Below are 144,179 nucleotides of genomic sequence, written 5' to 3'. Positions count from 1 at the left end.
CAAGTCTCCACTGACTCTGGAAATACAACTTGTTCTGATGCTGGAGACTATCTGTACCTGGCATATCTGTATTCTCAGACCTGAGGGACTCTTTTTCAATAAACGTGCATGGGCTCAACTTGAGCACCAGTTTGGCTCTTCCTAAATTCTGCAGCTCAAGAGGGCAGTCTCCATATTCATTTTAAGAAATTCCATCACCAAAAGTATACATACAAAAATTTGTCCTTTTTCTCCCTCCAGGCAGGCTTGATGTAACACCCAACTTTGAGATCCCTTAGAAATAACATTGCAGGAGTAGCTTTCCCTAAAAATAAGTATTTTACCTTTAATATATTTATCAAATCTAAAATCTAACAATAATCTTCAAAAGGATGTTACCTATTAAAACTTAAAATACACATAACCCTTTGACCTAGAGGGTTACCTATTAAGAATTTATATTATAGAACTACCAGCACATGTGGAGTAGCATATGTACAAGGTTATCAGTTGAAGCGTTATTTTAAAAGCAAAAATGTAAAGTCAACCATCAACAGGGTTCTAACTTAACAACAGTACACCTTTATTTAACACAAATGGAATATTTAGTACAAATAGAATTCTATAGGCTGAAAGAATGGAAACAGAATATGTAAATTCTAAAATAGGAAGAAAAGTCTATTCTCTGTGTCTGTTTCTCCATTGCTGCCCTGTAAATTCTTCAGTACCATTTCTCTAGATTCCATATATGTGCATAAAAATATGATATTTATCTTTCTCTAACTCACTTCACTCTGTATGATAGGTTCTAGGTTCACCCACCTCATGAGAACTCACTCAAATGCATTCCTTTTTATGGAATGAGTAATATGGAATATTACTCAGGAGGGAGGTTCAAAATGGGGAGGAATATATGTATACCTATGGCTGATTCATGTTGAGGTTTGACAGAAAACAACAAAATTTTGTAAAGCAATTATCCTTCAATAAAAAATAAATTTAAACAAATAAAATAGGAAGAAAAGAAGAAAAAAGGAAACTGGATCAAAATCCAGTGTTTAGCAAGAAAGGAAAGAATGCAAAGTAGTAATCACAAGAAGGGGTATATGAATTAAAACATACTTCTTAAAAGACAGTAATTCCAAGACTGGATTTTAAAAGAAAGTTCAATGATTTTATGCTACTTATGAAAAACAGACTTAAAACATAACAACATTTTTTAAAAGTTGAAAAGGGACAGAAAAATGTATACTATGTAAACACTAATAAAAATGTGAAAATAGAACCAGATTAAAGAAAAAATAGATTGAGGAAACCAGATTAAGGGCAGAAAGCATTATTAGGGGTACAGAGGATCCTTATCTAGTGATAAAAAGGAAACAATTTGCCACCACATTATAACAATTCCAAACTGGAATACACAGTGCTAACAGTCTCTAAATAAAATAGGCAAATATAAAATGTCAAATCCACAATCGCTGTAGGAGAATGGATTTAAGAAGAAAAAAGATTCCTATATGCTTTTTTAAAGAGAAAACCTAAAACATAATGACATAAAAAGTTAAAAGGAATGAAAACTATTTACCACTAACCTAAAGAAGCTCATGTAGAAATATCTGTAGAAAAGCTGTTTTATCAGAAAAACAGCTTTTCACACTAGCCACTCAGAAGTTGACAAGCTGATCCAACAATCATGAAAATTTTGGGGAAAAAAAATAAGAAGAACTCACCATACCATAAATCAAAACATGTTACAAAGTTAGAATTAAAACACTGTGACAGTAGTACAGGGACAGACAAACGATCAGTGAGGACTCAGGCATGTAAAGGAATCTGATATATTCCGTGGTAACCTCAGAAGATGAGGGAGGAAGTAATGATGTAGAATAACTGATGATCCATGTGGGGTTAGAAAGGATTCAAAATTAGATGCCTTCCCTCACTCTAAATGCAAAATTAAATGTAAAGCATCTGCCTGCAATGCGGGACACCTGGGTTCGATCCCTGGGTCGGGAAGATCCCCTGGAGAAGGAAATGGCAACCCACTCCAGTACTCTTGCCTGGAAAATTCCATGGACGGAGGAGCCTGATAGGCTACAGTCCATGGGGTCGCAAAGAGTCGGACGTGACTGAGCAACTTCACATTCACATTCATATGTCAAATAAATGAAGCAATTAAATATGAAAAGCCTTTAAAATATTAAAAAATACCTTATAACCTTCTTATAAGAAGAATGCCTTATTAACTTCAAGTTAGGGGTGGCTTTTTTAAAATTTCCAAAACGCATATAAATCATAAAGGAAAAGATGAGTAATTCTGACCACGTAAGACATAGCATCAACAAAGTAAGTCAGACTAGAGAAGAGATTTGCAATGACAAAGGTTTAACTTTCTGAACATATAAAAAAACTCCTATTAAAAGGACCAAGGATCCAATAAAAATAAATAAATTACATGGGTAAAGTCTGTAAACTGATAACTCAAAGAAGTCTTATTGGCTACGAAACAAATGAAGAGATGTTCATTGTCACTACATGCTCAGTATTAGATCATGTGTATCCACCTGACCAAATATTTGACTGTCTGACAATGACAAGTGTTTGTGAGGGAGTGGGGAAACAGGGACTATCAGACTGCTGATAGGGAGTAAACTGGTACCACTGCTGCAGTGGCTGACGTATTGAGTAGTTGAAGATTCACGTTCCACCCCAGATACTGTCAAATGTATACACAAAGAAACATAAGCAGACTATTTTCTGCAGTACTATTTATAATACTAAAAACTCAAGACCATCCTCAACGGTCATCAATAAGAAAATGAATTAATCATGGGATTAATCATACAGTGGGATACTACATACACCTACATGCATTAACCAGCTCAGCACACACACAAGCTCTACATGTATCAACATGTTAAATGTGAATACACAATGCTGAGCAATGGAAGCAAATTTCAAAAGAACATGAGTATCATGAAACCAATTATGTTCAGTATAACATACAAAGAATAATATACACTGCAAATCATGAATGGTAAGGATATGCACCAAAGGACAGGAGTTCTTAGAAAGAAATAATGTGAAGAAAATTTTCAATGGATAGGCAGCTTCTCCTTGATTTAAAAACAAAAGGATCTGATAAGAAAAAAGATTAATGATGGTTAATTTGAGTAGTGGCTATAGGTTAACATTCTTGGTTGCAAACAGGATCTATTCATTTAAGCAAAAAACAAATGGTTCACAAGGCTCAGGCTCAGAGACCAGGTTACAGGACCCAAAGAAATGCCCGCTGTCACAGCACAGGGCAGTTGCAGGGGGAAAACAACTAGGCTCAGCCCACCTCCCACCAGACGAGACCTCGGCCGCTGCTGTTGCCGCCACCTCGAAAGTCACGTCACTGCCCCCCTGGGCAAAATGAAACTCACATGCCATTGTCTTCACAGCACTGCTTTCAAATTTCAGACAGGTGTGTCTAACCAGTGAGCCCAGGACACCTGTCCAGGCTCTTATTGCGAGGAAAGCTTAGAGATTAAGTTTTACTCTCCACTGGGTAAGACAGGATACATAAAGGGTGAAGTCCCCAAAGAGTGGATGTTCAAGAGGACAAGGTGCCCCAAAAGCATGAAAAATGGCCACCCAAATAAGGGTGTGTTAAATTATATTTTGTAACCTGAAAACATTTCACAATTTTTTAAAAGAATTCAAAGCATAAACCCACAAACAACAAAGGGTATGGGAGAGGAAAGCAGCAGCAGACAAGAAATCTCACCCAGTTGCTAAAAGATGGACAGTGAAGTGACCAGTTCAACGGTGGAGGATGTCACCACCCAGAATATGCGAGGGAGTCCAGCAGAAGAGGGAGCTGACCTGCCCAGCTGGCCAGAGAACCTCAAAGATGGTGGAAGACAGAAAAGGGACTGAAAAGAATGGGCTCAGCAAAAGCCTATATACAAAGGCCTGTATACAAACCAGTTGTTCTCTGCCCCCCACCCACTACTGCCAAATACAGCAAGGCCTGAGTCTAACATCGGTCCACAGGTAAAATATTGGCAGGATCTCATAAAATAAGTTAAAGAAGAGTCGAGAGAGAATCGGAAGAATCACCACAGAAACTAGTCACCAAAACTGACAAGTTCTTCATTTTAGCACTAGAAAACCCCCATCCTAACAGCCAGCTTCACCTACTCATCCTTAGAGAAGCCAAACCTCACCCAGACCACAGTGCTACCACTCAATCTCCTTCCCTTAGCCGCATTCTCAATTAAAACTAACAACCAACAGTCACTAGATTTGGGGGTGGGGAATGGTTAGGGGGAACCCGAAACATGAAAGATTGAGATAAGCAAAAAATCTGACTCCAGAGGAAGGAGATCATTCACAGCCTAGGAAATAAAGGAACAAATGAATATATAACTCCATCAGTATCTTCTGAAAGATTCACAAATTCATATGCACCTGTTAAACACGAACAAGAGCACAGTACATAAGAGATAAGGCATGGGAGTGAAAGCACCTGGATCCAATTTCCAGCTTTGCTATTAATACTTGCCAGTTTCCAGTTTCCTCACTCGCAAACTGGAAACCTTATTAACAAGCTGTTCTGAAAATTAAATACGAGATTCCATATGAAAAGCTTAGCACAAGGACCGGTTTATGGGAAACACTCAGTTACTCAGTAGCAATTAATCTATCTATCCAAAAAACGCATGCCATTTTGCAAGCATTTTACAAAGATGTTTACTGCATCACTGTTTAAAACAGTGAAAAATGGAAACTAGTAAGATCCTATTTATGTTTGTAAAAGATTAACTTTCTATCTGTGCATATATGTTTATGGGGCTTCCCTGGTGCTGAGCAGTGAAAAATCCACCTACCAATGCAGGATACGCAGGTTCAATCCCTGGGTCAGGAAGATCCCCTGAAGGATGGCAGGGCAACCCACTCCAGTATTCTTGCCTGGGAAATCCCGTGGACAGAGGAGCCTGGCAGCTACAGTCCATGGGGCCAGAAGAATCGGTTACGACTTAACAACTAAACAACAACATAGATGTTTATATATGTACAAAAAAGCCCTGCAAGTGGAAAACATGCCAAAATGTTGCATCCAGATAGAAGGGGCAGGCTTGTTTCTATGTAAAATTCTTATTGTTTTACCCTTCAGAGAAAGGAGACAGTAAACCAGTATAAACCTCAGGGAAAAAAAGACAGTTCATTTTATAAGCAAGCACAAACACTACATAGAAAAGTTTTATTTTAATTTACTATACATATTTAAATTTGAGGAAGTTACTAGGTAGATGCACTCTTCTCTGTAGGCTTAGTTTGATCTTCAGTTACCTGTAAAAACATATATAGCTTTATTTTTCTAATAAACACTTTTACCCTTCACTCGCAGTTTAAAATTACTGCAGTCTTTGTTTTTCAATAATCCTTTGCCTTTCTTTTTCAATAGTAATTATTATAGAAAGTTAAGTAGAAAGAGAAGAAAAGTTACACAACCAAGCTCCCAATATAAATTATCAAGTAAAGTACAATTCCACTAAAAATATAATCTGAGGCATGTATCTAGGCTTCTCAAGTTTGTCATTGTATTTTTCATCTATAAAATGAAATCAACAAAGTATTTTAAATCAATCAATTTTGTTGAAAAAAATCAGTAATTCTATTTTGAACACAGTATACTACAGGTTTAGTAGAATAGATATCTGTATATTAATATTTGTTATATGTCACTCAGGAAACAGAGCTAAACAGCATTCCTCATAACCTTACAACCTGCTCTACTTCCTGTGTCATCTATCTCAGTGAAGGGCTCCACTCAGACACCTGAGCCAGGCATGAGAGAATCCACATTTCTCACCTGCATACGTGATCAACAGTCCTATTAATTCCACCTACATAACTCTCACAGCCATTCTCACTGCCCTGCTTGAACTTCAGGGTCTTGTTACCTATCTGCTACCCCTTAGAGGGCTGCTGACTTAAGTCACAGTTATCTTCCATGCTGGCCCCAGAATGAGTTTGTAAACAGGAAGAGTTTATCAATAGGTCACTTCCTTACTCAAATTCTCCAGTTACCTCCAATCATCTTATGGAGGGGCATGCAAATTCCACATCACAGAAGACAAGCCCCTCATATTCTATTTCCAACAGACTCATCACCCATCCCACACGTGAGTGTGCATTCGGATTCCTCTCACATTCACCATGCATTCGATTCCACCAGCCTCTTAGACAAGCAGCTTCTGCTGGGATAAACCCATCTGCAAGCAAATCATCTGCCTGGCCCACTTCCATTCACCCTTTAAAACCAGTTTAAGAAATAATGATTGGGAACGCTCCTTAACCAACCAGTGGTTTGGCTTGGGTCCTTTTCTTTATGCCAGAGCCCCACATGTACACCTGAATTGTCTGCTTATAGGACTAGTTATTGGAGAAGGAAATGGCAACCGACTCCAGTGTTCTTGCCTGGAGAATCTCAGGGACGGGGGAGCCTGGTGGGCTGCCGTCCATGGGGTCGCAAGGTCAGACACGACTGAGGCGACTTAGCGGCTTTGCAGGACTAGTTATGCTGTTCAAGTAACTTCCTTGAGGACAGCAAGTAGATCTTGTTCATTACTGCACCTACAGTCCCTGGCATATAACAAGGCTATGTAGTTAAATCAATGAACCATATGTTTAAGCTACTCCCTTTCTACAAGCAAAATAAACAGTGGAAGAGGAAAGTGAACCAAAATAAATATTGTAAAAACAGCTACTCACTGATTTCCACTAGACACTCCAGGCTACTATCTCTACTACTTCCTACATTTCTTATATATTTATTTCTTCTCTAGTATCTTAATCTAAAATGGTCATTGTTACCAACCAAAGAGACAAAGTTATTCCATCTATTCAAAAACACTTTCTTCTCATGAGAAAAAGAAAATTACATCTGTGCACAAGAACATTATGGCTAAGTGCCTAAATAGCAAACTCTACCTGTAAGGTCATTACTAAAGGCTAGCTGTACACATCATCATGCAAAATAATAAATATTTAACTGGGTAATGGTTTTTCAGGACATTTATACATTAAAGTGTCTACTGTCAAGGCAGCTTTAAAACATACCTGGAAAATCTTAAATATTCACTAAGTTCACAAGAAAATATAGCACAGACTTAATTAACACCATTTCAGCCATAAAGAATTGTTACTGCTATACAACAGTAAGTTTTATTTTTCTTCAAGTTCCTACAGTATCACTCTCATGTTATTAGCAAATAAAAACAGAATTGCCAAATAACAACTTTTCTTTTGCCAAAATACTAACAAGGTCAACAACCACAATACTGCTTTAGCTAATGAGACAACCAATTTCTTTCCTTTTCTTTTTCTTTATTATTTTGTTGTTGTAGTGGTGGTGGTTGCTTAATTTCAAGGAAAATTTCTTCATAGAAATGTACTCACATGCTATCAAAAACACTTACCATTTTCCGAGACCTTTCCAATAATTTATTCCATATCGTAAAATGTGCCTTGAAAAGAAAAGATTTACTATGAATTAAATAAAGCAGCAAAGTTAAAATCAAAGAGGCTGAGTCTTTATATAGGTTTAAACAAAACAAATACAGAAAACAAATACATGGAAAGTTAGGCACTACTACTGAGGCTACGAGGTCACAAAAGTGAGTCTGAGTAGGGAAAAAGGCGCACGCTATACAGGACTGCTCTGCTTAGCATCTAAGAAAAGGAGACTTAGGACTGAGCATGCCACTCTTTGTCCTTCTTAATCAGCACCACCATAGAAAGCACTCCTTCTAATGGGAAGCAAAAGTCTCTCCCACTAACCCCTAATTCCTTCCTTAAATAGCCAATTTCAACATGCTACTGGTCATTGTTCAAATCATAAGTAATTAAAAGGAAAGGTTCATTACGAATTCTTCTCAGTTCTCCACAATGAACTCTACTGTATGGGAAAAGGATCTTTAAAGGAATGGATATGTGTGTATGTATAACTGATACACTTTGCTATACAGCAGAAACTAACATGACACTGTAAATCAGCTATACTCTAATAAAAATTTAACACACACACACAAAGAATCAATCGCGACATCTCACATCAGAAGAGCAGACCTGGAAGATTTAGCAGATTACTCTACAGAACAAGTAAAAACTGACAAAGACAACAGTAATGTTATAGAACCAATTTCCTTAAAAACTAACAATCATATGCAGCAGAGAATTTTCAGAATGCATAAATGAAAACTGCAAAGTGCAAAATGACCACATCAGTGTTTACAAAATCAGCTGAAGGTGATACTGAGGGATGTGGGTGGGTCAGGGACTATTTCAAACTGGATGAGCTGGTAAAATCTATGATAAAAGGTAAAATTACTAAATACGTACACGTAAACCCTTCTGGAAAAAAGAGCAAAGAGTGGTATATTTAAAGGGAAAACCATACCTGGCTCAGGCAGAATGAGCTACAGTGAGAGACTTTACGGTTTGAGTGGAATATAATGTGTGCTGGAGAAAGTGGTATGAGATGAAGTCAGAGAAAGGCAGGAATCGCACAATGTAGGGCTCTGTGAGACAGGGCGAAGGGTCGGCATTTGTTCATGAGAAGCCACTGCAAAGTTTGGGGCATAGGAATTACATGATCTGATGTGTGTATTAAAAGGATCACTCTGGCTACTCATTAGAGAATGTGCTTTGGAGGCAAGAATAAAAAGCAAAGAAGGAGAATGGGGAGAAAGAGGGACAGGATGTGGGGAGCAGTAGTAGATGCGCTGCTGGCAGTGGATGCACTCACGATATGTTTTAAAGAGTCAACTTCCTGATGGATGGGAGGGGGCCTGGCTGTGAGGGAACCAGAGAACCAAGGGTTACCTCAAACAGCCAGGTAGCTGACAGTTCATCTACTGAAATGGAGACAGCTAGGAAAGGAAGGCATGTGGAGAAAAAAAATCAAACACATAAAGGACACGTATGGTAAAAATTACAAAATGCTGATGAAGGAAGATTTAAATAAATGAAAAGATATACTATGTACCCCAAGACCCTGATGCTGGGAAAGACTGAGGGCAGGAGGAGAAGGGGGTGACACAGATCCTCAAAATTAGGGAGAATAGGCCAAATATAAGGCTACAGGGCACTCCAGAAGGTCCCATCAATACGTGCCCCACTGCTCCCCACTGCACCCTCTTCTAAATGAATTTAAAACATTAAAAATACTATCTCAATTTGAGTTAATTTTTTCAACTAATATTTCTTTCGTAAATTATCTGTTTACATCCTGGCTAAAATTCTTTTTAATCATAAACCCAAGCTGACAAAATATTAGTGTTACACAATTTAATGAAAATTAAAATATATGTCCTTCCAATTGGTATAAAAATCAAGACTGGAATCACACTCACAACCAAACTGAATAACCTGAAATTTTTGGCTTTACTTACTCTTAAGTGCACAGGTAGAGAGAGACCCTGGAATCTTCGTACAAGACTCGACTGGGTGGCTTGAAGATTGTGAACCGCTGACACTTCATACTGGAAACAAATACTTGTTCTTGGAATAAGAGGGCCCTCACTCACATCAATGAAGTCACCAAATCTGATTTGATTTTAAAAATAAACAAATTAGATCATAAAATCACATCACTTACAATAGTTTGAAAAAAAAAAAAAGTTTATCCATTCTATTTGCTGCTACATCCCTGATCAAGAACAATGCCTATGGATCAATTTGGTTTGGAGTAAACCATGACACAGCCATCTCAAGTGAAGAGACTAAAATTTTGAAAATTAAAATTGGTGAAACTTTTTCTTCCTACAATTTTGAAGATTTTTAAGATCACTGAACATATTATGCCATCAAATGGATCCAATGTCTAAATCTGATAACCTATAACTTTGTAACAACTAATGCAACAGAATTTTGAGTTTTAGTATGTAGGCCAGGTAGTGCCCTAAGAGCAACTTCCTAGAGGAAAAAAGTTGAGTCTGAGTTAAGAAAACATTAAGTTGAAAAAACAGATACAGACCAAGAAGCCATTTTTGCTAATGCCCTGTCTTACCTCTCTCATCTGTGCATCAGAAAGCACACTGTGATATGACTTCCTTACATGTAACACAAGTAGTAACTAATTAGTCAGTAATCACATTTCTATATACACATATGAATATAGACTTCATATGAATTATGATCAATAATAAAGAATATTTCACCCATTTTCAAAATTAACTCTAAAAATTACATTTTTTAACAATGCTTTCCAACTCGTAAAATACAAATATAAAAGTAAAAAACAACAAAATAAAGAACAGAAACCGCAACCCTTCCTGAAGATAACAGAGCTTCCAATCACCACCATATCAAAAAACTAAACAAAGCAACAGAAAATAAGATAAAAGAACAACAAATAAAGGTACAAACTATACTAGTCAGGTAACAATAAAACTAAACCTTCCATTCAATTAGCATAGACGTCAATTTTTTAATCTTTATTTACCTGTGTAGCTTGACTATTCTCTCAGGGTTCTGAGATGCCTTCTCTTCTATGAAATCTACTTTGTACCTAAAGAGCAGCAAAAAAAAAAGAAAGTTTTAATTCTAAACGTACAAAAAGGTGTTTAAAGCCACTTCCCTCTCTCTTCCTCTTCAGCCAAAGTGCTTGAAAGGGAGGGTTAGACTAGGCGCCTCCCCCTCCCGCCTCCCTTTCACATCTCACCTCTTTCGGTCTGGCCACAGCCTCACAACTCCACCATAGCGTTCTCCCAGTACCCACAGGTGCCTCCTTGGTGCCAGGCTAGGTCCTCATTTCCACTGCTCACCTCCACTTCTGAAGGCTTCTCTTGGTACTGTGACTCTCTGGTCACCCTTCTCTCCCTGCCCTGCAAGTTCTGTCCCTCAGCTCTCTTCACTCAAAGCGTCCTCTCTGGGCTGGTCCCCTGGTGTGCACAGCTGTAACTGCCACTCTGTGCTTTTCTCTTCTACACCTCTGCTTCTCATCCACATACTGCTCCTGAGCCCTGAACTGTATAAGCAAAACACCTGGACTTCACCAGGGTGTTCGACAAGCATCTTACATCCCCAAATACTCAAACTGAACAAAACGTACCACGTCTTCTCACCAAACTCATTCCTGAATCCCCTAGCTTAGTAAATGACAACATCAACCACCGACATGTCTAAGTGAAAAAATTCTGAGATGTCCCTTTCTAACGGATTCTAGTTAAGATTAATACTACAATTTAGTTTATGTTCTCATAATTAGTAGAAGACAAATTGGAGGTTTTCTGAGTGAGAAAGGGAATTGAGAAGCCAGGCACAATTAAAAATGTTGGCAAAGAAAATCCATCAAATGAATAATTCCCACAGGGAAGACTAAGATCTGGCCATGTGAACATTCTCCTTCAGCTGTTAGCCGCTTCTGAACAGCTGGCATTCGCTGTCTTACCCTTTTCATTTGACAAGTGGAAAGATGGGAAGGAAAGGTTGCCAAATGCAATACAGCTTAAATAAATTTAAGTTTAAATTCAAAATAATACAGTGTAACACAGGCTACCCCCTTCACAATGAAAGGAAACAAGGGGAACACACCACGATGGTAACATAAAGAGAAGAACTGGCAAAAAAAAAAAAAAAAAGACAGTAGAACAAAGGAAGAAAAGAATCAGAAGCTGGGGAGGGGGTCACTTCTTCTCAGGGAAATAATAAGCTGAACAAATGTAAAACCTAAAAAGTAAAAGGTGTCCTATGTACATCAAATATCAAAGTTCTTAAAGAGCTGAATTTTCTTCATTATATACAACTTTGAGAGGTTAAATTTTGTTTTAGAGGAAGCCAACACTTACTTATTGTGCTGAAATATTTCTAATGCCACTTTTGCTTCAACTTCCAGTGTTTCAAATGGAAGATCTTTATAAATTAAAGCACGAGCATCTTTTGTGAAAGAACGCAGGTTCTCCTTAAAAATGGAAAACAGAAAGTATTAATGAAAGAAAAGTACTAATCTTTTGTAACAATTTACTTAAAAACATTTCTCTATAAGGCAGATAAAATTGAATGCTTAATATTATAAATCCAACTACAACAAAAAGCAAAAGCCAACTGGCTAGGAAAGGAAGCATTAATTTGCAACAACTGAATACTTGAACCATGAGATGTATGATTAGCAATTTCTCCCAACTCTACAAACTATAAAACTTATAATTAACTTGTAACTAAATATCAGCCTGTATTAGAAATAATTATTAAGGATAATTCTACAAAGAAATTTTAATGAACATTTCATTTATATAGCCTCGTCAATGTTTATTAAAGTAATGGTGCAAGAAGGAGAAATGCTAATAAGTAAATAGTAAGATACAAAAATTTGTTTACACTATGAGTAAAACTAAGTTCTTTAATTAAATCCATGAGGAAAAACATTGTTTATGTGACTCAGAAAGTTTCAGTAGTAAATGTCATCACTGGCCATGTCCAAAACATAGCATAAAATTCAATGCTAGAAACTTGTTTAATGTAAACGTCTATTTAATACAATCGAAATGATTAATAACACACATTAACAATGTTTATGAGATTTTTAATAAAAACTATAATTGAGTTTTCACACTATAAATCATTACTAAAAAAAGAAAAGATCAAGCACTATTACGCAAATAATTTTTGTAATAAAATTCTTTCCATAAACCTCCTATTAGACTGTTTTGAATGAAATGACTCTTCTCATTCTTAAAGAGATAATTTCCTGCAAATACACATTCATGGTTTAATATAGCTGTTACTTGAGTGTAACTCTCCCCCACTTTCTCAAAGCCTTCCGCCAAACCCCACAGTGCCTCCGATGAACTAGTACATTTCTTTTTTAACGTTTTATCTTGGAAAAAAAAGGAAAAAAGTAGCAGCAAGTTTCACAGACAATGAGAGTTAAATTTTGACCGCCTTAGTTTTTACTTAACTTCAGTTAAGGAAGAATCTTGACAGACTTGGAAAAAAGAAATATACTGACACGAGTCCAGAGATGAAGAAACCGTTCTTACCCTTCCCTGACCCTCTCCCCTCTCTCCCAGCACCTTTCTTCCCTCTCTCTTTCTTCCTTCCTGTTTCCCTCCTCTCTCCCTTCTGATTTTAAGCAATAAGGGCAAGATTATTTAAGAAATAACTTTTAAAGCCAACACTTGGAGTCAGCAACTCTGAAATTCTTGCTTTTAGAAACTATTTCACTAAATGTAAGATGCACCACTGAGAAAAGACATTACCAGTGATAATCATAAGATGCTATCTACTGTTAAGTCACATTTGCTCCAGAGAATTACAGAGTGAAAAAAGTCAATCCCCCAATGTTACATACTGAACTTCATTTACATAACATTCTTGAATTGATAAGATTATACAGAGAACAGATAAGTGGTTGCCACAGTTTAAGGATGGGGAGGACAGAGACTAAAGAGAAATTCTGGCAGTGACAGAAATGTTCTGTGTCTTGGCTCTATCGGTGCCAATATCCTGGTTGTGGTCACATGGTATTGTGGTCTACAAGATGACAGACTGGGGAAGAGGGAGTAAAGGGAACATGGAACCTCCATGTATTATTACCTACAACTCCACTGCTGCTGTGCTTAGTCGCTCAGTCATGTCCGACTCCTTGTGACTCCATGGACTGTAGCCCACCAGGCTCCTCTGTCCATGGGGATTCTCCAGGCAAGAATACTGGAGTGGGTTGCCAGGCCCTGCTCCAGGGGATCCTTCCAACCCAGGGATCGAATCTAGGTGTCCCACATTGCAGGCGGATTCTTTACCGTCTGAGCGCCCAGGGAAGCCCAAGAATACCAGCGTGGGTAGCCTATCCCTTCTCCAGGGGAACTTTCCCACCAAGAAATTGAACCAGGGTCTCCTGCATTGCTTTGCCTTTACCAGCTGAGCTACCAGGCAACTCCACAGGTATCTATAATTTTCTTCAACTAAAAAAGTTTAAGAAACGTTATAGAAATAAACAAAAGACATATTTGTTTCAGAGATATTAAAGTGTGAAAAAAATGGACATAGTGAAATTGATAAAGTGGTACACTACACTGCCTCCCGTTTTCTGACTTCCAAACTCCCAATGTAGGACATACAGTCTTGCTTAATTAGGCATCTGTCCGTTCTCCCCAGTCATAACTAAGTCACTGGGTTTAACTTTCAAAAGCCATCGGCACCGCCAGCATCTGACGCAGATCCACTTTTGTTAGCCAGGCTCCTGCTGGTACCCGAGTCCCAGAGCAACAAGGCATTGTTGCCCTCATTAAGAAGGCAGACCATTCCAGGACAGGCTAGTCTGTTGCTGTGTAGTCTGCTGCTTTTTGGGTTAGCTTTCTCAAAGTCTGATGTTTTTTAATTCACACCCCCTCCCCAAGCACCACCACCACTCTCAATGTAATCCTTGTTTATTGGAAGGACTTGGCATGCAATAGGCTTTAACCAGTTTAGGGTAGTGATTTTCAAAGTGTGCTCTGGGGATCCAAGATAGTTAAGCTTCTGTGTTTTATATTCTGGGCACCACACTGCGGTGAATACCCTCAACCATATAGCTCTGTCTTAAATACACTAAAAAAAAAAAAAAAGACTGAATGACTGATTCTTTTAAATATTCTCAACACGGAGTATCATTCAACAATACTAACACAGGAATCATTCTAACAAAGAAAGGCACAGACTCTAATACTCTAAAGAGAGCAGGCTTACTTTTGTTGGCATCCACTCATCAAGTCTCTTATCCAAAACAACGTCATAGCAGAAGGCTCCAGCGATTACTGTAAATCCAACCAAAATAAAAAAGCAAAGTTAAATCTGTTACAGTATGAAGTTACTAATTTAACACAAATGAATATTTAGACCCTAAAGTGAAGAGTGAACAATCTCTCCCAACAGTACAAATTATAAAACTGTTACCATTACTCCAGCTGCCTGTTAGACCTCTACCAACTCTGACATCGAATTATCGCACCTGTTTGTTAACCCAACATCACCAGGATTTTTTAACCATTCACATTTTCTTCAGGTATATTATCACCACAGAGATTTCTCTGATGACCAAAACAGTTACTAGACATAAAAATTCCTAAAGAATAAAATATTTAACAAGTAGGTGAGTAACTAAATGGACATGAAATGTTTAATTTTTTAGTATCTTCTAATAAAGATTAGTTTTTTGTTGTTTTGTTTTTCTTAGAATCATTTATTGCCAAATCAAATACTTCTTAGCATATAAACTTCTACCTTTAAAGAAAAATACAAATGTGATCCTACTACATATACTGTTGTAAAATCCTGGTTTTAGAAAGAATATGAACTCTTCCACCTTTCAAGAATGGTGTTCCTCTCCAGTGTGAGGGCCATTCCTGGTGAAATGGTGCCACCTAAACAGAGCTTTAGAAGTCTATTTATACTCACATCTCCTCCTCCGCACATTGTTTGGAAATAAATACTTTAAATGATAATAAATAAATATTGACACAGTATAGTACCATGAAATGCATATTCAAGAGAAATAATCTCCTCTAGTTCTGTTAATAATTGACTTCTAATAATTAAACGGAATATGACAACAATAAGATGAATTCTGTTACCTATAATGAATGGAATGTATGTATGATGGTAATTTACATTAGATTAAATTAGAAAAAATCAAAGTGTCAGTTGCTCAATCATGTCTGACTCTGTGACCCTATGAAATGTGGCCAACCAGGCTCCTCTGTCCGTGGAATTCTCCAGGCAAGAATACTGGAGTAGGTTGCCATTTCCTTCTCCAGAGGATCTTCCCAACCCAGGAATCAAACCTGGGTCTCCTGCATTGCAGGAGGATTATCATCTGAGCCACCAGGGAATCCCAGATTAAATGAGAAGTAAGTTCTATAAAACGGGCTTCCCTGGTGGCTCAGAGGTAAAAGCCTCTGCCTGCAATGCAGGAGACCCAGGTTTGACCCCTGGGTCAGGAAGATCCCCTGGGAAAGGAAACGGCAACCCACTCCAGTACTCTTGCCTGAAAAATTCCATGGGCTACAATCCATGGGGTCACAAAGAGTCAGACACGACTAAGCATCACTTTCTATACGACATCAAACATACATACCAAAATATTCAGATACACAAAGTAGACCTGTATGTTTATTTGCTTCTATGTATACATCACCTGGAACTTCTGGGGCTCTGACCAAATGGACCACATATTCCTCTTTGAATGCCCTCTCTATCACACAGCCCATTATCATGGCACAAGAACGCCAATAAGCCTAGAAAAATAAAATATACACAAACATAATAAATACTAAGATTTACTGTTTCTTCAAAATAACCATCACAGAGTCAGAAAGAGAAACGCCAGTACTGCAGCCCACCTGCCCGTCTGAAGCTCTGCACTGGCACTACTATAAGCGGGCACGTGACTTTCCTAAGCTCTTCCCACCTGAGGACCAGAGTGGGCTCACAGACTCCAGAATGTGCTCTACACAATCACAGAGATACACTAAAACAGACGCAAATTCAGGCCTTGAAGGCCAACAAGATGCACTTTTTCATCTACCTGAGTTTATTGTTTCTAATGTCTGAGGAATTCAGAATCAATGCCTAGGTTCAAATCCAGGCTCAGCCACTTCCTAAACTGGTAACCTTGGTCAAGCTATTGCATCTCTCTTTGCCTCAGTTTATTTATCTGTAAAATGGGGATAACAGTACATTTTATGGGATTTTTTTTTTTAAATGAGGATTAAATGAGTTAATACCTGTGAATCACCTAAAACAGGGTCTGATAGACAATAAATGTTTGATGTTAGCTACTTTAATTATCATGTTTATCATTTCCTTCTTTAAATTTCATTTCAACAAATACTTATTAAACACCTACTGTATGTAAGTCAAGGACAAGATCCAATAAGGGTCATGATCCCTGTCTTTACAGAGCCAAGAATCCAAAGCATTCAACAGCTCATATTACAAGGGAAAATCAAAATATTGTGTCGAGAGACACTACACAAGTGTTTTGAGACCCAGAAGAGGGATTCATCTGACAAGAAGACACTGAGAAGGTTCCACAGAGCAGATTACATTTTAACTTAACTATAAAAGATAACAGGATTTTAACAGGGAGGAAAGAGAATACTCAAAGCAAGGAGGACAACAGAGCAGAAACCATTATTGACCAAGTCCTCCAGTGTGGCTGGAGCAGAGAGGAAGTGGAAAGATGCTGTGAAAACTAAAGTTCAAAGAGCAGGTGGGGGTCAGAGAAGGGTCCATGCAAGGCCAGGAAAGTTACATGAAAGGTTATCATGTAGGCAAGCACTTTAGGGATTAGTCACATCATCCAACAAAATATTTGCAAGACTATAAAGGAAGACTTTCAGATAAAAAAGGGAGGGAGGGAGAAGTTAAAAAGTTATTGAAATGATATAAGAACAGATGGTCAAAGGCAAGAAAGAAATTACTACAATATACAGGGTGATTAATAAAGGTAAGCTGAACAAAGATATTAATGTGAAAGACACATCATATAGTTTTCTCAAACCAAAATACAGACATGAATGCCACTGAGGATTTTTGAACTATGAAAATGCCTTATCTACCAATTAAAACCCTGATTAGTACAGTACAACATTTGACTTTGGCCATATTTGTATCACTCCACAGGGGCTTCCCCAGTGGTTTAGCAGTAAAGAATCCGCCAGCAAGGCAAGAGATTTGGGTTTGATCCCTGGGTCAGGAAGATGCCCTGGAGAAGGGCATGGCAACCCATTCCACTACACTTGCCTGGAAAATCCTGTGGACAGAGGAGTCTGGTGGGCTACAGTCCATGGGGTCACAGAGAGTCGGACAGAACTGAAGCAACGTAGCACAGCACAAGCACACTCCAAAGTAAACAGATTTTAATAAAAGGGGGAAGAAAAACTGGGGGGAAGAGGACAAAAGAATGCAGAGGCAGAAATACCTTATTGACTTCTCCTGGATCATCATCTTTGAAAGTTAGAAATTTAATTTCACAGGACTTGGTCAAAGGTTTATACATGTCCCAAGGCTGTCCGTCCACAAGAGCCAGAATAGACTTCCTGCAGTACCACTCACTTAAATCTAGGAATTTAGAACAGATTGAAGATTTAACTCTAACAAAACCCAAGTGAAAAGTTCCATGTTTAAGTGCTACATTAAGAAATAAAAAGACAGAAAGGCAAGATTTGGCAAGCTGTCTTTTATGAGGGGGAAAAAATATCTGTGGCTAATAACAAATAACTTCCAACACATTCAGTGCATTGTTAATTATTAACAAAATTACCCAAACAAATATCATTAAGGCTAAGTCTAACCTGAAATTAATCTGTTAATTAAGTAATAAAATAATCTGCCAAGAGCTACATTTAAATATTCAGACAGCAGCATCATGGATATATCTGGATATATGCACACACAACTTAGAAGGGAAAATATAAAAATATACATCCACAGTAAGTCTGTTCTAGAGGGGTTTGGGGCCTTCCTTCCAAATCATCTCTTACTTCCCTAACATGGACTCTTAAGTTAAATATAATAGTTATCAGTTTTTAGTAATCAGTATGAATTCACACATAAGCAGATCAGCTCTGGTCTGTTATATGACTCCAGAATGCAACTTCATCCCTGATTAGATGTTTTTTGAGTACAAAGATATTCACAGAAGTGGTCCAACCATAGGGTCTAAATAAGCTCCCTAAGACAGGGATCATGCCTATTTTTGCTCACTCAATTTATCTAGAGCCTAGCACCAGGCCTGAAATATAACAGGTAGTCAATAAAAAAAAAAAAAAAAAAAAAGATTAAGAAAAAAAAAAAACAGGTACGGAACGACTGACAGTATGAGAGAGAAGCAAGTCTGAGGGCAGGGGTTATGCTGGGCGTGTTCAGAGGCTCCATCTCTACACGTGAAATGTGTAAAACCACTTAAGGGCCTTGTCTTAGCCTCCTCTGTATTCCTAATACCTACCCTACAGCAGAGGTTCAAGAAATGCTCCCCAAACAAGGAAGCAACTGTAAGTACTAATTCAAGTGCCAAAGTAAGGGAAGACTGAGAGTACACACTCTGTAAGTCACCTTAAGCTTTTAACTAACGTTAATTACTCAAATGGAATCATCACTAAGTTTTCCAAAAGCCTGAACAATGCAGCTAGCTAGTCACATTCGAATGAGCATGCAAAACTTAAAAATCGACTTTTTGTTCTTTCGGAATTTAAACATTACCAGTTCTATCAAAGTTACCACAGAAGAATTTTGATCGAAAATAATACAGAGGCCCTGCTCCCTTCATTTCCAAACCAGATCACACACAAGGCATTATTATCTTCTTTAATACATGAACATAGGAAGTATTTTTACCCCAATCACACTCACGCCACGCACTCACACATTTACTACAAATAAACAAAAACACAACACACACACAAGGCAAGCAGTGAGCAGATAAAAGGGTTACGTTAGATATAAAAGAGCAGGAAAGGAAAAGAAGGCCAAAAAAATAGCTGATCATCTGAGGGCAGGCAGTCTCTCTGTCTGAAAAACCCTCTAACGGGACTCAACGGGGACTACCCCCATTACACCAAGAGTATCTCGAAAAAGGGCAAGCACAAGAGTAGTTACACTTTCAGGTCTGCCACTACGACAGCACTCTAAACTCAGCCAGATTCAAGCAAGTCCCGGGACAACCTGTGCATTACAATACCCACCTTACCCGACCCCTAGTATTCTCAACAGCTAAGTCAACAGTGAACACACAGTAACATGCTAGATACTGGGCAGTTCAGGGAGCAATTACAACATCTTGCCTCCTCTGCACTGGTTTTTCCCCTTATTTAAAACCATCAAAATGGGACCATGATCCATTACTTACGCATGGCACAGCTATAAGGAGTGGAAACGTTTTTATTCAACACAAAGATAGTGCCAGGGTCAGTTTTACCAACGTGTTTCACTTCAATCTTCTCAGTTCGGGGAGTTAGTGACAGCTGCCTGTTTTTCTCTTTGTTAAAGAGATCATTCTGCATTTCTATCAGTTCGGTCGGTGACAGCTGAGAGGCAGGTGATGTGACCACAGACCCTGTGGGAAAGTTACAATAAATGGGAATACTGACAAAAGAGATGAACATTCGCAGCCGCCCTGTTCCATTCCCGCCTTCGCCCTCCAGCCGGGAAAGAACAGGAGGCAACGGAGTTTTCAACGCTATTCGCCGAAATGAGCTCAGAGGTCCACTTTCTAACATTAACTAAAACGCCAACGGAAGAGAATCGCAGCCTGCCCGGATCCGCGCCTTTACTTCCACTTTGCTTTGACCATCAGATCTCCACTTCTCACCAGTTTGCTCCGTCGAATTTCAATCTGTGCTTTACAAACAATAAGGAGCAAGAAAAAGGTAACTAGGAAGTGGAGTCAAAAACCAGACCAGTCAAGGCAAAGTTGAGCAAAGTTTGTCGCTTTGAAAAGGTCTTGGGGACAAGAAAGCTCCAAGAGACTGAAGGTCCCACGCCAAATCGCTCCGTATCTAGAGGGAGAAAGGCTGTTCTTGTTTTTTTTCCGAAACCCCAAATCAGAGGATTTAGCAAGGCGTGCACGAGTTCAATGGGAAAACAAGGACACTTATGCACCAGGATGTGGTCTCCCTCTCAGGGGGCGCCCCAAGCTTCTCCCGCGGCCCTTCCCTTCAGCTCCCCGAGATTTGGACCCCAAGGCCGGGAGAGGCGGCAGATTTAAACACCCGCCTCCGCCCCGCGGGACTTCCCCTCTAGGACCCGCTTGGGCCCAGTCTGAACAAACACCGTCCTCTAAGCCTCCCTCCTCGTCCCCAAGGCCGCTGATAACTCACTCCAGGCAGCCCCGCCGCTGGGGGCGGCCCGCCAGAGCCTCAGCCCGCTGACCACCACCGGCATTGCCTCCTCCGCGGCGGTAGGAACCTCCGCGCGCAGGTCCTTCCCCGTCCTCTTCTCCGGAAACTCCGAGCGCGCATTCTGGGTTCCGCCCGACAGTTTCGTTCCGGGCCCGGCTCTCGGGCGGCACCCGCCGCTAGGGGGCGCGCTCAAGCCTCGCTGAGAGTCAGTGGCCGGAGGTCCGGCATCTGGATCTGGGTTTGTTCCGGGAGCGCGGAGGGTGATCCGGGGGACTTGGGCTCCCAAGGCGGGACAAGCGTCTCCTTTGGAGCCGCAGAGCCCGACACGTGCTGCCACCCTCCGTCCGCTGAGGGTTCGAGCCTGGCTGGCTGGCGAAACCCTTAGTGCTCACAAAACATGTTTCTGAAGAGAAAAATCGAGGAAAGGTGGCTTCTGTTTTCTCTTACTTTCATGCAGCCCGGCCGACCACGCCAATGGCATCCTCTGCTGTGGCTTAACTCTCGGTTTTGCAAGGCTTAGTTTTTAGGGTGACTTGAGCAGGTCTGCACCCTGCTTCTCTTTGTTGTTTTCAGTCGCTAAGTCGTGTCCTACTCTTTGCGACCCCTTGAACTGTGCATCACTCCAGGCCTCCCTGTCCTTCACCATCTCAGGGAGTTTGCTTAAACACGTGTGCTTTGAGTCAGAGATGCCATCCAACCATCTTGTCCTCTGTCGTGCCCTTCTCCGACCTTCGATATTTCCCAGCATCAGGGTCTTTTCTAGTGAGTTGGCTCTTTGCATCAAGTGGCCAAAGCATTAGAGCTGCAGCTTCAGCATCAGTCCTTTTAATGAATATTCAGAGTTGATTTTCTTAGAATTGACTTGTTTGATAGCCTTGCTGTCCAAGGGACTCTCCAGAGTCTTCTCCAACACCACAGTTCAAAAGAATCAATTCTTCAAGGCTCAGCCTGCTTTATGGTCCAGCTCTCACACAACCAGTCCATTCTGAAGGAGATCAGCCCTGGATGTTCTTTGGAAGGAATGATTAGATAAGATCAGATCAGTCGCTCAGTCGTGTCCGACTCTTTGCCACCCCATGAATCACAGCACGCCAGGCCTCCCTGTCCATCACCAACTCCTGGAGTTTACCCAGACTCACGTGCATCAAGTCAGTGATGCCATCCAGCCATCTCATCCTCTGTCATCCCCTTCTCCTACTGCCCCCAATCCCTCCCAGTATCAGAGTCTTTTCCAATGAGTCAACTCTTTGCATAAGGTGGCCAAAGTACTGGAGTTTCAGCTTTAGCATCATTCCTTCCAAAGAAATCCCAGGGCTGATCTCCTTCAGAATGGACTGGTTGGATCTCCTTGCACTCCAAGGGACTCTCAAGAGTCTTCTCCAACACCACAGTTCAAAAGCATCAATTCTTCAGCGCTCAGCCTTCTTCACAGCCCAACCCTCACATTCATACGTGACCACAGGAAAAACCATAGCCTTGACTAGACGAACCCTTGTTGGCAAAGTAATGTCTCTGCTTTTGAATATGCCATCTAGGTTGGTCATAACTTTCCTTCCAAGGAGTAAGCGTCTTTTAATTTCATGGCGGCAGTCACCATCTGTAGTGATTTTGGAGCCCAGAAAAATAAAGTCTGACACTGTTTACACTGTTTCCCCATCTATTTCCCAGGAAGTGGTGGGATCGGATGCCATGATCTTTGTTTTCTGAATGTTGAGCTTTAAGCCAACTTTTTCACTCTCCACTTTCACTTTCATCAAGAGGCTTTTGAGTTCCTCTTCACTTTCTGCCATAAGGGTGGTGTCATCTGCATATCTGAGGTTATTGATATTTCTCCCAGCAATCTTGATTCCAGCTTGTGCTTCTTCCAGTCCAGTGTTTCTCATGATGTACTCTGCATATAAGTTAAATAAACATGGTGACAATATACAGCCTTGACGAACTCCTTTTCCTATTTGGAACCAGTCTGTTGTTCCATGTCCAGTTCTAACTGTTGCTTCCTGACCTGCATACAAATTTCTCAAGAGGCAGATCAGGTGGTCTGGTATTCCCATCTCTTTCAGAATTTTCCACAGTTTGTTGTGATCCACACAGTCAAAGGCTTTGGCATAGTCAATAAAGCAGAAATAGATGTTTTTCTGGAACTCTCTTGCTTTTTCCATGATCCAGCGGATGTTGGCAATTTGATCTCTGGTTCCTCTGCCTTTTCTAAAACCAGCTTGAACATCAGGAAGTTCACGGTTCACATATTGCTGAAGCCTGGCTTGGAGAATTTTGAGCATAACTCCAGTACTTTGACCACCTCATGCGGAGAGTTGACTCATTGGAAAAGACTGATGCTGGGAGGGATTGGGGGCAGGAGGAGAAGGGGACGACAGAGGATGAGATGGCTGGATGGCATCTCTGCCTCGATGAACGTGAATTTGAGTGAACTCCGGGAGTTGGTGATGGACAGGGAGGCCTGGAGTGCTGAGGTTCATGGGGTTGCAAAGAGTCGGACACGACTGAGCGACTGAACTGAACTGAACTGGAAGAACCATAGCTTTGACTATACAGACCTTTGTCTGCAAGGCTTTTGCCTATATTTAGCCAATACTAATATAGACCCCAAAACACCTCCTGTTGACTTGGAGGGAATTTTGTCATCCATAGAGTGCTTTACAAATTATCTAGATTAGTTTATATATTATATAGCTCCTACTGCTAAGTCACTTCAGTCGTGTCTGACTCTGAGACCCCATAAATGGCAGCCCACCAGGCTCCTCTGTCCCTGGGATTCTCCAGGCAAGAACACTGGAGTGGGTTGCCATTTCCTTCTCCAATGCATTCATGCATGCTAAGTCGCTTCAGTCGTGTCCGACTCTGTGCGACCGTATGGACAGCAGCCCACCAGGCTCCTCTGTCCATGGCATTCTCCAGGCAAGAACACTGGAGTGGGTAGCCATTTCCTTCTCCCGTACTATATACCGCTAAGTCGCTTCAGTCGTGTCCGACTCTGTGCGACTCCATAGATGGCAGCCCACCAGGCTTCCCCGTCCCTGGGATTTTCCAGGCAAGAACACTGGAGTGGGTTGCCATTTCCTTCTCCAGTGTGTGAAAATGAAGTGGCTCAGTCGTGTCCGACTCTTCGCGTCTTCGGGACCCCATGGACTGCAGCCTACCAGGCTCCTCCATCCATGGGATTTTCCAGGCAAGAGTACTGGAGTGGGGTGCCATTGTACTATATAGAGAGCATGGTAAAAAGGCAGGGTAAAAGGAACCCATGCTAAAGGGTGGAATTTTTGTCTCCTGTTTACTGATGAACCCTAAGGGCCCAGAATGCTGAGTGGCACACAGTGGGTGCTCAATGTATATTTGCTGAATGAATGAATGCGCTTGCATTCAGCGTGGTGTCTGATTCCTTTGTCGCACTAGGATGTTGCTGCTATTGAAGTAATCCTTCTGGAGATGAAGTATGGAAACGCCGTTATTCAAAGTTGTTCACTGCTACGGCTTCTTTTAAATCGTGTAAATTAACAACCCGCTCCATAGTCTTGCCAGGAGAATTCCATGGACAGAAGAGCTCGGTGGGCTTCAGTCCATGGAGTCGCAAAGAGCGACTGAGCGACTAGCACTGACTTTACTAACAAATTCACGCCACGCATTTTCCTCATCTGCTCCTTGACTTGCTATTGAAACAAACCACCACCAGATGGCGGTACTGACAAAGGAACAGATGGCGCCATAAGGCTCCCTCCGGTGGGGGAAATTGGGCTGTGGTCACAAGGTACAAAGTTGTAGGTACTGGGGATGTAATGTACAACATGACGGCTGTAATCAACAATGCTATATGGTGTATTTGAAAGTTTCCAAAAGAGGAAATTCTTAAAGTCCTCATCACAAGGGAAACTTTTGTTTTTGAAACTATGTGAGGTGATGGATGTTAACTAAACATCGTGGTAATCATTTTGCGTTACACGTACATATATTGAATCACTATGCTGTACACCTTAAACAGTGTTGCACATTAGCTATAAAAACTGGAAGAAAAAAGTTACTCTGTTCCTTGAAAGATCTGTCTCCTTGGCCCAAATTTTACATTCACATTGCACAGGGTAATTATCTTCAGTTTTTAAAGGAGAAGTGTTAAGTGTCCTACCTTAAATTTATACCCAGTTCGAGTTTTACTCATTTAAGATTCTGTTTCAAAGCACGAAATATACATATATCGATATATATGTGTGATGTGTATGTACGGGAGAAGTGTATCTTTTGCTTCCTCCTTAAATCTGTGTACAGTTATTCCCTTGGCGATCTTTGTTTCACTAGTGAAGCTTTCTAGTGAAACTGTTTTACTAGAGTTTGTCCCCATTTAACCCCATCTAGTTGCCTTCAGAAGAACAATACTTAAGCCAAAGAACGTAAATTTAAGCAAGTTTAATCATAAATTGCATTGGAAGCAGTAATTGGGAGTCACAAGTATCATAGAAATTAATTTGTTTGGAAGGATGTTGGTGATGATAATGTCCAACAAATACTCAACCTATTGCAAGGCATGTTGAACACACCAGTCAGTCACAACTGACTCAAACAATAACCATAATAATCTTCACTTTCTAAGAGAGGGGATGCAGTTTTAGAGAGCTTGAGAGACCTACCTGAGATGGATCTTTGGTCAAGAATCCCCCCAAATATGTTTTTATCATAATTGAGAACACAGGATTCAGTTTGAATGGGGGTTCTCATTGTACAAATTTGGGATAGTTTAAATAACAGAAAGAATAATGATGAAGGATTATAATGTTATATGTGTTAGAAATCCGTGAACCTGTAGTGATACTCAAAGATAAATGGGAGCAGAGAGTGGAGAAGATGTTTTCTTTACAAAAAAATGCCAGAGTAGGAATAACAGAATGGGGGGAGATCAGCCATCCCACAAGCAGCAGTGCAATGATTCATTCCGGAAGGGATCATCCATGGATGCTAAAACCAATGGGGAAAGCTTGTTGAGGATCAAGATACTCATAAATATTGCACCATAGATTGCCAACGAAATATAAAGGGATAAAGGAAACTTTTCAATGGAGAAACCCAGTGGATACCACCTTAACATAATAGTCAAACCTGTCGTCACACAAAATGAGACAATCTAAAGTTGTGTGTGCCTCCCGGTTGTGAAATAAACCACATCACCAATGAAGTATTCCTACTGTAAATGCTGACCCTGCATCTAAAGAATTATGAAGAAGAATAATCAGATATGTTCAAAAAATGAGACATTTTTTAAAGCAGCTCGCTTGAACTCTTCAAAAATAAGTTTCAATACCATGTGTGAAGCATAAGTAGTGAGAGCCTACTGTATAGCTCAAGGAACTCTACTCAATGCTTTGTGGTGACGTACATGGGAAGAAAAAGAAGGGTATGTGCATACGTACAGCTGATTCACTTTGCTGTACAGTAGAAACTAACACAACATTGTAAAGCAACTCTACTCCAATAAAAATTAATTTTAAAATGTATATATGCCACTTTCATGGAAGATAGACCCAAAAAAGGTCAAGGACCTGTTTTAAATTAAAGGAGAGGAGAGAGACATGCAACTAATACCTGTTTGGTCCTTGCTTGGATCTTGGATCAGAAAGGAAAAAAATGTGCAAAGGATAGGATCATGAAAGCAATTTGAATAGGAACTGTATGCTAAATAATATTCTTGTATCAATGTTATATTTGTGGATATGATCATTGTATTGATAGAGGAGAAAGACCCTTTTCTTGGGATATAAGGTTGAACTATTTAGGAGTGCAGCATCCTTACGCCAGTTAGTCACTCTCAAACGGTCCGGCAAATATAGAGGGGTAAGAGCAATTAAACAAATGTGGGAGCAAAATGCAACCAAGTGGTGAGGCTAAGTGAGGTGTTGATGGTCCCGCTCTTTCAACTTTACTCTCAAATTTTTCCAAATACAATGTTGGGGGAGTGACCACAGTAGTTTTCAACCACAGAAGTTGGCTTTGCTCATACTGCATTTCTGGGGTAGCAGGTATGCACCCACGGGGGTCTCTGACAACCTTATCCCAGATTCCAAGCTGTAGAAGCATTACTGAAACTGGGGTCCGATGCTCTCCGCTCAAAAGCCAATAGAGAAGCCAGGATGATGGACAGGAAAGTTCGCTTAATTTCAGATGCCAGCAACTCGGGATTGGGGGGGAGCGGGGCACTCGTCTCCAAAGGCTGAATCCCCCCACTGACAATCAAGGGGCAAGAGCTTTTATAGGCTGAGGGAGGGGTCTACATGCAGAAACAGCACAGTCAGCTCCAACAGTCATCTTCAAACTGGTCATCGGTGGTCTGACCAAGCATCATTTTAATTGTTTTCAGTTCAGTTCAGTTCAGTCCCTCAGTCATGTCTGACTCTGCAACCCCATGAATCGCAGCACGCCAGGCCTCCCTGTCCATCACCAACTCCTGGAGTTCACTCAGACTCATGTCCATCAAGTCAGAGATGCCATCCAGCCATCTCATCCTCTGTCCTCCCCTTCTCCTCCTGCCCCCAATCCCTCCCAGCATCAGAGTCTTTTCCAATGAGTCAACTCTTCGCATGAGGTGGCCAGAGTACTGGAGTTTCAACTTTAGCATCATTCCTTCCAGAGAAATCCCAGGGCTGATCTCTTTCAGGATGGACTAGCTGGATCTCCTTGCAGTCCAAGGGATTCTCAAGAGTCTTCTCCAATACCACAGTTCAAAAGCATCAGTTCTTCGGCACTCAGCCTTCTGCACAGTCCAACTCTCACATCCATACGTGACCACTGAAAAAACCATAGCCTTGACTAGATGGACCTTTGTTGGCAAAGTAATGTCTCTGCTTTTGAATATGCTATCTAGGTTGGTCATAACTTTCTTTCCAAGGAATAAGCATCTTTTAATTTCATGGCTGCAGTCACCATCTGCAGTGATTTTGGATCCCCAAAAAATAAAGTCTGACACTGTTTCTACTGTTTCCCCATCTATTTCCCATGAAGTGATGGGACCAGATGCTATGATCTTCGTTTTCTGAATGTTGAGCTTTAAGCCAACTTTTTCACTCTCCTCTTTCATTTTCATCAAGAGGCTTTTGAGTTCCTCTTCACTTTCTGCCATAAGGGTGGTATCATCTGCATATCTGAGGTTATTGATATTTCTCCCGGCAATCTTGATTCCAGCTTGTATTTCTTCCAGTCCAGCATTTCTCATGATGTACTCTGCATATAAGTTAAATAAGCAGGGTGACAATATACAGCCTTGACGAACTCCTTTTCCTATTTGGAACCAGTCTGTTGTTCCATGTCCAGTTCTAACTGTTGCTTCCTGACCTGCATACAAATTTCTCAAGAGGCACATCAGGTGGTCTGGTATTCCCATCTCTTTCAGAATTTTCCACAGTTTATTGTGATCCACACAGTCAAAGGCTTTGGCATAGTCAATAAAGCAGAAATAGATGTTTTTCTGGAACTCCCTTGCTTTTTCCATGATCCAGCGGATGTTGGCAATTTGATCTGTTTCCTCTGCCTTTTCTAAAACCAGCTTGAACATCTGAAAGTTCACGGTTCGTGTATTGCTGAAGCCTGGCTTGGAGAATTTTGAGCATTACTTTACTAGCATGTGAGATGAGTGCAATTGTGCGGTAGTTTGAGCATTCTTTGGCATTGCCTTTCTTTGGGATAGGAATGAAAACTGACCTTTTCCAGTCCTGTGGCCACTGCTGAGTTTCCCAAATTTGCTGGCATATTGAGTGCAGCACTTTCACAGCATCATCTTCCAGAATTTGAAAGAGCTCAACTGGAATGCCATCACCTCCACTAGCTTTGTTCGTAATGATGCTTTTTTAGGGCCCACTTGACTTCACATTCCAGGATGTCTGGCTCTAGGTCAGTGATCACACCATCGTAATTATCTGGGTTGTGAAGATCTTTTTTGTACAGTTCTTCTGTGTGTTCTTGCCACCTGTTCTTAATATCTTCTGCTTCTGTTAGGTCCATACCATTTCTGTCCTTTATCGAGCCCATCTTTGTATGAAATGTTCCCTTGGTATCTCTAATTTTCTTCAAGAGATCTCTAGTCTTTCCCATTCTCTTGTTTTCCCCTATTTCTTTGCGTTGATCACTGAGGAAGGCTTTCTTATCTCTTCTTGCTATTCTTTGAAACTCTGCATTCAGATGCTTTTATCTTTCCTTTTCTCCTTTGCTTTTCACTTCTCTTCTTTTCACAGCTATTTGTAAGGCCTCCCCAGACAGCCATTTTGCTTTTTTGCATTTCTTTTCCATAGGGATGGTCTTGATCCCTGTCTCCTGTACAATGTCATGAACCTCAGTCCATAGTTTATCAGGCACTCTATCAGATCTAGTCCCTTAAATCTATTTTTCACTTCCACTGTATAATCATAAGGGATTTGATTTAGGTCATACCTGAATGGTCTAATGGTTTTCCATACTTTCTTCAATTTCAGCCTGAATTTGGCAATAAGGAGTTCATGATCTGAGCCACAATCAGCTCCCGGTCTTGTTTTTGCTGACTGTATAGAGCTTCTCCATCTTTGGCTGCAAAGAATATAATCAATCTGATTTCAGTGTTGACCATCTGGTGATGTCCATGTGTAGAGTCTTCTCTTGTGTTGTTGGAAGAGGGTGTCTGCTATAACCAGTGCGTTTTCTTGGCAAAACTCATAAGGTCCACTTGACTTCACATTCCAGGATGTCTGGCTCTAGGTGAGTGATCACACCATCGCAATTATCTGGGTTGTGAAGATCTTTTTTGTACAGTTCTTCTTCTGTGTCTTTGCCCTGCTTCATTCTGTATTCCAAGGCCAAATTTGCCTGTTACTCCAGGTGTTTCTTGACTTCCTACTTTTGCATTCCAGTCCCCTATAATGAAAAAGACATCTTTTTTGGGTGTTAGTTCTAAAAGGTCTTGTAGGTCTTCATAGAACTGTTCAACTTCAGCTTCTTCAGCATTACTGAACAATTATTAATTGTTTTAAGTACAGTTAATCTTCAGTTCCAGGGTCAGTTAGTTTGCATTTCTTGGAGGCCAGCTCTTGGAATTGCGTCAAACTTTATGTCACAGCTACAGTCTGGTCATCATGTAGTTAACTTCTCCACCTGGTGGGGATTTGGGTATCTATAAGATGACTCACAGGCTATAGCTTAGAATATTATGGAAAACCCTGTGCTGCTCTGCTCAGCCATGTCTGACTCTCTGCAACCCCATGGACTGCAGCCTTCCAGGCTCCTCTGGCCATGGGATTTTCCAGGCAAGAATACTGGAGTGGGTTGCCATTTTCTCCTCCTTCCTGACCCAGGGATCGAACCCGCATCTCTTCCATGTCCTGCATTGGCAGGTGGGTTCCTTACCACTAGCGCCATCTTGAGAGGGTGATTATGCTTCAGTCAGTTCAGTTCAGTCCCTCAGTTGTGTCCAACTCTTTGCAACCCCACAGACTGCAGCACATCAGACCTCCCTGTCCATCACCAACTCCCGGAGTTTACTCACACTCATGTCCATTGAGTCAGTGATGCTATCCAACCATCTCATCCTCTGTTGTCCCCTTCTCCTCCCGCATCAGGGTCCGTTTCACATGAATCAGTTCTTCACATCAGGTGGCCAAAGTGTTGGAGTTTCAGCTTCAGCATCAGTCCTTCCAATGAATAGTCAGGATTGATTTCCTTTAGGATGAACTGGTTGGATCTCCTTGCAGTCCAAGGGACTCTCAAGAGTCTTCCCCAACACCACAGTTCAAAAGCATCAATTCTATATTTGGCAAAACTAACACAATATTGTAAAGTTTAAAAATAAAATTAAATTAAAAAATAAATAAATAAATAGCATGACATTGCTAAAAAAAAAAAAAAAGCATCAATTCTTTGGTGCTCAGCTTTCTTTACAATCCAATTCTCACAGCCATACTTGACTACTGGAAAAACCAGTTTTGACTAGATGGACCTTTGTTGGCAAAGCAATTTCTCTGCTTTTTAATGAGCTGTCTAGATTGGCCATAACTTTTCTTCCAAGGAATAAGCGTCTTTTAATTTCATGGCTGCAATCACCATCTGCAGCGATTTTGGAGCCCCAAAAAATAAAGTCTGCCACTGTTTCCACTGTTTCCCCATCTGTTTGCCATGAAGTGATGGGACCAGATGCCATGATCTTACTTGAGTTTTAAGCCAATTTTTTCACTCTCTTCTTTCACTTTCATCAAGAGGCTCTTTAGTTCTTCACTTTCTGCCGTAACGGTTGTCTCATCTGTATATATGAGGTTATTGATATTTCTCCTGGCAATCTTGATTCCAGCATGTGCTTCTTCCAGCCCAGCGTTTCTCATGATGTACTCTGCATAGAAGTTAAATAAGCAAGGTGACAATATACAGCCTTGACGTACTCCTATCCCAATTTGGAACCAGTCTGTTGTTCCATTCCAGTTCTAACTGTTGCTTCCTGACCTGCAAACAGATTGTTCAAGAGGCAGGTCAGGTGGTCTGGTTATTTCCATCTCTTTCAGAATTTTCCAGTTTATTGTGATCCACACAGTCAAAGGCTTTGGCATAGTCAATAAAGCAGAAACAGATGTTTTTCTGGAACTCTCTTACTTTTTTAATGGTCCAATGGATGTTGGCAATTTGATCTCTGGTTCCTCTGCCTTTTATAAATCCAGCTTGAATATCTGGAAATTCACAGCTCACGTAGTGTTGAAGCCTGGCTTGGAGAATTTTGAGCATTACTTTGCTAGCATGTGAGATGAGTTCAATTGTGCGATAGTCTGAACATTCTTTGGCATTGCCTTTCTTTGGGACTGGAATGAAAACTGACCTTTTCCAGTCCTGTGGCCACTGCTGAGTTGTCCAAATTTGAGTGCTGCCTATTGAGTGCAGCACTTTCACAGCATCATCTTTTAGGATTTGAAATAGCTCAACTGGAATTTCATTACCTCCACTAGCTTTGTTCACAGTAATGCTTTGTAAGGTCCACTTGACTTCACATTCCAGGATGTCTGGCTCTAGGTGAGTGATCACACCATCGCAATTATCTGGGTTGTGAAGATCTTTTTTGTACAGTTCTTCTTCTGTGTATTCTTGCCACCTCTTCTTAATATCTTCTGCTTCTGTTAGGTCCATATCATTTCTGTCCTTTATTGTGCCCATCTTTGCATGAAAAGTTCCCTTGGTATCTCTAATTTTCTTGAAGAGATCTCTAGTCTTTCCCATTCTATTGTTTTCCTCTATCTCTCTGCATTGCTCACTGAGAAAGGCTTTCTTATCTCTCCTTGCTATTCTTTGGAACTCTGCATTCAAGCTGGTATATCTTTCTTTTTCTCCTTAGCCTTTCGCTTCTCTTCTTTTCATAGCCATTTGACTATGCTTAATGAGTATGTAATTATTATTTGGTCTCCTTTGACTGTTTTCCTTTGTTTCTCCCTTTTCTCATTTCTCTGATTAAAGTTATTCCTGGGCTAAAGTTCTTCCACAGACAAAAGGCAGGTAGCAGACATGGTGGGGGGTTGGGGGCAGGGACCACAGGGTCCTGCTCCCTTTCAGAAGCGGTCCCTGCTTGGGACTTGCACTTCTGGGGCAGAGAGGAAAGAAAGCAAGGACTTTTCAGGACTCTACAGAGCGTCCACTCAGACCCACCTGGTTCTCAGCCTCCCAGTCCCCTAACCCAGCATGTCCCACAGCCAAGTCCAGTGGTGTCCAGCAGGAGGCATCTGCCTTCTCCATGGAGTCAGAGAATGAGGTCATAGACATCTCCTTCCAGAAGCAGAATGCTGAAATCTGGAATCCGGTAGCCCATTTACTCTCCCCCATCAAGAGAAGAGCTCAAATTCAGATCCATCTCCAAAACCGATGCTTTCTTTTTCCTCGGGTCTACATGTTTTTTGAGCCAAACATTTGACTCTATGTCTTCAAATGATCATACATTTATTCACTTGGAAAATCTAAAATATGTATATTGTACAGTACACACACCATGAAAAGGTACCTCTCACCTTTTGTCCCCATTCACAGGTTCTTTCCAAAATCTCACCAATCTTACCACTGTGATTAATTTCTTACGCTGGAGAGTTCTTGAGTCCTTAGTCCACTAATTCAAGTAGGTGTTCTTATTTTCCATCCTTTTTGAACCAAAATGCAACCAAGCAAACTCATGGTTCTTTGCCTTGAAAACCTATACTTTTTTTTTTTAGTCAGTTTGTGTTCATCTGGGTCCCCTGAGGAAAGAGCCACAGACAGAGTGAAACAATCAAGGGTTTTCTGAGGGGGGTCATCTGTGAGGATAAAAGGGGACTCAGCCGGGTAAAGCTGATGCCGCACAGAAGGGAGAAGGATGGAAGGTAGAGAGGAGGTTAAAAAAAGGGTCCACAAGGCCATGGGGGTGGGGGTACCCTTGAGCCAAAGTCCACCATCAGCGGGGTCCCAGTGCCCCAGGAGTGGACCCGCCTTAGTGTCCCGGCCACACCCAGTCTGTGGCTGGAGCAACTGGTAGGAAGAGGATGATGCGGCTGCCAGCAAGGCCATGGGTCTCAGAGTCAGCAACTGGGGCTCTCGGTCAGGGACGCCCCCTGTACTTGGAGATCTGGGAACCAGATGAAGTAAGCTGTGTCTAAGAAATTAAATAAAGAAGCACTTGCTATGCATTTTACATTTCCTATGTGTTAAACACACACACACACGTTTCTATCAATTATCTCACATCAGGGCTTAACACGCCTAGCTTGCACCTGGCCTGACAAGTGAGGATGGACAAGCTGCTGCTGAGAAATAGCAAGAGAAGAGAAAGCAGCCCAGGGCTAAATGGTGATTCACTTCAACATCGAGTATGTGTGTGTGCTCAGTTGCTCAGTCATGTCTGACTCTTTGAGACTCTATGGACTGGAGCCCACCAGGCGCCTCTGTCCATGGAATTCTCCAGACAAGCTTACTGAAGCTGGTTGTGCTTTCCTCCTTCAGGGGATCTTCCCAACCCAGGGATCAAACCCTCATCTTCTGCATTGCAGGTGGATTCTTGACCACTGAGCCACCAGGGAAGCCCCTCACTTCAGCATCACTCCTTACCAGCTCCTTAATGGGCTGAGGTGGCGGTGGAGGGTGTGTGAGTATGTGTGTGTGTATGTGTGTGTGTGTGTGCGCGCTGATGGATTTCTGGAGAAATGAAATGCAGTTGAATATAAAGGTGTACACTAGTTCACTTCCTCCACTGCCATTCCTCCTTAAACCACCATTTCCTCATTACGCCATAAGAAAATCTTAACAGTTCTTTTCCTAAGAGTAAAGAAAGAACCAATGATACAGATCATCAAGGTATAGAGTTTATCATATGTAATATTTTATGTTTTTTTTTAAATGTGTATATATGTGTGTGTATAAACTGTGTTAAGTAACACTGTTTGTTTCTGACTCATTAGTAAATGGGCTTCCCAGGTAGCACAGTGGTAAAGAACCCACCTGCCAGTGCAGCAGGTGTGGGTTCGATCCCTCAGTTAGGAAGATCCCCCGGAGGAGGAAACAGCAACCCACTCCAGTATTCTTGCCTAGAGGATTCCATGGACAGAGGAACCTGGTGGGCTACAGTCCACAGGGTCACAAAGAATCCCACACGACTGAATGACTAACACTTTCACTTTCATTAATAAATACCAAAGAATTTTTATTTAAGATACTAATGGTTCCGTAAAGTTTTGAAAACTGTCAATTAAATCAGAGGTTGAGGAGATAGTAAGGATCTTTTATTATACACACCACCTCATTTAATAACTAGAGAAGATGAGTTACAGAAAGGCTAGTATTTGGCTCAAGGTCACACAGAATGCGGGTGTAGCCTCGGGGATGACTGGAGATACCAGGGCATGTTAAAAATGTCAGGACTCCTGAAACGGGCATGTGTTCTTCAGAATGTTCTGCATCCTCCCACGCTGTGATAGCCACACCAAGTTTTCAGCTCACAGTGCGGTGGACACTGCAAGAATTCTCCCATTTGCTTAGGGTTTCAAAGAGGCACTAATCCCTCAAACACATGTTAATATGGACTTTCTTTGATGAAAAGGAGCAGATACAAGCTTGCTTCTCCAGAAGTAAGCGCGTCCTTCAGTACCGCCCCCTCACATCCTATTTCAGAATGGGAACGATCACTACAAACTTGGAAATAGGTCATGCTCCTGGCAGGGGGCGGGGGGGTGGGAGTTAACTAAGGGAAGGCTCTTTTTTCTTTTTTTTTCCCATTTATTTTGTCTGTGCCGGGTCTTCGTGGCAGTGTTTGAACTCTCGGTTGTGGGATCTGGGAAAGAAAGTGAAAGTGTGAGTCCCTCAGTCATGTCCGACTCTTTGCGACCCCATGAACTGTAGCGGGCCAGGATCCTCTGTCCATGAGATTCTCCCAGGCAAGAATGCTGGAATGGGTGGCTATTCCCTTCTACAGGGGATCTTCCAGACCCAAGGATAGAACCTGGGCCTCCCGCATCCAGATATCAAACTGGGTGCCCTACATTGGGAGTGCAGAATCTTAGCCTACATTGGGAGTGCAGATTCTTAGCCTCTGAACACCAGGGAGGTCCCAATGATGTTCTTTCAATGAAACAGAATACTTGCCCCCAGAATCGCTCTCCCTTAATTATACATAGCCTTTTTTCCACTCTTTATTGCTATTGTAAAGTCTTGACTTGCCCTGTCTTATTCCTTATCCCTCAGCTGTGACATCTGCCTGTCCTCTCTCCTCTCCCCACCATCCAATCTTGACCAGCCCTGGGAAGAATACACAAGCTGAGTCATGAACACCCAGAGCCACCTGCAGCCACAGGCTAACTCAGGAAACACGGTATTTTGAGGACTAAAAGCCTAAGTTAGATCCCAGATCCCGACTTCTTAGCCCTGTGGCCTTGGGTCAGTTGGGCCATAACTTACACAGCCATACTCTCTTTGATGTATACTGTGAAATGAAATATTTTGCAGCAGTGAGCATCTAGGTATCTAAAACTCTGTGCCCTGGTGTAAGTATTCCGAAGAAGAGCTTCCTAGCAGTAGAACTGCTTGGTCAAACGTGTATCATTTGAAAGACAGATAAGGGCTTCCAAAATGTCCACTAAAGTCATTAGCACACAAGATGAAGCAGAGACATGTTTATTCCAGATGATAGTTGCAAATATTGTCACAGTGGTAAAAGGTCACACTTTCCCGCCTCTTCAAATTCGCAGCTGAGGTCCCAGGTCATACTCTCTAATCTTGCCCGTTTTATGTTTCAGATGAGAGCACTTTTTTAACCAGGCCAGGCATTCACCTGTTCTGTGGAGTCATCAAAGAAAATGCAAACTCAGAGCCAATCGTTTCAACTTCTGTCAACCTTTGGTTCAAAGGGCTGAATTGTGTCTCTAAATCCTATTATAAAGGTTTGGCCACCTAACTGTATCTCCTTAATTAGAATCATTTGATATAATCAGATTTTTCTTGGTGTTTTCCTCTAGACTCCCTCTTAACTATTTTTATGTTCTTTTTCTTTCTTTATTGCAGCTTTACATTACACAAACAGCATAGTCTGTCTGTAAAAATCCAAACATTAGGAACATATAGAGGGTAAAGTATGAAAAACATCCTTCCTGATCTTGCTGCACTCTGTATATGTATCTAGAACTATGTCTTAGGCATCCCTGGTGGCTCAGTGGCAAAGAATCTGCCTGCAATGAAGGAGACTCAGGTTTGATCCCTGGGTCAGGAAGATCCCCTATAGAAGGAAACTGGCAGCTCACTCCAGTATTCTTGCCTGGAAAATCCCATTGACAGACCAGCCTGGCAGGCAACCAGTCCATGGGATCACAAGAGTCGGACATGACCTAGGGACAAAACCACCATGGCTGTGTCTCAGATAGTCTTGGTTTTTTTTAATCCCTTACTTAGTGTCTAACTGTTCTATACTGACATTATGCAAGTTATTCAAGTAACTTTCCAAGTACAAGTGGCAAAAGCAATGAAATAGAGGGACAACAAGAATAAAGAAATAGTTACTCCCTGAACAATTCTCGCTGTGACAACTGTGGGAGTATTTTGATAACTGTTGGCAGCAGCACACCACATGTGAGTGGGGAAGGAAACCTTGGCATTCAAACAAGCAAATGGTTTGGCGACAATTTGTTACATTTCTGCCACGCTTGCAAATGCCATTAACAGTTTCTCAGACGACAGAATTACTGCATGTGACAGGTTTGAGAATGTTTCACAATTGTCATCAAGTAAATCACCCTTCGGGATTCAAAATTCTATGAACTCTTTGAATAACAGTAACTGGAGTTATTAATAAAGCTCACTGGAGTTTATGTACATAACCTGTGCATTTTGGATGTTTGTCTGCCATAGAATGAGGCTAAGCTAAAACATCCAAGTATTAATTAAATTATAATTCAGTTTTATTGGTAGGTTTCCATCAAACTATTGTATTTTCTGCAGGCCAAATACAGTCCACAGTCTTTTGTAAATTTATGGCTCTAAATGCCTATGGGGTCGCAAAGAGTCGGACATGACCAAGAGACTGAACTGAACTGAGCTGAAATGCCTGTGTTAAAAAAGATTTTAAGTCAATAGCTTTACATCTTAAGAAAATAGAATAAGAAGAGCATACTAAACCAAAGGCAACAGAAAAAAGGAAATAATAAAATTAGAATGGAGACTGATGAAAAAAAGAACAGAAAAACAGAATAGAGATAATCAACGAAACCAAATATTATTTCTTTGAAACAATAAACAAAATTGACAAAACTTTAGCTAGATTGACCAAGAAAAAAAGAGAGAAAACACAAATTACTAAAATCAGGAATGAGAGCAGGCACATTACTGCCAACTTTGATGTAATAAAATGGATTATAAGAAAAGCTATGAACAACTGTATGTCAGCAAATTCGATAACTTAGATGAAAGGAACAAATTCCTAGAAAGACACAAAGTACCAAAACTGACTCAAGAGAAAATAAGTGTATCACAAGTAAAGAGATCACATTGTAATTTAAGACCAATAAAAGATCCACCAATAAAATGCCAGGTTCAGATGATTTTACCAGTGAAGTTGGCCAAATATTTCAAGGAGAATTAATATTAATTTTTTACAAACTCTTCCAAAAGATAAGAGAGGCAAGAAAACTTTCCAATTCATTTTATGAGGCCAGAATTACTCTGAAAATCAGAAAAAGATAACTAAAGAAAAAATGCAGGCCAATATCCCCTAGGAATATCTGTGCAAAAATTTAAAAAGAAAACACTAGCAAATTGAATTCAATAATCTACAAAAAAATTTTTTTATATTGTTTGGGATATAGTTGCTTATAGTCGCTTTACGATGCTGTGTTATATGTAGGTGGTGGGGCATGGGCTTCCCAGGTGACTCAGTGGTAAAGAACCTGCCTGCCAATACAAGAGGCGTAGGAGACAGGGGTTCGATTCCTGTGTCAGGAACATCCCCTGGAGAAGGAATTAGCAACCCACTCCAGTATTCTTGCCTGGAGAACCCCATGTAAAGAGGAGTCTGGGGCCCCACAGTCCATGGGGTTGCAAGAAAATTGGATACATTTTAGCAACTTAACAGCAACAACACCTCTCTCTCTCTCTCTCTCTATATATATATGTATATGTATATATACCTATATTTGTGTATATATAAGTTTACATTCCCACCAACAGTGGTGTAGGAGGGTTCCTTTTTCTCTGCACCCTCTCCAGCATTTATTACTTGTGGACTCTTTGACTATGACCTCCCTGAACAGTGTGAAGTGATACCTCATGCAGCCCTTGTGAATTACGTCATTTGCAAATAATTTCTCTCACTCTGTAGGTTATCTTTTCATTCTGTTTATGGTTTCCTTTGCTGTGCAAAAGCTTTTAAGTTTAATTAGGCCCCGTTTGTTTATTTTTGCTTATGTTTCCTTTAATCAAGAAGACATAACCAAAAAAAATTATTGCTGTGATTCATGTCAAAGTTATTACTGTGACTTATGTCCAAGAGTGTTCTGCCTATCTTTGCCTCAAGGAGTTTTATAGATCTGGTCTTACACTTAGGTCTTTAATCCACTTTGAGTTTATTTTTTGCATATGGTGCTAGTGAATTTCTAATTTCAGTTTTTTATATGTAACTGTCCAGTTTTCCTGGCACTACTTATTAAAGAGAGTATCTTTTCTCTACCGTTTATTCTTGCCTCCTGTGCCATAGATTAGTTTACTGTAGTGTGTGGTTTTATGTCTGGGCTCTCTATTCTATTCCATTACCCTGTCTTGATAAAAGTACTCAACAAATTAAAAATAGAAGGGAACTTCCTCAACTATCCACAGCTAACGTTATCCACAACAGTGAAAGACTAAATAATTCCCCTTAAATCAGAAACAAGAAAGAAAAGGGTATCTCTTCTTTCCACTTCTATTTAACATGTGGTTACATTTAGGGCAGTTAGGCAAGAAAGTAAGTAAAAGCATCTAGATTAGAAAGGAGGAAGTAAAACTATCTCTACTTGCAGATGACATGATCTTATATACCAAAAATCCTAAGGAATCCGCTAAGAAATATTTGTACTAATAAAAGATACCAGAAGGTTGCAGGATATAAGATCAATATACAAACATCAATTTTATTTCTATAGACTAGCAATGATAATTCTGAAAATATAATTAATAAAATAACTCCATTTATAATATCATCAAAAAGAACACATTAGGTATCAATTTAGCAAAAGAAGTACAAAACTTGTACACTGAATATCACAAAACATTACTGAAAATAACTAAAGACTTAAATAAATGGAAAGACAGCCCATGTTTGTGGTTCAGAAGACTTAATATTGCTAAGATAGTGATACTCCTCAAGCTGATTCACAGTTCCAGCATAATCTCTACCAAAATCCTAGCTGGCTTTTGAGGAAACTGACAAACCCCTTCTAAAATTCATATAGAATTTAAAAATAATCTTGAAAAAGCAAAACAAAGTTGGAGGACTTATATTTGTGATTTCAAAACTCATTACAAAACTACAAGAATCAAGACAATGTCACATAAGCACAGACATAGAATAAACTGAGTGTCTAGAAACAAACCCTTACATTTATGATCAGTTGATTTCTGACAAATGTGCCAAGACATAACAGGGAAAGAATCATTTTTTCAAGAAATCGTATAATTGCTTTGGCAAACAGGCTTACATTTCCTAAAAATGTTGACTATAGCATTATCCTATACCCCAGAAATTCAACTCTTAGGTGTATCCTGAGAGAGATGAAAACATACATGCAGACACAAAAAATATTACATGAATGTTCATAGAAGTATCACTCATGATAGGCAAAAAGTAGGAACAACCCAAGTGTCCATCAAATAGTGGTTGGAGAGCAAAATGCGGTCCATTCATACAATGAGATATTATTCCTCAGTAAAAAGGAGTAAAGTACTGATATGTGCTATAAGATGGATAAGTCTAGAAAACATGCCAAATGAAAGAAAGCCATCCATCACAAGATATCACATACTGCATGGTTCAGTTTATAATGTGTTTGTCATGGGAAAGGGCGTTGGGAAATTGGGTGGAAGGTGACAACTAATGGGTAATAGATTTCTTTTATATTATTCACTCAGTTGTATCTGACTCTTTGCAATCCCCTGGACTGTAGCCTACCAGGCTCCTCTGTCCATGGAATTCTCCAGGCCAGAATACTGGAGTGGGTTATCCCTTCCCTTCTCCAGGGCATCTTCTCAACCCTGGGATTGAACCTGGGTCTCCTGCACTGAAGGAAGGTTCTTTACCATCTGAGCCACCAGGGAACGGTGGCTGATTTCCCTGATTTCTTATAGACAGGACTAAATATTTTAAAATTAAGTGATGATGATTGGACATCCCTATAAATATGTTAAATAACACTGAATTGATACTTTAAATGGGTGAATTGTATGCCATGTGAATTATATTTTAATAAAGCTGTTTTTAAAATACTTCCTGACCAGTCTGGCTGATCTTTTGAAAAGATGCCTTATTTCTCATTCCTTGGTCATGACTCTTGCCTGCCTCTTCCCATCAACTGTGATATGTCCTAACAAGATGACACAGCTGGGTCCTGGCCACCCAAAATTTCCCTGCATGGTGGATGCTACCAGGATAAACTCCCTGTAAGAGAAGCATGGACTCCAACAGCAAGCTGACAGTGTTGAAATCTCTCCTGTCTACTTTTAGTTTTTGATGTTTATTAAACTTTATTTTCACTTCATGCTTCCAATTAACTGTATGGTGGAATAATTGTTATACTTGCCTTGTAGCACTTGGGGATGATTAGAGCAGTTAATGGGCTTCCCTGGTAGTTCAGATGGTAAAGAATCTCTGTCTGCAGTGCAGGAGACCTGGGTTCTATCCCTGAGTCAGGAAGATCCCCTGGAGAAGGGAATGGCAACCCACTCCAGTATTCTTGCCTGGAGAATTCCATGGACAGACAAAGCGGTCGCAAAGAGTTGGACACAACTGAGCGACTATTACTTCACTTCTTCAGAATGGTTAATACCTAGAGGGTGTCAAAGCACTTCAACAGGTACTAGTACTGGTACTCAGGAGGGTCCAAACTTCTCGCTCGGTAATAATTAGTGATGTCGAACATCTTTTTGTATGCCTGTTGGCCGTTTGTATGTGTTCTCTGAAGGAATGTCTGTCTTCAGCCACACCACCCTGAACACGCCTGATCTCATCTGGAGAAATGTCTGTTTAGGTCTTCTGTACATTTTTTTTATTGGATCATTTAAAATATTTATTGTTGTTGAGCTGCATGAATTTTTTTGTATATTTTGGAAATGACTCCCTTGTTGGTCACTTCATTTGCAAATGTTTTTTCCCATTCTGTAGGTTGTCTTTTTGTTTTATTTACGATTTCCTTTGATGAACAAGGGGCTTCCCTGAGAGCTCAGTTGGTAAAGAATCCACCTGCAATGCAGGAGACTCCAGTTCAATTCCTGGGTTGGGAAGATCCCCTGGAGAAGGAAAGGATACCCACTCCAGTATTCTGGCCTAGAGAATTCTGTGGACTAGTATAGTCCATAGGGTCACAAAAAGTCGGCATGACTGAGTCACTTTCACTTGCTGAACCAAAGCTTTTTAGTTTGCTTAGGTTGGGTGTGCTGTGCCTTTTTTGAGGCAAGTTTATTTTATTTACTTCTCCTACACAAGTGAGAATTCCGGTGAAGTGTCCTCACACTCCTTGCCTCCTTCTTTCCTGTGCTCTTCTCCCTGCAAAGAACAGCAGGAGCGTTAGAATTAGTTGGAGAGAGAAAGATGGAAACAATGAGAAGTTTCTGTTTTTCTCGCCCAGTGAACTGGCCTTCCAACTAGCAGTCAAAACCTCTGTAAAGTTAAACCTGTTTTGATAGTGATTACTTCTCGTGGATCGACTGAGTAAGTGCGGACAGTAACATAGCAGAGAGATGTTATCTGTTACTATCTTGAAGATCCAGCAAGTTTCCCTAGGAGGAGAGGAGATCAAATTAACTCAAGGCTTTGGTTTTTTATTTATGTAGATGAGGTTAAATTTTCACTCACTTTCTGTTACGTGTATGAAGTTTTGAAAACTGTGTGTAATATGTGTGAAACATGTCAACCAAGAAAAAAATCATATAACAAATGTCATATCCCCACTGCATAGATTAACAATTAGCCACACTTTGCTTCTTCCACTTTTTTACAAACTGTTTTCTTTTATTCGCCTTTAAAATTGAAGTGGAGTTGGTGTATAATGTCATGTTAGTTTCGGGTACAGTATACAGTGATTTGGGGCTGCCTCAGCGGCTTGAGGTAAAAGAAGAGAAGTCGCTCAGTCACATCCGACTCTTTGCGACCCCATGGGCTGTAGCCCACCAGGCTCCTTGGTCCATGGGATTTTCCAGGCACAAATACTGGAGTGGGTTGCCATTTCCCTCTCCAGGGGATCTTCCCAACCCAGGGATCGAACCCAGGTCTCCCGCATTGCAGGCAGACGCTTTACCATCTGAGCCACCACCTGCAAAGCAGGGACGCAGATTTGATCCCTGTGTCAGAAAGATCCTCTGGAGGAGGGAATGGCAACCGGCTCTCGCATTCCTGCTTGGGAAATCCCATGGACAGAGGAGCCTGGTGGGCCATAGTCCATAGTGTCACAAAGAGTCAGAAACAACTGGAGTGACTTGCATGCAAGCACGCATGCAGTGTTCTAACATTTCCGCACACTATGAAATGATCACCACAGTAAACCTAGTAACCACCTGTCCCTGTACAAAGCTATTATCATGTTATTGACCATTGTAATATAAAATTACAGATATTTTGACATTTCACTTCTAATTTTTCAGTGTGTGTATTTTTAAAAAATGATGACATTTTCTGAAATAAAAGCAAGTTTCACTTGACTAAAACTTTTGAGGTTAAAAAACTGGAGAGATTTCCGGACCACAAAGATTTCATTATTATTTCCGTCACTCTTTCTCTTACTAGCAGGAGAGGAAGGAAAAGCATGGATCTGTTAGAACCGGGCCAAGTACCAGCCAAGACTCTTTTTTTGGTGCTTCCAGAAAGTTTCTGGCATCAGAAAGCAAAAATCTCTTTAATTCTAAACTATTAACAAAGACTGTGGTCAAGTTAGGCCAAAAGTCAAAGCTCTCCTCATTGAAAACTGCAGTGGAGAGATTTGACTAAATACCAGTAGCTTTTTCTTAATTAAGAATCTCAGTCAACATGTTGGAAGTTTTGAATGCAAAAAGAAAGGAGGGGAGTATAGAAAAGAGACAAGCAATGATAAGAGGAAGATTAGAAGAGAGAAGAAAAGAAACAGATAGTCTTGCAAACCCCAACTCAGATACCACAATCAAGGCATCTCTTTCTTCAATCTACATATATCCCTTTTTAAAAAATGTTTTGTGTGTTTTTGTTTTATTACTTAGGCATCCCAACTCAGATACCATAATCAAGGCATATCTTTCTTTTATCTGCATATATCCCCTTTTTTAAAAAAGGTTTTGTGTGTTTCTGTTGTTTAATTATTTAGCATTCAGGATCTTTAGTTGCAACATGCAGGACCTAGTTCCTTGATCAGGGATTGAACCCAGGACCACTGCATTGGGAGTGTGGAGTCTTAGCCACTGGAACACCAGTGTCCCTTTCCTGTGTCTCTTTCTATTCTAACATCCATGACTTACTAGGATAAAATCAAATATGCTTTAAACAGTTTATGAGAGAGCGAGAGAGACTGTGTGTGTGTGTGTGTGTCAGTGGTTGGAGCAGGAAGGGAAAGAAAAAAATTTGCAGTAGTTGAGTAGAGGTTGCTTATTATAGCGACAACTTTTCAGCAACAATAAAGTATGATATTGTTACTAGAAGACTTGCTTATTCTCTGTTTCTGAATCTGAAGCTTCAAACAGTAGACTAGTTCTATATTAATAGTAGAAAAAGCCTTTAAAATTATATATGTCAGTCCCATTTTCTGTATGAGTAAGTGAGTGATAGTTGCTCAGTCATATCTGACTCTTTGCGACCTTAGGCAAACTGTAGCCTGCCAGGCTCTTCTGTCCATGGACTTCTCCAGGCAAGAATACTGGAGTGGGTTGCCATTTCCTTCTCCAATTTTCTGTATATAAGGAACCAAAGTTCCAGAAGTTTTAGGTGGCTCATCTGGAAGTGTCTCTAGGAGAAAAATGTAGTTTCTAGAATGGCCAATATGTCTCCACTTTAGATTTGCATTGCTCCAGAATGCTGAACCCCTATCCTAGGAAGGAATGACAAGGATGGCCATTTCCTCCATAGGACCTAACCCCTGTATCCTGCTTCTTAAACTGCATCCACCTCCATCAGGCATTTTCAAGGTTTTCACCAAAGTTCTCTGCCATTGTGTTCACTGGCCCCAAGCCAGCAGACAAATATTTGAACTTCTATCCCTCCTTGCGGGGATTTCTAGCACTTTAGGGAATCAACAGCCTGGCCTTCATTACACTATCACATTTCCAGGAAAAAGAAATTTTTTTTTTGAAAACTGTTCCAATAGTAGCACTCACATCAATAAGGCACAAGTCGAACTTTAAAATTCAGTGAAACAGTGAGAGGGTTTTTAAAGGTTATCATATGAGGAAGCATGCCCTTTCTTGACTTCTCCAAAAAAAACACAAATTTTGGCTTGTGGGGTGGACAGAACGTGGTCACTTACCAGTGTTATCAGTTGTGAAAACAAATGTTAACCTTCTGCTTCTTTTCCAGTCAGCTACTTTTCATCAGGGCCAAAAAGAGCATTCTAGAAAGACTAAAACTATCCACCTGCTTAAAAGGAGGCAGATCCAAGAACACAGCGGAATTCCTAAATCTTTGGGAGTGAAAATGCATCGCCCTGTTTTTTTGTCTATCCATCTAATTTTCACGGTAACAGGTTTAGTCATGTTCTCTAACTTCTTCCCAAAGATCTTAAAGATCAAAGATGCAGTTGAGATGTGGGCAAGACAGTTGTTTCAGGTACAGAATTTCATCAGCATTAGGAATTTTTAAAAAATGAATGGTTTATACGGTTATATTAGAGAAAAATGTGTTGAGAATACATAGTAAACACCAAATAAATCATAGAAAGCCTGGGTTTGCTGCAAGTTCTCTTATTTATCTGACTTAAGTTGGGAATACAAACTAAATTTTTTTACTTCTAAAATAAGCCTTGAGAACCAGGTCTAAAGAAAAAAGGCTACAGTAGATTTTATCTTTTTTCCTGAACTCCAGGATTGTTATTCAGTCGCTAAGTCGTGTCCAACTCTTTGCAGCCCCATGGACCGCAGCACGCGGGGCTTCCTTGTCCTTCACTATCTCCCGGAGTTTACTCAAATTCATGTCTATTGAGTCAATGATGCCATCCAACCACCTCATCCTCTGTCATTCCCTTCTCCTCCCTCCTTCAGTCTTTCCCAGTTCAGGGTCTTTTACTCCAGGATAAACACGTGAAAATACAAAGAGTATTTAAATCATGTTTTTCTTTGTGGGTACAATGGCAGAACCTACCCTCTTGGCAAATAGGCAGGTAATATAACCCATCCCTAAAACCTCAAATACTACTGTTGCCAATTTGGCTATATGAATAAAAACCTCTGACTTTTTTTATCACCAACTATCCTAAGGAAATAATCAGAAAAGAGGATAACAATATGCATGTAGGAATATCAGACAAATATATAAGAATATGCATCACAGCATTCTTTATGATGTTAAAAAGTCAACACAACCTAAAAGTACATAAAATTAGGATCTGTGAAACAGTTATCACATCCCTGCAGTAAACACAACAGTGCCCTCAGGACTGATGTTGGAAAGACGGTCTTAAGGGTGGAGGAAACGTGGCAGTGCTATAGAGTGAAGGCTTTAGAGGCAGACACATCTGAATCAAGTCTTGTTCTGCCGTTGACCAATGGCTGTCCTGGGGCAATTTACTGGGCCTCATTCAGACCCTCAGTTCCTTCACGTGTAGAATCATAGTGAAAATAGAGCATTTTGCAGTGAGATTGTATGTAGAGATATTGAAGCTTAGAAGTACTATTGACTTCAAAAGACATTGTTAGGTGTTATAGACTGAATGTTTGTGTCCGTCCCCTCCAAATTTATAGTTTGAAACCGTAATCTCAGTGTGATGGTACTTGGAGGTAGGACCTCAGGGAGATAATTAGGTCATAAGGGTAGAGTCCTCATGAATGGGATTAGTGTGTTTGTCAGAAGAGTCTAAGAGCTAGCTGTCTTTCCTCCAAGAGAGGATGAGAAGTTGACTCTCTACCTACAGCCCAGAAGAGGGCTGGTTGTGGAACCTGATTGTGCTGGCTTCCTGACCTCAGACTTCCTATCCTCCAGAACTTGAGAAAGGAATTTCTGTTGTTTATAAACCACCCAATCTCCGGTGCTTTGTTATAGCAGCCTGAACTGAGCTGTTACGTTAAAAAAAAAATTATACTTGCACTCAGTATATATGAAAGTTATATGGCTCAGTATATCCAACCAGCAGCCATACATTTATTGAGTATCTAATAACTGACAAGCACTTAGTTAAGAAAAAAGATGGTAATAATGAGATTAAAAATTAGACAAACCCTGTGTTCATGGAGTCTGGCCTACAATCGGTGACTGACTGTGACCAATTGAGTTTCAAATCCCAGCTCTGATACCAGAGAGGAAGGGGTGAAGAGAGTTTTCAATAGTAGGATTTGATCTAGTCAGGAAGGGCAGGAAATGTTCCTAAGGAATCTGAAGTTTAGCAGAGACAGAAGGATGAACAGGAGGTGATGAGCTGAGATGGAGGTGAAGGGCCGGCAGTGGTCGTTATGGTTTGGCGCATTGAGTCTAGACAAAGCTCAGCGTTGCTGCAAACTTCAATTTACCCCCACTAGCTATTGTGATTCTGGGATTGTTGGTCTATCTCTCTGTCCCAACAACCTCACCTATAAAATGGAAATAATAGATTTTTCTCATTTATATGATTGTTGTTGTTGTTTAGTCACTAAGCTGTGTCCAACTCTTTGTGACCCCCATGGACTGTAGCCCACCAAGCTCCTCTGTCCATGGGGATTCTCCTGGCAAGAATACTGGAGTGGTTTCCATTTTCTTCTCCAGGGGATCTTCCCCACCCAGGGATCAAATCCTGCATTTAAATGATTATGAGGATTAAAACAGGTAATATGAAAAGAGCTTAACACGGTGCCTAATATATGGCAAATATTCAATCAATGCTAGATAATACTAAAGAAAAAAGAATGAGATCCAAGTGCAAAGAAAGAAAAAGATCCAAGTACAAAGAGCGAACAGCATATACAAAGGCTCATGATGAGAAAAAGAGAATGAAGGCAGTGTGGTGTGTTTTGCTTTTATTCTAAAAGTTCCTGGGAGTCCTTGAAGGTTTTCAGCTGGGGACTCCACGGCTCCATTATTGTCCCAGTCAACCTCTGTGCTCCAGCCGCAGCTGCCAATTCTCACTCTCGGGACTTGTCACAAGGTCTGTGCACTTGGTATTCGCTTTTTATAAACTATTCTTTCCACCTGTTTGCTCCCACTTCCTTCAGGTTTCAGAGTCCCTTTCCTGACTTCCCAAATAGACAAACTCTTAATTAGCCTCCCTGGTATGCACCCTTGCTTTGTCTGGTGAGTGCCACTCTCCCCCACCTACACATCCACGAGATGAGATATTGTCAGTTACTGCACATAAGTGTGTCTCAAGCCATCAGCATAGTGATTGGCCTATAGTTCATGCTTATTTCATGCTGGGTACTGAAAGAGAGAAAAGATGGGAGAGAAGGAGGAAGGTTAAAAATCGGAGAAAAACGGGGACTTCCCCAGCAGTCCAGTGCTTGAGATTCCGCCCAACCACTACAGGGGGTGTAGGTTTGAACCCGAGTCAGGGAACTAAGATCCCACATGCCTTGAAGCACAGCCAAAAAGAAAAAATAAAAAAACAATTTTTTTTTAACTGGAGAAAAATAAAGTTGGGTGAAGAGGTGACAAGACCAGCTCAATTTTACGCTTGATTTTAATCTAAATATTTTAAAATCAATCACTTTAGCTGATTTTGAGTAGTACATCTAGATGTTCTAAAAATAAGGAAAACCGAAGCAAAGTTCAAGAGAAAAGTTTGAGCTAGAGAGATGTAAAGGCTTCCCAGGTGGTGCTAGTGGTAAAGAACCTGCCTGCCAATGCAAGAGACATAAGAGACACAGGTTCAGTCCTGGGTCAGGAAGCTCCCCTGGAGAAGGAAATGGCAACACACTCTAGTATTCTTGCCTGGAAAGTTCCATGGACAAATGAGCCTGGTGGGCTACAGTCCATGGGTTGCAAAGAGTCGGACATGACTAAGCATAAACATACACATTAACTGTAATTGTAGTTGTCCTGGACAAGGGGCGCAAGGAGAAAATTAGACAGAGCATTTGTTGTTGTTTAATCATTCAGTCGTGTCTGACTCTTTGCAACCCCACGGGCTGCAGCCCGTCAGGCTCCTCAGTCCATGGGATTTCCCAGGCAAGAATACTGAAACAGGTTGCTGTTTCCTATGCTGCAGATCTTCCCCAGTTCAGTTCAGTTGCTCAGTTGTGTCCAACCCTTTGAGATCCCATGGATTGAGCACACCAGGTTTCCCTGTCCTTCACCAACTCCCAGAGCTTGCTCAAACTTATGTCCATCAGGTTGGTGATGCCATCCACCCATCTCATCCTCTGTCATCCCCTTCTCCTCGTGCCTTCAATCTTTCCCAGCATCAGGGTCTTTTTCAATGAGTCAGTTCTTCGTATCAGGTGGCCAAAGTGTTGGAGCTTCAGCTTCAGCCTCAGTTCTTCCAATAAATATTCAGGACTGATTTCCTTTAGGATGGACTGGCTGGATCTCCTTGCAGTCCAAGAGACTCTCAAGAGTCTTTTCCAGCACCAAAGTTCAAAAGCATCCATTCTTTGGCATCCTAGAGTGGGCAGTCAAGTGGGTGGAGCTTCCCTGCCCAGGATGAAACCTGAGTCTCATGCAAGTCTTTACCACTTTACCACTGAGCCCCTGGGGAAGCCCAGATATAACACACGTCAAGTTATATACAAAAAGGTAAATTCATTTCCAGCCAAAGCGGAGAGATTTACACTGTTTAGGGGGCTGCCGGGGACAGACAGAACTAGGGTTCATTCCAGGCCTGGCTCTATTCTTTTCTTTTCTTGCTGTGTCATCTTGAGTAAATTATATCACTCCTCAGGGTCTCATCATCCTTAACTGTGATATGAGGAAGGGGGGAGGAATGGAGGGGATGGATTTGGGAATTATATTTCTCCCCCAGTTCTAGTTGTTATGACTCCATCCTTATAGACTAAACGGTCCTCAACCTTTTTGGCACCAGGGACCAGTTCGTGGAAGATAATTTTCCCATGGGTGGTGGGTAGGGGAGATAGTTTCAGAATGATTCAAGGACATTACATTTACTGTAAACTTTATTTATATTATTATTACATCAACTCCACCTCAGGCCATCAGGCATTAGATCCCAGATGGTGGGGCCCCCAGGACTAACTGATGCCTGTCCTTCCTTTGTTTAACCCTGGAAAATATTTGTTAAATGATATCTCCTGCATTATCTAATTCCCTACGAAATTGCTATTATCTAATTTAAAAGAAAATTGATTTGATATTAAATAGGCTTTTTAATTAAAAAGGAAAAATTCGATTAGTCATGTCCAACACTTTTGCACCCCTATGGAAGGTAGTCCTCCAGGCTCCTCTGTCCATGAGATTCTCCAGGCAAGAATACTGGAGTGAGTAGCTATTCCCTTCTCCAGGGGATCTTCCTGACCCAGGGATCAAGCCCAGGTCTCCTACATGGCAGGCCGATTCTTTACCTTCTGAGACACCAGGGAAGAAAGCATTAATAACAAATAAGGAAAGAAAGCCTTAATAACTAATTTACTGATCACAGGTGAACTTCATTTAATGTCAGGTAGAACTACCTCCGGAGAAGGCAATGGCACCCCACTCCAGTACTCTTGCCTGGAAAATCCCATGGATGGAGGAGCCAGGTGGGCTGCAGCCTGTGGGGTTGCAAAGAGTCAGATACGACTGAATGATTAAACAACAACAAATGCTCTGTCTAATTTTCTCCCTGCGCCCCTTGTCCAGGACAACTACAATTAGTTGTAGTTGGTCGCTAAGGGTCGGAGATGACTGAGCGACTTCACTTTCATGCATTGGAGAAGGAAATGGCAACCCACTCCAGTGTTCTTGCCTGGAGAATCCCAGGGACGGGGAGCCTGGTGGGCTGCCGTCTATGGGGGTCTCGCAGAGTCGGACACGACTGAAGTGACTTAGCAGCAGCAGCAGCAGCAGAACTACCTTAGAGCTGTTAAATCATGTGGGCACAGAGACTGAAAGACTGTCCTGCTTTTAGTAATTCAAACCAGGTGAGATTAGTGAGGGTTTTTGTCTTAGAAGAAAGTTTTGAGGCTGTATTATTATAATGTATATGAAGAAATATGTCACTTTGGGAGATTCATGAAGGCTATGTGCTGGGGACACTGGGCTTCTCTGAGAAGGTTCATTTGACTGGAAAGAGCTGTGGTTTGAACACCAGCTCAACCAGCTCAAAAATATCTGAGTATTTTTGTGGGCATATCTTAATGCAATGCTGAAATCAGGTTTATTCCAGAAAAAAGATCTGAGGGATAATGATGAGGGATAAGTAATAAGGATCCCATTAAAGACCTTGAATTCTATCCATACGCATTTAAAATGTATATGAGAGACTCTTAGGAATTTATGTGGTTCTGGAAATGGAAGTCTTTCCACCCCACCCCCCCGCCACTTCTTTTCTCTAAATTGCAGAGTGTGGGCCACTTTCCAGCACCTTCTCCACACCCATGAGGGAAAATAACCCACTCTGCACAGAAACACCAAATCTGAGAAGTTGTGAGAAGTCACTCAATTTAAACTCAGCCCTTCTCTGCATTGCTTGTTTTAGGAAATGCGCCTTGCCACATCCTCAGCATCACCTGGAATTCAGAATTCGAGTGGGTAGAAAGGAGGAAAAATGGTCAGACTTGTTGAAACACCAAATCCCCATTTTTACCTGACAAAATGCTTATAGTATCAGAGTGAAAGTGACTCGGACCCATGGGAGGGGGCAGGGAGGCCACACACAACCACGGAGAACAGATCGCTTGGAGGGATGCCCATGGCGAACCCTCCCATTCCTCCCTACAAGTAGCCTAGTGCTCCCGGGCGTAAGGATTCTCACAAGCAGAACAATAATGAAACACACTCCCAACCACCCAGGAGTGAAGCAGTGTAACTGTTACTATTATTACTATTCCTTTCACCATCCTGCTGCTGAGTTTGGGGCGGGGAGGGTCTTCACCACACAGCTGATAAAATCTTAGTTCCCTGATCAAGGATCAAATCTGGGCTTTTGGCAGTGAAAGTGAGGAATCCTAACCCCTGGACAGCCAGGGAATTTTCAAGAGCTTCACATTTGAAGAACCATTTGAATTTTTCTTCTGGGAACTGTCTGGGGGTGGCCTGTGTGCTGCTGATGTTTGCGATCATTTCAGGACTCATTTTTATTGTATGTACTAATATGCAATATTACATTTGTATTGTGTATACTCATTTTATTGTACTTAATAATTAAGGAATTATTAAGTACAAAAATTATTGTACTTAATTTTTAAGTAAAGTAAATGTCTTTAAACTTTTTCTACAGGGTGGCCTTGCTTTCTCTATCGTCTATGTGGGTGATGCCCTCCTAATTACTAAAGCAGGCCTGGCATGCTGCAGTCCATGGAGTTGCAAAGAGTCGGACACAACTGAGCCACTGAACTGAACCGAAATGAAATTACTTAAGTAGGAAACAATTGTCAGTCGTCTTTTTAGCACTGAAGATGGTAAATACCTCCACCTCCTGATTCTCTCTGAGCTCCTCTCCTACATTTCTGATCGCTCTTTCTTGTGTTCTTTTGTTTGTTGTAATTTTGTTACTAGACTTTATTTTTTTAAAATTTGCTTATTTTGGGCTGTACCGGATCTTCATTGCTGTGCCGGCTTTTCTGTAGGTGCCACAAGTGAAGGCTAGTTGTGGTGCACGGGCTTCTCCTTGCAGCTGCTTCTCTTGTTGCAGAACTCCTGCTCTAGGGCGTGCTGGCCTCAGTAGTTGTAGCACGAGGGCTCAGTAGTTGTGACTCCTGGGATCTAGGGCACAGAGTCCGAAGTCGTGGTGCACAGGCTTAGTTGCTCCGAGGCATGTGAGATCTTTCCAGAGATCGAACCTGTGTCTCCTGTCCTGGCAGGCAGCTTCTTTGCCACTGAGCCACCAAGTGAAGTGAATGTCACTCAGTCGTGTCTGACTCTTTGTGACTCCACGGACTGTAGCCCACTAGGTTCCTCTGTCCATGGGATTCTCCAGGCAAGAATATTGGAGTAGGTAGCCTTTCTTTCTCCAGGGGATCTTCCAAACCCAGGGACTGAACCCATGTCTCCTGCACTGGCAGGCAGATTCTTTACCTCTGAGCCACCAGGGAAGCCCTACTTTTCAGATTTTAGATTCAAAACAAAGTTAAGCAGAAGGTACAGAGATTTTCCACATCTCCCCCTGCCCCCAGCGCATCACAGCTTCCGCCTTGATCGGTGTCTCCACCAGAATGACACATTTGCTACAACGGATGAACCTACACTGACGCATCACAATCACCCAGAGTCCAGAGTTTGGGTTCATTTTTTGTGACTGTATATTCTAGAGGTTTGGACTGTGGACAAAGAAATGTTGCCTGCCATTTCAGTAAACAAAGAACATTGCCTGCATCAAGCCATCAGTCACTGCAGCCTCCCCCCGTGGTGCACCCTGAGGGGAATTCAGGGTGGAGAAAAACAGGATACAGACCTCAGATAGTTAGGATGTGTATCAAAGGAATGATTTCAATGAACTCTGGCTCTTAATCATCCTGTACATAGAAAAGCAGTAAAATCATTAACTTGAGATGTCTGTTTTTGTGATTAGCAGCACCCTTTCCTTTTGATGTTCGGCTACTGTCGAACTGTTCCTACTGATGTTCCTGCTGTTTTTTTCCAGCAAAAAGGCTTATATATCCTGGCTCATCATTCTAAGACACCTAAGTCTTATAGAACTTTCTGCAGTAATGGGCATGCTCTGTATCTGCATTATCAAGGAGGGTACACCCTACCCCCAGGTGGCTATTGTTGTTGTTCGGTCACTCAGTCTTGTCCGACAGTCGCTCAGACCTCATGGACTGTAGCACGCAGGCTTCCCTGTCCTTCACTGTCTCCCAGAGTTGGCTCAAATTCATGGCCATTGAGTTGGTGATGTCATTCAACCATCTCATTCTCTGTTGCTCCCTTCTCCTCCTGCCTTCAATCTTTCCCAACATTAGGGTCTTATCCAATGAGTCAACTGTTTGCGTCAGGTGGACAGGTATGGGAGCTTCAGCATCAGTCCTTCCAATGAATATTTAAGGGGTTGATTTCCTTTAGGATTGACTGGTTCAATCTCCTTGCAGTCCAAGGGGCTCTCAAGAGTCTTCTCCAACATCACAGCTCAAAAGCATCAGTTCTTCAGCACTTAGTCTTCTTTATGGCCCAACTCTCACATCCATACAAGACTACTGGAAAAACCATAGCTTTGACTATTGAGAACTTCAAATGTGGCAAGTGTGACTGGAGAACTGGATTTTAAATTTAACGGAATTCAAATTTATATAGCCATGTGAATCTAGAGGCTACCATATTGGACAGCACAGTTTTAAAATATGGATTATTTTATATCCTATCATAGTGCTTTCAAAAAGCTCTTTATCCACAGGATAGAGTCGACACGGCTTAGCGACTGAACAACAATAACAAGATCTAGAGTCTATAGTGTGACATTGAATGACACATACTCCAGTGGTCTTTTCAACTTTTCTGCCAACTCCCCTGCCCCCATTCCACATGTTCTACTCTAACACTGTATAAACTTGCTTTTCCTAAACAAGTCATAATATTTAGCTTGCTCAGCTTTTGATCCTTCTCTTTGCCTAGAATGTCCTTCCCTTCCTTCCTCCCTTTCAAAATTTGCCCCAACTTTCTATGCCTAATAAAGCATATATAAAAGGATGTGCAATGGTTATTATATACCCTACAGGCATCCCCAGTGTAGAACATCTCCTTATCCTTGATCTTGAACAAGCTGTTTAGCATCTCTTCTGGTCTTCTCATCTGTAAAGTGGGAATGATACTATTTTCTCTCTTACAGAGTTGTTGGAGGATTAGATATTGCACTATTCAGACTCCACTGCTGAGAAAGCACTCAATAAGAAACTGTTACTCTTTTCTCCCAGGCGACACACAATGTGGTATTAGAGGTCTTCTCAGATGGGACTCACTTTCTAGTCTTGGGACTTTCTTTCCTTAAGACTGTGAGCTCATTAGCACCAAAGACTTGATCTTGTTCACTGTCCTCCAGCATCAATGTAGCTATCTGATAAATGTCTTGACTGGGGGTGACTGGGGCTTCCCTGGTGGCTCAGATGGTAAAGAATCTGCCTGCAATGCAGGAGACCTTGATTCCATTCCTGGGTCAGGAAGATTCCCTCTGAGAGGATCCCTTGGAGGAGGGCACAGCAACCCACTCCAATAGTCATGCCTGGAGAATCCCTTGGACAGAGGATCCTGCCACCATACAGTACACAGGGTGACAGAGAGTCGGACACAAATGAGTGACTTTTACTTGACTGGATGACAGATAACGTAGTGAATCAATTATTCACATAGGAGATGACAGCGTTTCTTTTTAAAAAAAGGATTCCTTTTTGTGTGTGTGTATCTTTAGGGAGGGGCAAAAGAGACAGTTGTGGCAAGAATGAGAAAAGAGGGTGCCAACAACTTTTCTTGTAAAACATCTCATCTTTTTTGTTACTGCCCAGAAAAACGTGCATGAGCCTGTTGCTGTGTCCTTTCTCTTTGCTTGACTGGAGTATGGCTCTCACATTTTTGCCACTTTGACTTTCCTTTCTGGGTCCTCTGCCCCTCTCCCGCCATGGGCATTAAGCTTCCATCACCGTCACCGAGGAAACAGCAGAGACGCCTTATTCCTCACAGCTCTGCATATCTCAACTCTGGTTGCCTTTGTCCCTGAGCTAACTCGATTCTTCGTGTGCACACCACTAAATCAACTGTCTTCTATACAGAACTTGATTCGTTATTCTACGTTAAAAGAAAAACAAAAACAAAAACCCACACGTGTAACAATTTCTTCTCTTGGGAATACTGACCTGTCAATATTGTTGAACGCATCAGACATTTCTGGTCCCTGAGAGGAAATAGAAAAATTGCCTGTTTAGCCCTTCTACCCTGAACACTACAAGTGCAGGTCAATTTAAAAACACGCAACGGAGCATGCATAATGGGTTTCCCTTTTAAAAAGCACTGTAGACCAAAAATAAACCTGACAAAGGGCAGCTGTAGAGTTTTAACATGTGGAAAACTCCACAGGCGGCAGTTATATAACTGCAAAGAAACATGATAAATATTTCACACCGTTAGATGAACTTCTAACTCTGACACGGCAAAGGCAAAGAACACAAAACACACCCTCAGCCTCCAAGAAGCACAAAGCTTCCACTGAGACGCGGCCAAGACGATTACTAAAATCTCAGTCCTGCCTGCCAGCTCTTCTTGATTGATTTTTTTTTCGCCCCCCCCCCCCCGCCCCTCCCCTCCCCGCATCGCCCCCGCCTTCGTCTCCAAGGCGGAGCCGGCGAACCCCATATAGTCGGAGCACCTCCCCGCTCAGCTTCGAGGGTTGGCCAGAAATTTCCCCCAAATCCCCACCCCTAGGCTGAAACCGCACCCCCTCCAAAGAAGTTTGGTGCCAAGGAGGGTGAGCGAGGAGTCTGAGCGCGGCGGGCGGAGCACCTCCCCCCGCAACCTCCGCCGCGCCCCACCCCCGCGCCCGCGGCCAGCGCCTCCCGCGCCCGGGCTCCGCGCCCCGGGGACAGCTGGCAGCCCCGCGCCGGGACCCGACACAAAGCCGATCAATCCCGGTGGCACGGGGGCGGGGGACGCCCCGCCAGGGCTTCCCTTCCGCTCCTCGCCTGCCTCCTCCGGCCCCCTCATTAGGAGCCAGCCGGCATCTCGTCCGGCTGCCTCCGCCTCCCTGCCTCCCCCCACGCCCCCTCCAAAATAGAACTGCCCAGACCCCCGCAGGCCCCGGGCTACACCAGACCCGCCTCTGGGCTGCGCGCGGAGCGGGCGCCCCTGGAAGGGGGAAACTGACATCCCATCAGGGTCCGCCCCTCCGCTCCGCTGCGCGCCGCTCTCCCCTCCCGCCCTGAGGAGTCCGGTGACCGCCACCACCACCCCGCGGCCGGCCTCCCGCGCTCCCGCCGCCGGGACCCTCAGCTTCCGAGGAGGCGCCAGCTCCCGACCCCCACGAAGATGGCAAGGAGGAGCCGCCACCACCTCCTGCTTCTCCTGCTGCGCTACCTGGTGGTCGCCCTGGACTGTAAGTTGCTGGGGTACCTCTACCCTCCCACCCAGTCCTGCTGAGACCAGCTTCCCCCAATCTTCAGCCCCTAGACCTGGTCCTGGCGGAGGACTGTCCCCGGGACCTCGAACGGAAAGGTCCTCCCCCGGGCATCTGATTTCATACCCAGGGAGCCCACAATTTTGGATGCCTGTTGGGGCGGGGGTAGGGGGGAGTTCGGAGGTTTTCGGTTTATTCTAAATAATATCTGATTTGAACTAGTTAGAAAAAATTAAGGGTCCACACCAGTAGGTTCTCATATTCTGGAAAAGTTGGGTTAAGTTTTTAGACACAGGGACGTGACCAGAATGCAGAACTCACTAACTCCTTAGGAGATGCTAAGATCCCAAGATGGCATCATCACTCGGAGGCAGGGGCCGGCCACACTCTAAGTACCAGAGCTGGGGGCAGTGTTAGAGTTTTCTTGGCGTCTGAAGGTCCCATTTTTGGCGGTAATATGCAGTGCACTTTGGGGGCGCGGGGTGGGGGGAAATTCCTGGCTGCTGAACTGGAATTACTTTTATCCTCTCCACCTGCACATCTGCATTCGGTTAGAGAAGTCTGGTCTGAGCGCCCCGGTCAGCTGTTGTGTCCTCAGGGGACTTCCAACGGGATGGTTGTTAGAAAGTTAGAGAAGCTGGATGATCGAGTGGCGGGGGGACGTCCCAAAGCCAATTTCACAGGATGGTTCTAAACAGGATTGTTATGGATCCTGGGCTCATAAGATTTAAAATCCTGTTAATATCTCCTATTATTTTGTTTTCCTCCCGTTAACTTTTTAGAAAAATGGAGGAAATTGCAATAGATCTTAAACACTTAGGCAACGAAGTTTTCCGTTTTCTTTGGTTTTTCCTTTTTTGGTTTTTTTTTTTTTTTCGTGTCCTTTATTTATTTTTAATGGGATGGATTATTATTGTTGCTATTCAAGTTCTGGTAATAGAATACTTAAAATAACCTGCAGGATGAGTGTTTAATAACATAATATAATGACTTTAATCTCACACCCTCATTGCCTGAGTTGCTCAGCTCAACCTGATGTGAGTTTTTGTCCCTTATTGGGGAAGAAGGTGCAAGTTGTCTCAGTGAAGGGACGTGCCTGACTTATATATAGAAAATCAAATCAGAAAGTCAAGGCTTCACAATAAAACCATTATGCGATTTTTAAATATCAATTGGTGTCATGTTGAGCACACAGAGAGAAAAATCACTAATGTCAAAAGGCAACAAAGAGACAGGCTGGAGGAATTGTAACAAAACCACTAGGATAATTATATATTTCACTGACAATCTTAAATTTCAAGTCAAAGGATTGACTTTAGAATGATCAGTAATTAAAAACAGAGAAAATGGTTTTACTCTGGTATTCCTATACAGTAATCAAAATAGAAACAGTACACCCTAAATTTGAAATTGGAGTCAAGAAATAACCCAGAGGCAAACACAGGCTTAGATGAATAAGCAAAATAAGCTCTTTTACAAGCTTTGAGTAAAGCTAACACATTGGCCTGTCTAATCCTGACTCCTATGGGGATTAATCTGAAAGTGTGCAGGGATCTTTTTTGTATTGTTCCTGGGATGTCAAAGGCCTGGTATTGCAAGAATGTTTTCTTTTGTTTTAAAATTTTACAATAGTTTAGACTTAAAGAAAAATTGCAAAGGTGGTATAGGGAATTCCCCTAGATATGGCACCCACTTCCCCCTGTTATTAATATTTTAGATTAGTGTTACAGAATCAGTCACACAGTTACAGAATCAGTATTGATACGTTATTACGAACCGAAGTCCACACTTTATTCAGACTTTCTTCATTCTCCCCTAGTGTCCCTTTCTGTCACAGGAGCCCATTGAGGACACCACAGTACAGTTAGTGGTCCTGTTCTTAGGCTCCTCTTAGCCGTGGCAGTTTCTCAGACTTCCCTTGTGTTTTTTTGTTACCTTAACACGTTTAGGAGTATTGGCGAAATATTCTGTAGGATGTCCCTCAACTGGTGTTTCTCTGATACTTTTCTTATGACTAAACTGGGTTTATGGGTTGTGGGAAGAAGATATCCAAGATAAAGTATGATTTGCATCACATCATATCAAGAGTACATCCTGTGAACATGACATCACTGTTGGAGTTACCCTTTATCACCTGGCTGATGTAATACATGATATCGGTTAACTTCCCCTCCCCCCACTTCCTTACTGTATTTTTTGTAAGGAAGTCATTATGTGCACCCCACACCTAAGGAAGAAGAGTTATATTCTACCTCCTTGAGAGTAGAGTAGCTCCATAAATTATTTGGAATTCTGCTTGAGAGATGTGTCTCTCCCCCTTCCTCCATTCATTCATCCATTCATTTTTACATCAGTATAGGCTTATCAATATTTATTTTGCACTTTGGATTATAGTCCAGTAATTTTTTTAATTAATTTATTTTAATTGGAGGCTAATTACTTTACAATATTGTAGTGGTTTTGCCATACATGGTCATGAATCAGCCATGGATATACATGTATTCCCCATCCTGAACCCCCCTCCCACCTGTCTCCCCATCCCATCCCTCTGAGTCATCCCAGTGCACCAGCCCTGAACACCCTGTCTCATGCATCGAACCTGGTATAGTCCAGTAGTATTTTATTTATTTATTTTTTTACAATCTAAACTGTCCAACTTTGGCCATTGAGAGTTCTTTAAATTGGTTCCTATATCCCTTTGACATCCCCTCATCACTGTGTATGTATGTGTTTTTGTTTGTTTTTAGCACTTTCTTACTTTCTAGTACCACGGAATGCTCCAGGTGATCCTGTATATTTTCTGCTTCAGTTCCAGAATTAGCCATTGCTCCAGGGATCCCTGGTTCCTGGATTGGAGAAAACATTAGACACCGAGGTCTGGCACTGTGTACATTCATTGCTTTTAGGGTGTTGAAAAAAATAAGAATGCTCGTTGAGACTAAGTTTCACTCCACTATCCTATTTGTGATTTATTGACTCAGGTGTCACATCCAGATTCAAAAGCTATTGTTGTTGTTCAGTCACTACTTTTTTGTTCTTTGAGACTAAGTTTCACTCCACTATTCTATTTGTGATTTATCCACTCAGGTTTCATGTCCAGAGTCAAAAAATATTGTTGCTGTTCAGTTGATAAGTTTTGTCCAACTCTTTTCCACCCCATGGACTGTGGTCCACCAGGCTCCTCTGTCCATGGGATTTCCCAGGCAAGGATACTCGAGCTGATTGCCATTTCCTTCTCCAGGGGATCTTCTTGACCCAGGGATAGAACCCATGACTCCTGAATTGGCAGGCGGCTTCTTTACCCCTGAGCCACCAGGGAAGGCCCCCAAAACTGTACGGAAGGCTAAATCTGTACTGAAGGAACAGTATCACACTGTTCCTAGGACTTCCTTGTATATTCTCTCTTTTTAAGTTCTCAACAAATGCGTGAGACAGAACATATCTTCAACTTATAGAAAGGGTCCCTAAGGCTCAGAAAAGCTAAGTTACTTGTCTAAGCTCACTTACTTAGGGTGGAAAGAGGTGGAACTGAGACTTGTTTTGAGAATATCAGAGAATTTGTTCCATAGATAACTGGCCATCACTCCTTTCATTTTTTCAAGTACTTGGCCCTTTTTTGCCCCTTCATTCAAGAAAAGATAGTAGATTCCTTATGCTGTATTTATATATTCAATTTCTTAATATTCATCCCATATATGACTGTGCCACTCTTTTATCTCAATCCTATTCTGTATAATATCATGCTCATTCCCATTCTTTCATTTTACATCTATCTGTCAATATTCTTTGTTTCTTTTTTGGTAGTCAGGAGAATTGCTTTTTGTTGTCATTGCTGTTATTTAAATTCTGATTTCAGCATACCTGTTGATAAATGGACATTTATTTGCACGTTTAGTTGAATTATATTTTTCTTTCCCACTAAAATGAAAGCTCCATGAGGGAAGACATGTCTTGATGTTTGATCACCACTATATGTCCAGTGCTGAGCAAAGTGCTTGGTTAATGGTATGTATAAATATACATCAATTAAATGGGAAGGGATGTGGAGTAAGTGGAAGAAATATATGGATAGAATTAATGATTGCATTATAAATCATTAAGCTCTAATTTATTCCAAGGAGGTGAGATGTCAGAGTTCTCTGAGGTGACATTTAAGACAAGGAGTTGAATTTGAATGAGAGCAGTGTGCTGTTCTTGACTCTACACGGCTAGTAGCAGCTGGTCCCCAGATCTAGACTGGAACCCAAGCCAGGCAACTTGGTCTGAGTCTCTAATCTCTTACCAACTGATAAGGATAGTGGAGGGAGAGAGAGGTTTGTATCTTCTGCAAAATTATAAGATTCTGTTTTTATGATGGAACTGACCCAAAACAGCACTCCAGGAAACCAGTGCCAGGAAAATTCTGCCCTCTGTCAACATTGCTAAGAACAAAATATCATAATCAGTTTGCCGAGGAGAACTTGTTCCATCTTGGCATAGTCAAGATGAATGCAAAGGCCATATTGGGCTTGCTGGTAGACCTGATAACCATTTCAGTACTGTAACAAACATGACATTAGAAAGGGAGAAGTCAAAAGCAAAAATGTCAGCATAAAGAGAACATTGAGTTCCCTATGGCGGAGGACACTCATTTATCCCTCCCCAGGGCTTCCCTCATAGCTCAGTTGGTAAAGAATCCGCCTGCAATGCAGGAGACCCCAGTTCAGTTCCTCGGTCCAGAAGATCCACTGGAGAAGGGATAAGCTACCCACTCCAGGATTCTTGGGGTTCCCTTGTGGCTCAGCTGGTAAAGAATCCGCCTGCAGTACGGGAGACCTGGGTTCGATCCCTGGGTCGGGAAGATCCCCTGGAGAAGGGGAAGGGTACCCACTCCAGTATTATAGCCTGGAGAGGTCCACGGGGTGGCAAAGAGTCGCACACAACTGAGTGACCTTCACTTTCCCTTTCAGGAACAGCTCAAGGGGAGGAGCCCATATGAATGTACATACATTTGCTCTGCCCATGGTTTCTATCACACCAGCTTCCTCCAGTGGGTCTCTTTGGTAGAAAAGATGTATTAGACCACAGAGGCAAGAGATGCTGTGTTTAAGTCACACCAGTAGAAATCTGTAAAAGCCATTGTTTAAAATAACATTTCTTTACATCTCATAGCAATGTAGTGACAGCACCGCTGAGCCAATACTCCAGAGTACCTGTATTGCCAGACTGATGTTTTGAAGAAGATGAGGGGGTGGGTGGAAAAGAGGAATCAAAATTTGGGTGAAGTGCTTTCTCTGGCAAAAAGAGAAAACTTAAAACTGGGCACTACTTTCTTGGAAGTTGTTACTGAGGTCAGAACTCTCTTATTGCCACAGTAATAAATTATCATACATTTAATACAACATAAACCTTTTATCTTAAAGTTCTAGAGGTCAGAAGTATGAAATAAGTCTCCCTGGGCTAAAATCAAGGTACGGAGAGGCAGTGTTCCTTCGAGAGTTTCTAGAGAGAACCTGTTTCTGTGTCTTTTCTAGCTTCTAGAGGCAAGCCATGGCCCCATTCCTCCAGATGCAAACCAGCAATGCCAGGCTGCCATATCTCTGGTTCTCTGTCTTCTTCCTCCTTCTTCCATTTATGTGTGTGCATGCTCAGTCACTAAGTTTGTGGCCTCCTGGACTGTAGCCCACCAGGCTCCTCTGTCCATGGACTTTTCCAGGCAAGAATGCTGAAACAGGTTGCCATTTCCTACTCCAGAGGATCTTCCCAACCCAGGGATCGAACCCAAGTCTCTTGCATCTCCCGCATTGGCAGGCAGTTTCATTACCACTGCGCCACCTGGGACGCCCCTTCCACTTAAAAGGACCCTTAAAATTGCATCAGGCCCTCCTGGGAAATCTAGAATAATCTACTCATCTCAAGGGCAGCTAGTTAGTGACTTTAATTCCATCTACAACCTTATTTCCTATTTACCATGTAAAGTAACATATTTATAGGTTCCTGGAGTTAGGCTGTGGACGCCTTTTGGGGGACCATTATTCTGTCTACCACACCAACCAAAATCAGGATTGTGAAATCAGTGCTGTGGCCAAGAACATTCTAGAACCTATGGAGCAACCATAACTCTTCCTTTTCAATTATATTGCTGCTTATATATTTCCATTTTGGGGGTTGTATTTCAGATGGCAGAGTGTACTGGTAAAGAGCATGTACTCTTTGCGACTCTTTGCAACCCCATGGACTATACAGTTCATGGAATTCTCCAGGGCAGAATACTGGAGTGGGTACCCTTTCCCCTCTCCAGGGGATCTTCCCAACCCAGGGATCTAACCCAGGCATCCTACATTGCAGACAGATTCTTTACCAGCTTAGCCACAAGGGAACTCCAAGAATACTGGAATGGGTAGTCTATCCCTTCTCCAGGGAATCTTCCCAACCTAGAAATTGAACTGGGGTCTCCTGCATTGCAGGCAGATTCTTTACCAACTGAGCTATCAGGAAATCCCCTTTAAATTATATTGCTGCTTATATATTTGCATTTTTGGGGTTGTATTTCAGACGGCATAGTGTACTGGTAAACAGTGTGTACTCTAATGCTGAACTCTGTTCATTTACTAGCTCTTTGACCTTGTACAAGTTGATTTGACTTGTATGCGTCAGCTGTAATAGTGATAATTCCAATAACAGTACCAATAACCTCATAGAGGATGAGGGAGAAAGAAACGTGTCCACCCGTGTAATGCATTTAAAAAACAGGTACTGTTATTATTGTTAAATTTGGGGAGCCATTAAGTTAAGCAGACCACCTGACCTGCCTCTTGAGAAACCTGTATGCAAGTCAGGAAGCAACAGTTAGAACTGGACATGGAACAACAGACTGGTTCCAAAGAGGAAAAGGAGTACATCAAGGTTGTATATTGTCACCCTGCTTATTTAACTTCTATGCAGAGTACATCATGAGAAATGCTGGGCTGGAGGAAGCACAAGCTGGAATCAAGATTGCTGGGAGAAATCTATCAATAACCTCAGATATGCAGATGACACCACCCTTATGGCAGAAAGAGCCTCTTGATGAAAGTGAAAGAGGAGAGTGAAAAAGTTGGCTTAAAGCTCAACATTTAGAAAACGAAGATCATGGCATCCAGTCCCATCACTTCGTGGCAAATAGATGGGGAAACAGTGGAAACAGTGGCTGACTTTATTTTTCTGGGCTCCAAAATCACTGCAGATGGTGATTGCAGCCATGAATCTGGCTGCTTACTCCTTGGAAGGAAATTTATGACCAACCTAGACAGCAAATTAAAAAGCAGAGACATTACTTTGTCCACAAAGATCTGTCTAGTCAAGGCTATGGTTTTTCCATTGGTCATGTATGGATGTGAGAGTTGGACTGTGAAGAAAACTGAGTGCAGAAGAATTGATGCTTTTGAACTGTGGTGTTGGAGAGGACTCTTGAGAGTCCCTTGGAGTGCAAGGAGATCCAACCAGTCCATCCTAAAGGAGATCAGTCCTGGATGTTCATTGGAAGAACTGATGTTGAAGCTGAACTCCAATCCTTTGGCCACCTGATGTGAAGAGCTGACTCATTTGAAAAGCCCCTGATGCTGGGAGGGATTGAGGGCAGGAGGAGAAGGGGACAACAGAGGATGAGATGGTTGGATGGCATCACTGACTTGATGGACATGGGTTTGGGTGAACTCTGGGAGTTGGTGTTGGACAGAGAGGCTTGGCATGCTGTGGTTCATGGGGTTGCAAAGAGTCGGACATGACTGAGCAACTGAACTGAAGTTAAGCATTCGTATTATCCCTCATAATGGATTTCTGACATTTTTGAGAGTCATAGACAAAAGCTACGCTGTTTCATAAGCATTGTACTAGTTTAAACAGCTTTGAATGAACCAGTAAGTTTCATTAACTTTCATTATTTTAAGAATTTATTTTAAGGACTTCCCTGGTGGTTCAGTGGTTAAGACTCTGTGCTGTCATTGCAGGGGGCAAAGCTTTGATCCTTGGTCAGGGAATTAAGATGCCCCAAGCTGCACATCATGGCTGAAAAATAGAATAAAATAGCTAGATAAAAACTTTAAAATGTAAAAAAAATGGAATACTTTTTATTAAAGTTTTATTACAAAACATACACACATTCATCTCTATATCTATGAAGGGGCATACTGGGTAAAGAAGATGGAAGAGACCAATAGAGCCAACGGAATGCACAGCTGTCCTTGGGGCAGAGTGAGAAGAAAGAGGGTGAAAGAATAAAAGAAGTTCCGTAGGGACAGAGTGTGCACAGCAGCGAGGTGCGAGGCAGCAGGTGGAGGTGGATGCACATATTTAGGATTTGAATTTATAGCGAGGAGAAGCCAGCGAAGGCTTTTGAACACTGAATGTCAGTCTGATTTGCATTTCAGAAAGAGAACACAGTGGGTGGAGGGTGAAGAACGGGCAGAATAGGGTAGGTGGGGAGTTGAAGTGGGGAGACAGTTGGATGCAGTTGGAGTGGTCGACAATTACTTGCTAAGTATGTCTTTTTTAAAAAGTATTTATTTATATAATTGGTTGTGCTGAGTCTTTGTTGCTGCTTGGACTTTTCTCGAGTTGCGGTGCGTAAAACTTCTCATTGCCATGGCTATGAGAGTTTTCTTGTTGCGGAGCATGGGCTCTAGGGTGAGTGGGCTTCTGTAGTTGTGCCTCCTGGCTCTAGAGCACAGCATCAGTACTTGTGGCGCAGAGGCTTAGTTGCCCTGCCACATACGGCATCATCTCTGATGAGGGATCGAACCCATGTCTCCTGCCTTGGCAGGTGAATTCATCACTGAGCCATCAGCGAAGGCCCCAAGTATGTTTTTACATCGTTTACTGAAATATATACAAACACAATCATATATCATCAACTATGTACAGGTACCCACAGAAAATGGTTTGATTATTTGAAATGCAGTTTATTCAATTGAATCAGGGATTTGAAGAAAACTGCTCTTTGGTTTTTAAGGGATTTAAAAAAAATCATGTATATTGCAGGTGTTTCCAACTTTATGTTCAGTTTCTAATGTATAAACATAAAACATAGCTCCTTGGGTTACCAGTAATATGTCTCTTCTTTCAATGTTGTTCTCTTTTCCACTGCCTGAGTTTGTCTCCCAATAGGATTTTTTTTTAAGTATTTTTAGAGTTTCCCCAAGTTACCACCCTTAGAAGGGTGATTTGATTAGATATGATGGGAAGAAGAGTGGCTTTCTGTATTACTAAGAGTGTGAGTGTGTGCATGAGAGACAGAGAGGGAGACAGAGAGAGAGAGAGAGACGGAGAGAGAGAGAGAGGGAGGATGTGTGTGTTCAAATGAATGACTGCTGACCGAACCACAAAACCCTACTCAGAATCTTCAAACCGGTAAGTAGATCAGAAATGTTCTGCAGTTTGAAATTTCCTATGTTTTATGAGGAGAGAAGCAAAACAGTATCCTGAACCTATGAAGTAGGTCAAGAGCTACTCCCTGAAATGGAACCCTCCTCCATTGCTGGTGGGAATATAATTTGGTGGAGTCACTGTGGAGAACAGTATGGAGGTTCCTTAAAAAAATATAGAACTACCAGCAATCCCACTATTGGGCATAGATCAGGAAAAGACAAACTCTAATTTGAAAAGAAACATGTGCCCCGTTTGTTCACTGCAGCATTGTTTACAAGGGCCAAGACATGGAAGCAACCAAAACGTCCATTGACAGACAAACGGACAAAGATGAGATGGTACATACATACAATGAAATATTACTGATCCGTAAAAAGAATGAAATAATGACATTTGCAGCAACATGAATGGACCTAGGGATTATTATACTAAATGAAGTCAGATAGAGAAAGATAAATATCATATAATATCAGTTGTATGTGGAATCCTAAATTTACAAAACAGAAATAGACTCACAGACATAGAAAACAAACTTACTGTTACTAAAAGGGAAGGATGGGGAGGGATAAATTAGGAGTTTGGAATTAATAGATACACACTACTATATATAAAATAAACAAAGACCCACCATATAACACAGGGAACTATATTCAGTATCTTGTATATGGAAAAGAATCTGAAAAAGAATAGATGTAGATACGTTCACTTTGTTATATACCTGAAACTAACACAACATTATAAGTCAACCATGTGTCAATTAAAAAAGAATGATTTAAATAACATTTTTAGGAAACAGTATTGAACAGCTCCTGCAGACTCTATAATGTTCTAAGGGATAGAATTTGAAGAGTCCTGATTCAAAGCATACTTTAACTCCTGGAAATTCCCTAAAACTGCTGAATAGAGGTAAACACTTCACTTTAAGTAAACAAGGGTCATTTATGCCTGTCCAGCTGCTTTCTCTAAATCTTCAGAGGTTCTCCTTCTGCTTTTGTTAACATTATTAATAGCCCAATGGGAAAGAAACTTTGTGGAGAAAAATGTCAAATATTTCCTTCAAGAAACTGGAAGTGGGGAAACATGCAAGAGTGGACTATACGGGAGTAAATAAAGTGCTCTTGAATGATTCCATGATTAAAGAAATAGCTACTCTCTTAGCTGTCCACTGTCTGGACTCAAAACGTCCTGAGCAAGAATCCTCGTGAGTATAATAGACATGAGTTTTAGTCCTTAACTGAACAGTCTTCTTTCTCTGACTCTCATGTGTCTTTGGCATCAGGATTTTGTTTCTTTGGAAAATCTGTTTTGTTTTAGTTTTTAAAATATCTTACAGGGACGGTTTGGGACCAATTTGTCTTTGTATTTATACAGAGTGAAGAAGCCTAGCTGGTCTCTCTCCTTTATGCAAAGTGTTTCCAGCTTGCTGGCTTACATCTTGTCAAAATAGTCCTTGGCTGTCTTCAGTTTTAGCTTTCCTCACACTGTAAAAACTCGCTCTCTGCTTTATGATATACATAACCAGAGCTGAAAGTAGAGCACTGTTAAATGCACCTACTTACATGTTTGACAAAATTTATGTATGTGATGAATTCAAATATCACAGAAAAGTTGTCAAATGACAAATAAGTGTATTTTCCAGTCCTTCTGACTTCTATTCCATTCCCACTTTCTTTATTTGATATTTTAGTTGAGGTGTAGTTGATGTACAATATTATATAAGTTTCAGGTGTACAACAGTCACAATTTTTAGAAGTTACACACCATTTATAGTTATTATACCCTATTGGCTGTATTCCCTGTGCTGTGCAATATACCCTTGTGGCTTGTTTATTTTACACTCAGGAGTTTGTACCTCTTAATCTCCTACTCCATCTGTCCCTTTCTGTCACTCCCTCCTTTAGTAACCACCTCTCTCCTCTGGTGTTTGTAGTCTATACCTGTGAGATTGTCTGTTTTTTGTTATACAAACGAGTTTGCTTTATTTTTTTAGATAGCGTATATGTGATATCCTACAGTAATTGTCTTTCTCTGTTTATTTCACTAATCATAATACTCTCCAAGTCCACCCCGTAGTTGCAAATGATGACATTTCCTTCTCTTTTTATGGCGGAGTAGTATTCCATCATGTGTGTACACATTCCACGTCTTTATCCATTCATCTGTTAATAGGCATGTGGGTTGCTTCTGAATCTTGGCTGTTGTACATAGTGCTGCTGTGAACATTGGTGTACATGTATCTTTTCGAATTCGTGTTTTTGTTTCTTCAGATACATACCCTGAAGTGGAATTGTTGGGTTACAGGATAGCTCTGTATTTAGTTTTTTAAGGAACCTCCGTGCTGTTTTTCACAGTGACTGTACCAATGTCCATTCTTAACAATAGTGTGCAAGAGTTCTCTTTTCTCTACTTCCTCATCAGCTATGTAGCCCACTCGTAAGTTTGTTGCATGTGATTCCAGAAAAACTATGAGGGGAAATGTAGTTCCAGCATATATGAGCGTACTTGTAGCATTTCTTTAAAAATAAAAATCAAATTTTACTATGCTTAATGTTCTGCATGTTCCAACAAACCATATCATATTATGTATAGTATTCTGTGCTTTCCTACAAAATTCTATTTTTACTAGTAACTAAAGCCACAACCCGGGCTTCCAAGGTGGCACCAGTGGTAAAGAACTCTCCTGCTGCAGTGCAGGAGACCCGGGTTCAATCCCTGGGTTGAGACAATCCCCTGGAGGAGGGCACGGCAACCCACTCCAGTATTCTTGTCTGGAGAGTCCCATGAACAGAGGAGTCTGACAGGCTACAGTCCATGCGGTCACGAAGAGTTGGACATGACTGAAGTGATATAGCACGAAACCACAACCCAAAGCTAGGTCACCAAATGGGAATCGTGATAACATATTGAAGAGACCTTTTAAAAACCCGATAGCTCAGTTGGTTAAGAATCCGCCTGCAATGCAGGAGACCTCAGTTTGATTCCTGGCTTGGGAAGATCTGCTGGAGAAGGGATAGGCTACCCACTCCAGTATTCTTGGGCTTCTCTTGTGATCCAGCTGGTAAACAATCCGTCTGCAAAGTGGGAGACCTGAGTTTGATGCCTGGGTTGGGAAGATCCCCTGGAGAAGGGAAAGGCTACCCACTCCAGTATTCTGGCCTGGAGAATTCCATGGACTATACAGTCCATGGGGATGAAAGAGTCAGACACTACTGAGCAACTTTCACTCAATTGCTGGCCAGAGAAGAGAGGGCCGGTTGGTGAGCATGTGGGAAGAATTGGAAGATTAGTATTGACACATATACACTATCGAAACTGTACTGTGAAATAGTTCAATAGTAGAACTGATGAGAATCTACTGTATACCACAGGGAACTCTCTTCAATGGTCGGTGGTGACCTGAACGGGTAGGAAGTCCAAAAGGGAGGGGGAATATGTGTATGTGGGGCTGATTAATTTTGCTGTATAGCAGAAACTAACATAGCACCATTGTAAAGCAACTATACTCCAATATAAATTAATTTTTAAAAATCATACAGAAAAATACTTTTTTGTAACCAAAAAAAAAAAAAAAAAAACACCTTATGCCAAGATGCAGTAGGGACGATCTTCTAGTTAAAATCACTAAAATATAAGTAATGAAACCAAGTGATATAACACAACAGAGGGAAATAAACTCCCAAACAAGTGATCAAAACTAGAAAGAGAGGAATTCCAAGGAGACCCAATGAAAAAATCCATAGAAGAAGAGAGTAAGGGCTGACACCCAGACAGGGTGGAGACACCAGCTCCAGCTAAGATTTACAGACAAGTGTGAGCTGCTGCTATTTTTAAAAGAGACCAAAGAAGTAATGACCACAAATAAAACTGGAACATTGAACTACTGGAAAAGTGCTAAATTTGAAAAGAGAGAATTGTGTTTATGTTTTAAAAAAAACGCTCTAGAGGCATTTTAAAATAGAAATGGATTTTAATCAGAAGTAGAATGCACACCATGAAATAAACGGTGACTCAGGTGTAAATAAACACTGATCTGTTTAATCCAATAATGTAATTACTGGTCACTGGTAAAGACCCTGATGCTGGGAAAGATTGAAGGTGGGAGGAGAAGGGGACGACAGAGGATGAGATGGTTGGATGGCATTACCGACTCAATGGACATGAGTTTGGATAAACTCTGGGAGTTGGTGATGGACAGGGAGGCCTGGCATGCTGTAGTCCATGGGGTTGCAAAGAGTCCGACACGACTGAGCAAATGAACTGAACTGAACTGAATTATTCTATTATTTAATCCAATAATCTAAGCACAGTGAGCTATTCCATAAAAATATGATAAAAGTTTTATGTAAACTGATTGGGGTTGTGGGATCTTTGTACTTTGACCCCATATAATGCTTTTGGTGCCAGAAGAAGTCAGGTTCTTTTGTGTTTGTGTCCCAGCTGTACCTGTAAGTGTGTGTAAGGGAGTGAACCTCGGTGCCGTTTTACCTAGATACAATGTTGTGAGACTTAGATGGGGAAACAGTGGAAACAGTGTCAGACTTTATTTTGGGGGGCTCCAAAATCACTGCAGATGGTGATTGCAGCCATGAAATTAAAAGACGCTTACTCCTTGGAAGGAAAGTTATGATCAACCTAGATAGCATATTCAAAAGCAGAGATATTACTTTGCCAACAAAGGTCCGTCTAGTCAAGGCTATGGTTTTTCCATTGGTCATGTATGGATGTGAGAGTTGGACTGTGAAGAAGTCTGAGTGCCAAAGAATTGATGCTTTTGAACTGTGGTGTTGGAGAAGACTCTTGAGAGTCCCTTGGACTGCAAGGAGATCCAACCAGTCTATTCTAAAGGAGATCAACCCTGGGTGTTCTTTGGAAGGACTGATGCTAAAGCTGAAACTCCAGTACTTTGACCATCTCATGCAAAGAGTTGACTCATTGGAAAAGATTGTGATGCTGGGAGGGATTGGGGGCAGGAGGAGAAGGGGACGACAGAGGATGAGATGGCTGGAAGGCATCACTGACTCGATGGACATGAGTTTGGGTGAACTCCGGGAGTTGATGATGGACAGGGAGGCCTGGCGTGCTGCAATTCATGGGGTCATGAAGAGTCGGACATGTCTGAGCTACTGAACTGAACTGAACTGAATGTTCCTCCTTTCCAAGGCACATCTTTGCTACCATTGTTGTCCTTGTCCAAATGTTCTCCATGTTGCCAAACGCAATTGCCTTCTAAAGGTCTAACTCCAAAATCCCTGACCTCTTCTTTTAAGCCTTTCCAGCCCATCCATTCTTCAGAGCCAGAGTCTCCTGCTCATTATAATCCTGGTGCTCTTGCCATGTAGCTGCTTCTCTACAGCACTTGTTGGGCTGTACTCTTACCATTTTACACCTGCATCTCTGGACTGTGAGTTTGCTGAGGGCAGAGACAACACATCTTTGTGTCCCTGGAACCCAGCATAGTGGCTAGCACACAGTAATAACTGGTTAAAAGAAATTAAGTAACCTGGAGTTTGTGTATTTGCCTCAGCTTCATAAAACTACAAATTTTTTTAGTAATGAAAATCCCAGGAGACATGTAAAATTCATAGTCCTTAATGAGTGCATTCAGAAAAAGCAGAGGAACCAGAGATGAAACGGTTGGATGGCATCACTGACTCAATGGACATGAACTTGTGCAAACTCCAGGAGATGGTGAAGGATAGGGAAGCCTGGAGTGCTGCAGTCCATGGGGTCGCAGAGTCAGACAGGACTTGGCAACTGAACAACACTTGGCAAATGAATGCGTAATTTTATTGCTCCTCAAACTCTCTCCTTCCTTATTAACTGTGACCTCCCTAGAGTTACTGGGAAGTATAGGGATAGGTCTGCCTTAAACAGGTGCTGATTACCTGATGCCTTCTTGTATCATAATAACACATAAGCTTCTCTTGAATTGATAAGCATTGATTGTAAACTCATGAATCAAACAGTACCTCCTTAGATAAAACACAACATAGGATGTTAGAGAGTTTTAAAAGAATTCTCTGGAGCAAGGGATTCCAGACTTTCCCCTCATGGTCCTATCCCTTTGCCACTCAGTTGGTATCATAGCAGTTCGTGTCCCCAAAGAGACAAGCACTTAATGTTATTTTATTTGTTAATGTTTTTATTTATTTATTTGTGCCAGATAAACAGTTGGGGCATGTAGGGTCTTCTCGTTGCAGCACAAGAACTCTTACTGTGGCCTGTGGGATCTAGTTCCTCAACCAGGGATCGAACCTGGGCCCCCTGCATTGAGAGCTCAGAGTCTTAGCCACTGGACCACCAGAGAGGTCCCAAATGTTTCTGAAGAGAGATGAGAGGACAGGGCCTGATAAAGTGATCTTTATCTCTAAACCAAAGATGGTTTCCCTAGGCATTCTTGTTCAGTAACCATAACATCTTCTTGTGGGGTCTGCTCAGTAGCACTGAAGAAACTTCCTCAGAATCCAGGTGACTCATCATCTTAGTCCAGGGGTATTATTACATAGTTCAGCATCAGGCAAATGCCAGGATTAGATATATCCCAAGAATCTCAGCTCTGTTGTGCTGCTCCCCCGCCCTCCACCAAAAGCTGTCTGAGGATGCTGCGATGTTCAAAAATCACTGTTTGGATCAGTGATCCTCAATCTTTTTTTTTGATTCTGTATTCTACTTTTTTTTTTTTTTTTAAGAGAATATGTCCCAACGTTAAGTTTTTGTTTGTAAATTATATATGTGTGTTTTTGTATCAATATTTTACATTAATTATAAAATGTACATAAAATAAATATTAGATGAGATGATGAAAAATAAATAAATGCTCATACCTTTGGGTGGAAATGAGGTGGTGGTAGCCTTATATTATAGAATTTGATGACACCTCTATATTAAAACACTGTGGAACCGGTACATGAAGAGGCTGACAAACGGATGGAACAGAATATGAAGTCTAGAAAGTGGCCTAAGTTCATTTATAGATTTAGAAAAGTTAGGGATAAAGATGGGCTTCCCAGGTGGCATGGTGGTAAAGAATCTGCCTGCCAATGCAGGAGACGCAAGAGATGCCAGTTCAATCTCTGGGTTGGGAATATCCCCTGGAGGAGGAAATGGCAACCCACGCCAGTGTCCTTGCTGGGAAAAACCCCATGGACAGGGAAGCTTGGCAGACTGCAATCCATGGGGTCCCAACAGAATCGGACGCAATTGAGCAGCAGTAACAGTAGCAGGGATAAAAAGAGCTCTATCTATCTATACCGACCTTTTTCTATGTCTGCATCCATCCATCCATCTGTTTATCTACATATAAAATGGTAGCATCTCAAACTATCGAGAATTCTTAATAAATATTGTAATAACAGTTGTGCAGCGATTTAAGGGAAATTGGATCTGATCCTGATAGTGTACATGGGGGTAAAGTCCAAATGATTCAGAGATTTAAATGTACGTAGGTAAATAAATAAGACCATTGCTGCTAAGTCACTTCAGTCGTGTCCGACTCTGTGCGACCCCATAGACGGCAGCCCACCAGGCTCCCCCGTCCCTGGGATTCTCTAGGCAAGAACACTGGAGTGGGTTGCCATTTCCTTCTCCAGTGCATAAAAGTGAAAAGTAAAGTGAAGTCACTCAGTCGGGTCCGACTCTTAGTGACCCCATGGACTGCAGCCCACCAGGCTCCTCCGTCCATGGGATTTTCCAGGCAAGAGTACGGAGTTGGGTGCCATTGCCTTCTCCGAAATAATACCATTACCCCCCAACAAAACAAAACAAAACAAAACATGGTACATTCTTCTATGGACTGGACTGTATATCCAAAGAGTGTTTGCATGAAAAAATACTATACACAAATCAAAGGTTAAATATTTAATTGGCAAAAGATGTTTGCAATTTAAGCCTCAACCAAAGAGTATTGTCACTGATATAACAAAGAGCCCCTAAAAATGGAAATAAAAATAAAAAGAACAGAATAGAAAAATGGCTGTGGGTGCACACACACATTTACACATGCACGCGCTAGCGTGCACCGGCAAGGCCCAGAGAGTTCCCAGAAGAACAATTCAAATGGTTCTTCAAGCGAGAAGTTCTGGGGAATTCGCTGGTGGTCCAGCGGGTGGGACTCTGAGCTTTCGATGCCGAGGGTCTGGGTTCAGTCCCTGGTTGAGGACCTCAGATTCTCCAAGCTTCTCAGCGAAACAAACAAAAAACTGCGACATGTGAAGCTCTGTTCAACATAACTTGAAATGTAAATAAACCACCAAAAAGACAGCATCTCCTGCCTCAGATTAGCAAGAACTAAAACATGTAACTCATCTGCATACTCTGTTATTCAGGCTGAGTGGAAACAGGCATTTCACACAGTCCCGATGGGCTGTGCAATGATGTGTCTGCTCTGAACTGGAGTTCAGCAACATACAGAAGAATTACATATCTACCCTTTGACTCATCAGCCCCCCTACGGGGAACCAGTTCCAGAGCTGTACGTAACAGGACATGATTCATGCATAGTATTATTTATTTCAAAATTATTTATTATAAAAAAATTGAAAATCAGATACCCATCAAAAAGAGGTGGCCAAATAAATATCAGAAATTATTTATTATTAAAAAGATAGAAAATAATCAAATCCCCATTAATAGGGGATTAGCTGAATAAATAACAAAATGGTTTGCAATGCAGTCACAAATAGGAATGAGGGTGAGCTTCATATATGGACATAGTGAGTGAAAAAAGCAAGGTGCAGAACTGTATGGTTGCACAGGCTACCTTTTTCGTAAGAAAGAAATACTGGGAAGTTAAATGAAAACTTTTCAAAGTGGGTGGAAGGGACAGGAATAGGATGGATTTCCCTTAATAAATTATTACACAGATTTGATTTTGAAAACTTTAAGATTATATTTAAAAGACAAAATTCATTAAAGCATCCGTCTCTGAAAATTGAAAAAGGATGGAAAGAGATGAACCTACCGTGTGTCAAATCAGAGAGGTAACCACACAGAGGAAAGAATTACTCCAGTTTGAGCTTAGCACTTAATATTACACCGAATAGTAGGATGTACTTTAAGGATGAATAAAACTACAAATACTTTTGTAACCTAAAGTAATTTCAGATAGTGGTTTTGCTCTTTTGAAACTACTTTGTATTACAAACCAATTCAAATCAGTGGTTTATGAATACAGAGAGATCAAGATTTTCAGTGTGGGAAAATATACTATCAGGTATATAATATTTTTAATGCTGAGAAAAGCCCTATAATGTTATATTTGAACTGAAAATAGCACTATGAACTCATCATGCTCTTTTCAGGAGCAAGAATTTGAAAAAGAATATAGATATGTATGTATATAAGTAAATCACATTGCTGTACACATTAAACTAACAACATTATAAATCAACTATACTTCAATTAAAAAAAATAAAAATACAAAAATAGAGCAACACATTTCTTGTGTCTGTCCACTAAAAAGGCCTAAATGAAATCACAGCTGTTATCAGTCAGCTCTTATGAAGTAATAAGTAATCTCCAAATCTCAGTAGTTTGCAACCGTATGCATCATTTTTGCTGGCATTTGATTTTGGTGGCTCCAGGTCAGCTGCTGGATCTCTGCTCTGTACGTCTCCTCATTCCAGGCCTTGGGCTGAAGGAGCTGGCCCCGTTTGGGAGAGACAGTCCTTGTGGCCAAGGGCAAAGCAGGTGGTGGTGTTTCAGTTGCTCAGTTGTGTCTGACTCTCTGTGACTCCATAGACTGCAGCACACCAGGCTTCCCTGTCCTTCACTATCTCCCGGAATTTGTTCAGACTCAACGTCCATTGAGTCAGTGATGCCATCCAACCATCTCATCCTCTGTCATCCCCTTCTCCCACCTTCAATCTTTCCCAGCATCAGGGTCTTTTCTAATGAATTGGCTGTTCACATCAGGAGGCCAGAGTATTGGAGCTTCAGCTTCAGTCCTTCTAATGAATATTCAGCACTGATTTCTTTTAGGGTTGACTGGTTTGATCACCTAGCTGTCCAAGGGACTCTCAAGAGTCTTCTCCAACACCACAGTTAAAAAGCATCAGTTCTTCAGCGCTCAGCCTTCTTCATGGTCTAACTCTCACATACATACATGGCTACTGGAAAAACTATAGGTTTAACTATATGGAAATTGTTGGCAAAATAATGTCTCTGCAAAGTCAGGAGGCAGAGCTAAATCATGTAAAATCTCTGAAAGCTTCTACTTAACGTGGTGGATGTGCATTAGTTAAAGCACATCACATGGCCAGACTGTGGACTGGGGTAGGGGAGTATATTCTGCCGCCCAGAATGCCCTGGAAATCATGTGATAAAAGTGGGAAGGGAATGAGTAGTTGGGAATAATAATATAATCTCTCCTAATGTGCAAAGATAAGAGAAAAAATAGAATCTAATTATCATTATCTTACAACTTGTAATTGGTTTAGGGTATGATTATTAATGGGTAAAAACATTAGAAAATCTATCCCTACAACTCTATAAAAATGATCACAGAAAGACTGATTGCTAAATGCCATTACACACTGGCAGTGAGTAGGGATTTTTGGAGGAACATCTGACTGTGTTTAGAGTTGCGCATATATAAGATGGGACATTTTGTTGCACCAAAAACCAAGTTAGAACTCCCAAAGCTACTGAAGATGTGTCTATAAGACACAGGAATCAACATAAAAAGGCTCCCTTTGGCCAAATTAGAGGCAATTTGAGAGTCAAAATATTTTTTAAAATATTGAATGCAGTTGGCTTAAAGATGTTGGACATATTTTTTAAATATATTAATTAAACAGATACCAAAAAGAGAAAGTAAAATAATAAATTAAAAAAACACACAGTTACCACTCTGATCACCATCTTAACTGTCAGTTGCTTCTTACTCTGATAGTTGGCAGACAGTAGTAAGGCGCTGTGCTGATTTCGTTTATGTTTACATATCTAACCACATAGCCTGAACAAGGAAAGGGTCTTCTTTATAGAATTCAAGCTAATAAACGTGCAAAGATAAGAGAAAAAATAGAATCTAATTATCATTATCTTACAACTTGTAATTGGTTTAGGATATGATTATTAATGGGTAAAAACATTAGAAAAATGGTTGATGGGAAAGTTTACAATAGAAGGAACAGTCTGTTCATCACCTGAAATCACTAGTTAATCTTACCCTCATTAAAAGTGGGATAACCAAAGGTTCAGTGATACGATAGGAAGGATATAGTGTTAGGAAGCAATGTAGTATTCTGGCGGGCATTTGTGCTAAATTACTTCAACCATGTCCAACTCTGCAACCCCATGGACTGTAGCCCACCAGGTTTCTCTGTCCATGGGATTCTCCAGACAAGAATACTGGAGTGACTTGCCATGTACTCCTCCAGGGGATCTTCCCAACCTGTGTTTCCTGCACTGCATAGAGATTCTTTACTGCTAAGCCCGTAATATTTTTGACCATCCTTCAAAAACAAAACAAAAGTGACCTTCCCTTGAGTCAACCCTCTAGGCAAACTGACTTCTTGAAGGTGAGTAGATGCATAGTATAAATGACCCCAGAGATCAGATCAGTCGCTCAGTCGTGTCCGACTCTTTGCGACCCCATGAATCGCAGCATGCCAGGCCTCCCTGTCCATCACCAACTCCCGGAGTTCACTGAGACTCACATCCATCGAGTCGGAGATGCCATCCAGCCATCTCATCCTCTGTCATCGCCTTCTCCTTCTGCCCCCAATCCCTCCCAGCATCACAATCTTTTCCAATGAGTCAACTCTTCGCATAAGGTGGCCAAAGTACTGGAGTTTCAGCTTTAGCATCATTCCTTCCAAAGAAATCCCAGGACTGATCTCCTTCAGAATGGACTGGTTGGATCTCCTTGCACTCCAAGGGACTCTCAAGAGTCTTCTCCAACACCACAGTTCAAAAGCATCAATTCTTCAGCGCTCAGCCTTCTTCACAGTGCAACTCTCACATCCATACATGACCACAGGAAAAACCATAGCCTTGACTAGACGAAACTTTGTTGGCAAAGTAATGTCTCTGCTTTTGAATATTCTGTCTAGGTTGGTCATAACTTTCCTTCCAAGGAGTAAGCGTCTTTTAATTTCATGGCTGCAGTCAACCCAGAAACTCGGTTTTTCTACAGAATAACTGACCAGGTTTCTGCAACAAGTCAATGGCATGAAAGGAAAAAAAAAAATTAAATGGAAGACAGAGTAGGTTAGGTCTTTAAAACAAACAAGATTAAAACAACATAAAAATGAAACAAGACAAAAAGCCTACAAAGCCAATATAATGCTGAGACATGGTTTGGATTCTGATTCAAATGAGACATCGAGGAAATTGGTTAGGATTAGATATCACGGGGTTGCAAACAGCAGGATGTGACTGAGTGAGTGAACAACAATAAAAGGAATTATTTTAAATTTTGTCAGCTGTTCTAATGATGTTGTAGACATATGTCTTCAATTTGAGTTGATACTTACTTAAAGATGCTTACTCCTTGGAAGGAAAGTTATGACCAACCTAGATAGCATATTAAAAAGCAGAGCTATTACTTTGCCAACAAAGGTCCGTCTAGTCAAGGGTATGGTTTTTCCAGTGGTCATGTAGGGATGCGAGAGTTGGACTGTGAAGAAAGCTGAGTGCTGAAGAATTGATGCTTTTGAACTGTGGTGTTGGAGAAGACTCTTGAGAGTCCCTTGGACTGCAAGGAGATCCAACCAGTCCATCCTAAAGGAGATCAGTCCTGAGTATTCATTGGAAGAGCTGATGCTGAAACTGAAACTCCAATACTTTGGCCACCTCATGCGAAGAGTTGACTCATTGGAAAAGACCCTGATGCTGGGAGGGTTGGGAGCAGGAGGAGAAGGGGACGACAGAGGATGAGATGGCTGGATGGCATCACCGACTCGATGGACATGAGTTTGAGTGAACTCCGGGAGTTGGTGATGGACTGGGAGGCCTGGCGTGCTGTGATTCATGGGGTCGCAAGGAGTCGGACACGACTGAGTGACTGAACTGAACTTACTTAAATAATAAAGAAAATAATTTAATGTGTGTGATTTGCTTGAAAATTTCTCACCAACAAAAAAGCAATACATGTCAATGTGACAAAGTCTTTATAACAGTTTTTTAAAACCAAATAATGAGATATGGGGCTTATTGTTCTGTTCTCTCCACTTTTGTGTCTATTTGGAAATTTTTGACAATAAAAAACTACTTAAACCCATAAAAACAAAAAAAAGGAATGTGAAAAATACATGGAAATTCTAATATTTTCCTTTACCCCTCTGGGCTTTCTTGTACAATCTTCCTTAAAGCCTCCAGCTTTAAAGAGAAAATAAAAAGACCAAAGTGAGTATACTTAGATATCTGAAACATCTGTTCTCTTACACTGTACCTTTTGGCCAGGGTAGTCAGTATAAGAAACCAACATTCTCTTTAAATAGCCGCCTTTTAAATATAATTTATCTTTTTCACACTACTAGTGTGAAATGCTTACAAACAAGCAAATACCATGTCACTGACTGGAACTCCTGGTTACACAATAAAGTCTGTGAGTAAATTCATTGCATAACAGCCATGTTTTTCTTCATGATGTAGCCCAGACCTTCCAGTTCATTTCTTTTGAAAGGGACTTTAATATTTTATTCCCTAAAATGTAAAAGTACCCATTAGGTGAGTGCATGTCACATCCATAGACCAATGGCAAGAAAAGGTGAGAGTTGATTAAATTCCTAAATATTTAGATTTTTTTTCTCTTGCATATATTTCATGGAGGCTGATTCAGTTAGGTCTTTCTCATCAAGCATCTGGCTCTTACAAACAACAGAAGAGAATACGTGCAGCCTTCTTATAGGGTAAGGGCATATCCAGCAATTGACATCAACTCAAACACATTTCAAAACTGCTCAAACTGTCTAATATATTTGACTAATGTTCAAACCCACGTCATTAATTGAAGCTACATCGCTTCAATTGTGTCTGACTTTGGCGAACCTGTAGACTGTAGCCCACCAGGCTCCTCTGTTCATGGGATTCTCCAAAATGAGAATATTGGAGTGGGTTGCCATGCCCTCCTTCAGGGGATCTTCCTGATTGAGGGACTGAACCTACATCTCTTATGTCTCCTGCACTGGCAGGCAGATTCTGCACCACTAGCACCACCTGGGAAGCCCTAATAACTTCATGTCAAATTCCAAATGAGTTTTGCATGATTTAATTTCCCGTATTCCTTGAACCCTGAAGACTCCAAAGCTCTGATGATTCTCTAGAGAAGACTGGTTGTTGGGGGGAAAAACAGAAGAAATAGAGGCAGTTGGAAGCCACCTAGAACCTCTGTCAGCAGCTTATGCATACTAGCAATGCAGTCATTTATGTCAGAAGCTATTTTTAATACTTGCTCCCAAACGCTGTGAATTCATGAGCAAGAGAATATAGAAGTTAATAGAGGATAGAGTTTCACTTCAACTTCCATTTCATTATTTCTTAGTTTTGGAGCAAGATTGCATCTCAACCTTCCAATAAAGTTTATATTTAGAGTCCTCATTATTTGAACAAGCACGTTGTATCTCTTGGGTTTAGTTGCTAAGTCTCTCTCCACTCTTGCGACCCTACGGACTGTAACCAGCCAGGCTCCTCTGTCCATGGAATTCTCCAAGCAAGAATACTGGAGTGGGCTGCTGTTACCTTCTCCAGGGGATCTTCCTGACCCAGGGATCAAACCCGTGGTCTCCTGAATTGCAGGCAGATTCTTTACTGGCTGAGCTACCAGTCCCATTTTACACATTAAACTATTTATCTTTAACAGTGAGACACCAAAATCTGCTGAGGAAGGATGAGACCAGTCCCAACTAGCCTTTTGCTTTACATGGGTTAGAATGGTGGAGGAAATGAATTTTAAAATTATTAGAAAATAAAAGGACAATAATTTTAGAAATGGGATACGGAGGTACTTTTTAAAAAAATAAAGCTAAGTTACCTCACCAGGGAGTGTGCTGAATAGAAATGTTTCTTTTCAGAGGACAATGGATTCCCACCTTTTACCTGAAAGAGTATTGGTTACTTTTTCCCTGCTGGGGTTACTCCAGAGCATGTTCTTTCATACTGACTGGTATGACGGACAGAATCACCTTCATTTTTAAATTAACTTTATAAAGCATATTTCTAATATCTATCTGACAGTGACACATTGTTGAATCTATAGATTAAATATCCATATGAAATATCTCCACTGAATGGTTCAAAGAACTTCCTTATGTTTTGAACCATAAATTTCAAATTTATTCACAAGAAGCAAAAAGTATGATGTGAATAAAATGGAGCTTGGGATCCAAGGAACTAAGATTGTGCTGTTCTGTGCTGAGTAATGATATGGCTATTTTCCTTATTTCTAAAAAGAGGAAGACAGTTTGATTTAATGATGATAAGGTTCTTTATGATCCCTGGGTCAGGAAGATCTCCTGGAGGAGGAAATGGCAACCCACTCCAATATTCTTGCCTGGGAAATCCCATGGACAGAGGAGCCTCGCGGGCTATAGTCCATGGGGTCACAAAGAGTCGGACATGACTAAGAGTCTAAGCGCAATGTTCCTTATAATTTAACATTTTATATTTTTAAATAAGGGGAAATGTACCATATATAGCCTGTGATGATAAAGTTATTTTGTGTGGAGTTGTGAACATGTTTTTATTCTAAACTGCCTCTATCAGAGTTTTTATTGGTTAGAACACAGTTCAGTTCAGTCACTCAGTTGTGTCCAACTCTTTGCAACCCCATGAATCACAGCACACCAGGCCTCCCTGTCCATCACCAACTCCTGGAGTTCACCCAAACTCATGTCCATCGAGTCGGTGATACCATCCAGCCATCTCATCCTCTGTCGTCCCCTTCTCCTCCTGCCCCCAACCCTCCCAGCATCAGGGTCTTTTCCGATGAGTCATTTCTTCACATCAGGTGGCCAAAGTATTGGAGTTTCAGCTTCAGCATCAGTCCTTCCAATGAACACCCAGGACTGATCTCCTTTAGGATGGACTAGTTGGATCTCCTTGCAGTCCAAGGGACTCTCAAGAGTCTTCTCCAACACCACAGTTCAAAAGCATTAATTCTGCAGCGTTCAGCTTTCTTTGTAATCCAACTCTCACATCCAGACATGACTATTGGAAAAACCATAGCCTTGACTAGATGGACCTTTGTTGACAAAGTGATGTCTCTGCTTTTTAATTTTCTGTCTAGGTTGGTCATAACTTTGCTTCCAAGGAGTGAGCATCTTTTAATTTCATGGCTGCAATCACCATCTGCAGTGACTTTGGAGCCCAGAAAAATAAAGTCAGCTACTGTTTCCACTGTTTCCCCATCTATTTGCCATGAAGTGATGGAACCAGATGCCATGATCTTAGTTTTCTTAATGTTGTGCTTTAAGCCAACTTTTTCACTCTCTTCTTTCACTTTCATCAAGAGGCTCTTTAGTTTTTCTTCACTTTCTGCCATAAGGGTGGTGTCATCTGCATATCTGAGGTTATTGATAGATTTCTCCTGGCAATCTTGATTCCAGCTTGTGCTTCCTCCAGCCCAGCGTTTCTCATGATGTACTCTGCATAGAAGTTAAATAAGCAGGGTGACAATGTACAGCCTTGACGTACTCCTTTTCCTATTTGGAACCAGTCTGTCGTTCCATGTCCAGTTCTAACTGTTGCTTCCTGACCTGCATACAGGTTTCTCAAGAGGCAGGTCAGGTGGTCTGGTATTCCCATCTCTGTCAGAATTTTCCACAGTTTATTGTGATCCACACAGTCACATTTGTTTTAAAAGGAGTAAGACGGGGTGCCCAAAGTGGCTTGGTGTTCATGGAGCTCATATCTTCCTGTGTACTCTGTTTAAAGTCTCTGTTTGATTCAGTAGGAAACAGGGAGCTGATGCCAGTTTTGATGAGTGAAGCAATACGCCAAAAAATGATATTTGAAGTAAACAGTCATTTTGACCCTTTACCTATGGAATAAAGAGGTGGAAAGAGGTAACTTTAGCCCAGGTATTAGGTAATAGAAGCCAAGATTAAAGTGGCAGCTGTCAAAACATTGTTTAAAGAGAGTTAAATCCAGAAGACATTTAAAACAGAAATTCAGAGACTTGAAATTCAGAGACTTGTGCTCCAGTGATTAAGACTTCGCCTTCCAGTGCAGTGACTGCAGGTTCAATCCCTGGTCTGGGAGCCAAGATCCCATAGGCCTTGTGGCCAAAAAACCAAAAACATAAAATCATAAATCATATTGTAACAATTCAATAAAGACATCAAAAGAATCTGCAAAAAACTATAACGAAAAACAATAAAATAGAAATTGGTAAGTCTTAGTGGTAGATCAAATATAAGGGACATCAAAGACACCAAAACAATACTTGTAAATGTGAAGAACCAGAGAAACTGTAATATTTAAATGGAATAGAAATGATTTCTTTTTATACTTCAGGAGGCAACAAAATAGTCAACTAAAAACGTCTGTTAGGCTAATGGAAAGAGGGTGAGACATGTCACTCCTCTGTACCTATCCCCTTTATTCAAGTGGTAAATAAAAATAGAAACGTAAATTCATTCTGGGAGGAAACATGGAGGTCAGTTAGTAGGGGTCATAGGAGTGACCTCTGGAGAATGCGCTCAGTTAAAGAATATAAAGGAGCAGAGACAATGAAGAAAAAATCCCCGAGGAAATAACAGACAACCAACAGAACAGTGTCCTGGACGCCGGAGGGAATTTTGCCAAGTGAGCTGTTATCTGGAGGCCAAGGATGAAGGGGAAAGATCAGAATGAAGTAATGGGTAATCTGGGGGATTAAAGAGGAGTGGGGAAAAAAAAAAAAAAATTAGCATTTGAATGGAACTCTAGGATTGAAAAAAAAAAAAAGAATGCTTTCAGAGGAATTATAGTATTTAATTCTCATGTTAACATCCCTGTGTGGTAGCTAGAAACTATTTTTATCACAGTTTCATACATGAGAAGCAGAAGCTTAGGATGTCTTTAGGGATATACGCAGAGGTAAGACAAGAAGAAGTTAAAACTGCTGACTCCAAATCTCTCTCTTTTTTCTTTTTGGTGGGAGACAAAGTATCGAGACAAGGAGAAGGCTGAGGAGATTGGATGCAGGAGGATAGGAGACAGGGAGCTTCAGTCTTGTTATGCACAGATTTAGAATCAGCACGCAGGCACAGTGCAAAGATGACTAACTCCTATCATAATAAGAAAATAATTTGAATATTCTATTTAGACTGTGGTTCATGATTTAAATATCTTAATGTGTTATTAAAATACTTCTTGACATTTAGTAATATTTGCAGTGTGGCTGTCTCAACATATATAAATGCCTTTCACGTTCACAACTCAAATTGAATTCAGAGCAGTATTAACCTGAAGGGTAACCCATAAGCCTGCAATAAACATTTCATGATTTGAAAATCCTATTTAAGTAAATGGGAAAAATATCCAAAAATGAGCACATTCAATATCGTCAGGGATTTATTATCGAATTTAGTCAACAGCATCACAGATCATTAAAAGGAAAATGGAAAAAGTCCTAATTTTCTAGCCCTTTTTCTGAAAGTTAATATTAAAAGAAAAGCATTAATGTTGTTTTAAACAAAAATAAATTTTCTTATATATCATGCATTTCTTAAATTTTTATATGTATTCTTTTTTAAAATTGCTAAGTGCTATCTGACAGCAAGGGTGTTTCTTCCTTTATTTTGAAATACAGAATAAGTCTTTTAGCTCATTTCTTTGGTACCGTTTTTGCAATTTCTTTTGTCTTTTAAAAGCTGCTTCCCAACTTTAGTTTCCATGGGAACAGGATCAGTCAGAAAGTATTTGGGACTTTTTTAGAATGTTGAGTCCAGGGTTCCTAATTAGGATTCAGGCACTTATAGTTTAATTAATATGAGTCTCTGCATTATATCTTTGAAGGTGGGGAAAACTGGGTAATGATTTTATACTGTGTTTACCTTTTTGAAGATTTTCAATGAATATTTAGATCAGAGATCTTTAAGATCGTCTTAGAGTGTGAGAGTACATGCCTGACAAAGAAAAAAAATAGTTCTAGGTACCATTATTGAGAGATAAGGAGACTTAAGAGACATTAATTATTCCAGTTAAGTTCATCAAAGTTAGTTAAAATTTCTTAGCTGAAAATGTTATCCTTTGAAATACAGCATAGTGTGAGTAGGAAGAATTATATCGGGCTTTGATTAGGAGCAGTGAGTAATTCAAAGTTGAAAGAGGTAAGATAGAAAGTAACATAGTTGAAAAGCCTCCAAACTGTATAAAATAGGTCTTGAATAATCCTCTATCCTCTGCAGTACCCAATTTGCAATTTTGTTACGAGAACAGGTACCACCAGTGGATTATAATATTGATCATAAGTTTCACTCTTGAAAAATTAACTTTGTAGTTTTGTTACATCAGCTTTATAGTGGGGAACACCCTCAGTTTATTAAACAAAGCTTCCGAATTTGTTAGCTCAGAGTGTGTTCAAGGAATTCAGTTGGGAACTACCATCAGAAGGAGGGTTCCTGCCTTGGGGGCGTCGTGGAGTCCTGTGGGAGCTATTTGACTGCCCTGGTGATGGGTGAGTGCTGCAGGTTTGTAGGGCAGGAGCCAGGCTGATGAACATCGGTGTGCCAGAAAGAGAAAGAAAGTGAAGTCTCTCAGTCATGTCTGACTCTTTGTGACCCCAAGGACTGTAGCCTGCCACAGGCTCTTGCACCCATGGGATTTTCCAGGCAAGAATACTGGAGTGGGTTGCCATTTTCTTCTCCAGGAAATCTTCCCAACCCAGGGATCCAACCCGGGTCTCCCTCGTTGCAGGCATCTGAACCACCAGGAAGTCCAGACCACATTGCAAAATAAAGAACTTCCCTGTGTCTCTCACCTTTCATTCTCCACGACTTTCTCAGATCTTGTTGCACGTTCATATATGTGTAAAACTTGTTTACCCTACGAACACAATTTTTTTGTTATTGTGCAACCTTAGTGTATATCTAAATATACAAGTTTTTATTGTAAAGTCCACAGTAACCCTGTTCTTTACTCTTCTGTACCATTTGGAATGATTTCTGGTTTTCTTACTTCTCTTAAATCCAATTTAACCTTATTATTCTTTTTTATGAGTTTTTTTTTTTTCCAGACCAGATAGCATGTGAGATCTTAGTTCCCTGACCAGGGATCAAACTCAGCACAGAGTCTTAACCACTGAACCATACAGAGGTCCCATTTATGAGCTTTAAAAAATTTTTTTTAAATTTTTAAAATATTCTACATACAAGAGAGATTGTATGGTATTTGTCTTTCTCTGTCTGATTTATTTCACATAGCATAATATCCATTCATGTTGTTGCAGATGGCAAAATTTCACTCTTTTTAATGACTGGATAATATTCTGTAATGGGCTTCCAGGTGATTCAGTGGTGAAGAATCTGCCTGCCATTCTTGGAAACTTGGGTTCAATTCCTAGATTGAGAAGATCTCCGGTACAAGGAATCACTCCAGTATTCTTGCCTGTAAAATCCATGGACAGAGGAGCCTGGTGGGCTACAGGCCATGGGGTTGCAAAAGAGTCAGACATGGCTTAAGAGTCGGACATAACTTAGTGACAAAACAACAATATTCTATAATATACATAGAATTATATTCTACACATATTATATATATATAAAGAAACCACAGTTTCTTTACCTTGTCTATATGTTGACTATTGTCAATAATCTTATTAACATTATAAATGTAGATTAATATCTGACTTCTTCCGTGTGTCTTCTGTTGTACCATGTATAAGCATTTACTGGAATGGAATGCAAAAGTAGGAAGTCAAGAAACACCTGGAGTAACAGGCAAATTTGGGCTTGGAATACAGAATGAAGCAGGGCAAAGGCTAATAGAGTTTTGCCAAGAGAACGCACTGGTCATAGCAAACACCCTCTTCCAACAACACAAGAGAAGACTCTACACATGGACATCACCAGATGGTCAACACTGAAATCCGATTGACTATATTCTTTGCAGCCAAAGATGGAGAAGCTCTATACAGTCAGCAAAAACAAGACCAGGAGCTGATTGTGGCTCAGATCATGCACTCCTGATTACCAAATTCAAACTTAAATGGAAGAAAGTAGGGAAAACCACTAGACCATTCAGGTATGACGTAAATCAAATGCCTTATGATTATACAATGGAAGTGAGAAATATATTTAAGGGACTAGATCTGATAGATAGAGTGCCTGATGAACTATGGACGGAGGTTCATGACACTGTACAGGAGACAGGGATCAAGACCATCCCCATGGAAAAGAAATGCAAAAAAGCAAAATGGCTGTCTGGGGAGGCCTTACTAATAGCTGTGAAAAGAAGAGAAGTGAAAAGCAAAGGAGAAAAGGAAAGATATAAGCATCTGAATGCAGAGTTCCAAAGAATAGCAAGAAGAGATAAGAAAGCCTTCCTCAGTGATCAATGCAAAGAAATAGAGGAAAACAACAGAATGGGAAAGACTAGAGATCTCTTCAAGAAAATTAGAGATACCAAGGGAACATTTCATGCAAAGATGGGCGCGATGAAGGACAGAAATTGAAGAAGCAGAAGATGTTAAGAGGTGGCAAGAAAACACAGAAGAACTGTACAAAAAGATCTTCACGACCAAGATAATCATGATGGTGTGATCACTCACCTAGAGCCAGACATCCTGGAATGTGAAGTCAAGTGGGCCTTAGGAAGCCTCACTACGAACAAAGCTAGTGGAGGTGATGGCATTCCAGTTGAGCTCTTTCAAATCCTGGAAGATGATGATGTGAAAGTGCTGCACTCAATATGCCAGCAAATTTGGGAAACTCAGCAGTGGCCACAGGACTGGAAAAGGTCAGTTTTCATTCCTATCCCAAAGAAAGGCAATGCCAAAGAATGCTCAAACTACCACACAGTTGCACTCATCTCACACACTAGTAAAGTAATGCTCAAAATTCTCCAAACCAGGCTTCAGCAATATGTGAACCATGAACTTCCAGATGTTTAAGCTGGTTTTAGAAAAGGCAAAGGAACCAGAGAAAAATTGGCCAACGTCCGCTGGATCATGGAAAAAGCAAGAGAGTTCCAGAAAAATATCTGTTTCTGCTTTATTGACTATGCCAAAGCCTTTGACTGTGTGGATCACAATAAACTGTGGACAATTCTGAAAGAGATGAGAATACCAGATCACCTGACCTGCCTCTTGAGAAACCTATATGCAAGTCAGGAAGCAACAGTTAGAACTGGACATGGAACAACAGACTGGTTCCAAATAGGAAAAGGAGTACGTCAAGGCTGTATATTGTCACCCTGCTTATTTAACTTCTATGCAGAGTACATCATGAGAAACGCTGGGCTGGAAGAAGCACAAGCTGGAATCAAGATTGCTGGGAGAAATATCAATAACCTCAGATATGCAGATGACACCACCCTTATGGCAGAAAGTGAAGAGGAACAAAAAAGCCTCTTGATGAAAGTGAAAGAGGAGAGTGAAAAAGTTGGCTTAAAACTCAACATTCAGAAAACGAAGATCATGGCATTTGGTCCCATCACTTCATGGGAAATAGATGGGGAAATAGATGGGGAAACAGATGGGGAAACAGTGGAAACAGTGTCAGACTTTATTTTTCTGGGCTCCAAAATCACTGCAGATGGTGATTGCAACCATGAAATTAAAAGACGGTTACTCCTTGGAAGGAAAGTTATGACCAACCTAGATAGCATATTCAAAAGCAGAGACATTACTTTGCCAACAAAGGTCCGTCTAGTCAAGGCTATGGTTTTTCCAGTGGTCACGTATGGATATGAAAGTTGGACTGTGAAGAAAGCTGAGTGCTGAAGAATTGATGCTTTTGAACTGTGGTGTTGGAGAAGACTCTTGAGAGTCCCTTGGAGTGCAAGGAGATCCAACCAGTTCATTCCAAAGGAGATCAGTCCTGGGTGTTCATCAGAAGGACTGATGCTAAAGCTGAAACTCCAGTACTTTGGCCACCTCATGCGAAGAGTTGACTCATTGGAAAAGACTCTGATGCTAGGAGGGATTGGGGGCAGGAGGAGAAGGGGCTGACAGAGGATGAGATGGCTGGATGGCATCACCGACTCGATGGACATGAGTTTGGATGAACTCTGGGAGTTGGTGATGGACAGGGAGGCCTGGCGTGCTGCAGTTCATGGGATTGCAAAGAGTCAGACACAACTGAGTGACTGAACTGAACTGAACTGATAAGCATTTATAAATAGAAACCTATATTATGTTACTATAAGTTGTTTTCCTTTTATTTCTCCTTAATATTAAAGGTGGAGAAGGCAATGGCAACCCACTCTAGTACTCCTACCTGGAAAATCCCATGGATGGAGGAGCCTGGTAGGCTGCAGTCTATGGGGTCGCTAAGAGTTGGACACGACTGAGCAACTTCACTTTCACTTTTCACTTTCCTGCATTGGAGAAGGAAATGGCAACCTACTCCAGTGTTCTTGCCTGGAGAATCCCAAGGATGGGGGAGCCTGGTGGGCTGCATCTATGGGGTCGCACAGAGTCAGACACGACTGAAGCAACTTAACAGCAGTAGCAGTATTAAAGAAATACTACATTTAATTTTCCAAATTCTGTATATATATTCATACACATGAATATATATAGTGTTATATTATCTATAAATTTTGTTTCAGAATCATTAAAAAAGGGCTTTCCAGGTGGTGCAGTGGTAAAGAATCCACCTGCCAATGCAGGATAATAAAAAAAGGCATCAAAAATTTATTATGCAAAGAGATTCTGATAGTGCTGAGGACCAATTAATTAAAATATATAAATTTAAATTACATGAATTTCATATTTGCCCTAAATTCTTCAGTGTGTGGCAGTTGAAGATAGGAAATTTATAACATATTCTATTTCTAGAGAACCAACTTTTCCCTTTCTGAGGTCCATTTTTAGCTGATATGAAAAAAAGTTAAATAGGAGAAAATTGTTAAAAATAATGACTTTACAGACTGTACTACAGAAAAACCACATATGCATGTATGCATATTTCACTACCATATGCTAGTTTTTTTTTTCTTTTATATGTAGTGAAGGTATTGCTAGTTTAGAGTTATGGAGGAGAAGGGGGCGATAGAGGATAAGATGATTGGATGGCATCACTGACTCAATGGACATGAGTTTGAGCAAACTCCGAGAGATGGTGAAGGACAGGGAAGCATGCGTGGTGCACTACAGTCCGTGGGGTCTCAAAGAGTCAGACACGACTTAGCGACTGAATAACAAGTATCAGTATTACTTTTAGCTTTTTGTACAAAGAGGCTATAGATTTTTAATATTGTCAAAGAAATGTTAAAATATAACTAAAGCTTAATACTTTAATTTGACTAGTCTTCCCTATTGGAAGGCTTCCCTGATAGCTCAGTTGCCTGCAATGCAGGAGACCCCGGTTCGATTCCTGGGTCAGGAAGATCCACGGGAGAAGGGATAGGCTACCTACTCCAGTACTCTTGGGCTTCCCTTGTGGCTCAGCTGGTAAAGAATCCACCTGCAATGCAGGAGACCTGGGTTCAATCCCTGGGTTGGGAAGATCCCCTGGAGAAAGGAAAGGCTGCCCACTCCAATATTCTGGCCTGGAGAATTCTATGGACTATACAGTCCATGGGGTCACACAGAGTCGGACATGACAGAGAGACTTTCACATTCATTGGTCTAGTATGTCAGGTATTGTGCTACTTAAAAATATATATAGTTTATAGTATATTTAAAATATATTTTACATTAGATATATATTTATAGTACATATAAAATACAGTAAAAGAATTTGTACATCTGATTTGAAGACAAAACATGTTCAGTCTTGTTTAAACAGACATTTAATTACCTCCTTTTGTGTGTTGGAGGAAGAAATGGCAATCCACTCCAGGACTATTGCCTGGAAAATCCCTTGGACAGAGGAGCCTGGTAGGCTACAGCCCACGGGGTCGAAAAGAGTCGGACACAACTGAGCGACTTCACTTTCACTTTTTTTGTGTTAACCACACTATAGGTACAAATGTGTTGGACAGTTCCTAATATCACCATGTACCAACACTACCCAATGAAAGAATCAGATATGTAAAAGATGGTTTGTAAAAATGAGCAAATATGGGCTTGTGAAAAATGCTCTGTCGGGTGGATGGATGAGTATGTATAGAAGGACAGAAGGGGTGGAGAAGGCTTTTCCTTTCCTGATATTTCAGCGGGGAGTTGACTTAAACAGAGACATTCACCATTTCTCAGGGGAGTGTTGGAGAGCTGGCATTTTCAGCAAAGAGAATGGAGACTGCAAAGGCATTTGGAGTGGAAAGAACCTGTGTGAATGGGATCCCTATGGTGGGTGACTTGAATATAGGGTATGGTAGTAGTGGTTGAGGGGGAGACTGAAAGACAGGAACTAGCGTTGGAAGGCCATTTGAAGGAACTTGGAATTCCTCCTGAAGGCAAAGGGGAAGCTCTGAAGGAAGCTAAGTATTGATCAGATTTGTTTTCAGAATCTGTAACTCTTGTAGGAGTCAGGCAGATGAGTTGTGAACTTGTCCACAACTGTATCTGTATTCATTCTTAGCTGTTTCCCTCCTGAATCAAAGGAAGAAGAGTTTCTCTTGTTAAAAGCCAGTTCCTTACCTGTGGTCATTATGCTCTTCTAGGCTCCCTGAGTCTTTTTCTTAAGCAATTATTCCCTATCTCATGTATCTTCAACTTAAGGTCATTGTTAGCTCTTTTATCACAGGCTTGTACAGTTAAGGCTCCACAGTTTGGAGAGGGAAAAAAATATGCCATGATTCTGTAGCCAAATGCTGTGAATTGGTGCTCTATATTTATTTTCTCCATTTTTTACTGACCATTCAACCCACATCAAACTGCCCCTTTCCACGCCATTGCAATCACTAGCATTATATCACCTGAAACTTATTAGTTCCTAAATTCATGACTTCAGTTCAGTTCAGTTCAGTCACTCAGTCTTGTTGCTACTGCTGCTGCTGCTAAGTCGCTTCAGTCGTGTCTGACTCTGCGTGACCACACGGCACCCCACTCCAGTACTCTTGCCTGGAAAATCCCATGGACGGAGGAGCCTGGTAGGCTGCAGTCCATGGGGTTGCAAAGAGTCTGACACGACTGAGTGACTTCACTTTCACTTTTCACTTTCATGCATTGGAGAAGGAAATGGCAACCCACTCCAGTGTTCTTGCCTGGAGAATCCCAGGGATGGGGGAGCCTGGTGGGCTGCCGTCTATGGGGTCGCACAGAGTCGGACACGACTGAAGCAACTTAGCAGCAGGACATCAAGACACTGTAGATACTCCCTCCTTGCGAGTCTGCCCATCCTTGATTTCCATGACGACATTCTTTCCTGGTTTCTCTTCTTTGATTACCTCTTCTCAATCTTCTAAAAGACTTCCCTGGTGGCTCAGATGGTAAAGCATCTGTGTACAATGCGGGAGACCCGGGTTCGATCCTTGGGTCAGGAAGATCCCCTGGAGAAGGAAATGGCAACCCACTCCATTACTCTTGCCTGGAAAATCCCATGGATGGAGGAGTGTGGTAGGCTACAGTCCATGGGGTCACAAAGAGCTGGACACGACTGAGCGACTTCACTTCACTTCACTCTCAATCGTCTACATATTTTTTTCTTGGACTTTTTGTCTTGTTCTCCTCTAAGTCATAGTTCTTGGAAAATAGCTAAGAATGAATACAGATGTGAACAAGTTCATGATTCATCTGCCTGACTCCTACAAGAGTTAGATTCTGAAAACACAGTCTGATCATTCTTAGCTTTCTTTAGAGCTTCCTCCTTTGATTCCTTAGCGTACTACAAGCTCTGAAAAAATTCTACAGTAGATAACTGTGTTTAACGTGCTTACCCAGTGTTTGTCAAATCTTTATGATTGTGGAAATTTCATCCTTCTTTGAAATGCTAAATGTCAGTGGCCAATCTGAGGGATAGATGACAGAAAAGGAAATCAGAAAAAAGAATCAAGAGGAAATGGTGTCACAAAACCCACTAAATGTGGCAAATCTTTAAATGCTATTTAATTTTATCAAAGTAGATTCAAAAGGAAAGCTCCATGGGTAGTCAAGATGTTATTCAGAGCTTCCACTGGAGAACTTCCTGGAGGTGATAAGATTTAAGAGGGACCTTGAATATTGGAAAGAATCTTAATGGAGAATTTTAGAGCCCACACTTCCCTTCCAAGTGAAGACTATGTGAAAATGATAAGAAAGATTAAAAAACATGTTCTTGAAGCGTATTTGTTAAGACTTAAAAGACAGTGATTGATTTTGTAAGGTTGTTCTAGATCAGCTTTCTCAGAAAATAGTTGATTACAGAACATTTTTAAAAATTACAGTGTGTTGCCGAATCTCCAAAAGGAACAAAGAAGAGTTGTATTAAACACTTCAAAATTAACTTATTACTATAACTCATTATGATGCTTGTATTAGTCAGAATTCTCCAGAGAAGCAGAGTCAATGGGATATGTGTGTGTGTGTGTGTGTGTGTGTGTGTGTGTGTAGATAGGTGTGCTGTGCTGTGCTAAGTCACTTCAGTTGTGTCTGACTCTTTGCAATCCTATGTACCATAGCCCGCCAGGCTCCTCTGTCCATGGGATTATCCAGGCAAGAGTACTGGAGTGGGTTGCCATGTTCTCCTCTAGGGGATCTTCCCAACCCAGGGATCAAATCCACACCTCTTATGTTTCCTGCATTGGCAGGTAGCTTCTTTACCACTAGTACCACCTAGGAAAGCCCAGATAAATAGGTAGATTGATTTATTTTAAGGAACTGGCTCATGTGATGAAGAAGGCAAGCAAATCCAAAATCTGCACAGTGGTCCATCCAGCTGGAGACCCAGGAAGAGCCAGTGCTGCAGTTTAAGTTCCAAGGCTGTCTGTAGGAAGAATTCCCTCTTGCTTGGGGAAGGTCAGTCTTTTGTTCTATTCTGAACTTCTACTGATTAGTTGAGGCCCACCCACACTATGGAGGGGAATCTGCTTTACTCAAATTCTACCTACTTGAATGTTAATCTCATCCAAAACACTGTCATGAAAACATCCAGAATAATGTTTGACCACATATCTGTGCATTGTGGCCTAGCCAAGTTGACACAAAATTAACCATCACAGTGCTGTTTTAAATTGTGCATAAAAACTTTTAAAAAGCAAACAATTTTGTTTTAAAAATAAAATTTATCTATGTAATTATTAACATTAGAATTTTTTAAATTTATTTTTACTTTTAAGTGACAGAGATGTGTTTACAAGAATGGTGATTTATGGAATTTAAAATCACATTTAAAGTAACTACTCAGATATTTTAGGAGTTGATTTCTATCATTTTTAGCATCAAATATATTCATATGTTTAATTTTTTGTTGCTGCTGTGCTGTGCTTAGTTGCTCAGTCATATCTGACTCTGTGTGACCCCATGAACTGTAGCCTGCCAGGCTCCTCTGTCCATGGGGATTCTCCAGGCAAGAATACTGGAGTTGGTTGCCATGCCCTTCTCCAGGGGATCTTCCCAACCCAGGGATTGAACCCAGGTCTCCTGCATTGCTGGTGGATTCTTTACCATCTGAGACACTAGGGAAGCCCCTTTTTGTTGCTGTATTATATTAAAATTGACTCCCCACAGTGATGTTGTAATAAACTAAGAGTTTTATTTTCAAATTGGTGGCTTCAAATTTTTTCATTGTTTAGTCTTGTGCATCTCTTCCTTAATTTAAGAAATTAAGCATAGCTCTTTATATTCCATTTTCATTTCCCCCAAAGTTAACTTCCTTTCTTCATTTGGCAAATATTTATTGAGTATCTACTATACACCAAGCATTATTGTTGTCTCTTAGCATATTGATAAAGACATAAAGGCCCCTGTCCTCAATGTGTGTGCTGTGCTAAGTCACTTCAGTTGTGTCTGACGTTTTATGACCTTACAGACTGCAGCCCACCAGGCTCCCTCTGTCCATGGGATTTTCCAGGCAAGAATACTGGAGTGGGTTTCCATGTCCTCCTCCAAGTGATCTTCCCGACCCAGGGATCGAACTCACATCTGTCATGTGTCCCTGCATTGGCCAGCAGGTTCTTTACCACTGGTGTCATCTGGGAAGCCCCTTCCCCTCAATACATAAGCACATTATATGCCATGTTAGAATGACAGCTGAAATGGAAAAAAAAGAAATCAAAACAAGATAAAGGAATTGGGAGTTTGGAAAGGAACAGGTCAGGTGAAGGTGAGGTTGTGATATTATTAGGGTCATCAGAGTAGACCTCATCAGGGAGGTATCTTGAGAATAAACTTGAAGAAGTGAGACACTTAGTAGGCATCTGAAGGAAGAGGCTTTCAGGCAGAGAAAATAGTCAGAGCCTGGCCTGTTTTAGGATGAAGAAGGAAGCCTTTGTCCCTAGAGCAAATGTTTAGGAAAGTGTTAAGGAAAGTCTGAAAGGCAATGAGGCCAAATTGTATAGGACTTTTACCTTTATCTGGTGAAATGAACTAATCTAAGGTGCCACAATCTGATTTAGCATTTTAAAGCATCATCTTAATGGACGTGTTGAGATTAAATTCTACAGGGGGTCGGACAGAGTAGAAAGTTGGTCAGGAGTCTACTGCAGTGATCCAGGCAAGAGACAGTGGTGCTCATACCACATGGTACAATGGAAGTAGTGAGAAGGGCCAGTTTCTGGATGCATTTTGAAGCTAGAGCTTGTAGGTTAGCTGACAAATTGGATATGGTATGGACTTTGGGCAGTGGGACCATTAAGTAGAGCTGCGAGATTTTTGGCCACAATAACCAGAATATCATTTGAGGTAGGGAAGGTGGAGCCGATTTAGAAAAAAAGATGAGACTTGTACATAGTGTTTGAAATGTCTGTTAGAGCTTCAAGATTGAATAGGCGTTTAGATTTGAGTCCAGAGTTCATCAGAGACACCTAAACCAGAGTTATGTGTTTGGGAGTTAACATCTGGGAGCATTTAATGCCATGAGTTTGGATCACATCATTAAGGAAGGAAGTATAGAAAGAAAAGAGAAGATGTCCCAGGGTAAGACCCATGAGAAGGAAAACCAGACAGGTGTGTTGTCTTGGACTGGAAATGATACAAGGGAGAAGGGTATGGTGAACTGTGTCAGATGAAGGTAGGTAGGGAAGGCGTCATCAAAAATCATGTTTTACAAATGACAAAACACTGTTCACAGAGGCTGTACCTGTCCCAAAAGTGTCAAAGCAAGAACTGAATCTTCAGGCTTCCTTCTCTAAGCAGCCACTGTAATGAAGTCAAGCTGGTCATTTTAAAAGGAAGAAAAGTGGGCGTTTCCTGGTGGTTTAGTGATTAGGATTTGGCACTTTGACTGCTGTGGCCTGGGTTCAATCACCAGTTGGGAGACTGAGATCCCACAAGCTGCACAGCATGTCCAAAATAAATAAGTAAATGAAAAGGAAGAAAAACTAATAACCATAAGGATTCATTTTCTATTCTTACAGTCCATCCTAATATATGATTACTATGGAATCATTTGTGAAACACTGAATTTGCATCACCACTTGGGATAAAAAACAATGTGGAGTGAGGAGAGGGAGAGGAAAAACAAATGTTTGTAGAGAATGGACCCTGGGCCATGTTCAAGGCTAAGCGGTCAGATACTTGGTTTAATTTAATCTTTGCAACCAATAAGGAAGGCATTATTATTTTCATTTTACCTAAATGGGAACTAAGGTTTATAAGGTCAAGGCTGTAGCTTTCCCAAGGCCATGTGACTAGTCATTCATAGCCTGGTGGTTTTAAGCCTAGCTAAACCTCATTTCCTTTCTGCCAGTTCTGACTTCCTGAAGACAAAAAATGATTCTGTTTGCATCTGGCATAAAGACTTTGAGTTCAGTTCAGTTCAGTTCAGTCGCTCAGACTACCCTTTCCTCACCCATCTGGACTTTAATATTGCTTTCTGTTTGATTGTAGATAATATTCAGTCAAAAAGCCAATCCGTGGAAGGTGGCATTGTTGGCAGTACAATACTCTTCAGCTGTTTATACTCAGAGGTGAAGTCAGTTCTAATACTTCCTCATCAAAAACTTGAAATGCTAAGACTGACTCTGCGTGCATGCCTGCTCAGTTGCTCAATCATGTCCAACTCTTTGAAACCCCATGGCCTGCAGCCTGGCAGGTGCCTCTGTCTTCCCAGTCAAGAATACTGGAGCAGGTTGCCATTTCCTTCTTCAGGGACTCTTCCCAACCCAGGGATCGAGCCCATGTCTCCTGCGTCTCCAGCCCTGGCAGACAGATTCTTTCCTACTGTGCCACCTGAGAAGCCCCCAAGGCTGACTTTATATAGTTAAAAATATATATTTGGCTGATTCTGCCACAGACTCAGTCTTCCTCATGCTGTATAGGATGTCAAAGTCATTTCATCTGAAATATGTTATGGCAGATAGACTTTTACATACCGTATTTGGACACAAATACCTTTGTTTACCTTATTAATACTTGATCTGAATAAATATCAAAAATTGGATTTCTAATAGGACATACTCATTTTCTGACCATTCCAGGGTGCAGCTGTGTAGGCCCCGCTGACTCAAATGTATGCAGATTGTCTTGGTTATGTTGAGCTGCTGTCCCTAAAATACCACAGACTGGATAGCCACAAACATTCATGTCTCACAGTTCTTGGCTAGAAGTCCAAGATCAATGTGCTGGAAGACGTGGCATCTGTGAGAGCCTGTTCCCTGGTTGCAGACCGCCAAATTCTTCTTTTGTTTTGTTTTTTTTAAACAGCTTTATTGAGATATAATGCACATATCATACAATTCACCCTTTTAAAGTAGATAATTCAATGGGTTTTTTTTTTAGCATAGTCACAGATACGTGCAACTGTCACCACTATCCAATTCCAAAATAGCTCCATTATCTCCAAAAGAACCTCGTAGCTAAACAGTCACTCTCCATTTCCACCTTCCCCAGCCCCTGGCCACTACATGCTGTTTTCTGTCACTGGATTTGCCTATTTCATAAAAATGGAATCATGTAATATGTGATCTTTGTGACTGACTTCTTTCACTTATCATAATATTTTCAAAGTTTATCCATATTTTAGCATGTTATCAGTATGGCATTCTTTTAACATTGTCAAATAATATGCCATTGTATGGAGAAACCTCATTTTGTTTATCCATTCATCAGTTGATGGACATTTGGTTTGTTTTCACTTTGGTGGTGTTTTGAATAGTGGAGACTGCAAACTCCTTGTATATGCACATGGTGGAGAGCGTGAGGGTGCTCTCTGGGGTCCCTTTTTATGAGGACACTAATCCTATTCATGAGAGTTCCATCCTCATGACCTAATCACCTCCCCCACACCCTACCTCTTAATACCATCACATTAGGGGTTAGGATTTCAACATTTAATTGTGGGGAGAAACAAACATTCAGCCCATAACACAGATGTTCTTTAAATCACTTCTTTCACTTGGCCTGTTTGACGGGCCCTAAAAAGTATGTTTTGCTGTTAGCTCACAGATGTGTAGGATCGGTTTTGAAATAAAAGAATGAGTCAGAGAACTGACTTAATCTTGGACTTGAGTACCCTAGAAATCACAGTAGCTAACCCGAAGCAGTCTTGCCTGACAGTAGTAAGATATGACAGTTAAGCAATGCCAAGCCATTGTTTCCCAGTTCTGCACTTCAAAATAAGTGGTTCTTGTTCCTTTGGCTTCCTGAAGATTAATCAAAGGAAACATGAAGCAACAATAAACTGGGAAGTTTTCCCTTAGTTTTCAAATCTCTCCTGGAAGCATTTATGGTAATAGAATTTAATTAATAACACATGTGTGAAGTGTAAGGGCTAAAACTTTTATGAATCATCCATCAGGAGAGTTGAAAAATAAAATCTATACCACTCTCATATTTTAAGAATTAAAATTTGAGAAAGAAATTACAATTTAATTGGTCACATAGAACTTAGTATTTTAAAGGTTGAGCTATCAGAAAGTGGACTCTGGAGACCATTGTCTGTATTGTGTGTTTGCTAAGTTGCTTCAGTAGTGTCCGACTCTTTGCCACCCTATGGACTGTAGCCCACCAGGTTCCTCTGTCCATGGGATTCTCTAGGCAAGAATACTGGAGTGGGTTGCCATGCCCTCCTCCAGGGGATCTTTCTGACCCAGGGATCGAACCCACATCTCTCACTTCTCCTGCCCTTGTAGGTGGGTTCTTTACCACTAGCACCACCCGGAAACCCCACCTTCTCTACCATGGGTGGTCAAATTAGAAAGAAAAATAAATAAATTCATTAATAAGGAGCCGTCCATAATTGTGTTCAAGAATGAATTATTTAGAGTTCTCATTAAGAAAAATTTTACCAAAAAACAGCATTTTCCTTGGAAATTTTACAAAATGCACACAAATTCCTGGGTCCTGTCCACGTCCAGGGCCTTAGGAGGTGTCCAGGCAAGGGAGGATTCCAAAGCTTAAACGGTATTAAACTCATGGTCGGCCTGTCTCCTGTTGTGTATCTCTTCATTATATTTTTATAAGTCTTCTAATTCAGAAAAAAATAAAAAACATCAGCAGTGCTCTAGCTTCTTTTGAGAAATGCAAAGATAACTTCATTTGCTGATTATACTTTTAACAAATGGGTGATGTTAGAGATCTTTTTGATACTTTCAATGCTAGTCTCTGTAAAACACAGCTTCCCTGGTGGCTCAGATTCTAAAGAGCCTGCCTACAAGGTGGGAGACCTGGGTTTGATCCCTGGGTTGGGAAAATCCCCTGGAGAAAGAAATGGCAACCCATTCCAGTATTCTTGCCTGGAGAATTCCATGGACGGAGGGGCCTGGTGGGCTATGGTCCATGGGGTTATAAATAGTTGGACATAACTGAACATATTTTGTAAAACAATTTATACTCATAGCTGTATGTTCATGCTTTCAAAAAATGAACTTTTTGTTTTACACTATTGTTAGTGATTTTTGAAATTCACTCAGTAAGGTAGAGAGATAAAACTCTTGAAGTATAAAGAAAGTTTAAGACAAACATCTGTATAGAATAGGGGATAGAGAGCTTAGTAGATGGTAGAGAGCTATCTTCTCACATGCATCACTTAAGTGGACCTGTAAACATCACATGACTCTAGAATGACCATTTCATTGTCCCCTGACCCAGACAGTCACTGAGTAATCTGTATTGTCAGCTGTTGGAACTTTCTATACAGGTTCGCACACTGTAGAGATTCAGAACCAGAGTTCAAAATCCAGATCCAGAAACTTGGTTTTAGCTCTTTGAACAGAGCTGATCAAAATTCTGAGGAAATGATTTATATTGCCTCTTCTCAAAAGTTATTTATTTGAGAATTAGTGTGTTCATTGCTTCTGAAAAATGTAACTATCAAATGCTGGTGGCAGTATTGAACTTTTAATCTTAAAAAACTATATTGAAGCTTAATGATGTCTCTGCTTTTTAATACACTGTCTAGAATTGTCATAGTTTTTCTTCCAAGGAGCAAGTATCTTTTAATTTCAGGCATATTTAAAAGCAGAGACATTATTTTGCCAACAAAGGTCCGTCTAGTCAAAGCTATGGTTTTTCCAAGAGTCATGTGTGGATGTGAGAGTTGGACTATAAACAAAGCTAAGCACCAAAGAATTGATGCTTTTGAACTGTAGTGTTGGAGAAGACTCTTGAGAGTCCCTTGGACTGCAAGGAGATCCAACCAATCAATCCTAGAGGAAATCAGTCTTGAATATTCATTGGAAGGACTGATGCTGAAACTCCAATACTTTGGCCACCTGATGTGAAGAACTGACTCATTGGAAAAGAACCTGGTGCTGGGAAGGATTGAAGGCAGGAGGAGAAGGGATGACAGAGGATGAGATGGTTGGATGGCATCACTGACTCTATGGCCATGAGTTTGAGTAAGCTCCAAGAATTGGTGATAAAGAAGCCTGGCGTGCTTCAGTCCATGGGGTCACAAAGAGTTGGACACGACTGAGCAACTGAACTGAACTATCTCCCATTTTATTATCCTGACCTTTATTCCTTGTGCCTGTGACATCTTTAGTAATGATTTCTTATTTTGCACTCACATAGTGTTAGGACCATTACTTCCTGGCACCTTAATCTTAGGGAGAACCAATTAAAACATTGAATGGTTGATATTTATGCCTTGCTTTGAGTATGTGATTCTTATTAACATCAATATTGGAAGACAGCAGTTCTTCATCTTATCTTGAGGGTCTACTGGATTTGAGTGGACTGCTGTTATCTATCTAAAATGTATAATCAGTGCCACTGGTTAATGAATTGTGTTTGGCTGAGGTCGTCACTTTAGGAATATCAAAGAAAAATCTCAGAATGGTTGAAGGACTTCTTTCATGTCCTAGTGTGGAGTATCTGGTGAGAAATTCACCCACTGATGGCTTTCCAATGCTGTTGATCACTATTAAGCATTTGAAGACTTTGAAATTTCCAAGAACTTATTTTATTGTAAGAAGTTAATTTATTTGCTTCATTGTGGATATCACATGAAAAAATTTAATTGTCCGGTTGTTTGGGTCACTGAATGCTGTGAAAGTTTCCCTAAATTTACTAATGTGTATAATATTATGAAAACAACTGATACTCAGTTCCAAGACACCAATTCTCCTTCTTTTCAGTTCAGTCACTCAGTCGTGTCTGACTCTTTGCAACTCCATGAACCAAAGCATGCCAGGCCTCCGTGTCCATCACTAACTCCGGGAGTTCACCCAAACCCATGTCCATCAAGTCAGTGATGCCATCCAACCATCTCATCCTCTGTCAGCCCCTTCTCCTCCTGCCCTCAGTCTTTCACAGCATCAGGGTCTTTTCAAATGAGTCAGCTCTCCGCATCAGGTGGCCAAAGTACTGGAGTTTCAGCTTCATCATCAGTCCTTCTAGTGAACACCCAGGACTGATCTTTAGGATGGACTGGTTGAATCTTCTTGCAGTCCAAGCGACTCTCAAGAGTCTTTTCCAACACCACAGTTCAAAAGCATTAATTCTTCAGTGCTCAGCTTTCTTTATAGTCCAACTCTCACATCCATACATGACCACTGGAAAAACCATAGCCTTGACTAGACAGACCTTTGTTGGCAAAGTAATGTCTCTGCTTTTTAATTTGCTATCTAGGTTGGTCATAACTTTCCTTCTAAGGAGTAAGTATCTTTTAATTTCATGGCTGCAATCACCATCTGCAGTGATTTTAGAGCCCAGAAAAATAAAGTCAGCCACTCTTTCTACTGTTTCCCCATCTATTTGCCATGAAGTGATGGGACCGGATGCCATGATCTTAGTTTTCTGAATGTTGAGCTTTAAGCGAACTTTTTCACTCTCTTCCTTCACTTTCATCAAGAAGCTGTTTAGTTCTTCTTCACTTTCTGCCATAAGGGTGGTGTCATCTCGTTCTTTTACTCAAATGATTAAAAAATTGGAAAAGGGGAGGAGGCATAAAACTTTTGTGCAGTATATAACAGATAAGCAAAGTTTGTTCAAATTCATTCACTCATCATAAACATTTGCCAATTAATACTTTCTCTGTTAAAATGGAAATTTGTTATATATTCCCTGAATAATGTTTTTACAACCCTAAATATTGATAATGCGTGTGAAATTGTCTGCAGCATGTCTGACTATATCATGTTTGATACTGATCTCTCCCAGTGCCTTGCACTGATGTGAGGATGGAGGGTGAAGGGTACGGTGGGAGGAGGCCTGTGGACTCAGACAAAACTGGCTGTAAATAGGCGCACATCTCAGCTTCCCTGCTTTCTAGTGTCATGACCTTGAGCAAGGTCCTTAACCTCTCTCAGTTGTCACATCTGTCAAAGAAAGATATTCACATAATGGAGTCACATCTTTGTTAGATGCTAGGTTCTTAAGGGGAAAATTTATTCATTGTCAAAATCACCCTGGAATTCTTTAGATCATCATTAACTCACCAGGACTTCAGCCACCTGGTAACTCCCAAGTCAGAAACATCGCTTTATTTCTCCTTGCATTTTGGTGTAGTTTCTCTTTCTTGGAAAATAGGATGCCAATGTCTCATTAAGAGGAAGGGCCGGAACGGTTGGAGACTAGAAGGACATGTTCGTGTGTGTGTCTGTTTCTCTTTTCCTTCTCCCTCCTCCTGCTCTCTTCTCTCCCTCCCCTTCTGTGACCTGTTATGGTTGAATGACAGACGGTGAGAGAGATGAGTATATTGTCTAATATATCCTTATTTCTACCTCAGGTTACTTTCTGTCCATATAAATATTTATCTGTAATAAATATTGGATGGTATTATTGTTGCTGCTAGCCCTGTGGATCTCACATTTGTTGCTCTAGGGACTTCCCTGGCAGTCCAGTGGTGAAGACTCTAAGCTTCCCCTGCAGTGGGATGTGGGTCTGATCCCTGGTCAGGGAACCAAGATCCTGTGTGCCTCATGGCATGGTCACAAAATGAAAAAAAAATTTTTTTTCACTCTAATAATTGTATATAAGTGATTTTCAAAGCCATATGACTATTAATTTTTATTTTTGAAAATAACTTACACCCACAATATTTATTACTTGGTTCTATGCATGGTATTCTCTGTAATGTACTTTTAAAAGAAACAAAGCCTCTGTAATATGTCAGTTTTTCCCAATCATGTTTTTAATGAAAAGTAGTAATTTAAAAAATTTTTAATTTTTTTTCCTATGTCACTTTAAAAAAAAATTTTAATTGGAGGCTAATTACTTTATAATACCATGATGGTTTTTGCCATACATTGACATGAATCAGCCACAGGTGTACATGTGTTCCCCATCATGACCCTCCCTCCCACCTCCCTCCCCATCCCATCCCTCAGGGTCATCCCAGTGCACCAGCCCTGAGCACCCTGTCTCATGCATTGAACCTGGATTGGTGATCTATTTCATATATGATAATATACATGTTTCAATGCTGTTCTTCAAATCATCCCACCCTTGCCTTCTCCCACAGAGTCCAAAAGCCTATTATTTACGTCTGTGTCTCTTTAAATTTTTTTATTTATTTATTTTTAGTACCAAAAACATTTTCTATTGGGGTATAGCAGATTGACAATGCTGTGATAGTTTCAGTTGAGCAGTAATAGAAACATGTGTATGTATGGGCTGAGTCCCTCCACTGAAAAGTGTTAATTGAAATAACATTTTTATAGTAAACTTTTAAATTGTGGTGGTGTAAATACATATTTATTCTTAGTCAAGCTAAACTATTCTAGGTGGGTGATAGACAGTATAAGAACTTTCATTCTTACAGTCAGGGGTGGAGAAAAGAAACAAAAATATTTTATTTGACTGAAAGGAATTACTTGACTTGGAGTTTAGCAGTTATGGAAACAATCATCGCTTAACCTTACTTTATGAACTTCGGCCAGCAGCTCTGGAACACATCCATAACTGTGAGAGATGTTTTGTAGCTAAGTTTAAAACAATTGTTGACCTCAACCAGTGGACCTACATGACAGTTTTTTGTTTATTTTTATACTTAACTTACTCACGATAAGTGAAGGAAAAAAAAAAATCAGTTCAAGAAAGCAGCCAACAGAGCCTATTCCTAAAATCTTCCAGTGAAATGTTTATACAGAACATTTTGTTTTCATCCATAGAGTTATTGTGTGTAAGTTAGGGAAATAAAACTGAATTTGAGGGCTTAGAAAGACTGGAAATTATCTTTTCAAAATTTAGAACTTTCTGTGTAAGCTCAACATAAGTGACCATACTTTAAAAAATATTTTTTGCTTAATGAAAGGCAAACCTTGAAGTAAATAGAATTGGAGCAAGAAGAAGATCCTTCAAATTATAGAAAGAAATATTCAGCTACCAAGAAATACTATCTTCATTAATATCATAGACCTAAACCTCTTTATAATTTTTTTGCATTCATAGCTTTTCCAGTGCAACCACTCCTTCATTTTTCTTTCTTGGGACATTTTTTTCTCCTATTCAAATATATACATATAAAAGTTATGAGAGAATTAAAATTATTGACGTTAACAGCTGTTCTTTTTCATAGAACTTTAAAAGCAAGTTTTGAAAATTGAAGAAATAATTCTCAAAGGAGGTTTTAGCAAGTAGAAAACTGGGAGAAAGCGGTAAGATAATTGAGCCCAGTCCTAGATCTTCCAGTCTCAGATTCGACTAATGTTTGCCTCAAATGAAAGAAGATCCAAGACTCCTAAAGAAAATAAACATTCTCAGTAGGCAGTGTGGTGGTTGAAAAGCTCACAGACATGATGTGAAGGGAACAAAGATTACCTTTTCCTATTTTGCCAACATTGCCCTTTCAACTGGTTTCTAGGGAATATGAATCTTCATTGTTTTGTCTAAGAGGTGTACTAAAACAGTTCAAAAATCACAAGAAATGCCAGTCATAACTGGACCTTCTCTGAAGGTGCTAATTTACACATTACTAAAGGGGAAAAGAAACCTTTTCAAAGTGTATTTCATAAGTTTCACAGAATGATGGTTTAGAATCAGAATCAACTGCCAAAAACATTCAGCCATCATGTCATTTAAGCGTAGGTGTAATTCACAAGGACCCATGAGGCCCTGTCTTTCCTCCAGCTCATTTAAGAGGATACTGGCTTGGCCAGCTTACTCTCCCCTTCCTCTGCGCCCTGAAATTTTCCAAATCCTCCCTTTGGACTCTGCAAAATAAAATTGAGGAAGGAGAGGAGAAGCTGGAAAAGAAAGATGTGAGGGGTGGGGAGAGGGTCGGAGGACTGCAGGACATATACTGGTATGTGACAGAAGTATGTGGAAAAGGGGAAATAGAGTGTTTTAAAAGAGTTCTTAGACCCATTTATGGTTTTTGAAATACACAAGAAAAGGAGTAATTTTGAAATTATTCTTTGGTGGTCTCAATCCCTCCCTAAGACTGAGCCAGATGGGTTAACTGGTTTATGCGGATAAATTTTCTCAAGTATCAATAAAAAGGAGCAGTTCAGGCCTGCATTCTTCACATAAATTTGCCAGTTTCCTTAGTGAAAATGTTTACATTTCAGGGATATGTAGAACCTGAATAGTTTAACAATGTTGAACAGTTAAGTAGAACTAGACATTTGAGATTTGTAGATTTTTGAGATTTTTAATTTCACAATTAGATTTGCTGTTCAGGCTTCCAAGAGAAGAGACAAAAAGGAAACAAATAAATTATCCAGTATAGCACGTATTCTTCAGGAAGGATAAAAGCTAGCACAGTAGAAGATTCATTTACATGTCAATCTACAATAGATGAATGATTCAAAGATGCCATGCCATGTGAAAAATTATTCTCTCCTTCCTAGAAGTGTAATAAATTATTTCATAGTTAAGAAATTCTGATCTCACAGGAACTTTCAAAACCCTTGAACTCATGGTTTCTTGCCCCCCTTAAGTTTATTCCTGGGTCATCAAACCAGCCTTAGCTGTAAGTCTAGAGCTGTGGTTCTCAACCCAGTATGACTTGCCCATTCCATCTGCAGGGGACATTTGGCAATGTCTAGAAACATTTTTGGTTGTCAGAACTTGAGGTGGGAGAGTAGGGATACTCCTGAAATCTAGTAGGTAGAAGCCACTGATACTGCAGAGGATACTTTTCCACAACAAAGAATGATCCAATCTCAAATGTCAGTACTTGAGCTTTGAGCAGCTCTTGTCTAGAGTCGTCCCTCTGAAATTACCTTGATATCCTCCCCCTCTAGTCATAGCCCCTTAGCTTCCACCTTCGTGTTATTCTTCTGAGCCAATCCTTGCTTTGATCTTAAGCACCAATTTTTAACCTATCCCATCTTCATTAGATTGGTGGAATTGTCCAACAGGCATCTTTATTAATCTGCAACCCTTCCTCATAATTCAGCTTGGGGGGAAATGTGCTTTGGGGCCCAGTGTGGAAGAGTAATAAGTAATGTGGACTTTGGGTATCATTGAGATAGGTTCAAATCCCAGCTCCAGCACTTACTACTTATATAACTGTGCCCAAGTCTCTCACCTACTCGGTGCCTCAGTTTCTCACCTGAAAAATGTGTATAAAGATGGCACCCTACCATAAAGAATTGTTGTGTGAGTTAAGTAAGTTAATACTCGTAAAGCCCTGGGAACGGTGCCTAACGTCCAAGTGCCCCACACTACTATGCGTGTGCTCAGTCATATCCGCCCCTTTGTGACCCCTGGATGGCAGCCCACCAGGCTCCTCTGCTGATGGAATTCTCCAGGCAAGAATACTGGAGCGGGTTGCCATATCCTACTCCCCATTTCCTATGACCTAGGGATCAAACCTGAGTCTCCTTTGTCTCCTGCATTGGCAGGCAGATTCTTTACCACTTTGCCACCTGGGAAGCCCAAGTGCTTCATAAATGTTAGTTATTGTTCTTTCTCAAGAGCTCACTAAGGCCTGTGTCCTCCAACTCACTTCCTCCTCTGTACCCCAAGTCCAGGGAGAAGATATATTTTATTCATGATGGTTTCTCTCAAATGTTTGCCTAAGCTGTGAGTTGTTTCCATTTTCCTCATGGTCAGCGTTTCTAAATATGGAAAGGCAGGAATACCCTGGTTTTCTGTCTCTGGTTTTGGCTACCCACATCCCCTCCCTGAGGCAAATAACACTTGACAGCATGAAGGTGGGGAAGGACTAAGAAGGGAAAGGGCAAATATATCAAAATATTGTCCTGAATGCCATGCAGTTCTCAGTCTGCAGTTGAAAACTGGTGAGTAATTGAATGAGAGGGTGGATACCTCATGGGCAGTGCTCAATTTTCTGGCACAGTAACCATGTGGAGTGTGATACCTTTCAGTGCATTGAGATTTCATAGGAATAAAGCAAAGTTTTTGAGGGCAGGCAAAGTTCTGTTTTGCCATGAGTTTTTGGTGCCTGTAGGAAATGGGAGACATAGATACCCAAGAGAAAGAGGACTTTTTGAATTTAATCTCAGTAGAGAGATTATAGCCAGAGGTACAGATTTTTCAGCAAATAAATGGTAGTTCAGTCAATAAGAGTATAAAAAATAAATTTTAAAATCAAGAGTATGAAAGATTGTGTAGAAAGGAGTTAGCTGAGTCAGGAAAGCAGTTTCTGGATGAATGGATGGATAAATTGATGAATGGATAAATGCATGGATGGATGGGCAGAACAAAGAGAAAGAAGACCCCACGGGGAGATAGAAGGAAGACTAGGAGTGAATCACAGAATTCAAGGAAGTCAAAAGAATCAGATGGCCTGGAGAGATCAAGTAAGGTAAAAACCGTTAAGTGTCCATTGAATATGGCAACAGAGTCATCATTTTTTACTTGGCAAAAATAGTGTAAGTAAATTATATGAAGACAGAAAACAGATGGTAGAATGAGCAGAGAACTAGCATTTCTAGGATATTATAGAAATAAGTTGTCAAGAAATAACCTTCCTTAGATTTGATGATAAATTTAATTTCATCCTAGATTATTTCATGTATAATTTTTGGGTAGACAGCAGTTGGCCTGCTTTGCCTCAATTGTTTACCCATGATGACCAGCAAGAATGCTTTGCATTAAAATAATTAACATCAGTCTATAGAATATTTTTGACACCTTCGCAAAAGAGTAACTTGTTTTCTGGAACCCTTCATTAGTATTAATTTTGCTCTAACTTCATTTACTTGATTCTTCTCATTAGTAAACAATAAGAAGTTGTCGCATTCATTTGTTCAATAAATATTTATTGTGCTTTGCTTTATTCCAGGCATTGTTCTAGGTATTTGGACTACATCAGAGAATACAACAGATAAATAATCTTGTCCTTGTAGCATTTAAATTTCAGAATTGCATACTAATAGAAAGTGATTGAAATTATTTTTCAACGTGGTCATGAAACTGGGCCATAGAATGACATCTGTGAAGTGAAATAATACAAAATGAGCATATCAGAGATTGAATTAGAAAGTTTTTAGCTCCTGGCTCAGCTACTTTGTTATTTAAGCCTGGATCATGCGTACCACGCTAAATCACTTCCACTATTGAATTTTATCAAGTAAAAGAATTTATGAAAACACCTTTTAAAATGAAAACTTCTCTGTAAGTTTACAGAGATGATGATGATGATGATGTCATCACCATTATCATCATCGTCACATCACTTATCAGACTTCATAATCCATCAGTCATTTCAACTTACGGACCAGTCCTGGAAAAGTCATTGCAGTGTTTAGGAGGAAATCGAATATATTCTGTTTGCATTTTTCATCAGAATTTTATATACAAAGTTTACAAGCATTTTATATTATTTATACATTTCATAGGCAAAAATATGTTAAAGGACTTTATATTTAGGTATAGTGGGGGTTAAGCTCAAAAAACAATTTATAGCCTTACATAGGGCAGTAAAAATAGTTAGCTTTTATTCACAGGGAACAATGATATCTTTGACAGTGCTAGATCACATATTAGGTTGAATTAAGGACACAAACACTTTTTTAAGAATTGAACTTGCAAGAGTGTGTTGTCTGTGGGGACAGCAGGGGTCAGGGGAGGAATGCAAAAAGATTCATGAGTTTTGCTTTGGGAAATGCTTACAGGGCTAAACCAAATTGTAGAAAATGGAAAACACATATATAGTTTGCCTTGGCTTTTCCTGTTTTTTTTTTTTTAATTTATTTTTAATTGGAGGATAATTGCTTTACAATGTTGTGTTAGTTTCTGCTGTTCCACATGTGAATCAGCTATATGTATACTGTACATCCCCTCCCTCCTAAGCCTCCCTCCCACTCCACAAGGTGATCACAGAGCACCAAGCTGAGCTCCCTGTGCTAGGTTTTTCAGATTTTGATACTTTAAAACTGAAGTATTATGAATTGTGGGAAACCGTCACCAAACTTTAGGCCAGTTTTCCTTCATACTGCATCCCATTCAGACATTTGATGGACTTTGCACTATTTTAATTATCCTATTTGTTTTCATCTTTCAGATCATAAGGCCTATGGATTCTCTGCCTCAAAAGATCATCAAGTGGTCACAGCAATAGAGTATCAAGGTAGAGTGCCTTGCTCCTTTTCACGAGCTGTTTTGTTTGAAGAACTCACGGGGATGACATGCGTGTCTTATTTGTCAGAAACTCACTTCACACTAGCTCCTCTGCTGAAATGCTGCTCCCTGCTCTTTGTACCTTGAGAAGTCTTTCTCCACCTCCTCAGTGGAAATTTTGGACATTCCAGAAAGGCTTGATGTACAAAGAAGGTCTCTTATTACATAAAGTATTTGCAGCAAAAAAAATCTAATTTGCAAAAAAAGAGATGGAAATCTTGGAAAGTTGCAAGGTTAGCTAGATTTAGTCAATGGAAATTAACACTGCAATTAAACTTCAGTTCAGTTGAGTCTCTCAGTCGTGTCTGACTCTTTGCAACCCCATGAACCGCAGCACGCCAGGCCTCCCTGTCCATCACCAACTCCCGGAGTTCACCCAAACCCATGTCCATTGAGTTGGTGATGCCATCCAACCATCTCATCCTCTGTCGGCCCCTTCTCCTCCTGCCCTCAATCCCTCCCAGCATCAGGGTCTTTTCAAATGAATAGTTCTTCGAATCAGGTGGCCAAAGTATTGGAGTTTCAGCTTCATCATCAGTCCTATCAATGAACACCCAGGACTGATCTCCTTTAGGATGCACTGGTTGAATCTCCTTGCAGTCCAAGGGACTCTCAAGAGTCTTCTCCAACACCACATTTCAAAAGCATCAATTCTTTGGTGCTCAGCTTTCTTCACAGTCCAACTCTCACATCCATACATGACCACTGGAAAAACCATAGCCTTGATTAGACAGACCTTTGTTGACAAAGTAACGTCTCTGCTTTTCAATATGCTGTCTAGGTTGGTCATAACTTTCCTTCCAAGGAGTAAGCGTCTTTTAATTTCATGGCTGCAGTCACCATCTGCAGTGATTTTGGAGCCCAGAAAAATAGTCAGCCACTGTTTCCCCATCTATTTGCCATGAACAGTATGAAAAGATAACATTAATATAACCTATTAAGGATATCATTTTTTAAATTTATTTTAGCTTCTTAAAATATTTATAAGGGAGGAGTTGGTATTTAACAGATATAAAGTTTCAATTTTACAAGATAAAAGAGTTCTGGAGATTGCTTACACATCAATGTGAATATATTGAACACTATTGAACTGTACAGTAAAAATCATTAAGGTAAATTTTAAGTTATGTGTATTTTATAACAATTTTTTTTTAAACTTTAAGGATCTAATGTGTACATGCTCAGTCACTTCAGTCATGTCTGACTCTTTTTGACCCATGGATTAGTTCGCCAAGCTCCTTTGTCTGTGGGATTCCCCAGGCAAGAATACTGGAGGGGTTTGCTGTTTGCTTCTCCAGGGGATCTTCCTTACCCAGAGATCGGATCCACCACATCTCTTGCATTGGCAGGTGGATTCTTTGCCATGGGGTCACCAGGGAAGCCCCTAAGGATCCAATAACAACAACAAAAACAATTATTGCTGTTCAGTCGCTCAGTTGTGTTTGACTCTTTTCGACCCCATGGACTGTAGCACGCCAAGCTTTCTTGTCCAAAAAGAATTATAGGAGTTTTTATAAATTTACTTTAGTTTTGACTCTCTACTACTTTTCTGAAGGATCTTTTTACCTAGAACACATTAATAATGCTGGGCAACCTGAAAAATTACTATTTCTTAAGTGTGATACTTCTTTACATGATAAACATTTAAGAAACTGGTTTCAAATGTCTGATCTCTCTTTTGAGGCATGTCTTAAAAGACATATATGTAATGCTCATATATGAGCAGCCTTATGCAGAGAGTGTTCAACTGTAAGTCAGAATTTAATAGCATGCTTTTCTCCACAGAAGTAATTTATGGCAATTTGTCAGAATTACTTTGGTAGTACCAATTCTATTCTTGCATTATGTAAGATTTTGATGATTTCTAACTTGAGCATAGAAGTGAAAATCAAACGATAGTCGACAATACAGCAACTAGAAAAATGAATATTCACAATGGTTCTGTGTGATTCCTAAAAATGATTATTTTGCTACATGTTGAAAAGAATGCCTTTTCCAAACAAAGAATTACCTTTTCTCAATCCAAACCAACACAGGTATTTTTGGCAATGTAATAATCATCTTAATAGAAAAACTTGGTGCATTTTTATATTTCAATATGCCTTGTTTGGGAAAAGTATGATTTATATCTACATTATTTTCTTTGCTGTCTCAAACACAGGTAACACTTCAGTTCAAATCTGAGTAATTTGGTAGCAAATATATGATGGTGTTAAGTATGGATTTTTGTCATGCCAGGGCAAGCTTACAACTGTAAGTAAGAGAAGTACCTCATGAATGAAAGGAATAATGACCATTTATGGAGCATGGACCATATGCACCCAAATGTGTAAATATATTATCTCATTTAATCTTTATGACAGCTTTGCAAGATGAATAATATTGCTCTTCTCATTTTACAGATATGAACACAACTATATCTTTTTATAAAAAGTTAAATAATTTGCCCAGTAGCAACACATCTAGTTTATGGCAAAGGTCTGATTCCAAAGCCTGTGCCTTAAACTACTATATTATGACATCTTGGGTTTCCCATGTGGCGCTAGTTGTAAAGCCTCCATCTGCCAATGCAGAAGACATAAGAGATGTGGGTTCGATCTCTGGGTGGGGAAGATCCCCTAGAGTAGGAGATGGCAAGCCACTCCAGCATTCTTGCCTGGAAAATGCTATGGACAGAGTTGTCTGGTGGGCTACAGTCCATGGAGTTGCAAAGAGCTGGACACGACCAAGCAACTGAGCACATAATATGGCATAATGAGCCCAAGGGCTATATACAGAAAGAAGAGCATGCTGGTCGTGAGTTGAATTTTGGCTGAAAAGAGAGAAGAAAGTTTGCAGTAGTTAGCTTCTAAGTCTAGCTCAGTTCAGTTCAGTCACTCAGTCGTGTCTGATTCTTTGAGACCCCATGGACTGCAGCACACCAGGCCTCCCTGTCCACACCAGCTCCTGGAACTTGCTCAGACTCCTGTCCATCAAGTCGGTGATGCCGTCCAACCATCTCATCCTCTGTCGTCCCTTTCTCCTCCTGCCTTCAATCTTTCCCAACATCAGAGTCTTTTCTAGTGAGTCAGCTCTTCGCATCAGGTGGTCAAAGTATTGGAGCTTCAGCATCAGTCCTTCCAATGAATATTCAGGACTGATTTCCTTTAGGATTGACTGGTTTGATCTCCTTGCAGTCCAAGGAACTTTCAAGAGTCATCTCCAGCACCACAGTTCAAAAGCATCAATTCTTCGACGCTCAGCTTTCTTTATGGTCCAGTCTCACATCCATACATGACTTCAGGAAAAACTATAGCTTCTAAGTCCATTGAGTTCTTTATCCTCAGATGTTGGCCCCATGCTTCTAGCAGATGTACTGTTTCTCACAGCTTTGGAGGTCAAAGTGTTTCCATGCTTGTAACACTCCCGAATAACCACAAGGTGAAATTCAGATTCTAGGGAGTTGAAAAATCCAAATTCCCTCTTTTAAGTCTTTGGTCAAATATCACCTTCTAAATGAGGCAAGCTCTTACTACTGTATTTATTTAAAAATTACATTCCCTTCCCCCAGCATTCCCAAACTTCCCGGACTTTGATCTACCCTATTTACGTAGCACTAATGACCTCTTCATGTACTGTATAACTCACTTTGTGATGTTTGTTGTGTGTCTGACCCCCTGCAAATTGTAAGATCCCAAAGGGCAGGGATCTTTGATTTCACTGCTATAGCTCAAGAACAATGGCAGACACACAGTAAGTACTCAATATTGTTGTTCCTTAGTTGCTAAGTCCTGTCTGACTCTTTTGCGACCCCGTGGACTGTAGCCCACCTTTTGTCCATGGAATTTCCCAGCAAGAATACTGGAATGGGTTGCCTTTTCCTTCTCCAGAGGATCTTCCCAAACCAGGCATCAAACCTGCATCTCCTGCATTGGCAGGCGGATTCTTTACCACTGAGCCACCTGGGAAGCAAGTACTCAGTATACTTTGGACAAATTCCATTTCTCCATATTTTATATGGTCAATGTGATTGAAGCTGGAATAGAGTCACTGCACTTAAGAAAACTTGGTTACACTATTTAACATAATTTCTACAGAGGTTTTTCATAGAGTAATGAATATAGAAATCAGGAAGAATTCACCAAAAGGGGTGTGTGTGTGTCCAGTTAGATACGTGAAACAATGTGATTATTTGAGTATAAACGTATTCCTAAGACCTAGGAGTGTGTGCTAAAAATGAATGTGGGTGTGTGTTTAATTGTTGGAAACTCAACAAAATACGGGAAGGAAACCTATCTAAAACTCAAGACTCCGGAAGGCCACCGCCCATTCTCCTTAATCAACAGAACAGAGCTGTGTTTCCTCAGACAAGTCCCTCGGCACACATTCGTCTGTGTAGCGTGGTTGTAAACATGTCTCTAAAATGATGTCTGTTTGTGATATAAAACCTGCTTTTAAAACTTTAGACATCCTTAAACACATCTTTCAGATTGTTTTCTCCTCTTTCTTTTCTCTGTCCTACTTTTTATTTGCCATGACCTGTTATTCTATTTCTATGTTTCTAGCAATGTGTGTGGAACAAGAAAAAATGTAGAAACTACATGTAACAGAAAAATCATACTTCTGTCACATAAAAATCATTGCTGGGTTAATATTTTCATGCATATTCATGTAGGTTTTTTGTTCATATCTATTTGTATATTTTTAATAGAATATGTCATGTAAATACAAGTATGCTTTTTTAATCTATCATATCATTTAACATCTTGAAATAATTTTTAATGGTATCAGAGATATAGAAAGGATTTTTTAGTATAGTTTCTCTTCTAGTTAAATATAGTGTTTTTTAGGTCAAACTATAATATACTGTGAAGGAAAAAAGTTTCAGAAATAAGAAATTGAGGAGAATGCTGCTTAATACTTTGTAATAACCTATATGGGAAAAGAATCTGAAAAAGAATAGATACATATACATGTGTAACTGAATCGCTTTGTGTGTGCCTGAAACTAACACAATATGGTAAGCTATATCCCAATGTAAAATAAAAATTAAAAAAAAAAAACAAAAAGAATTATGAAGTTGACACTCTGGAGAGCCTGGTTGAAACATCCTTTAAAAATGCACAGGACTAGAGGTTTCCATTTGGCAACTTGAAGCAGTTGGTAGGTGGGCACTGGTTTTTTCCTCCCTGTCGTCTTGTTCGGACAGTTAAAAGAGAGGGCGCCTTGGGTAGTTCCTGGAATTCCTTTATGACGTAAGTGCAGCAAATTCCCTGTGGTAATGTGACCCTGGGGAGCTACATTGAGGCGGTTAGACCTGAGGCCTGGATTAAGTCTTTTTATATTTTTTCTGGATTGAGGTGAAGGTGAGGTGGATTTATTTGGAGACCATGTTGGGTTGGTATTCATGTACTCACAGAGAAGACTATCAAAGGGTGCTGGGTGAGAAGGTAGCGTGCTGAGGGGCCATCTGAAGCTCCATACCGTGACCTGGCCTGGGCCATATGTGCCTTTCTCAGGCAGTAGGTGTGAAGCATCTACTACTGACCTCTATCCTGGCACTCATCACCGGAACTCCATCATCTTATTTGCCTCTTCTCCTGGGCTCTAAACTCTTTGAAGACCAAGATGGGAGAGAAAGAGTTAATTAATCATAGCCCTTTCTGTAAAGGACTTACTACATCCAGGCCTGTGTGCTTTGCATCTATTATTGTATTAGTGAAAACATGTTGCTCAGTTGTCTGACTCTTTGCGACCCGGTGAACTGTAGCCCGTGAGACTCCTCTGTCCATGGAATTGTCTAGGCAGAAATACTGGAGTGGGTAGCCTTTCCCTTCTCTGGGGAATCTTCTGAAACTCAGGGATCGAACCCAGGCCTCCTGCATTGCAGGAGGATTCTTTACTGTGTGAGCCACCAGGGAAGCCCATTTGTATATGAAGACTCAAAAACTCTATGAGGTACTGTCTTATTTTACAGATGGGAACTGAGGCTCAAGAACTAGCAAAAGTAGGGTAGTGACACAAAATTATTTTGCTAAAGAATTTCAGAGCTTTCCCTTCATCTTTAAATTAAGCCAGCTTGGTACCTGATGAGGAAATTTATGAATAAATGAATTAATGAGTGGATAAAAGAATAAGGCTGTTTAAAATCTATTAAGTAAAATATAATCTCAGAGGAACAGTTAGAAAACAAATATTTTTTGTTATTGTTTCTAGAGGCTATTTTAGCCTGTAAATACCCAAAGAAGACCGTTTCCTCCAGATTGGAGTGGAAGAAATTGGGGCGCGGTGTTTCCTTTGTCTACTATCAACAGGCTCTTCAAGGTAAGAAGTTGGAGACTCAGTGAGGTGAGAGAAAGAGAGCGCCACATACCCCAGACCCTTTGATTCACCAATGAGAACAGGACGTGGCTAGTGACTGAGAATGTGTTTCTGTAAGTGTGATGTGAAACCAGCAGAGTGAAAGTGAAGTCACTCAGTCGTGTCTGACTCTTTGGGACCCCATGGACTGTAGCCTACCAGGCTCCTCTGTCCATGGGATTTTCCAGGCAAGAGTACTGGAGTGGGCTGCCATTGCTTTCTCCAAGTGTAATGTGAAACCAGGAGAAACCAAGACCCAAAACAGAACAGCAAAAACAGAGGACAGAAAAGAAGTGGGTGAACTCCATGGAGGCTCTGGACTGCTCATTTTTCATCTCACTCCTAGAGGATGTAAGATAACAGTTGTTTTTGCTAGTCTGGTAGATTAAATTCTTGACAGAATGGAAGAAAAGATGGTGTGGGGTTGGGATGGAGGGTCGCTGCTCAATTTTAGTAATAACTTTACCCTAGTTCCGGGTGATCCAGAAAGCTAGGTCATCACTGAGAAGCTTAGGGGGTTGGCACTTCAGATCAGATCAGTCGCTCAGTCATGTTCGACTCTTTGCGACCCCATGAATTGCAGCATGCCAGGCCTCCCTGTCCGTCACCAACTCCTGGTTGGCACTTAGGGGAAGGTAAATATGACCACCTTTATCCAGTGTTTTCTGTATAAAATTTTTTGTTGCACATTTCTTTATACTCCCTGATCTTCTTGTTTTATATGTAGTGAGCTTTTAAAGTGTTGATAATGATAGATACAATGCAATGATGCTGGGATTTAGTTCAAAATAATCCAGTGGTTAGAACTGAGTGTTCTTTTGTGACAGTATAAGATTCTAAAAAACAAGAAAAGAAATTAGAAATAGCAGCACTCATAAACAATTTTTAAGGTTTTAAATTGAGTTTATTAATAGGAAAATAAATGCACTGATTACTGAACAAAGTGATTAGAAGAAGGTAGTGTATAGAAAGTTATTGCCTCATTATTAACATCATTGTCTTCTTTTTCTAAAAGGTGATTTTAAGGATCGAGCTGAGATGATAGATTTCAGCATACGGATCAAAAATGTTACAAGAAATGATGCCGGGAAATATCGTTGTGAAGTTAGTGCCCCATCGGAACAAGGTCAAAACCTGGAAGAGGATACGGTCACTCTAGAAGTATTAGGTGATGTGCTTGTGTGTGTGTGGTTACTGTTCCCGCCCTCATCCCCTCACCCAGCTCCAGAGCAGTGAGGCAACTCAGGGCCCCAGGGAGTAAAGTTATAAAGGTGGACCTCCAGCACCACCTTCCCGGTAGCAGCCTCTTCACCTCACTGGCTGCTGACATTTTACTATTACTACTTCATTGTGACAAAGTCTCTTTCCAGTTAAGACTGGGGTAAATCTTAATGATCCTACACTGTGTGCATGCGTGATCAGTTGTGTCTGACTCTTTGCCACCCCATGGACTGTAGCCCACCAGGCTCCTCTGTCCATGGGATTTTTCAGGCAAGAACACTGGAGTAGTTTGCCATTTCCCTCTCCAGGGGATCCTACACTGTACATAGAAGCATTTTCCTCAAGAGTTTATTTTTCAGTCACTTTCAGCATATGTAGTGATTCTCTTATTATATAAAATAGTCTCAAGTGAGATGATAGAAAACCAATAAAACAAAAATGTATTGGAGTTAGCAAATGCAAACTATCATATATCTAATGAACAAGGTCCTACTCTATAGCTCCGGGAGCTATATTCAGTCCTCTGTGATAAACCATATTGGAAAATAATATGAAAAACAGTGATTATATGTATATGTATCTGAATCACTTTGCTGCACAGCAGAAATTAACACAACATTGTAAATCAAGTATACTTCAATAAAATAGACTTTTTAGAAACTATAGGCTGGGGAAGTATAGAAGTTATTCTGGTAAGAAAAGAAATTAGCATTTATTGTGCAGCTAGTATGTGTTAGGCTCTTTCAAGTGTGTAATTTTACCACGGACAACCTGTTTTTTATGGATGAATATATAGATGTTAAGTGATTTTCCAGGGCTGCACAACTAGTGTCTGGACCAATATTTGGATCCTGATAAGGTTAAATGCAAAGCCAGTACAATTAGTTACTCTAAGATGCACTGATAGACAGTAACTGCCCATGATGATCACTGGTGGAGGAACTGATCCATTCTTCTCTTAGATGTCACTATAAACTGTCAAGCAAAGAGAATAAAGTAACTCCTCTTCCTTTTTCTACTATATGTAGGCTGTTTCTAAAATACTAATGATGTACTGTTACAGAAGAAATTTAATTCAGAAAATCTTGCAGGAGATTCAGCTGGTGTATTAGTTTTCTGTTGCTACATAATAAATGATTACAAACTTAGCAGTTTAAAATACCACCCATCTGGGACTTCCCTGGTATTCCAGTCACTAAGACTCCACGCTCCCAATGCAGGGGGCCCTAGTCAGGGTACTAGATCCCACATGCTGCAATTAAGAGTTTGTGTGCCGTAATGAAGATTAAAGATCCCACATGCTACAGCTAAGACTCAGCTCAGCCAAATAAGTAAATACAAACATTTTTAAAAACCCACCTGTTTATTAGCTCAAGGTTCTGTAGATCAGAAGCCTAGTACCATGGCTGGGTTGTCTACCCAGGGTATCTATCACAAGGCTGAAATCAAGGAGTCAGCTGGGCTCAATTCTTGACTGGAGGTTCTGGAGAAAACTCTGCTGCCAACCTCGTTCATGCTCATTGGCAGATTTCACTTCCTTATGATTGGGCTTCCCTGGTAGTTCAGTTGGTAAAGAATCCGCCGCAATGCAGGAGACCCAGGTTCAATCCCTGGGTGGGGAAGATCCCCTGGAGAAGGAAATGGCAACCCACTCCAGTATTCTTGTGTGGAAAATCCCATGGACAGAGGAGCCTGACAGGCTACAGTGTAGGGTCACAAAGAGTCGGACACTGCAGAGTCACTAAACCACCTGGTTGGTGAACACATAGTTGTAGAACTGAAGTCCCCATTCCATGATGGCTGTCAGCTGGGGCCACACTCAGTTCTACAGCCGCCACGTTCCTTGGCCTGTCCATCTACAACCTAACAAAAGCATGGACTCCTTCTTGTGTTTGAATGTCTGATTTCCCTTCTGTGACTAACCAGAGAAAACTGCTTTTTCAAAGAGATCATGTGGGACTGGTCCCTGGTGGTCTAGTGATTAAGACGCTGCACTTCACCACAGGGAGCAAGGGTTCCATCCCTGATTGGGGAACTAAGATCCCACATGCTGCAAAGCACAAGTGAAAAAGAAAGAAATTGAAAATAATGAATGAGAACCTACTGCATAGCTCAGGGAACTCTGCTCAATGCTCTGTGATGACCTAAAGGGAAGGAAATCTGAAAAATAGGGGATATATGTATATATACATAGCTGATTTAAGAACTGACCCATTGGAAAAGAGCCTGATGTTTGGCAAATTGAGGGCAGGAGGAGAAGGAGGGTACAGAGGATGAGATGGTTGGATGGCATCAGTCACTCAATGGACATGAGTTTGAGCAACTCTGTGAGGTAGTGAAGGGCAGGGAAGCGTGGGGTGCTGCAGTCCACGGGGTCGCAAAGAGTCGGACATGACTGAGCGACTGAACTGAACTGATAGCTGACTCACTTTGCTGAACAGTAGAAACTGACACAACATTATAAAGCAACTGTGCCCCAATAAAAACTAATTAAAAAAATCAAGAGGTCATGTGCTTAGGGCAGAACCATCTATGCAATCTCCCTTCCCTTAAAGACAGATTTGCAACCTTAATTACAACTCTAAGACCCCTTCAGAGTAGGACCTACATTTGTGTTTGGTTTGAATAACTGAGAGAAAGTGTATACACACCAGGGCCTGGGAACTTGGGGGACCGTGTTGAATTCTGCCTACACAGACAGCTCTGGGTTTTCCTGGATTTAAGAAACGTCTGGTTTACTTTACAAATTTGACTTGACTTTAAACCAGACTTTCCGTAAATCCAGGAATAGGATAGAACCCTAGAATAACACTAACACAGGTATTTTCTTTCTTGGCCTGAAAAGGATTTTTGTTTGAATACTGGTCCTGAAAATATTCTCCGCTTTGACTTTGAATATAGTTGATAATAATACATTAAAACCATTGGTGAGAGGGAAAGTAGAGATTGTTTATCTAAAAAAGAATAATTGTTGTAGTAGCTAATGTTGTGCTTCCTATTGTAACAGGTAAGCCTTGAACTCTCAGTGAGTGGCTTACATGATAGAAGTTTCTTCCCTCATGTAAGTCAAGTCTAAATGGTTGGGGACAGAGATAATAGTTGTAATAGATAATAGACAGATAATAGGTAATATAGATAGATAGATAATAGATAAATAATAGATAATAATAGTCTTTGCGTCTCCATGGACTATATCCTGTCAAGCTCCTCTGTCCATGGAATTCTTCAAGCAAGAATGTGGGTTGGGTTGGTGTGGGTTGCCATTCCCTTCTCCAGGGGATCTTCCCAAAGTCAGGGATGGAACCCAGGTCTCCCACATTGCAGGGAGATTCCAAATCAGTAGAGATCCAAGCTAATGCAAGACTAACATCTTCAATACATAGCTTTCTGAGGTCACCATGGGTCATGACACCTAGCTGGTAGTGGGAGGGGTAGGAGTATTACCAAACCCAGGTCCCACTGCTCGCCCCTCAAAAGCCATTCAAGAGGCCAGGTTGCTGGAAAGGAAGTGACGTGAAGTGAAAGTCGTTCAGTCTTGTCTGACTCTTTGCGACCCCATGGACTATACAGTCTATGGATTTCTCCAGGCCAGAATACTGGAATGGGTAGCCTTTCCCTTCTCCAGGGCATCTTCCCAACCCAGGGATTGAACCCAGGTCTCCCACATTGCAGGTGGATTCTTTACCAGCTGAGTCACAAGGGAAGCCCTGGTGGAAAGAAAAGTGTGCTTTATTTTGGGTATTGGCAATGCTGGGGACAGGGGCAGGGGGCAGCCCTGTCCAGACCCCAACTGCCCTCACCCCCCAGCAATCAAGGGGTAAGAGCTTTTATATACAGAGGAGGGTGTTACATGCAGAAACAGCACAGTCAGCTCTGACAGTCATCTTGAGATTGGTCATTGGTAGTCTGATCCACACCATCTTGATAGTTTTAGGTACAATCTTCAGTTCCAGGATAGTTTGTTTCCATTTCTTTGGGGCCAATTCTCAGAATTGTGGCAGCTACAGTCTGGGCATCATGAGTTAGTTTCTCCATCTGGGATTTCAGTATCTATAAGACAGGCTATGGCTCAGAATATTATCTATAGCCCTTCAGAAGGAATGAAGGTCCTCGACTATGCTTAATGACTAAACTGTTGTTATTTGGTCTCTTTTGACTGTTTTCCTTTGTTTCTTCATTTTCTCACTTCTCTGATTAAACTTACTCTTTGACTAAATTTTTTCCACAGACAAAAGGCAGGCAGAGTGTATGATTCAGGTAACTCAAACTGGGGCTCTGTAACAACCTAGAGGGAGGGAACATGTATATACCTATGGCTATTTCGTGTTGATGTATGCATGCGTGCTAAGTCACTTCAGTCATGTCCAATTCTTTGTAACCCTATGGACTGTAGCCCACCAAGCTCCTCTGTCCAGGGGATTCTCCAGGCAAGAATACTGGAGTGGATTGCCTTGTCCTCCTCCAGGGGATCTTCCCAACTCAGGGATCGAACCAGTGTCTCTAACTTCTGCTGCATTGGCAGACAAGTACTTCACCACTAGCGCCACCAGGGAAGCCCCAGTGTTAATGCATGGCAAAAATCAAACCAATATTGTAGAGCAATTCTCCTTCAATTACAAAAAAAAAAAAAGGCAGGCAAAGGACATGAGGGGAGGATGGGGGCAGGGGCAAGGACCATAGGGTCCTGCTCCATTTTAGAAGGAAGGAATGGCGAATCATACAGGAAGTTTTTCTAGGTCAAGGCTGGGAATAGCATGTATTCCATTGGCTAGAACTCATGCATGTGACCCCATCTGGCTGCGAGGGGTCTGGCAAGTGTGGCCTGGCTGTGTGCTAGTGAAGAAAGGAAGTGGGTCTCTTGAATAATAGCCAGTCTCTATCACAGATGTCCAATAAGTCCATCTTCACCGGGCTGTTAATATACTTCTTCAGCTTGTAAATAACCAATGCCATTTGACGTCCAACCTTCAGTGGCTCCGGCAGTTCCATCATGTGAAGTGCCCAATTCTGCTCTGCGTGGAACTGTGGTAGAGCTGCGATGTCAGGACAAAGAAGGCAACCCAGCTCCTGAATATACATGGTTTAAGAACGGCGTCCCTTTGTCAGAGAATCCAAAACTTGGCTCCCAAATCACCAACAGCTCATACACAATGAATCCAAAATCTGGAACTCTGGTAAGGTCATTTTAAGCATTGGCCTAATAACTGTCTTGCATTTGGGAAAAAGAAATTATTAGAACTAAAATAATGTGAGTAGAGGGCTGATACCATTGCTTGTTAAGTAGAGAGAGGCAAGGGGAGCAGGAAGGATGGAGCCACTCACACAGAGAAGTGATGGGAAACGCCGCCATAGGGGACGAGAAGACAAAACAGAGGACTGGGGAGCTGGGCACACGGAGCTTGGCACCAAGGGCCTGAGGCATGACTGAGATGGTCATGATGACGGATCAGGCCTGGAAAGGTACCACGTGCAGTCTCATATTTATACTATATGCATTTACACTAAATGCATGAAAACTCTCTTGGGAAAGGGAATTCTCCTACACCATTGGCGGAAATGTAAACTGGTTCATTCACTATGGAAAACAGTATGGACATTCCTTAACAAACTAAAAATAGAGCTACCATATGACCCAGCAGTGTCATGGGGCATATAGTTTTCCCGAGAAAACTAATTTGAAAAGATACATGCACCTCAGTGTTTATAAAGCACTGTTTACAGTAAGCAAAATGTAGAAGCAACCAAAATGTCCATCAACAGATGAATGGATAAAGTAGATGTGATGTGTGTACATATACGTGTGTGTGAAATAATGCCATTTGCAACAACATGGATGGACCTAGAGATTATCATACTAAGTGAAATAAAGACAAATATCGTATGACATCATTTATATGTGGAATCTAAAACATGATACAAATGAACTTATAACAGAAACAGACTCACAGAGATAGAAAGGGACCTTATGGTTACCTAAGGGGAAAGGGAAGGATAAATTAGGAGTTTGGGATCAGCAGATACAAAGCTACTATACATCAAATAGATAAACAACAAGGTCCTAATGTATAGCACAGGGAACTGGATTCAACATCTTGTAATCAACTATAAGGGAAAAGATTCTGAAAAAGGGTAGAGATTTATATGTATGTATAATTGAACACTAGAGACTAGCACAACATTGTAAATCACCTGTACTATAATAAAAACTTTAAAAAAAAATCAAACTTGGGGATGTCCTGACCTCGGTGCCAGCCATGTGAGAACAGTGCCTGTTGCCAGCATGTGCTAGGATGTCTGTCGTTAAACTCTGCCATGACTAGCTCATCAAAAACTCTGTGACTTGAATATCTAATACTTTAGCTTTAGTCCAGATTGATGGATCAAAAAGCTTTTCTGAGGAATAGTGATGGAAACCTATTTTTAAAAAAAGCTCTTTCAAATTAATGACATTTACAAATAAAGGTATTTTACTGTCTCATCTCTGACTTTTTAGGGTCGAGGTGGAAGTAAAAGAAGATCATTAAATCTGAAACTTTTTTTCATTCAAAGTAATGTGTCAGTTTAAAAATGCTGCATTTTTAGCAGTGCAGGATCACTGCCACAATCATTGTGAGAAGTTTTGAAGGCATGGTAATAAAAATTTTAATGAATTTTAAGAGAGTATAATGTTTCTTTTCCTCCCTTCAATCTGCAAGTGTACAGTAACATTTAAAACCTAGATCTTCTGGTGACTAATAAAGCATATCGGTAAAGTGACTGAAGGATCAGCATGTCAGTGGGTGTGATTGCTCAATAAGGAAGGACGCCCTGGCCCTTTCTGAGTCAGCAGCCTTAAGTCAGCAGGTCCGAGTGATTTTACATTGAGAAACTGGGCAGAAAATCTGCTTTCACACTTGGCTATATTTACTTCGCAAATTTATTTCTTCTCAAAGCAGGTGATGAAAAGCCCCAAGGCGAGTCTGAAATGATATAGATTCGCTTTCCTCAGCCCCAACCCTTGAAATATCTGTGATGTCAAAGGGGTGCACCAGGGTAGAGCCAAGATGGGTTATTTTCTGAGAAATGAGCAAAACAGCCTCCAGCATATGGATGACAGCGGCTTCCTTTGAATCCCCAGTTATCATGTGCTGGAAGATCATTTTTGGTTTCAGTCTAACTTATTATTTACACATAAACCTTGGCTTTGAGTTCATGGTGACTATCTTTAAAGGAGCCTGGTCCTTGGGACTGACGATTCCATAAAGTGAGAATGCACAAGAGAAAGCTTTCTATCTCACCATGCTGAAAGATGCAGAAAGAAGAGGGATGTGGACAGTGGGTAGAGAAGAGAGAGGAAAAGGCCTCAAAGAGGTCAAAACTCTCACTGTTTCTAGGCACATATATTACATGAGGTTCTTTTAGGAGTCTACTGATAGAGTTATTGCTTAAAGATATATTTTTTTCTTCCACGAATAGCAATTTAATACTGTTTCAAAAATGGACAGTGGAGAATATTCCTGCGAAGCCCGTAATTCTGTTGGACATCGCAGGTGTCCTGGGAAACGAATGCAAGTAGGTAAGCATGAAATATTGGGACGAACAAAGAGTTTGCAGTTAGAATGCACAGTTATTTAAGAGTGGAGGGAGCGAGAGATAGGTAAAGGCTATGTCATGTGAAGGATAAACCAGAGGGAATGTTTAAAATCAGCTTGACATAATGTTACAAAAAAGCAAAGATGCTGTTTTAATCCACCTTCCAAACAAGCCAAGGATATTTATCATTGTATTTTACAGATTTTGGAATACTTATTGAAATAATATGCTCAGCTGAGCAATCCTCTTTCAAACAAAAGCTCAAGAGTGTTGTTAAGTGCTCAGGGTCAAGGACTGGGAGTAGGGATCTGAATTCCAGCTTTGCCACTTATGAACTGCATGCTCTTGAATAAGTTAATTAACCTCTGTGCCTCAGTCTCCCCAAAATGGAAATAGTGAAATACTGTCCTCATAAGGTTGGTATGAAGATTAAAATAATATTCAAAAGTGTTAGGATGGCATTGGTGAATTATGAGCTCTGTTAAGTATTGGCTATTTTAATTGTTAATTTTTTCAGTCCCCCTAAATATTATGTTTATACTTATTGCAGGCTAAAAAGACTCTTTTTTGTTATCTTTTGGGGTCTTTTGACTGTGTCTTGTGGCTTGCAGGGTCTCAGTTCCCCAACCAGAGACTGAACCTGGGACACAGCAATGAAAGCGCAAGTCCTAACCACTAGGCCAGCCGGGAACTCCCAAGACATGTTGAATATAGTTATGGATCTAGTTTGCTGTAAAACATAATTCATATAAATTACATAAGATAAGTTTCTTAGAGTCCAATAAAATTCGGATTCAAGAATCTTTTCAGATTGCATGAATTTCAGAATGACCCTGATAGTTTTTCTCAGTCTTACTTGTAATAAAATATTTTAATTCTTTCTTGTATGAAAGTCATTTGTTTGAAAATGGTTGTGTAATAGGGATGAACTGGAGATAGCACCCAGAGGGTTAAAGGTCACTCCGGAGGGCTGCACCCTAAAGCAGAGTACTGAGGGCTCCCCCTGATTCAGGAAGTTGTCTTCAGCTTTGTGGGGTCAGAAGTTCATTTATTCAGTGCTTTTTGAGGTATGCAGATGTGTAGGCAGTAAGTCATACTGTTTGTGTACGGTTAACTCTTAGCATCATTTTTTTTTAAGAAAACATTCTTATTAGACTTCAGGATATCCTAAAGTAAAGCTATTCAGTACTATACTCTAATTTCCACAAGTTTGAATTCCAGCTCTTTTTGAAATTCAGGTATACATACTATCCACCTAACTGACTCACAAGCTAAATGTTTATAGTTAGACGTGAGCATTTGCTTAAATTATCAGAAAATATCCCTCTCAATGCTGCTTTAGAGTTATTAGAAAAATTCATCCTTTTTCTTTTCTTTTAATGCTCGTATTTAATATCAATTTAGCCTCATCTTAAGAAATACTATCTGTGAAGTCATAGTTTTGACATACTAGTTGGTTTTTTCCTAGCATGCAGTAAATAAATACATAAAATTTAGAATTTTATGTTTTCCCAGTTCAGTTCAGTTCGGTTCTCTTTGCGACCCCATGGACTGCAGCATGCCAGGCTTCCCTGTCCATCACCAACTCCCAGAACTTACTCAAACTCATGTCCATCGAGTTGGTCCAACCATCTCATCCTCTGTCATCCCCTTCTCCTCCTGCCTTCAATCTTTCCCAGCATCAGGATCTTTTCCAGTGAGTCACTTCTTCGCATCAGGTAGCCACAATTTGGAGTTTCAGCTTCAGCATCATCTTTCTGATGAATATTCAGGACTGATTTCCTTTAGGATGGACTGGTTGGCTCTCCTTGCAGTCCTAGAAGCATCACTTTAATTTGAACATGATTTCCACATTACCTACACTTTCTGGTATAAGCTGACTCAAAAGTTAGAATTACTTTGTTTAAGGTTCATCCCTTGATCCTAGATGTTTCACAGTCTTGGTTTGGAATTCACACCTATGGAAATTCATAATTCATGAAGTCTCATTTCCAATTTTCTTTTTGAATTCTCACCAAGAACTTGTCACCAAAACCAGATCTGTTGACTATTCTGAATCAGTGCTTTGTAAAGTGTAGAAGAAAGTGAATCGTAGGTTTGCTGGTTACTCCCAGGCTGCTTCACTGTACAGCTCCACAAGATCCTACTTCACACTGAGCACGTGGCTGCTTTCCTTTCGGCCCGAATAATGATACCTTCCTTTTATCGCAGCTTTTTTTTTAAAAAGAAAGAACACACTATTTTCATACGTGTTACTACATTTTCTATGTAGTGAGGCATAAGGTGGGTAGTATTGAGAATACTTGAACTCACTGAACTTTAAAGTTCACTTGTAACCTGATATTTAATCATATGGATTATTGTGTCTCCAAATGCATGCCAGAGAATGCCATATATTTGTATTTTATTTCTGGATCATAGAACTTTTTCAAATATAACAGATTCTTATAAAACTTAGCTCTGTTAATATTTCCAGCCAATTTTGAACCGTGTCCTGTAAGTGAGTTAGTTGACCAGACTTAAAGAGCATGAAACCATCTGTTGTTTATGGTGTGTCTACAAAGGGGAGCTTTTTGAGCTTTTGCAACTGAATGACTACATCTGTCCATCTTTGTGACACGAGTTCATGAATGGATTCTTTTGCATTCCAGATGATCTCAACATAAGTGGCATCATAGCAGCTGTAGTCATTGTGGCCTTGGTGATTTCTGTCTGTGGGCTTGGCGTGTGCTATGCTCAGAGGAAAGGCTACTTTTCAAGTAAGTAAATTTCACTTTGCTAGAAAACTTCTGCGGATATTGAGTTTTCTTCCGAGACACTGTTTCTCCTAAGAGGCTCTAACAAACTCTGGAGAATATTTTTGGTTAACTTTCCTGCAGTAGGAAATGTTCAAGATGACACTCAGGTGAGTCATGAAGCATCGTGGCAAACATAGGGAGGAAAAGACACAGCTGTCTCACCGCAACATTTCAGGAAACACCACAGAATACGTGAGGCACCCTGGAGTGGCATAGTGCAGCAATACCAAGAGATGCAACGTGGGTGGGTATTTATAGCACATGTACATGTATTTAAGATCCTTTTAAGTTAGGAATTGTGCTTCTTAAGATGTAAATTAATTTCTAGTTTTATGATAAAAATTTCACTGGAATAAATCTGTGAAATGTTTTATCAGTGTAGAACAATGGAATGTTAAATGTCACATTTAGTACAAATGTATTTAGAAGAGAATTGTTCAGTAAAAACTAGAAAGCTATAGTATTATAGTTGCTTCTGAGGTTTTGATTTCTTCGGATTTAGGTCTCTTGGAGCTCCTATTTGGTCATACAGTAAGTTTGAGGTAAATGGATGAGATTTTTAAGTGCTTTATTCTCTTAATGCATTTCTTTACTCCTAGCCATTTTGTGGTGAACACTACTTTTGGAAATTAGGTTTAAACTTTTTTTTATACCAAAATAAATTTAAAGGGAGTTTCTAATGATACTATAAATATGTATTGTAAAATGTTTTCATTAGTGTGGTTTCAAGGATATTGCCTGTTATTAAAAATAACTGCTCTGTGAGTTAATAAATAGCCGTTCTTTTGTACTGTGTTTCAATCCAGTCCAGTGTAATGTAATCCGGCTGAGTCCCCCTGCTGGTTGTCCATGGAAGTACAGACAGATTAGATTGCTCTTTAAAATTCTTGTCATCTCTTATCTCTACCTGCAAAAAATGTCTGTCCGAGTGTTTTTATTAAAAATTTAGTAAACAGTTTTTCTTAAAATAATGAATTACTTGAAGATTTTATATGAATATTATTAATTCATTAGCTAGGAATGTTACTCTCATGTTCATCTAGCAGAAAACCTCTCTAGGAGAGTTGTTTTCTTGAACTTGCGTATCAGAAGGGGTTGGCAAACTGTGACTCATGGACCAGATCTGGTCTGCCACTTGATTTTTCTATGGACCACAAGCTAAGAATACTTTTTGCAAATAAAGTTTGCAATCTATCTGATAACAGGGCACTACTGTTGAACACCAATTAAGAAAAATATCCCCCCAAAAGAATTCCATGCTTCTAATTAGCAGACCTGTATTACTAGATTTTGATTATTATTTTTTTATTTCAGTGGGTTTATTGAAAGTTACTTGAAAAAAATCTGTAAGTGCTTGGCAAAAAAAAATGCATGTGCTTTTTTTTTTTACTTTTCATCTTATATTGGAGTACAGTCGATTGACAATATTACATTAGTTTCAGGTGTACAGCAAAGTGATTCCGTTTTATTATGATTTCTTAGTTCATTGATAAAAATTTTTGGAAATTTGTTTCTCTTTTGTTATATTAGTACCTACTTAATATCCTTGGTTTTACCTCTTTACCCACAGAGCCTAAAATATTTACCTTGTGGGCCTTTACAGAAAGTTTGCCAACCCTCCATTTAGAAGGTATAAATGTCAGCAAGTGAGAATCAAAATTGAAAACAAGTAATTAATTCCAAACTCATTTTTATATGAATCTGTATCATACCCTATTAATTCTTATATTAATGATATTTACTTATTCTTTTGTAGAAGAAACATCTTTCCAGTAAGTATACTTTCTTAATGCATACTTTCCCCCATATCAACTGCTTTTTTGTTAATCATCTGTTTAAAGTCAAAAGTGGGAAGTTGGGTTATTTGTGAGGGTTTAATTCTTTGGGCAGTGACTTGGATTCATCAAGAAACACATCCCACCTAATGCCTACTTGTCAATGATGTTTAATTATCTAGAAGAGAAATGCACTGTGCTTAGTCACTCAGTCGTGTCTGACTCTCTGTGACTGCATGGACTGTAGCCTGCCAGGTTTCTCTGTCCCTGGGATTCTCCAGGCAATAATACTGGAGTGGGTTGCCATTCCCTTCTTCAGGTGATCTTCCCAACCCAGGAATCAAACCCAGGCCTCCCACACTGCAGGCGGATTCTTTACTGTCTGAGCCACCAGAGAAGAAATAGAGTCACTAATTTGACTTCTTAGGCATTTGCACAGTACTACGTGAAAAAGCTTTTTTCTCTATGTTTCTCTAAATTTAAAATGTTCAAGTAAAATTTTCTCTAGTAGTCAATTTTACATTTAATTGGATACCAATTATGTGTCCAGTCTTGTCCTAGGGACTGGTAACACAGCAGTGAAAAAACTAGACCAAAAAACCCCTCTGTCCCATGGAGCTTACATTCTAGTAGAGGAAGGCGGAAAGTAAATAAGTATATGAGCTCAGCAGTATGTCAGACTGTGATAAGTATAATGGAGAAAAATAAAGCAGGCAAGAGAACAGAGAATGCGGAGGGGAGGAGTGGAGATTGTCCTTGTAAATAGGTGGTTAGGGAGGGCCTCGCTGATGAGGGGACATCTGAGAAAGGTCTGAAGGAGGGAGGGAGCCAGGCAGATAACCATGAGACAGACGCGTGTTCAAGCAGAAAGGAGAGATCAAGGGGAAAGGCTGGGCATGCCTGGTGTACCTGAGGAACAATAAGGGGATCAGTGTGGTTGAAACAGAGTGAGAACAACTCGAGGAAGACATGCGTGAGCACATTAGTGTAGTGGGGGCAGATTACAGATTACACGCCAGCTTTTCCCGGCAGAAGTTTGGCTTTGGCTCTGAGTAAGATGGGACATCACTGGAGAACCTTGAGCAGAGAGGTAGCATCTTCATACTTAATTCTTAAAACTCACACTAGCTGCTCTGTTGAGAATAAACTGTAAAGGTGACAAAGCATGGAGGAAGCAGAGAGGCCAGTTAGTTAATTACTAAATAATCTAGACAAGAGCAGATTAAGGACACTCCCAAAATGATGGCATCGACAAGGTCAAGAAGTGATGGTCAGTCAGTTCGGTAACTCAGTAATGTCTGACTCTTTGCGACGCCATGGATTGCAGTGCGCCAGGCTTCCCTGTCCATCACCAACTCCAAGAGCTTACTCAAACTCATGTCCATCAAGTTGGTGATGCCATCCAACCATCTCATCCTCTGTCATCCCCTTCTCCTGCCTTCAATCTTTCCCAGCATCAGGGTCTTTCCCAATGAGTCAGTTCTTCCCATCAGGTGGCCAAAGTATTGGAGTTTCAGCTTCAGCATTAGTTCTTCCAATGAATATTCAAGACTGATTTCCTTTAGGATGGACTGTTTGTATCTCCTTGCAGTCCAAGGGACTCTCAAGAGTCTTCTCCAATACCATAGTTCAAAATCATCAATTCTTTGGTGCTCAGCTTTATGGTACAGCTCTCACATCCATACATGACTTCTGGAAAAACCATAGCTTTGACTGTACAGACCTTTGTTGGCAAAGTAATGTCTCTGCTTTTTAATATGCTATGAGGTTGGTCCTAGCTTTTCTTCCAAGCAGCAAGCATCTTTTAATTTCATGGCTGCAGTTACCATCTGCAGTGATTTGGGGACCCCCCAAAATAAAGTCAGCCACTGTTTCCACTGTTTCCCCATCTATTTGCCATGAAGTGATGGGACCAGATGTCATGGTCTTCATTTTCTGAATGTTGAGTCTTAAGCCAGCTTTTTCACTCTCCTCTTTCACTTTCATCAAGAGGCTGTTTAGTTCTTCTTTACTTTCTGTCATAAGAGTGGTGTCATCTGCACATCTGAGGTTAGTGATAATTCTCCCGGCAGTCTTGATTATAGCTTGTGCTTCATCCAGACCAGCATTTCACATGATGTACTCTGAATATACATTCTGGAGAAGGAAATGGCAACCCTCTCCAGTATTCTTGCCTGGAGAATCCCATGGACGGAGGAGCCTGGTGGGCTATAGTCCATGGGGTCGCAAAGAGTCGGACACAACTGAGCGACTTCACTTTCACTTCACTCTGAATATAAGTTAAATAAACAGGATGACAATATACAGTTTTGACATACTCCTTTCCCAATTTGGAACCAGGCTGTTGTTCCATGTCCAGTTCTAACTGTTGCTTCTTGTCTTGTATACAGATTTCTCAGGGGGCAGGTCAGGTGGTCTGGTATTCCCATCTCTTTCAGAATTTTCCACAGTTTGTTGTGATCCACAGTCAAAGGCTTTGGCATAGTCAATAAAGCAAAAATAGATGTTTTTCTGGAACTCTATTGCTTTTTCCATGATCCACCGGATGTCGGCAATTTGATCTCTGGTTCCTCTGCCTTTTCTAAATCCAGCTTGAACAACAGGAAGTTCACAGTTCACATACTGTTTAAGCCTGGCTTGGAGAATTTTGAGCATTACTTTACTAGCATGTGAGATGAGTTCAATTGTGCGATAGTTTGAACATTCTTTGGCATTGCCTTTCTTTGGGACTGGAATGAAAACTGACCTTTTCCAGTCCTGTGGCCACTGCTGAGTTTTCCTAATTTGCTGACATATTGAATGCAGCACTTTCACAGCATCATCTCTTAGGATTTGAAATAGCTCAACTGGAATTCCATCACCTCCACTGGCTTTGTTTGCAGTGAAGCTTCCTAAGGCCCACTTGACTTCTCATTCCAGGATGTCTCATTCCAGGCCCTAGGTGGGTGATCACACCATCGTGGTTATCTGGGTCATGAAAACCTTTTTTGTATAGTTCTTCTGTGTATTGTTGCCACCGCTTCTTAATATCTCCTGCTTCTGTTAGGTTCATACCATTTCTGTCCTTTATTGTGCCCATCTTTGCATGAAATTTTCCCTTGGTATCTCTAATTTTCTTGAAGAGATCTCCAGTCTTTCCCATTCTGTTGTTTTCCTCTCCTTCTTTGCATTGATCACTGAGGAAGGCTTTCTTATCTCTCCTTGCTATTCTTTGGAACTCTGCATTCAAATGAGTATATCTTTCCTTTTCTCCTTTGCTTTTCGCTTCTCTTCTTTTCTCAGCTATTTGTAAGGCCTTCTCAGACAATCATTTTGCATTTCTTTTTCTTGGGGATGGTCTTGATCACTGCTTCCTATACAATGTCACAAACCTACGTCCATATTTCTGCAGGCACTCTATCAGCTCTAGTCCCTTAAATCTATTTCTCATTTCCACTGTATAATCATAAGGGATTTGATTTAGATCATACCTGAATGGTCTAGTGGTTTTCTCTACTTTCTTCAATTTAAGTCTGAATTTAGCAGTAAGGAGTTCATAATCTGAGCCACAGTCAGCTCCCGGTCTTGTTTTTGCTGACTGTATAGAGCTTCTCCATCTTTGGCTGCAAAGAATATAATCAATCTGATTTTGGTATTGATCATCTGGTGATGTCCATGTGTAGAGTCTTCTCTTGTGTTGTTGGAAGAGAGTGTTTGCTATGACCAGTGCATCCTCTTGGCAAAATACTGTTAGCCTTTGCCCTGCTTCATTTTGTATTCCAAGGCCAAATTTGCCTGTTACTCCATGCATCTCTTGACCTCCTACTTTTGCATTCCAGTCCCCTATAATGAAAAGGACATCTTTTTTGGGTGTTAGTTCTAGAAGGTCTTATAGGTCTTCATAGAACCATTCAACTTCAGCTTATTCAGCTTTACTGGTTGGGGCGTAGACTTGGATTACTGTGATATTGAATGGTTTGCCTTGGAAACGAGCAGTGATCATTCTGTCGTTTTTGAGATTACATTCAAGTACTGCATTTCCTACTCTTTTGTTGACTATGACGGCTACTCCATTTTTTCTAAGGGATTCCTGCCCACAGTAGTAGATATAATGGTCATCTGAGTTAAATCCACCCATTCCAGTCCATCCTAGTTCGCTGATTCCTAAAATGTCAATGTTCACTCTTGTCATCTGTTTGACCACTTCCAATTAACCTTGATTCATGGACCTAACATTCCAGGTTCCTATGCAATATTGTTTGTTATAGCATCAAACTTTACTTCTATCACCATTCACATCTACAACTGGGTATTGTTTTTGCTTTGGCTCCGTCTCTTCATTCTTTCTGGAGTTATTTCTCCACTGTTCTCCTGTAGCATATTGGGCACCTACTGACCTGAAGAGTTCATCTTTCAGTTTCCTATCATTTTGCCTTTTCATACTGTTCATGGGGTTTTTAAGGCAAGAATACTGACGTGGTTTCCCATTCCCTTCTCCAGTGGACCACGTTTTGTCAGAACTCTCCACCATGACCTGTCCCTCTTGGGTGGCCCTACATGGCATGGCTCATAGGTTCATTGAGTTAGACAAGGCTGTAGTCAGTCGGTGATGGTATTCTGAATCTGTTTTGAACAATTTGCTGATTGGATGTGGGCTGTGAGAAGAAGAAAGAAATCAGACATGGCTTCAAGCCTCTGGAAAGGATGAAGTGTGAAAGGTTTACTAAAGTGTGAAAGGTTTTGGGAGGAGCATGTTGGAGAGTGGGGTTGAGGGTAGGTGGACACCTCAGGAGTGCTTTGCAATTTTAATATTTGAGATGTTTATTACACTTCCAAGTAGAGATAATTAGTGAGTAACTGAGCACATGAATCTGGGGTTAAGGAAGCTTCTTAACTGGAGTTAACCAGGGCTTCCCTGGTGGCTCAGATGATAAAGAATCTGCCTGCAATACAGAACACCCAGGTTTGATCCCTGAGTCAGATCCCCTCAAGAAGAGAGCAGAAACCCACTCCAGTATTCTTATGTGGAGAATTCCATGGACAGAGGAGCCTGGAGTCCATGGGGTGGCAAAGAATCAGACACAACTGAGCGATTAGGACTTTCACTCTTCTTAACTAGAGTTAGAAATTTAGGAGCCACTGGTGCGTGAGATCTGTATGAGGTCACCACAGTCTCCAGTTTACATGCAACCGGTTGGTTTGTCACTGTCCTCCTTGTATGCATGGAAATGGCAGACCCAACCTGGAGCGTATGGGCCTTCTTCTCTCCTCAGCCACCATGGCTTCAAATGCCATTGATTTTCTGTTCCTAGACTTGCTCCTCAGTGCTAGTCTCTGAGCCCCATAACATCCCAGGACAAGTCCAGGGTGAGGTCTGAGTTAGCAATAGTTAGTTCAGGGGTGACCTTGAGAAAGCAGAGTAGCCGAATGATATAGTCACAAACCCCAGGCAATTGTGAAGATTCCTGCTTTTATTAAGATGGAAAGTAATTGTAGGGAGGGTTATGAACGGAGGAGAGGCATCGTCTTATATATGGAGAAAGGCTGACCACACTGTGGTGAGGGAGGTTATTATCTTTCATCCAATCACAGTGTGTGTCTATTAACCCAGACAGTAATCTGGGAGAAGATATCTTTATTCGTAGACATGTCTATTTGTCAAACCCATCTCCCTCGAAATGTATTGGATAATGAATTGGATGTTTCATTAGCTTGCTAGAGCTGCCTTAAAAGTGCCATAGACTGGTGGCTTAAACAATAGAAATTTATTTTCTCATAGTTCTGGGATCTAGAAGCCCAGACCTCTTTCCTTGACTTAAAGATGGTGCTCTCCCCGTCTTCACATGGTCTTCCCTCCATCCATGTTTATGTCTAAATTTCCTCTTCTTATAGAGATATCAGACATATTGGATTAGAGCCCACTCTAATTAGTTTAGTTAATTTAATTACGTTATTAAAGACTGTGTCTCCCATTTCTCCAAAAAAGACATACAGATGGCTAACAAACACATGAAAAGATGCTCAACATCACTCATTATCAGAGAAATGCAAATCACATTCTGAGGTACCATTTGGGGGAATGGTGGGACTTGAAGCCTACGAGTATTGGTGGAACCCTCTGATACTGGTGGGGGAATTGGGACTTGAACCTACTATGGAGAACAGTGTGGAGATTCCTTAAAAAACTGGAAATAGAACTGCCTTATGATCCAGCAACCCCACTGCTGGGCATACACACTGATGTACCCCAATGTTCATCGCAGCACTGTTTATAATAGCCAAGACATGGAAGCAACCTAGATGTCCATCAGCAGATGAATGGATAAGAAATCTGAGGTACATATACACAAGGGGGAATTACTGAACCTACGAGTATTTGGTGGGACTATAATGCATCCCGTAACAGATAACTGAAATAATAGTCACTGTGTAAAACTTTTTTCCCATGGAAAAAATGGAATTTGAGGTTGTAATGATCAAGCTTTCAAAATGTTATATCTTGATGAGTTGGTGAGTTAAAAGTTAGTAAGTCTCTGGTTTGCATATTCTAAAAACTTTGTTAGTATCTAGCCTGAGGCTACAAGTAGATTCACAGGGCTTCACACATACTGATATATTGTTGCATGCTTTTCTCTGTGAATATCATCTATAAATATAAGAAATTCAGTTAGGAGTTCTGGGCTTTTTATACCTGGCTAAGATACATATTCTTCTTCCTGTTGAGAAAAATATATGGAGGTAATATTAACTGAAAGAGGATATGTATTTTAGAATTGGAAGCAATAATGTAGTAAATGTTCTTTTTTATATTCCACAAACAGGAAGAGTAGTTCTGCATCCAAAGCCACTACCATGAGTGAAAATGTGAGTATTTTTAAAGCATATTTATAGAACAAATGTATTTAGGGAGTCCAGCAGGGAAATGAATTAATTGTATGGAATTGATGGATTTCTGCATTTAATATACCTTGTATCCATGTCTACTATTGATCTTTAGAAGGAACTAAATAAATGTTAGCTCACATCCCCGGCCCGGGATGGCTGCATTTGTAGAGCAGTGGGGCTCTCCCATCCCATTATTTTCTGTCCTGGTGTTTTCTATTATTATTCCTGGTGTTTTCTATTATTAGTCAGCCTTCTTAGCATTATTAGATCTGGCATTGTCAGCTCCATTTTAAAGATGAGGAAATTAGGACACGCTTGTCACAGGATGACAATGGCCAAGCTGGGACCCACGTACCTTTATCCTTGTCAGCTTGACCAAGCATATGGCTTCCCAGAAGATCTGTGGGTCCGTACTCTGCTGTAGTTACTCAAAGCTCTTGGAAATTTAAGGGGTATGGAACATCCTCTGCTTTTGCAGAAAGGAACATTTCAGAAATCCTTGAAAAGATGCAAGAATTATCGAACTCAGATGGTTAAGGGAACATAATTTGGACGTTTGGACTCTTGTGTAATGGCAACCCACTCCAGTACTCTTGCCTGGAAAATCCCATGGACGGAGGAGCCTGGAGGGCTGCAGTCCATGGGGTCGCTGAGGGTCAGACACGACTGAGTGACTTCACTTTCACTTCTCAGTTTCATGCATTGGAGAAGGAAATGGCAACCCACTCCAGTGTTCTTGCCTGGAGAATCCCAGGGATGGGGGAGCCTGGTGGGCTGCCGTCTATGGGGTCGCACAGAGTCGGACATGACTGAAGCGACTTAGCAGTAGCAACAGTACTTTTGATTAGTAAGCACTCCAGAGAAGCAGTCAATATGATCATTGCTCAGATTTTATAGCTCTTTGGATGGCTGTTCAGCCTTCTGGACTAGCTTTCAGGAATACAGTGGGAGGAGAAAGGTTTCCCATGTTTTTGAAGTTGAATTCCTTGACAAGTGGAGCGCTGCTTCCCTAAATTCCTTAGTACATTCTGCAGGGATTCGCTTAGGTTTCCTTTCAGTAGAGCTTGGGGTGAGGCATGGACATCAGTTTTTTAAACACTTCAGTGACTCGGATAGACACTAACCTTTGAGACCTACATACTAACCCACAGAGTTTTTTCTACCAGAGATTTTAAAAATTGTCTACTCCAGAATCTATCGTGGAAGTCACTTTATTTTGTGGTTTACAATACCGAGGCCTGTTGTTCCATAGAAGACAACCAACATGGAACTCCATATTTGCTCCTATAATTTGTAGAAAAATACTCCTCGAGTGTGGAATAAAATAATCTCATCCCACGAAACAGGAAGAGATACTTGGTGGCTGAGTTGGAAGAACAGAGGCCTCACTCTTTTTCTTGGTCTTCGTCTCTGTTGCCTTCGTTAGCTGAGGACTAGTCTCCAGTTTGAGTTCTGCCCTAGAGCAGGGTTTCTCAAACTTGGCACTACCGACATGTTCTTCTAATTCCTAGACAAGAATTTATATAAAAAACAACAGTTTCTTCTAAGGCTTGTCTAATTAATTTTTGTAATTCCACATAATTCTTTGTTGTGGGGGCTGTCCTGTGCATTGTAGAATGTGTAGGAGTGTGCCAGTAGCATCCTCCTAGCAAACAAGATTTCTCCTGCTCAGATTCCCATTCCTATTTCTTTACTCTTTAGGTAGAGTTTCAGAGATTTGTCTCCTAATATTTATTTAACTGCCCATAAAATAGATTGGATTAAATATATTTGGTTTGTACCTGCAAGATTCTCATAATGGGTATATCTATACTCGTAAGATTTCTATATTTCTTAATATATGAGTTAATACATCATATTTAAACTTGATTCTTTCTTTCTTTTCCTAGGATTTCAAGCACACAAAATCCTTTATAATTTAAAAGACTCCTACCTTGGCGATACACCAAAACCACAGTTGTTGCACAAGTTATTAAACGATTATAAAACAGCTTTGTCTTACATTTGCAAAGAGGTACATGAGGATATGAAATTGGTATTGCATTATAATCTGTATGACTGCTAAATCACTTGAAATTTTTATACAAATAGTTCTGTCAGCACCTACAATACAAATCTGGCTTCTTGTGTCTTGACAGAGGTAAAGGAATCAAAATACTTTGTAATATTCTGGGGCTTGTGAAATGTTAAATATCCTAACTTCTAGCAAAAGTTACTAAAATGTATCATTCTGGTTGTGAAATGAATCCACAGAGTATGAAAATATCAGCTACATGCACCCTCTGTGAGAGTGTGATTTGGAGGGTTCAGAAAAATACTCTGACAGACACAGAAGGAGCCTCTGGTCTCATTCCTGCCAGAATCCACCTTTTCCTCTTGTCTAATCTTTATTCTGCTGCTCGTTTATCACTGATCTAGTCACAGAACGGTGGCAGAATGGGTCTCATACCCAAGGATTTCACTCTGTGTTTACTTTCATTTCTGAGAACCACAAGCAACATGAAGAAAAATACCTACTACCAGAGCTCACTCACCTGGTATGTGTCCTTGACTTCTTCATTAAACATCATTTTGAGAGTCAAACACAAACCCAAGTGTCTTATTTCACCCCCAGAGCTGGTTGTTGCCATTTCCTTCCCCTGAGACTCCTTTGAAGGGGATCAGTGACCTTGACATCAGAACTTGCCACTGGAGCCGATGCACATAACCCTGTTGATACCTGTCACTGCATGGTGACTTCACATCTGTCTCTAAAAACCAAGCAGTGAAATTCTGCATTCGGCCAAGTCCCTTGCTGTTATGGCCAGTGCTTTGCCAGTCCTTCTTATGGCAAAGTTAGGGATATGGAGGGGAGAAGCGATTGTCTAACCAGTAAAATGAGATGAAAACAGCTTGAGCTCCCTGTGGTTCCTGGCACCCTGTGCCACACTTGATACATAGAAAACACAGGAGAAATGAAATGAAAAAATGGGTCTGATCATCTGGTTTCTCAACTGATGGATCAGGAAGATCTCCAGCTAGTGTTACAAAGTGAAAATTCCAATGATCTGTGTAATAGGAGAGCAATTAGATTGTGTTAATAACATAATCATCTAGAACTTATTTTGATTATTCAAATCATTGAAAAAACAATATGGCTAGGGCATTCCCAGTTCTAGGCAAATCTAGATCTCTCACTACCATTGACAACTTTGAACATGGTTAAGCTGCTTTTGGACAACAGACCCTGGTGACTCAGATGGTAAAGAATCTGCCTGCAGTGCTGGAGATCTCAGTTCAGTCCCTGGGTGAGGAAGATCCCCTGGAGAAGGGAATGGCAACCCACTCCAGTATTCTTGCCTGGAAAATTCCATGGACAGAGGAGCTACAGCCAATGGGATCCCAAAGAGTCGGACATGACTGAGCAACTAACACTTTCACTTTTCAAGCAGCTTTTAAAGGTGTCCACTCTTTTTGCCCAGTGTGTGCTAAGTTGCTTGAGTCCAGCTCTTTGTGACCTTAGCAAGTCCCTAGGATTCACTGGACTGACAACTGGGTTAAGTACTCACGTAGAGCCGAATATATGCCTGGACACGTCACTAGTCTGTGACATTCAGTGATTCTCACCAGAATTCTCACCCTTCCAACATTTTCTGTAAAGGGCCAAGAAGTAGATAGATCAAACCATACAAGGCCATAAGGTCCCTGCTACAACTGCCTGGACTGTCCTCAGCTGTGCCATTTTTCATGCCATTGGAGCATGAACAATTCTTAAAAATGGTCTCATTTGTGTTATTTCATAAACAGTAAGCTATTGAGGGTAGCAATATCAATAACCTCAGATATGCTAATGGAAAAGAATGACACCACTCTTAAGGCAGAAAGCGAACAGGACTAAAGAGCCCCTTGATGAAAGGGAAAGTGAAAAAGCTGGCTTAAAACTTAACACTCAAAAAACAAAGACCTTGGCATCCAGTCCCATCATTTCATGGCAAATAGATGGGGAAACAATGGAAACAGTGACAGATTTTACTTTCTTGGGCGCCAAAATCACTGCAGATGGTGACTGCAGGCCTGAAATTAAAAGACACTTGCTCCTTGGAAGAAAAGCTATGATAAACCTAGATAGCATATTAAAAAGCAGAGATATTACTTTGCTGACAAAGGTCTGTCTAGTTGAAGCTATGGTTTTTCCATACATACATCATACATCACATGTATACATACATCATATGTATGGATGTGAGAGTTGGACCATAAAGGGAGAGTGCCAAAGAATTTATACTTTTGCACTGTGGTGTTGGAGAAGACTCTTGAGTCCCTTGGACTGCAAGGAAATCAAACCAGTCAATCCTAAAAGAAATCAGTCCTGAATATTCATTGGAAGGACTGATGTTGAAGCTGAAGCTGCAATACTTTGGCCATATGATGCGAAGAACTGACTCACTGGAAAAGACCCTGATGCTGGGAAAGATTGAGGGCAGGAGAAGAGACGACAGAGGATGAGATGGTTGAATGGCATCACTGACTTGATGGACATGAGTTTGAGCAAGCTCTAGGAGTTGGTGATGGACAGGGAAGCCTGGTGTGCTGCACTCCTTGGCGTTGCAAAGAGTTGGACACAACTGAGCAATTGAACCGAGTGACTTGATAAACAGCAAGCAGTCAGGATCTGGCCCAAATGCAGAGTTTTCCAATGCCAGTGGACAAGCATTAAAAACAAAACATTTATCATTATAATTCTTAGAGCACTTTTCGTTTCCATAAAGTAAAATTGTGTTGTATAAAGGTTAGGGCTCTAGAATCTAATAGCAACTTTTGTTTTAATTATATCATTGACTGTTGTAACTAGATTTATTTTTAGTGGGGAGTTTAACCTAACTAAATCTAGAACAATTGTTTTTCAGTACAGCCTTGCAAAGAGCTTCCTTCATCTCACAGTTGGTTTTGTCTGATTAGTCTACATTAAAAATAGCAGAAGTGTTCAATTTTTTAGCCCATTTAATGGTGCAGGGGAAGAGTCATCCACTTATTGTTGTTCAGTGAAACCCAGGAAACTACTCCCTCTTACTGTTTGTAGCTACAAGGCCAAAGCTTTAGCTGCTCAAGATGAGAATCTTGTCTCTCAGTCTGGGAACCTACCAGCTTCTCCAGTGCTAAAAAAAAATGCTCTGAAAATAAAGTGCCGAAACTATTTATTAAACACTTTATATATAATGTCGTGGAGGGTGGGATGGATAGAGGTGAGGGTATACAAAATCTCATTCACCTCGATTGTATAAAGAGGGCAATGTCCTCATTTTACAGATGAGGAGACCGAGATAAACTGAGTCAATGACTGCCAAGTTTACAAAACCAACTGAAGAGGCAGAGTCAATGTGACCCAGGTCCATCTGATCCAGAATGTTCTACACAAGATGTTTTTTCTCTGTCCTAGCATTCCTTCCTTTTACATTCTCACATTCTCCTCTCCAAGGACACCTTCCTTTCATTCTCAGTAATCTCTGGCCCGTCCACTCCTGTCTAGTCTCACAGCCTGTGACGCTTTGTCCTCCTGCCCAGGTTAGAGTCATGGTGGGGAATTCCCTGGTGGTCCCGTGGTTAGGACTTGGAGCATTCACTGCCAAGGGCCCTGGGTTCAATCCCTGGTCAGGGAACTAAGATCCTACAAGCCACATGGTGCAGCCAAAAAGGTTTTTAAAAATGCTACAAATCCATTAAAAAAAAAAAAAAGTCATTTTATCCCCTCACCACAGATACTCAAATCTTTAATCTTTTTTTCAAGATTGAAGCTGACCATTATAAATACATTTATATTACTACCACTCTATCTTTAATCATTGTTTTTAATCTGTTTATTCAGAGACTCCATCATTCATTGGCACATTTTTAACTACTTTTATCTCCTGCTACTCTCTCATACCTTTTGTCTTCTGGTATCTTCCTCCTCGATCACCCCCTCTCCTCGGAGCAATTCCAGTCTCACCATTCTGAAGGTTTCTTTGTTCCCTAGTCTCCCACTCCCCCACACCACCAGTCAGTTACCCTCGGATTACTCCCTTGAACACTGTCAACTCCCTTCTCACTTTTGACCCATCCCATTACTAAAAGCTTTCACTCTTTTCCTTTACTTAGTCTGACCAAGGTCTAATCATCTTAGCCTGAAATTCCAACTGTTAAATCACTCAGTTATGTCCCACTTTTTTTGACCCCATGGACTTATAGCCCACCAGGTTCCTCTGTCCATGAAATTTTCCAGACAAGAATACTGCAGTGGGTTGCCATTTCCTTCTCCAGGGGATCTTTCTGACCCAGGGATCAGACCCAGGTCTCCCGAGTTGCAATCATGTTCTTCATGGTCTGAGCCATCAGTTGGTCACCAATTGAAATTCAGAGGTCCCCCAATCCACCCCCACCCACGGTGTCGTATCATCACCCCTCCCTGTTCAGTTACACGCTCCACCGTTCCTCTTTAGTTGCCTTACGTACCCATTAAACTGAATTAAGGTCGTTTTACCTTAACAACCCTTTGTTTCTCCTTGACTTGGAGAGCTGCTGATTCTCCTAACCACAAGGTATGTAAATTCTAGTTACTCTTCAGGACTCAGTTCAAATTCCACCTTCTCTGTGAAAACTCTCCTTGCTGGAAGAAGTTTCTTTCTTCTCTGAATTTCCATAGCCTTTGATTGGTTTTCTTATGGCACTTCTTGATCTCCATTTAATACAGTTATATAGGACGGATTCCTTACCATCTGAGCCACAAGGGAAGCCTGAGACAGAGAATGAATTGTCCAAATTGTCTTTGTCAAAGCTGTGAGTTCTATTCCTTAACTCACTCCAAGGCAAGTAAAGAGAATTTTAAAGAGAACCAAAACTGCAACAATTGAAGGCACATGCAAAATAGCTATTTGAGCAAAGGGAAAAGGTATCAAGGAATAGAGCAGAGGAAATGGTGAGGTACCTGTCTTCCCACTGTGTCTCAAAGGATCTGTTTTCGGTGGTCAAGTAGGCAGCTTGGAAAGTAGATAGTTGGTCTTGAGCCTTCCTGTCAAACACTGAAAGCAAACATCTGAAACAAGAGACTGTGGACTGTATGGCTGAAGTGGGAGTGGAGGGGAGTCTGGAAGAGACGGGTTGGAGTGGACCTCCCATTTAAGGTAATCTGCATGACGAAAGCTTCTAGCCCACACAGCGCTCCAAGAACTCATACATTAAGCATCTAACCAGAGTCAGCACTATGCTGCCACACCAAGGGTAGCAATAGTCAGAGGCAGAAAATCCTACACTAAATGGAGTTAAGTGAAAACTGCCTACAA

The 144,179-nt window shown here is 40.7% G+C and overlaps 2 protein-coding genes across 2 annotated transcripts; one reads left to right on the top strand and one right to left on the bottom strand.

The window, feature by feature from the left end:
• Nucleotides 1–5,216: 5,216 nt before the first annotated feature.
• On the bottom strand, nucleotides 5,217–21,231 carry MRPL39 (mitochondrial ribosomal protein L39). Its single transcript, XM_061425608.1, has 10 exons — nucleotides 20,829–21,231; nucleotides 19,859–20,065; nucleotides 17,933–18,072; nucleotides 16,145–16,244; nucleotides 14,698–14,765; nucleotides 11,823–11,935; nucleotides 10,478–10,543; nucleotides 9,426–9,579; nucleotides 7,452–7,499; nucleotides 5,217–5,319 (listed from the first exon to the last, which is right to left on the bottom strand). The coding sequence occupies exons 1-10, from the start codon at nucleotides 20,890–20,892 to the stop codon at nucleotides 5,272–5,274; spliced, it is 1,008 nt and encodes a 335-aa protein (XP_061281592.1). The 5' UTR covers nucleotides 20,893–21,231; the 3' UTR covers nucleotides 5,217–5,271.
• A 35,509-nt stretch (nucleotides 21,232–56,740) lies between these two features.
• On the top strand, nucleotides 56,741–141,851 carry JAM2 (junctional adhesion molecule 2). The gene is made up of 10 exons (XM_061425156.1): nucleotides 56,741–56,824; nucleotides 110,200–110,265; nucleotides 116,511–116,618; nucleotides 117,670–117,822; nucleotides 122,847–123,049; nucleotides 125,331–125,430; nucleotides 128,099–128,206; nucleotides 130,002–130,017; nucleotides 136,821–136,863; nucleotides 138,774–141,851. The coding sequence occupies exons 1-10, from the start codon at nucleotides 56,758–56,760 to the stop codon at nucleotides 138,804–138,806; spliced, it is 897 nt and encodes a 298-aa protein (XP_061281140.1). The 5' UTR covers nucleotides 56,741–56,757; the 3' UTR covers nucleotides 138,807–141,851.
• Nucleotides 141,852–144,179: the final 2,328 nt, after the last annotated feature.

Source organism: Bos javanicus, chromosome 1 (genome assembly GCF_032452875.1).
Source record: "Bos javanicus breed banteng chromosome 1, ARS-OSU_banteng_1.0, whole genome shotgun sequence".
NCBI lineage: Eukaryota > Metazoa > Chordata > Mammalia > Artiodactyla > Bovidae > Bos > Bos javanicus.
This window is presented reverse-complemented; position numbering and strand designations above follow the sequence as displayed.

Coding starts and splice junctions, on each gene's coding strand:
- JAM2 (XM_061425156.1), top strand. CDS start 56,758: ATGGCAAGGAGGAGCCGCCACCACCTCCTGCTTCTCCTGCTGCGCTAC. Junction 116,619..117,669: donor CTATCAACAGGCTCTTCAAG/GTAAGAAGTTGG, acceptor TTTTTCTAAAAG/GTGATTTTAAGGATCGAGCT. Junction 117,823..122,846: donor GGTCACTCTAGAAGTATTAG/GTGATGTGCTTG, acceptor TCCAACCTTCAG/TGGCTCCGGCAGTTCCATCA.
- MRPL39 (XM_061425608.1), bottom strand. CDS start 20,892: ATGCCGGTGGTGGTCAGCGGGCTGAGGCTCTGGCGGGCCGCCCCCAGC. Junction 14,766..16,144: donor CAGAGCCCCAGAAGTTCCAG/GTGATGTATACA, acceptor TTGGATTTACAG/TAATCGCTGGAGCCTTCTGC. Junction 5,320..7,451: donor TGGAAAGGTCTCGGAAAATG/GTAAGTGTTTTT, acceptor ATGTTTTTACAG/GTAACTGAAGATCAAACTAA.